A 143,287-nucleotide genomic window follows, 5' to 3' on the forward strand; every position below is an offset into this window, starting at 1 on the left:
CAGCACTCTCTCTTCCCAGAGGCCAGCACTCTCTCTTCCCATAGGCCAGCACCCTCTCTTCCCAGAGGCCCTCTCTTCCCAGAGGCCAGCACCCTCTCTCCCCAGAGGCCAGCACTCTCTCTTCCCAGGGGCCATCTCTTCCCAGAGGCCAGCACCTTCTCTCCCCGGAGGACAGCACTCTCTCTTCCCAGAGGCCAGTACTCTCCCTCCCCAAAGGCCAACACCCTCTCTCCCCAGAGACCAGCACCCTCTCTTCCCAGAGGCCAGCACTCTCTCTCCCCAGAGGCCAGCACCCTCTCTCCCCAGAGGCCAGCACCCTCTCTTCCCAGAGGCCAGTACTCTCTCTTCCCAGAGGCCAGCACCCTCTCTTCCCAGATGCCAGCACTCTCTCTTCCCAGAGGCCAGCACCCTCTCTTCCCAGAGGCCATCTCTTCCCAGAGGCCAGCACACTCTCTTCCCAGAGGCCAGCACTCTCTCTTCCCAGAGGCCCTCTCTTCCCAGAGGCCAGCACCCTCTCTCCCCAGAGGCCAGCACTCTCTCTTCCCAGGGGCCATCTCTTCCCAGAGGCCAGCACCCTCTCTCACCAGAGGCCAGCACCCTCTCTCACCAGAGGCCAGCACCCTCTCTCACCAGAGGCCAGCACTCTCTCTCCGCAGAGGCCAGCACTCTTTCTTCCCAGAGGCCAGCACTCTCTCTCGCCAGAGGCCAGCACCCTCTCTTCCCAGAGGCCAGCACTTTCTATTCCCAGAGGCCAGCACTCTCTCTTCCCAGAGGCCAGCACTCTCTTTCCCAGAGGCCAGCACCTTCTCTCCCCGGAGGCCAGCACTCTCTCTTCCTAGAGGCCAGTACTCTCCCTCCCCAGAGGCCAGCACACTCTCTCCCCAGAGGCCAGCACCCTCTTTTCCCAGAGGCCAGCACTCTCTCTCCCCAGAGGCCAGCACCCTCTCTCCCCAGAGGCCAGCACCCTCTCTTCCCAGAGGCCAGTACTCTCTCTTCCAGAGGCCAGCACCCTCTCTTCCAGAGGTCAGCACCCTCTCTTCCCAGAGGCCAGCACCCTCTCTTCCCAGAGGCCCTCTCTTCCCAGAGGCCAGCACTCACTCTTCCCAGAGGCCAGCACTCTCTCTTCCCAGAGGCCCTCTCTTCCCAGAGGCCAGCACCCTCTCTTCCCAGAGGCCAGCACCCTCTCTCCCCAGAGGCCAGCACTCTCTCTTCCCAGCGGCCATCTCTTCCCAGAGGCCAGCACCCTCTCTCACCAGAGGCCAGCACCCTCTCTCACCAGAGGCCAGCACTCTCTCTCCCCAGAGGCCAGCACTCTTTCTTCCCAGAGGCCAGCACTCTCTCTCGCCAGAGGCCAGCACCCTCTCTTCCCAGAGGCCAGCACTCTCTATTCCCAGAGGCCAGTACTCTCTCTTCCCAGAGGCCAGCACTCTCTTTCCCAGAGGCCAGCACCTTCTCTCCCCGGAGGCCAGCACTCTCTCTTCCCAGAGGCCAGCACTCCCCCTCCCCAGAGGCCAGCACCCTCTCTCCCCAGAGGCCAGCACTCTCTCTCCCCAGAGGCCAGCACCCTCTCTCCCCAGAGGCCAGCACCCTCTCTTCCCAGAGGCCAGTACTCTCCCTCCCCAAGGCCAGCACTCTCTTTCCCAGAGGCCGGCACCTTCTCTCCCCGGAGGCCAGCACTCTCTCTTCCCAGAGGCCAGTACTCTCCCTCCCCAGAGGCCAGCACCCTCTCTCCCCAGAGGCCAGCACCCTCTCTTCCCAGAGGCCAGCACTCTCTCTCCCCAGAGGCCAGCACCCTCTCTCCCCAGAGGCCAGCACCCTCCCTTCCCAGAGGCCAGTACTCTCTCTTCCCAGAGGCCAGCACCCTCTCTTCCAGAGGCCAGCACCCTCTCTTCCCAGAGGCCAGCACCCTCTCTCCCCAGAGGCCAGCACTCTCTCTCCCCAGAAGCCAGCACTCTCTCTCCCAGAGACCAGCACTCTATCTCCCCAGAGGTCAGCACCCTCTCCTCCCTGAGGCCAGCACCCTCTCTTCCCAGAAGCCAGCACTCTCTCTTCCCAGAGGCCATCTCTTCCCAGAGGCCAGCACTCTCTCTTCCCAGAGGCCATCTCTTCCCAGAGGCCAGCACTCGGACAGCACCCTCTCTTCCCAGAGGCCAGCACCCTCTCTTCCCAGAGGCCCTCTCTTCCCAGAGGCCAGCACTCACTCTTCCCAGAGGCCAGCACTCTCTCTTCCTAGAGGCCCTCTCTTCCCAGAGGCCAGCACCCTCTCTCACCAGAGGCCAGCACCCTCTCTCACCAGAGGCCAGCACCCTCTCTCACCAGAGGCCAGCACTCTCTCTCCCCAGAGGCCAGCACTCTTTCTTCCCAGAGGCCAGCACTCTCTCTCGCCAGAGGCCAGCACCCTCTCTTCCCAGAGGCCAGCACTCTCTATTCCCAGAGGCCAGCACTCTCTCTTCCCAGAGGCCAGCACTCTCTTTCCCAGAGGCCAGCACCTTCTCTCCCCGGAGGCCAGCACTCTCTCTTCCCAGAGGCCAGTACTCTCCCTCCCCAGAGGCCAGCACCCTCTCTCCCCAGAGGCCAGCACCCTCTCTTCCCAGAGGCCAGCACTCTCTCTCCCCAGAGGCCAGCACCCTCTCTCCCCAGAGGCCAGCACCCTCTCTTCCCAGAGGCCAGTACTCTCTCTTCCCAGAGGCCAGCACCCTCTCTTCCCAGATGCCAGCACTCTCTCTTCCCAGAGGCCAGCACCCTCTCTTCCCAGAGGCCATCTCTTCCCAGAGGCCAGCACTCTCTCTTCCCAGAGGCCAGCACTCTCTCTTCCCATAGGCCAGCACCCTCTCTTCCCAGAGGCCCTCTCTTCCCAGAGGCCAGCACCCTCTCTCCCCAGAGGCCAGCACTCTCTCTTCCCAGGGGCCATCTCTTCCCAGAGGCCAGCACCTTCTCTCCCCGGAGGCTAGCACTCTCTCTTCCCAGAGGCCAGTACTCTCCCTCCCCAGAGGCCAGCACCCTCTCTCCCCAGAGGCCAGCACCCTCTCTTCCCAGAGGCCAGCACTCTCTCTCCCCAGAGGCCAGCACCCTCTCTCCCCAGAGGCCAGCACCCTCTCTTCCCAGAGGCCAGTACTCTCTCTTCCCAGAGGCCAGCACCCTCTCTTCCCAGATGCCAGCACTCTCTCTTCCCAGAGGCCAGCACCCTCTCTTCCCAGAGGCCATCTCTTCCCAGAGGCCAGCACTCTCTCTTCCCAGAGGCCAGCACTCTCTCTTCCCAGAGGCCAGCACCCTCTCTTCCCAGAGGCCCTCTCTTCCCAGAGGCCAGCACCCTCTCTCCCCAGAGGCCAGCACTCTCTCTTCCCAGGGGCCATCTCTTCCCAGAGGCCAGCACCCTCTCTCACCAGAGGCCAGCACCCTCTCTCACCAGAGGCCAGCACCCTCTCTCACCAGAGGCCAGCACTCTCTCTCCGCAGAGGCCAGCACTCTTTCTTCCCAGAGGCCAGCACTCTCTCTCGCCAGAGGCCAGCACCCTCTCTTCCCAGAGGCCAGCACTCTCTATTCCCAGAGGCCAGCACTCTCTCTTCCCAGAGGCCAGCACTCTCTTTCCCAGAGGCCAGCACCTTCTCTCCCCGGAGGCCAGCACTCTCTCTTCCTAGAGGCCAGTACTCTCCCTCCCCAGAGGCCAGCACCCTCTCTCCCCAGAGGCCAGCACCCTCTCTTCCCAGAGGCCAGCACTCTCTCTCCCCAGAGGCCAGCACCCTCTCTCCCCAGAGGCCAGCACCCTCTCTTCCCAGAGGCCAGTACTCTCTCTTCCCAGAGGCCAGCACCCTCTCTTCCCAGATGCCAGCACTCTCTCTTCCCAGAGGCCAGCACCCTCTCTTCCCAGAGGCCATCTCTTCCCAGAGGCCAGCACTCTCTCTTCCCAGAGGCCAGCACTCTCTCTTCCCATAGGCCAGCACCCTCTCTTCCCAGAGGCCCTCTCTTCCCAGAGGCCAGCACCCTCTCTCCCCAGAGGCCAGCACTCTCTCTTCCCAGGGGCCATCTCTTCCCAGAGGCCAGCACCTTCTCTCCCCGGAGGCTAGCACTCTCTCTTCCCAGAGGCCAGTACTCTCCCTCCCCAGAGGCCAGCACCCTCTCTCCCCAGAGGCCAGCACCCTCTCTTCCCAGAGGCCAGCACTCTCTCTCCCCAGAGGCCAGCACCCTCTCTCCCCAGAGGCCAGCACCCTCTCTTCCCAGAGGCCAGTACTCTCTCTTCCCAGAGGCCAGCACCCTCTCTTCCCAGATGCCAGCACTCTCTCTTCCCAGAGGCCAGCACCCTCTCTTCCCAGAGGCCATCTCTTCCCAGAGGCCAGCACTCTCTCTTCCCAGAGGCCAGCACTCTCTCTTCCCAGAGGCCAGCACCCTCTCTTCCCAGAGGCCCTCTCTTCCCAGAGGCCAGCACCCTCTCTCCCCAGAGGCCAGCACTCTCTCTTCCCAGGGGCCATCTCTTCCCAGAGGCCAGCACCCTCTCTCACCAGAGGCCAGCACCCTCTCTCACCAGAGGCCAGCGCCCTCTCTCACCAGAGGCCAGCACTCTCTCTCCGCAGAGGCCAGCACTCTTTCTTCCCAGAGGCCAGCACTCTCTCTCGCCAGAGGCCAGCACCCTCTCTTCCCAGAGGCCAGCACTCTCTATTCCCAGAGGCCAGCACTCTCTCTTCCCAGAGGCCAGTACTCTCTTTCCCAGAGGCCAGCACCTTCTCTCCCCGGAGGCCAGCACTCTCTCTTCCTAGAGGCCAGTAGTCTCCCTCCCCAGAGGCCAGCACCCTCTCTCCCCAGAGGCCAGCACCCTCTCTTCCCAGAGGCCAGCACACTCTCTCCCCAGAGGCCAGCACCCTCTCTCCCCAGAGGCCAGCACCCTCTCTTCCCAGAGGCCAGTACTCTCTCTTCCAGAGGCCAGCACCCTCTCTTCCAGAGGTCAGCACCCTCTCTTCCCAGAGGCCAGCACCCTCTCTTCCCAGAGGCCCTCTCTTCCCAGAGGCCAACACTCACTCTTCCCAGAGGCCAGCACTCTCTCTTCCCAGAGGCCCTCTCTTCCCAGAGGCCAGCACCCTCTCTTCCCAGAGGCCAGCACCCTCTCTCCCCAGAGGCCAGCACTCTCTCTTCCCAGGGGCCATCTCTTCCCAGAGGCCAGCACTCACTCTTCCCAGAGGCCAGCACTCTCTCTTCCCAGAGGCCCTCTCTTCCCAGAGGCCAGCACCCTCTCTTCCCAGAGGCCAGCACCCTCTCTACCCGGAGGCCAGCACTCTCTCTTCCCAGAGGCCAGTACTCTCCCTCCCCAGAGGCCAGCACCCTCTCTCCCCAGAGGCCAGCACCCTCTCTTCCCAGAGGCCAGCACTCTCTCTCCCCAGAGGCCAGCACCCTCTCTCCCCAGAGGCCAGCACCCTCTCTTCCCAGAGGCCAGTACTCTCTCTTCCCAGAGGCCAGCACCCTCTCTTCCCAGATGCCAGCACTCTCTCTTCCCAGAGGCCAGCACCCTCTCTTCCCAGAGGCCATCTCTTCCCAGAGGCCAGCACTCTCTCTTCCCAGAGGCCAGCACTCTCTCTTCCCATAGGCCAGCACCCTCTCTTCCCAGAGGCCCTCTCTTCCCAGAGGCCAGCACCCTCTCTCCCCAGAGGCCAGCACTCTCTCTTCCCAGGGGCCATCTCTTCCCAGAGGCCAGCACCTTCTCTCCCCGGAGGCCAGCACTCTCTCTTCCCAGAGGCCAGTACTCTCCCTCCCCAGAGGCCAGCACCCTCTCTCCCCAGAGGCCAGCACCCTCTCTTCCCAGAGGCCAGCACTCTCTCTCCCCAGAGGCCAGCACCCTCTCTCCCCAGAGGCCAGCACCCTCTATTCCCAGAGGCCAGCACTCTCTCTTCCCACAGGCCAGCACTCTCTTTCCCAGAGGCCAGCACCTTCTCTCCCCGGAGGCCAGCACTCTCTCTTCCTAGAGGCCAGTAGTCTCCCTCCCCAGAGGCCAGCACCCTCTCTCCCCAGAGGCCAGCACCCTCTCTTCCCAGAGGCCAGCACTCTCTCTCCCCAGAGGCCAGCACCCTCTCTCCCCAGAGGCCAGCACCCTCTCTTCCCAGAGGCCAATACTCTCTCTTCCAGAGGCCAGCACCCTCTCTTCCAGAGGTCAGCACCCTCTCTTCCCAGAGGCCAGCACCCTCTCTTCCCAGAGGCCCTCTCTTCCCAGAGGCCAGCACTCACTCTTCCCAGAGGCCAGCACTCTCTCTTCCCAGAGGCCCTCTCTTCCCAGAGGCCAGCACCCTCTCTTCCCAGAGGCCAGCACCCTCTCTCCCCAGAGGCCAGCACTCTCTCTTCCCAGGGGCCATCTCTTCCCAGAGGCCAGCACTCACTCTTCCCAGAGGCCAGCACTCTCTCTTCCCAGAGGCCCTCTCTTCCCAGAGGCCAGCACCCTCTCTTCCCAGAGGCCAGCACCCTCTCTCCCCGGAGGCCAGCACTCTCTCTTCCCAGAGGCCAGTACTCTCCCTCCCCAGAGGCCAGCACCCTCTCTCCCCAGAGGCCAGCACCCTCTCTTCCCAGAGGCCAGCACTCTCTCTCCCCAGAGGCCAGCACCCTCTCTCCCCAGAGGCCAGCACCCTCTCTTCCCAGAGGCCAGTACTCTCTCTTCCCAGAGGCCAGCACCCTCTCTTCCCAGATGCCAGCACTCTCTCTTCCCAGAGGCCAGCACCCTCTCTTCCCAGAGGCCATCTCTTCCTAGAGGCCAGCACTCTCTCTTCCCAGAGGCCAGCACTCTCTCTTCCCATAGGCCAGCACCCTCTCTTCCCAGAGGCCCTCTCTTCCCAGAGGCCAGCACCCTCTCTCCCCAGAGGCCAGCACTCTCTCTTCCCAGGGGCCATCTCTTCCCAGAGGCCAGCACCTTCTCTCCCCGGAGGCCAGCACTCTCTCTTCCCAGAGGCCAGTACTCTCCCTCCCCAGAGGCCAGCACCCTCTCTCCCCAGAGGCCAGCACCCTCTCTCCCCAGAGGCCAGCACCCTCTCTTCCCAGAGGCCAGTACTCTCTCTTCCCAGAGGCCAGCACCCTCTCTTCCCAGATGCCAGCACTCTCTCTTCCCAGAGGCCAGCACCCTCTCTTCCCAGAGGCCATCTCTTCCCAGAGGCCAGCACTCTCTCTTCCCAGAGGCCAGCACTCTCTCTTCCCAGAGGCCAGCACCCTCTCTTCCCAGAGGCCCTCTCTTCCCAGAGGCCAGCACCCTCTCTCCCCAGAGGCCAACACTCTCTCTTCCCAGGGGCCATCTCTTCCCAGAGGCCAGCACCCTCTCTCACCAGAGGCCAGCACCCTCTCTCACCAGAGGCCAGCACCCTCTCTCACCAGAGGCCAGCACTCTCTCTCCGCAGAGGCCAGCACTCTTTCTTCCCAGAGGCCAGCACTCTCTCTCGCCAGAGGCCAGCACCCTCTCTTCCCAGAGGCCAGCACTCTCTATTCCCAGAGGTCAGCACTCTCTCTTCCCAGAGGCCAGCACTCTCTTTCCCAGAGGCCAGCACCTTCTCTCCCCGGAGGCCAGCACTCTCTCTTCCCAGAGGCCAGTACTCTCCCTCCCCAGAGGCCAGCACCCTCTCTCCCCAGAGGCCAGCACCCTCTCTTCCCAGAGGCCAGCACTCTCTCTCCCCAGAGGCCAGCACCCTCTCTCCCCAGAGGCCAGCACCCTCTCTTCCCAGAGGCCAGTACTCTCTCTTCCCAGAGGCCAGCACCCTCTCTTCCCAGATGCCAGCACTTTCTCTTCCCAGAGGCCAGCACCCTCTCTTCCCAGAGGCCAGCACTCTCTCTTCCCAGAGGCCAGCACTCTCTCTTCCCAGAGGCCAGCACCCTCTCTTCCCAGAGGCCCTCTCTTCCCAGAGGCCAGCACCCTCTCTCCCCAGAGGCCAGCACTCTCTCTTCCCAGGGGCCATCTCTTCCCAGAGGCCAGCACCCTCTCTCACCAGAGGCCAGCACCCTCTCTCACCAGAGGCCAGCACCCTCTCTCACCAGAGGCCAGCACTCTCTCTCCGCAGAGGCCAGCACTCTTTCTTCCCAGAGGCCAGCACTCTCTCTCGCCAGAGGCCAGCACCCTCTCTTCCCAGAGGCCAGCACTCTCTATTCCCAGAGGCCAGCACTCTCTCTTCCCAGAGGCCAGCACTCTCTTTCCCAGAGGCCAGCACCTTCTCTCCCCGGAGGCCAGCACTCTCTCTTCCTAGAGGCCAGTACTCTCCCTCCCCAGAGGCCAGCACCCTCTCTCCCCAGAGGCCAGCACCCTCTCTCCCCAGAGGCCAGCACTCTCTCTCCCCAGAGGCCAGCACCCTCTCTCCCCAGAGGCCAGCACCCTCTCTTCCCAGAGGCCAGTACTCTCTCTTCCCAGAGGCCAGCACCCTCTCTTCCCAGATGCCAGCACTCTCTCTTCCCAGAGGCCAGCACCCTCTCTTCCCAGAGGCCATCTCTTCCCAGAGGCCAGCACTCTCTCTTCCCCGAGGCCAGCACTCTCTCTTCCCAGAGGCCAGCACCCTCTCTTCCCAGAGGCCCTCTCTTCCCAGAGGCCAGCACCCTCTCTCCCCAGAGGCCAGCACTCTCTCTTCCCAGGGGCCATCTCTTCCCAGAGGCCAGCACCCTCTCTCACCAGAGGCCAGCACCCTCTCTCACCAGAGGCCAGCACCCTCTCTCACCAGAGGCCAGCACTCTCTCTCCGCAGAGGCCAGCACTCTTTCTTCCCAGAGGCCAGCACTCTCTCTCGCCAGAGGCCAGCACCCTCTCTTCCCAGAGGCCAGCACTCTCTATTCCCAGAGGCCAGCACTCTCTCTTCCCAGAGGCCAGCACTCTCTTTCCCAGAGGCCAGCACCTTCTCTCCCCGGAGGCCAGCACTCTCTCTTCCTAGAGGCCAGTACTCTCACTCCCCAGAGGCCAGCACCCTCTCTCCCCAGAGGCCAGCACCCTCTCTCCCCAGAGGCCAGCACTCTCTCTCCCCAGAGGCCAGCACCCTCTCTCCCCAGAGGCCAGCACCCTCTCTTCCCAGAGGCCAGTACTCTCTCTTCCAGAGGCCAGCACCCTCTCTTCCAGAGGTCAGCACCCTCTCTTCCCAGAGGCCAGCACCCTCTCTTCCCAGAGGCCCTCTCTTCCGAGAGGCCAGCACTCACTCTTCCCAGAGGCCAGCACTCTCTCTTCCCAGAGGCCCTCTCTTCCCAGAGGCCAGCACTCACTCTTCCCAGAGGCCAGCACTCTCTCTTCCTAGAGGCCCTCTCTTCCCAGAGGCCAACACCCTCTCTTCCCAGAGGCCAGCACCCTCACTTCCCAGAGGCCAGCACTCTCTTCCCAGAGGCCATTTCATCCCAGAGGCCAGCACCCTCTCTTCCCAGAGGCCCTCTCTTCCCAGAGGCCAGCACCCTCTCTCCATAGAGGCCAGCACCCTCTCTCCCTAGAGGCCAGCACTCTCTCTTCCCAGAGGCCAGCACCCTCTCTCCCCAGAGGCCAGCACCCTCTCTTCCCAGAGGCCATCTCTTCACAGAGGCCAGCACCCTCTCTTCCCAGGGGCCATCTCTTCCCAGAGGCAAGCACTCTCTCTTCCCAGAGGCCATCTCTCCCCAGAGGCCAGCACTCTTCTTCCCAAAAGTTAGCATCCTCTCTTCCCAGAGGCCAGCACACACTCTTCCCAGAAGCCATCTCTTCCGAGAGGCCAGCACTTTCTCTTCCCAGAGGCCAGCACCATCTCTTTCCTGAGTCCAGCACCCTCTCTTCCCAGAAGCCATCTCTTCCCAGAGGCCAGCACTCTCTCTTCCCAGAGGCCAGCACCCTCTCTTCCCAGAGGCCATCTCTTCACAGAGGCCAGCACCCTCTCTTCCCAGGGGCCATCTCTTCCCAGAGGCAAGCACTCTCTCTTCCCAGAGGCCATCTCTCCCCAGAGGCCAGCACTCTTCTTCCTAAAAGTCAGCATCCTCTCTTCCCAGAGGCCAGCACCCTCTCTTCCCAGAAGCCATCTCTGCCCAGAGGCCAGCACTCTCTCTTCCCAGAGGCCAGCACCCTCTCATTCCTGAGGCCAGCACCCTCTCTTCCCAGAAGCCATCTCTTCCCAGAGGCCAGCACTCTCTCTTCCCAGAGGCCAGCACCCTCTCTTCCCAGAGGCCATCTCTTCCCAGAGGCCAGCACCCTCTCATCACAAAGGCCAGCCCCCCCTCTTCCCAGAGGCTAGCACTCTCTCTTCCCAGAGGGCAGCGCCCTCTCTTCCCAAAGGCCAGCACTCTCTCTTCCCAGGTGCCAGCACTCTCTCTTCCCAGAGGCCAGCATCCTCTCTTCCCAGAGGCCATCTCTTCCCAGAGGTCAGCACTCTCTCTTCCCAGAGGCCAGCACCCTCTTTTCCCAGAGGCCCTCTCTTCCCAGAGGCCAGCACCCTCTCTCCCCAGAGGCCAGCACTCTCTCTTCCCAGAGGCCATCTCTTCCCAGAGGCCAGCACCCTCTCTCACCAGAGGCCAACACTCTCTCTTCCCAGAGGCCAGCACTCTCTCTTCCCAGAGGGCAGTGCCCTCTCTTCCCAAAGGCCAGCACTCTCGCTTCCCAGAGGCCAGCACCGCCTCTTCCGAGAGGCCAGCACTCTCTCTTCCCAGAGGCCAGCACGCTATCTTCCCAGGGGCCAGCACCCTCTCTTCCCAGAGGCCAGCACTCTCTCTTCCCAGAGGCCAGCACCCTCTCTTCCCAGAGGCCAGCACCCTCTCTTCCCAGAGGCCAGCACTCTCTCTTCCCAGATGCCAGCACTCTCTCTTCCCAGAGGCCAGCACCCTCTCTTCCGAGAGGCCATCTCTTCCCAGAGGCCAGCACTCTCTCTTCCCAGAGGCCAGCACTCTCTCTTCCCAGAGGCCAGCACCCTCTCTTCCCAGAGGCCCTCTCTTCCCAGAGGCCAGCACCCCCTCTCCCCAGAGGCCAGCACTCTCTCTTCCCAGAGGCCATCTCTTCCCAGAGGCCAGCACTATCTCTCACCAAAGTCCAGCACCCTCTCTCACCAGAGGCCAGCACTCTCTCTTCCCAGAGGCCAGCACTCTCTCTTCCCAGAGGGCAGTGCCCTCTCTTCCCAAAGGCCAGCACTCTCTCTTCCCAGAGGCCAACACCCTCTCTTCCCAGAGGCCAGCACGCTATCTTCCCAGGGGCCAGCACGCTATCTTCCCAGGGGCCAGCACCCTCTCTTCCCAGAGGTCAGCACTCTCTCTTCCCAGATGCCGGCACTCTCTCTTCCCAGAGGCCAGCACCCTCTCTTCCCAGAGGCCATCTCTTCCCAGAGGCCAGCACTCTCTCTTCCCAGAGGCCAGCACCCTCAGCACCCTCTCTCCCCAGAGGCCAGCACTCTCTCTTCCCAGAGGCCATCTCTTCCCAGAGGCCAGCACCCTCTCTCACCAGAGGCCAGCACCCTCTCTCACCAGAGGACAGCACCCTCTCTCACCAGAGGGCAGCACTCTCTCTCCCCAGAGGCCAGCACTCTTTCTTCCCAGAGGCCAGCACTCTCTCTCGCCAGAGTCCAGCACCCTCTCTTCCCAGAGGCCAGCACTCTCTATTCCCAGAGGCCAGCACTCTCTCTTCCCAGAGGCCAGCACTCTCTTTCCCAGAGGCCAGCACCTTCTCTCCCCACAGGCCAGCACTCTCTCTTCCCAGAGGCCAGTACTCTCCCTCCCCAGAGGCCAGCACCCTCTCTCCCCAGAGGCCAGCACCCTCTCTTCCCAGAGGCTAGCACTCTCTCTCCCCCCAGAGGCCAGCACCCTCTCTCCCCAGAGGCCAGCACCCTCTCTTCCCAGAGGCCAGTACTCTCTCTTCCCAGAGGCCAGCACCCTCTCTTCCCAGATGCCAGCACTCTCTCTTCCCAGAGGCCAGCACCCTCTCTTCCCAGAGGCCATCTCTTCCCATAGGCCAGCACTCTCTCTTCCCAGAGGCCAGCACTCTCTCTTCCCAGAGGCAAGCACCCTCTCTTCCCAGAGGCCCTCTCTTCCCAGAGGCCAGCACCCTCTCTCCCCAGAGGCCAGCACTCGCTCTTCCCAGGGGCCATCTCTTCCCAGAGGCCAGCACCTTCTCTCCCCGGAGGCCAGCACTCTCTCTTCCCAGAGGCCAGTACTCTCCCTCCCCAGAGGCCAGCACTCTCTCTCCCCAGAGGCCAGCACTCTTTCTTCCCAGAGGCCAGCACTCTCTCTCGCCAGAGGCCAGCACCCTCTCTTCCCAGAGGCCAGCACTCTCTATTCCCAGAGGCCAGCACTCTCTCTTCCCAGAGGCCAGCACTCTCTTTCCCAGAGGCCAGCACCTTCTCTCCCCGCAGGCCAGCACTCTCTCTTCCCAGAGGCCAGTACTCTCCCTCCCCAGAGGCCAGCACCCTCTCTCCCCAGAGGCCAGCACCCTCTCTTCCCAGAGGCCAGCACTCCCTCTCCCCAGAGGCCAGCAACTTCTCTCCCCAGAGGCCAGCACCCTCTCTTCCCAGAGGCCAGTACTCTCTCTTCCCAGAGGCCAGCACCCTCTCTTCCCAGATGCCAGCACTCTCTCTTCCCAGAGGCCAGCACCCTCTCTTCCCAGATGCCAGCACTCTCTCTTCCCAGAGGCCAGCACCCTCTCTCCCCAGAGGCCAGCACTCTCTCTTCCCAGGGGCCATCTCTTCCCAGAGGCCAGCACCTTCTCTCCCCGGAGGCCAGCACTCTCTCTTCCCAGAGGCCAGTACTCTCCCTCCCCAGAGGCCAGCACCCTCTCTCCCCAGAGGCCAGCACCCTCTCTTCCCAGAGGCCAGCACTCTCTCTCCCCAGAGGCCAGCACCCTCTCTCCCCAGAGGCCAGAACATTCTCTTCCCAGAGGCCAGCACATTCTCTTCCCAGAGGCCAGCACCCTCTCTTCCCAGATGCCAGCACTCTCTCTTCCCAGAGGCCAGCACCCTCTCTTCCCAGAGGCCATCTCTTCCCAGAGGCCAGCACTCTCTCTTCCCAGAGGCCAGCACTCTCTCTTCCCAGAGGCCAGCACCCTCTCTTCCCAGAGGCCCTCTCTTCCCAGAGGCCAGCACCCTCTCTCCCCAGAGGCCAGCACTCTCTCTTCCCAGGGGCCATCTCTTCCCAGAGGCCAGCACCCTCTCTCACCAGAGGCCAGCACCCTCTCTCACCAGAGGCCAGCACCCTCTCTCACCAGATGCCAGCACTCTCTCTCCGCAGAGGCCAGCACTCTTTCGTCCCAGAGGCCAGCACTCTCTCTCGCCAGAGGCCAGCACCCTCTCTTCCCAGAGGCCAGCACTCTCTATTCCCAGAGGCCAGCTCTCTCTCTTCCCAGAGGCCAGCACTCTCTTTCCCAGAGGCCAGCACCTTCTCTCCCCGGAGGCCAGCACTCTCTCTTCCCAGAGGCCAGTACTCTCCCTCCCCAGAGGCCAGCACCCTCTCTCCCCAGAGGCCAGCACCCTCTCTTCCCAGAGGACAGCACTCTCTCTCCCCAGAGGCCAGCACCCACTCTCCCCAGAGGTCAGCACCCTCTCTTCCCAGAAGCCAGTACTCTCTCTTCCAGAGGCCAGCACCCTCTCTTCCAGAGGCCAGCACCCTCTCTTCCCAGAGGCCCTCTCTTCCCAGAGGCCAGCACTCACTCTTCCCAGAGGCCCTCTCTTCCCAGAGGCCCTCTCTTCCCAGAGGCCAGCACCCTCTCTTCCCAGAGGCCAGCACCCTCTCTCCCCAGAGGCCAGCACTCTCTCTTCCCAGGGGCCCTCTCTTCCCAGAGGCCAGCACCCTCTCTCACCAGAGGCCAGCACCCTCTCTCACCAGAGGCCAGCACCCTCTCTCACCAGAGGCCAGCACTCTCTCTCCCCAGAGGCCAGCACTCTCTCTCGCCAGAGGCCAGCACTCTCTCTCGCCAGAGGCCAGCACCCTCTCTTCCCAGAGGCAGGCGCTCTCTATTCTCAGAGGCCAGCACTCTCTCTTCCCAGAGGCCAGCACTCTCTCTTCCCAGAGGCCAGCACTCTCTTTCCCAGAGGCCAGCACCTTCTCTCCCCGGAGGCCAGCACTCTTTCTTCCCAGATGCCAGTACTCTCCCTCCCCAGAGGTCAGCACTCTCTCTCCCCAGAGGCCAGCACCCTCTCTCCCCAGAGGCCAGCACCCTCTCTTCCCAGAGGCCAGTACTCTCTCTTCCAGAGGCCAGCACCCTCTCTTCCAGAGGCCAGCACCCTCTCTTTCCAGAGGCCAGCACCCTCTCTTCCCAGAGGCCCTCTCTTCCCAGAGGCCAGCACTCACTCTTCCCAGAGGCCAGCACTCTCTCTTCCCAGAGGCCCTCTCTTCCCAGAGGCCAGCACCCTCTCTTCCCAGAGGCCAGCACTCTCTTCCCAGAGGCCATCTCTTCCCAGAGGCCCGCACCCTCTCTTCCCAGAGGCCCTCTCTTCCCAGAGGCCAGCACCCTCTCTCCCTAGAGGCCAGCACCCTCTCTCCCTAGAGGCCAGCACCCTCTCTCCCTAAAGGCCAGCACTCTCTCTTCCCAGTGGCCAGCACCCTCTCTCCCCAGAGGCCAGCACCCTCTCTTCCCAGAGGCCATCTCTTCACAGAGGCCAGCACCCTCTCTTCCCAGGGGCCATCTCTTCCCAGAGGCAAGCACTCTCTCTTCCCAGAGGCCATCTCTCCCTAGAGTCCAGCACTCTTCTTCCCAAAAGTCAGCATCCTCTCTTCCCAGAGGCCAGCACCCTCTCTTCCCAGAAGCCATCTCTTCCCATAGGCCAGCACTCTCTCTTCCCAGAGGCCAGCACCCTCTCTTTCCTGAGGCCAGCACCCTCACTTCCCAGAAGCCATCTCTTCCCAGAGGCCAGCGCTCTCTCTTCCCAGAGGCCAGCACCCTCTCTTCCCAGAGGCCATCGCTTCACAGAGGCCAGCACCCTCTCTTCCCAGGGGCCATTTCTTCCCAGAGGCAAGCACTCTCTCTTCCCAGAGGCCATCTCTCCCCAGAGGCCAGCACTCTTCTTCCCAAAAGTCAGCATCCTCTCTTCCCAGAGGCCAGCACCCTCTCTTCCCAGAAGCCATCTCTTCCCAGAGGCCACCACTCTCTCTTCCCAGAGGCCAGCACCCTCTCTTTCCTGAGGCCAGCACCCTCTCTTCCCAGAAGCCATCTCTTCCCATAGGCCAGCACTCTCTCTTCCCAGAGGCCAGCACCCTCTCTTCCCAGAGGCCATCTGTTCCCAAAGGCCAGCACCCTCTCATCACAAAGGCCAGCCCCCTCTCTTCCCTGAGGGCAGCGCCCTCTCTTCCCAAAGGCCAGCACTCTCTCTTCCCAGAGGCCAGCACTCTCTCTGCCCAGAGGCCAGCACCCTCTCTTCCCAGAGCCAGCACGCTCTATTCCCAGAGGCCAGCACCCTCTCTTCCCAGAGGCCTGCACTCTCTCTTCCCAGATGCCAGCACTCTCTCTTCCCAGAGGCCAGCACCCTCTCTTCCCAGAGGCCATCTCTTCCCAGAGGCCAGCACTCCCTCTTCCCAGAGGCCAGCACCCTCTCTTCCCAGAAGCCCTCTCTTCCCAGAGGCCAGCACCCTCTCTCCCCAGAGGCCAGCACTCTCTCTTCCCAGAGGCCATCTCTTCCCAGAGGCCAGCACCCTCTCTCACCAGAGGCCAGCACTCTCTTCCCAGAGGCCAGCACCCTCTCTCCCCAGAGGCCAGCACTCTTTCTTCCCAGAGGCCAGCACTCTCTCTCGCCAGAGGCCAGCACCCTCTCTTCCCAGAGGCCAGCACTCTCTATTCCCAGACCCTACGCCGATCATCATGACACACACACCCTCTTTTCTTTTTCCCTCCATACACCCATGTTTGGCTTTCAACAAAACTCTGTTTCATAAAAGTAACTTGAAACGTACGCAAATTATAATAAATAAAATCCTTATAGAACTATGTTAAACAAAAAGAGCACGGTTGGGGTGATAGTTTCTACCACCTTGGATGGAAGACTACAAATACCAGAATGCAATTCAGCAGAAAGTTCAAAAATAACCTGAAGGTTTTGTAAATGTACCTTCAAGATTTATAGTCACAGCAAAAGATAATGTGCGAAAAGGTGGCCTGGTGGCCTGGTTGTTTTTCATTGTTTGACTAAGACATGCTTTATATATGATGTGAAGAAAATGTGACTTTTTAGCGTGACATATTTTAATTGCCATGGAAGAGGTTTGGGCATTTAACTGGCGCTGTGGGTGTTATCTCAGAATAAAACTGCCCCTTATTTGCCGCACATATTTGGCAAAAAAACGAATTTTCTTTTTTTGAAAATTAATTTGGGGTAGTTCCCCAAAACCCTGTTCCCAGTTCTTTTCTACCCATTCCCCATCCCCCCACCACTTATATCCTTTACCCAACCATCTTCCCCCCCCCCTATTTTTCGATGGGTTCTTTCAGCAAAAATAGGCAGCAAAAAACTCATTAAAAAACCCCTGTCGATGAATGAACGTCGCGCCGTTTTAAGAACACCTTGTCCAGAGCAATGGTTACTTAATCGGACAATTGCTTATAAATAGCTTCCGCTTGAAATGCTTTGCCGAAACAGAGAGAGTGATAGGTAGCACGTGGGAGGCCCCACCCGGACCTGCTGTTTAGTTTCTGATGGGTGGGGCTGCTGAGGAGGGGGGCGGGTGCTTGCTTGAGTGTCACAGAGGTTGGGCGGTGACATCAAGGCTTCCCTGGGAGAGGCCATTGTGCCTGCAATCTTGAAAACAAACGACATGATACACAAACTACTTCTATATCAAGAAACGGAGACAAGTGCCTGTCGGACACCAGCTGACACTTGCAACAAGTGGCAGCTGTTGCCTCTGGGCCCCCTGAGCGCAAGACCCTGGGCGATGCCACAGACTGGCCATCTCTAAGGCCGGCCCTGCTGGAGGCTGTAGCCATAGAGGGCCTGGAAGCTGGCTGCCCCTGCATGTGTATGTGTCAGAGAGAGTACCTCCAGTGTGCGCAGGTTGATCATCACACCTTGCACAGACCCTCACTTTAGGTGCACTTTGTGGTTCGGTCGTGCCGGCGGCTCAGCCCTGGTAAAATCCGGTGCTTCGGATTCTTGCCAGTGGGACGTGGAGCCGTGTGCAGGGCCATGTGCAAGACCCCTCTCACGCTACCCGTTTAAAGACTTGTGCTTCATCTGTGTTACGTCGCAGTGTAGCAGCTGCGCAGTAGTGATGGGATATGCCAGACAGATGAGGCACCCTTTGGCTCTCCTGATGGTCTGGACTCCAACTACGACTGCCAAACCATATTCTATTTATTACCCCAGAGGGGGTTCTGGGGGTTGCAGCCAATCAGGTTCCTTTGGATCGTGGGCGGAAACTGCTGATTTCAGCCCGTGTTCCATGGAACCTGATGGCTGCTTCCCCTGCCCCACAGCGCCATCTTCTTCCCACCCCCCCCCCCCGTGCCCTTAATTCTTTTAGAAACTCCAACCCCCCTCCCCACCCTCACTTGTCTGGTTGTGGGGGCGGCGACACCTGCTGCCGCCACAGCTTCTCTCCGTCTTCCTTTGCTGGCCACCAAGGAAATTTAAGAGGAACTCCTTTTGGAGCCCTGCTTTCCAGATCCATGGCAGCCATCTTGCGCCAGTATTTTCATTCAAGGAAATTTGCCTCAACACCCCGGGTTTCAGGATCGGGAACCCGGGGTCCAGATAGCCTTGAAACCCTGTCCGGCATGCTGGATCGGGTGTTATTGTCCCGGGGTACCTCTTTAAAGCCCATAGCTCTGCTGGGGCCTTTAACTTGGGCCCCGGGCAGATAACACCCGATCCGGCCCGCTTGAGACGGTGTTAATACTATACTATGGCCTATATTCCAGTCTTTTGCCAGGCACTGGCATCATGTGCCCAGGCACTAACAGAATGTTCCAGCTATTGACATATTGTAGCAAAGTAGTGCCATTATAGCAGTGCCACTATCCCATTGTTTCCTGTGTGCACAACCTACGACCCCCATTTCCTGTGTCTACAGCCTATTCTCATTGTTTCCTGTGTGAGTAGCCTGTGCTCACCATTTTCTGTGTGAATAGCCTGTGCTGGCCGCCTCCTGTGTGAATAGCCTGTTCTCCCCATGTCCTGTGTGAATAGGCTATGCTCATTGTTTCCTGTGTGAGTAGCCTGTGCTCACCATTTTCTGTGTGAATAGCCTGTGTTTGCCGTCTCCTGTGTGAATAGCCTGTTCTTCCCTTTTCTGTGTGAAATAGCCTATACTCGACATTTTCTCTGTGAATAACCTATGTTTGTCATTTCCTAGGTAAATAGCCTATGCTCCCTATTTCCTGTGCAAATAGCTGATGCGTGTTGCTTCCTGTGTGCATAGTGTATTCTCCCCATGTCCTGTGTGAATAGCCTATGCTCATTGTTTCCTGTGTGAGTAGCCTGTGCTCACCATGTTCTGTGTGAATTGTGTATGCTTGTTGTTTCCTGTGCGCTTCGCCTGCACTCCCCATTTTCTGAGTAAATAGAGTATGCTCATCGTTTCCAATGAGAACAGTCTACATTACCCATTCCCTTTTGTGTAGCTTTTTCTCAATGTCTGCTTTGTGAGTAGTCAATGCTCCCATTTTCTGCGTGAATGTCTCATGCTTGCTGCTTCATATGTGAATAGCTAATGCTTGCCATTTCCTGCGTGAACAGCCTATGCTTGTTGCTTCCTGTGTGAAAATAGCCTATGCTCCCCATTTCCTGTGTGAATGGCCTATGCTTGTCGCTTCCTGTGTAAATAGCCTGTGCTTCCCATTTCCTGTGTGAATGGCCTAAGCTTGTTGCTTCCCATGTGAATAGCTTATTCTCGCCATTACCTGTGTGAATAGCCTAAGCTTGTTGCTTCCCGTGTGAATAGTGTATGCTTCCCATTTCCTGGGCGAATAGCCTGTGCTCATTGCTTCTTTAGAAAACAACCTACGATCTCCATTCCTGGTGTCAATAGCCTATTGTCATTGTTTTCCGTGTGAGTAGCCTATGCTCCATTTTCTGTGTGAATAGTCTACGCTCAACATTTCTTGGGTGCATCATCTCCACTCCCCATTCCTGCGTGAATAGCTTATGCTCATTGTTTCCTTCGAGAACAGACTACACTCCCCTTTCCTTGTCTGAAGTCTATTCTCATTTTTTACTTTGTGAGTAGCCTATGATCATTGTTTCCTGTGAGAACAGCCTGCACGCCTCATTTTCTGTGTGAATAGCTTTTGCCGCTGTTTACTATGTAAGTAGATTATGCTCACTTTTTCCTGTGTGAATAGCCTTTGCTTGTTGCCGCCTGTATGGATAGTGTATGCTACCCATTTCCTGTCAAATAGCCAATACTGATTGTTTTCTGTGAGAATAGCCTATGCTCCGCATTTCCTGTGTGAATGGCCTATGCGTGTCGCTTCCTGTGTAAATCGCCTATGCTCCCAATTTCCTGGGTGAATAGCCTAAGTGTATTGCTTCCCATGTTAATGGTGTATGCTTCCCATTTCCTGTGTGAATAGCCTTTGCTCGTTGCTTCTTTAGAAAACAGCCTATGATTCCCATTTTTGGTGTCAATAGCCTATTCTCATTGTTTTCAATGTGAGTAGCCTATGCTCCATTTTCTGTGTGAATAGTCTACGCTCAACATTTCTTGGGTGCATCCTCTCCACTCCCCATTCCTGCGTGAATAGCTTATGCTCACTGTTTCCTTCGAGAACAGACTACACTCCCCTCTCCTTGTCAGAAGTCTATTCTAATTTTTTCCTGTGTGAGTAGCTTATGCTCATTGTTTCCTTCGAGAACAGCCTACGCTCCCCATTTCCAGTGTGAACAGTCTATTCTAATGTTTTCCTGTGTGATTAGGCTATGCTCATTGTTTCCTGTGAGAGCAGCCTGCACGCCTCGTTTTCTGTGTGAATAGCTTTTGCCGCTGTTTACTATGTAAATAAATTATGCCACCATTTCCTGTGTGAATAGCCTTTGCTTGTTGCCTCCTGTATGGATAGTGTATGCTACCCATTTCCTGTCAAATAGCCAATACTCATTGTTTCCTGTGAGAATAGCCTACGCTCCCCATTTCCGGTGTTAATAGCCTATTCTCATTGTTTCCTGAGTAGAGTATGCTCGCCATTTCCTGTGTGAGTAGTCTATGCACCCCATTTCCTTTGTGAATAGCTTATGCTTGCAGTTTCCTATGTGTGCTGCCTATTCTTATTAGGGTAACCTATGCTCCCATTTTCTGTGTGGGTTGTCCCGCTCCCCATTTTCTGTGTGAATTTCTCGTGTGTGTCTTTTCCTGTTTGAATAGACTATGCTTGTATTTTTCCTGTGAGAGTAGCCTATGCTCCCATTTTCTGTGTGAGTTGTCCCCGCTCCCCATTTTCTGTGTGAGTGTCTTGTGTGTGTCTTTTCCTGTGTGAATAGACTTTGCTTGTATTTTCCCTGTCTGAGTAGCCTATGCTCCTATTTCCTGTGAGAGTAGCCTATGCTCCCATTTTCTGTATGAATTGCTTATGTGTGTCTTTTCCTGTGTGAATAGACTATGCTTGTATTTTCCCTGTGAGAGTAGCCTATGATGCCATTTTCTGTGTGAGTTGTCCCCGCTCCCCATTTTCTGTGTGAGTTTCTTGTGTGTGTCTTTTCCTGTGTGAAGACTATGCTTGTATTGTCCCTGTGAGAGTAGCCTATGCTCCCATTTTCTGTGTGAGTTGTCCCCGCTCCCCATTTTCTGTGTAAATTTCTCGTGTGTGTTTTTTCCTGTGTGAATTGACTATGCTTATATTTTCCCTGTGAGAGTAGCCTATGCTCCCATTTTCTGTGTGAGTAGTCCCCGTTCCCTATTTTCTGTGTGAATTTCTTGTGTGTGTCTTTTCCTGTGTAAATAGACTATGCTTGTATTTTCCCTGTGAGAGTAGCCTATGCTCCCATTTTCTATGTGAATAGCTTATGTGTGTCGTTTCCTGTGTGGATAGACTATGCTTGTATTGTGCCTGTGAGAGTAGCCTACGCTCCCATTTTCTGTGTGAGTAGTCCCCGCTTCCCATTTTCTGTTTGAATTGCTTATGTGTCTTTTCCTGTGTGAATAGACCATGCTTGTATTTTCCCTGTGTGAATAGACTGTGCTCTCCATTTTCTGTGTGAATTGCTTATGTGTGTCTTTCCCTGTGTGAATAGACTGTGTTTGTATTTTCCCTGTGTGAGCAGACTGTGCTTGTCATTTCCTCTTTGCTGTACTCCAGCCCTTTACTCTGCCTCTTGAATAAGGACTCGTTTGGGCATTTTCCATACAGGCACCCAACATAGAAATTAAGACAGCTTCATAGTCTCTGTGATCTGAAAAATGCCTGCTTCTAGGCGCATAGAGCACATAGGAGCACTCTGCGAAAGAGTCAGGATCAAAAGCAAAACTGTATGATCTTAGATTTGCGTGGACCGGTGTTCCTAATAGCCCCAAACTCCTCCAGTACCGCAGGAAGCAACTGCCACGAATTGTGAGTTCTATACGTGAATGGCAGCATCAGTTGTGGGTGCAACAAAATTATTTATATAGCTGGTCAGATAGCACAGTGAGCTCAGCACTCACCCCTAATATCAGTGTGCAGCCTGCTGTGGCAGGCTCGAATCCCTGCAGGGTCCACTCAGCCTTTCATCCTTCCGAGGTTGATAAATTGAGCACCGCTCTGTGGAATAATAACGCCACCTGTTATTTCAGCGCTCTGAGGGCCATGGGTGTGTAGTGCGGGTCGATGTGATCACTGCGCCACCCATAATGTTGACTTTCAAAATGCCAACTTCCATTATGGCACATAGATCCCTGTGCCCCGCATCCCCTTACCCACTTACCTTTTAGGCGGCACACCTTTGTGTGTGCCGCTGTCTCTCCTCTATCGCTGCAGCGTCAGTTCTCTCCCACTAACGTGGGTCAGGACTGGCACCGCAGGGTCCTTTTTTCTGTTTTTAAAAACTTTTTTTCTTTATTGTCCCCCGCTACCATTTAACGGAAGTGGGGGACACCCCCGCAACCCCTGATCCCAATTACACCGACTAAGGTGAGTGGGGGACACCCCGCAACCTCTGCTCACCTTAGTCGGCGTAATGGGCATCGGGATTTTTGTTCTGCGCCGAGGCGCAGTATTTGTAATGCCGGCACAATCGTGGCGACATTTTGGTAGCTTTCCGTGTAGCGCTATATAAGAAATACATTACTATTATTTCTTTAGGGGGCTAAAGGGCCCTTAATCTGGGTAGTGTTTTTTATGTAGTTTGTTACGCGAACCTTCCCAGTTAAGTTATTGGAAATTGGGTCTGCCACATGTCAGAAATCAGGCATCCACTGCAGTTTTTTCCCTCTTCTACCGAATGGGGTAAAGGTTCCTTGCGCGCTGGCCCTCTGACGCGACAAGCTTCCGAAGGGGCCGCGTCGTCTCTGCTGGTAGTACCACATCATCGGCATACGCCATGGTGCTCATGTACCTGTTCCCGGCTCTTGGAGTGGCTGGTGTGAGGGTGTCCAGATCCTGGAAGAGGGAATTTACAAAAAAGTGGGGTTGCAAATCTCATCCCTGCCCCAAATCCTGCCATGGACCCAGGGTGTTGGGCACCTGGGAAATTGAATTTTCCATTCTTCTCTTAAACAAATTCACACTGTTGGTTCTTAACTCATTAATCCCACACGGGAAAGAGGTGGATGCAGAAGAGCGCGCGTGCCATAGTTGGAGAAGACAGGGCAGGGCGGTCGTGTTGACGTTGGCCTCTCCCTCTTGGCCAAGACGATTGTCCACCAGGTTTCTGTGGTTTTGCTCATCCTTCTCGTGAGCCAAGTTCTGGGGATGATCTGCTTTGTTTTTCTTTCATCCAAATGTTTTTCTTTCGCTTGGCCTACTCCACTCCCTGGAGAAACCCCCACAACCCACCCCCGCACAGCTGCCAGATTTCCTGGTATTAAGAAGAACCCCTATCTCCCCTTTGAGTATAAATACCAACGCCCAGTTTGGAGCTCTCATCCTGTCCGCAGCTGTGCCAGAGAAGATCACCAGGGCTCTGCTTGCCAACCACTGCCATCTTCTCTAAAGGAGGGGAGGACACCTCGACGAGGGGCATCAGGGCACCCAACGCCCACGAGGAGAGCGAGGGAAAATGAAGGGCATGTTGGTCATCGCCTTTCTGGCGCTGTTGAGTTTCTCTTTGGGTAAGAACGACGCAAATACCACTCTCGTCGCCATCATCTGTGTTAGCGTCCGATAGGGTTTTGGGGATTTTTTGGCGAGGTGAATGAAAAGAAGTCCCAATGGCTGTTTAATCATCAGCAATGAAATAAAACAGGTCTCTCAGAACTCGAGAGCACCTACATAATGGCTGCTTATCCCTGATCAGACAACCCTGTAAAGTTGATCCAACAACCTTCACTATCAATCGCTATCAATTACCACCAATTGATCTGAAACGGATATGCATTGGGGCAGTGGGAGAAACTGGGCATGGTGGGGGTTTCCTCGATCGGTTCCCCTTCTATGAAGGCCTAATTGGAACATGTCAGAGGTCCGAGATTGCAGGAGCCGTGGTCTCCATAGTACGCCATGCTTGCAGGGACCGTGGTCTCCATAGTTTGCCGAGCTTGCAGGGGCCGTGGTCTTCATAGTGCGCCGTGCTTGCAGGGGCCGTGGTCTTCATAGTGCGCCGTGCTTGCAGGGGCCGTTGTCTCCATAGTACGCCGTGCTTGCAGGGGCCGTGTTCTCCATAGTATGCCGTGCTTGCAGGGGCCGTTGTCTCCATAGTACGCCGTGCTTGCAGGGGCCGTGTTCTCCATAGTATGCCGTGCTTGCAGGGGCCGTGTTCTCCATAGTACGCCGTGCTTGCAGGGGCCGTGTTCTCCATAGTATGCCATGCTTGCAGGGGCCGTTGTCTCCATAGTACGCCGTGCTTGCAGGAGCCGTGGTCTCCATAGTACGCCGGCTTGCAGGAGCCGTGGTCTCCATAGTACACTGTGCTTGCAGGAGCCGTGGTCTCCATAGTGCGTAGATAAGAGAAAAGATGAGCAAGGCCTTCAACCCCTTCAGGGGTATAAATGCAGCTGAGGGGGGAAATGAGGATAACATTGAAATATCCCAGGAATACACTGAGTCCAGGAGGGAGAGGAGGATATATGCGAGAGACTTTGAAATACCTACTCTCCCCTGCTGACCCGTCCTTTCTCGGCATTGTGCACCTGGGTAGCCTCTGACTTTGGGGCCCATGTACCTGCTCACCCTGCCACCCACCCGCACTGCCTCCGGGCCCCCCCTTGCACTGGGGTCTATATCTGTAACCCGGCAGTTCCCCACTTTTTGTCTGCACTTATCTGACATACCCTGTCTGTTGCCTTAAACCTAGCACTTGCCACTTGCTGGCTGCACTAGCACTGGTTTCTGCTTTTATTATTTATTTTATTGATTGATTTATTTTGATTCTTTTTCCTCAGCACTTTCCACTTCTCCCCACCCCCATGCACATTCCCCTCCCCCCCTCTCCCATGCACTTGCGTGTTCTCAATGTCACTGGGCCTAGTAAGATCTTTGTCTTTGTTCTCCCCTGTTCCGATCCCTCGCCTCATCGCGCTCTGAAACACTTGTGTATGAGCGCGATAGAAATAAAATATCAATATCAATACTCCAGGGGTATACATACAGCAGATACGTAGTAGCGCGGATATGGCGGAGACTTCTCAATGCCTCCTCCTGGAGCAGAAACGCAGGTGAAGGGAGATATGAGGGGGAGACGTCTAAATACCTCCTCCTGAAGCAGAAATAACATGCGATTGAAAGGGGAGATAGGAAAGAGATTTTTAGATAACCCCCCCAGGGGCATAAATACAGCAGATGACTAAGATGGGAGAGAACTTTTAGACATCTCAACGGAGGGAGTGGCGAGAGAAGTTGACATATCTCACGAGTACGCATTCACTAGAAGAAGCAGTGAGGTGTCAGAGTACCATTTAAATATCTCAAGCAGTGAGGTGTCAGAGTACCATTTAAATATCTCAAGCAGTAAGATGTCAGAGTACCATTTAAATACCTCAAGCAGTGAGGTGTCAGAGTACCATTTAAATATCTCAAGCAGTGAGGTGTCAGAGTACCATTTAAATATCTCAAGCAGTGAGATGTCAGAGTACCATTTAGAAACCTCAAGCAGTGAGATGTCAGAGTACCATTTAAATACCTCAAGGCTAGATACAGAGAAGAGAGATTTTGGGGAAAAAGTCTATAAACAAGGAGAGTCGCTTGGGTGGATATTGGGCGGAGAGAGAGGTTTGGTGATTGGTGAGTGTTCAAGAAAAGAGATTCTGATGAGGTTGTATTTAGTTGTGTGCAGTGAAGGTCTTCGGTTAGTCGGGTGTTTTCAGCTGTTCATTTAGTTGTCTTCAAGGGAGCCCGTTCGTTATTCAAGTGTCTGCAGGTGTTTCCTTGGGTGGGTGCAGGGAAGATAATTAGAAGTCAGGGGTGTTCGGTGCTTTGTTAGTTGTGTGTGTGGGGTGGACGTTTTTGGTTAGTCAGGTTTGTGCAAGTGTTACATGTATTGGTTGTATACAGGCCTCTGGTCGTTTCTCACAGACCTTGAGGTAGTTGGTTATGTGTAGAGAAGGTCTCTGGGTGTCTGTGGATTTCAAGTTAGTTTAATACATGTAGGGGAGATTGTGTGTGTGTGTGTGCGTGTGTGTGTGTGTATATGTGTGTGTAGGTCTGTGGCTGGCAGAGTCAGTGCAGGTCTTCCGTATGTAGTATCCATAGTTTTTCAGCTGTCGGGTGTGTGCGAGTCTGCTTTGTTGGGTGTGTACCTGGAAGGCCTTGAATTAGTTGAGTGTAGGTGGATGTTTTGTTGATCGGTGGTGTGCCAAGGTTCAGTTAGCCGAGTGCAGGGGGTCTTTGGTTGGTCAGAGGTGAGCAAGCGAAGCTATTGGCAATTGCGCTGTGTGCAGGACCTTGGATTGTCAGGTGTGTGCTGCTCTTTGGCTAGTCAGGTGGTTAACAGTGTTCAGCTACTCCGGTTGTGCAGTTGTCGGTTGCTCACATGTGTTAGTCTTCTGGGTGCATCCATTGGCGGTCATTGGTCAGTAGGATCTGAAGGTCTTCATTTGCTTCCATCTGTGCAGGTCTTTGGTTAGGTGATCGTGGGTTTGTTGGGAGTGTGTGTAGTTCTTTCTCCAGTTAGACCGATTAATTCAGGGTAGCGTTTGGTTAGTGTGGTGTCAACTTCACAGCTATTTTCAGGTTATCGTGGGGTGTTCTATGGTAGGTCAGGTATTTGCATGACTTTACTTTGTCAGGTGTGTGAGTTTTCATTTGGTTGTGTGTACAGGTCGTAAATGAGCAGGGATTGTGCAGGTATCTGGTCATTCTGCTCTGTGCACATTTTCTCTTACATACGTGCAAGCACTCAATCAGTCATGCATGTGCCTGAGAGATCTTTTTCTCATTGGGTGTGTGCAGGTCTTGCATCAGTTGAGTATACACATGAGAGATCTTGGGTGTGTTTTGGCCTTCTGTCAGTTGGGTATGTACATAAGAGGCATTTGGTTAGTTGAGTGTGCAAGTCTTCAGTCAGTCACCTATGTCCAAGAGAGGTTGGTGGTTGGTTGGTGTTTTTTTTGGGTTGCTTCCGATGTGAATATTGTATGCTCCCCATTTCCTGTGTGAATGGCCTATGCGTGTCGCTTCCTGTGTAAATAGCCTGTGCTCCACATTTCCTGTGTGAACTCTGTGAATAGCCTGTGCTCATTGCTTCTTTAGAAAACAACCTACGATCTCCATTACTGGTGTCAATAGCCTATTGTCATTGTTTTCTGTGTGAGTTGCCTATGCTCCATTTTCTGTGTGAATAGTCTACGCTCAACATTTCTTGTGTGCATCACCTCCCCTCCCCATTCCGGCGTGAATAGCTTATGCTCACTGTTTCCTTCGAGAACAGACTACACTCCCCTTTCCATCTCTGATGTCTATTCTCATTGTCTCCTGTGTGAGTAGCCTATGCTCATTGTTTCCTGTGAAAGCAGTCTGCACTCCTCATATTCTGTGTGAATAGTTTTTGCAGCTGTTTACTATGTAAATAGATTATGCTCACCATTTGCTGTGTGAATAGCCTTTGCTTGTTGCCCCCTGTATGGATACTGTACGCTACCGATTTCCTGTCAAATAGCCAATACTCATTGTTTCCTGTGAGAATAGCCTACGCTCCCCATTTCCGGTGTCAATAGCCTATTCTCATTGTTTCCTGAGTGAGTAGAGTATGCTCGCCATTTCCTGTGTGAGTAGTCTATGCACACCATTTTCTGTGTGAATAGCTTATGCTTGCAGTTTCCTATGTGAACAGCCTATTCTCATTAGGGTAGCCTATGCTCCCATTATCTGTGTGAATTGCTTATGTGTGCGTCTTCCTGTGTGAATAGAATATGCTTGTATTGTCCCTGTGAGAGTAGCCTATGCTCCCATTTTGTGTGTGAATTGCTTATGTGTGCCTTTTCCTTTATGAATAGACAATGTTTATATTGTCCCTGTGAGAGTAGCCTACCCTCCCATTTTCTGTGTGAGTAGTCCCCGCTCCCCATTTTCTGTGTGAATTGCTTATGTGTGTCTTTTCCTGTGTGAATAGACTATGCTTGTATTTACCCTGTGTGAGTAGTCCCCGATCCCCATTTTCTGTGTGAATTGCTTATGTGTGCCTTTTCCTGTGTGAGTAGACTGTGCTTGTATTTTCCTTGTGTGAGTAGACTGTGCTTGTATTTTCCCCCTCTGTGAGTAGACTGTGCTTGTATTTTCCCCCGCTGTGAGTAGACTGTGCTTGTATTTTCCCCGTGTGAGTAGACTGTGCTTGTATTGTCCCTGTGTGAGTAGACTGTGCTTGTATTTTCCCTGTGTGAGTAGACTGTGCTTGTATTTTCCCCCTCTGTGAGTAGACTGTGCATGTATTTTCCCCCGCTGTGAGTAGACTGTGCTTGTATTTTCCCCGTGTGAGTAGACTGTGCTTGTATTGTCCCTGTGTGAGTAGACTGTGCTTGTATTTTCCCTGTGTGAGTAGACTGTGCTTGTATTTTTCCCCTCTGTGAGTAGACTGTGCTTGTATTTTCCCTGTGTGTGTAGACTGTGCTTGTATTGTCCCTATGTGAGTAGACTGCTTGTATTTCCCCTGTGTGAGTAGACTGTGCTTGTATTTTCCCCCTCTGTGAGTAGACTGTGCTTGTATTTTCCCTGTGTGAGTAGACTGTGCTTGTATTGTCCCTGTGGGAGTAGACTGTGCCTGTATTTTCACTGTGTGAGCAGACTGTGCTTGTACTTCCCCTGTGTGAGCAGACTGTGCTTGTCATTTCCTCTTTACTGTACTCCAGCCCTTTACTTTGTCTCTTGAATAAGGACTCGTTTGGGCATTTTCCATACATGCACCCAACAGAGAAATGAAGACAGCTTCATAGTCTCTGTGATCTGAAACATGCCTGCTTCTAGGCGCATCGGGCACACAGGGGCACTCTGCGAAAGAGACAGGATTAAAAGCCAAACTGTGTGATCTTTGATTTGCGCGGATCAGTGTTCCTAATATCCCCAAACTCCAGGACCACAAAAAGCAACTGCCGTGAACTGTGCGTTCTGTACGCGAATGGCGGAATCAGTTGTGGGTGCAACAAAATTATTTATATAGCTGGTCAGATAGCACAGTGAGCTCAGCACTCACCCCTGATATCAGTGTGCAGCCTGCTGTGGCAGGCTCGAATCCCTGCAGGGTCCACTCAGCCTTTCATCCTTCCAAGGTTGATAAATTGATCACCTCTGTGAAATAATAACGCCACCTGTTATTTCAGCGCTCTGAGGGCCATGGGTGTGTAGTGCGGATCGATGTGATCACTGCGCCACCCCTAATGTCGACTTCCATTATGGAACATAGATCCCTGTGCCCTGCATCCCCTTACCCACTTCTGTGTGTGCTGCCATCTCCCCTCTACCCCTGAGGCGTCACTTCTCTCCCACTAACGTGGGTCAGAACTGGCACTGCAGAGTCCTTTTTTCTGTTTTGTTTTTGTTTTCACTTTATTGTCCCCCGCTACCATCTAATGGAAGAGGCGGACACCCCCGCAACCCTGACCCCCATTACACCAACCAAAGGGAGCGGGGGACACCCCCGCAACCTCTGATCCCAATTAACCCGACTAAGGTGAGTGGGGGACACCCCGCAACCTCTGCTCCCCTTAGTCGGCGTAATGGGCGTCGGGATTTTTGTTCTGCGCCGAGGCGCAGTATTTGTAATGCCGCCACAATCGTGGCGACATTTTGGTAGCTTTCCGTGTAGCGCTATATAAGAAATACATTACTATTATTTCTTTAGGGGGCTAAAGGGCCCTTAATCTGGGTAGTGTTTTTTATGTAGTTTGTTACGCGAACCTTCCCAGTTAAGTTATTGGAAATTGGGTCTGCCACATGTCAGAAATCAGGCATCCACTGCAGTTTTTTCCCTCTTCTACCGAATGGGGTAAAGGTTCCTTGCGCGCTGGCCCTCTGACGCGACAAGCTTCCGAAGGGGCCGCGTCGTCTCTGCTGGTAGTACCACATCATCGGCATACGCCAAGGTGCTCATATACCTGTTCCCGGCTCTTGGAGTGTCTGGTGTGAGGGTGTCCAGATCCTGGAAGAGGGAATTTACAAAAAAGTGGGGTTGCAAATCTCATCCCTGCCCCAAATCCTGCCATGGACCCAGGGTGTTGGGCACCTGGGAAATTGAATTTTCCATTCTTCTCTTAAACAAATTCACACTGTTGGCTCTTAACTCATTAATCCCACACGGGAAAGAGGTGGATGCAGAAGAGCGCGCGTGCCATAGTTGGAGAAGACAGGGCAGGGCGGTCGTGTTGACGTTGGCCTCTCCCTCTTGGCCAAGACGATTGTCCACCAGGTTTCTGTGGTTTTGCTCATCCTTCTCGTGAGCCAAGTTCTGGGGATGATCTGCTTTGTTTTTCTTTCATCCAAATGTTTTTCTTTCGCTTGGCCTACTCCACTCCCTGGAGAAACCCCCACAACCCACCCCCGCACAGCTGCCAGATTTCCTGGTATTAAGAAGAACCCCTATCTCCCCTTTGAGTATAAATACCAACGCCCAGTTTGGAGCTCTCATCCTGTCCGCAGCTGTGCCAGAGAAGATCACCAGGGCTCTGCTTGCCAACCACTGCCATCTTCTCTAAAGGAGGGGAGGACACCTCAACGAGGGGCATCAGGGCACCCAACGCCCACGAGGAGAGCGGGGGAAAATGAAGGGCATGTTGGTCATCGCCTTTCTGGCGCTGTTGAGTTTCTCTTTGGGTAAGAACGACGCAAATACCACTCTCGTCGCCATCATCTGTGTTAGCGTCCGATAGGGTTTTGGGGATTTTTTGGCGAGGTGAATGAAAAGAAGTCCCAATGGCTGTTTAATCATCAGCAATGAAATAAAACAGGTCTCTCAGAACTCGAGAGCACCTACATAATGGCTGCTTATCCCTGATCAGACAACCCTGTAAAGTTGATCCAACAACCTTCACTATCAATCGCTATCAATTACCACCAATTGATCTGAAACGGATATGCATTGGGGCAGTGGGAGAAACTGGGCATGGTGGGGGTTTCCTCGATCGGTTCCCCTTCTATGAAGGCCTAATTGGAACATGTCAGAGGTCCGAGATTGCAGGAGCCGTGGTCTCCATAGTACGCCATGCTTGCAGGGACCGTGGTCTCCATAGTTTGCCGAGCTTGCAGGGGCCGTGGTCTTCATAGTGCGCCGTGCTTGCAGGGGCCGTGGTCTTCATAGTGCGCCGTGCTTGCAGGGGCCGTTGTCTCCATAGTACGCCGTGCTTGCAGGGGCCGTGTTCTCCATAGTATGCCGTGCTTGCAGGGGCCGTTGTCTCCATAGTACGCCGTGCTTGCAGGGGCCGTGTTCTCCATAGTATGCCGTGCTTGCAGGGGCCGTGTTCTCCATAGTACGCCGTGCTTGCAGGGGCCGTGTTCTCCATAGTATGCCATGCTTGCAGGGGCCGTTGTCTCCATAGTACGCCGTGCTTGCAGGAGCCGTGGTCTCCATAGTACGCCGGCTTGCAGGAGCCGTGGTCTCCATAGTACACTGTGCTTGCAGGAGCCGTGGTCTCCATAGTGCGTAGATAAGAGAAAAGATGAGCAAGGCCTTCAACCCCTTCAGGGGTATAAATGCAGCTGAGGGGGGAAATGAGGATAACATTGAAATATCCCAGGAATACACTGAGTCCAGGAGGGAGAGGAGGATATATGCGAGAGACTTTGAAATACCTACTCTCCCCTGCTGACCCGTCCTTTCTCGGCATTGTGCACCTGGGTAGCCTCTGACTTTGGGGCCCATGTACCTGCTCACCCTGCCACCCACCCGCACTGCCTCCGGGCCCCCCCTTGCACTGGGGTCTATATCTGTAACCCGGCAGTTCCCCACTTTTTGTCTGCACTTATCTGACATACCCTGTCTGTTGCCTTAAACCTAGCACTTGCCACTTGCTGGCTGCACTAGCACTGGTTTCTGCTTTTATTATTTATTTTATTGATTGATTTATTTTGATTCTTTTTCCTCAGCACTTTCCACTTCTCCCCACCCCCATGCACATTCCCCTCCCCCCCTCTCCCATGCACTTGCGTGTTCTCAATGTCACTGGGCCTAGTAAGATCTTTGTCTTTGTTCTCCCCTGTTCCGATCCCTCGCCTCATCGCGCTCTGAAACACTTGTGTATGAGCGCGATAGAAATAAAATATCAATATCAATACTCCAGGGGTATACATACAGCAGATACGTAGTAGCGCGGATATGGCGGAGACTTCTCAATGCCTCCTCCTGGAGCAGAAACGCAGGTGAAGGGAGATATGAGGGGGAGACGTCTAAATACCTCCTCCTGAAGCAGAAATAACATGCGATTGAAAGGGGAGATAGGAAAGAGATTTTTAGATAACCCCCCCAGGGGCATAAATACAGCAGATGACTAAGATGGGAGAGAACTTTTAGACATCTCAACGGAGGGAGTGGCGAGAGAAGTTGACATATCTCACGAGTACGCATTCACTAGAAGAAGCAGTGAGGTGTCAGAGTACCATTTAAATATCTCAAGCAGTGAGGTGTCAGAGTACCATTTAAATATCTCAAGCAGTAAGATGTCAGAGTACCATTTAAATACCTCAAGCAGTGAGGTGTCAGAGTACCATTTAAATATCTCAAGCAGTGAGGTGTCAGAGTACCATTTAAATATCTCAAGCAGTGAGATGTCAGAGTACCATTTAGAAACCTCAAGCAGTGAGATGTCAGAGTACCATTTAAATACCTCAAGGCTAGATACAGAGAAGAGAGATTTTGGGGAAAAAGTCTATAAACAAGGAGAGTCGCTTGGGTGGATATTGGGCGGAGAGAGAGGTTTGGTGATTGGTGAGTGTTCAAGAAAAGAGATTCTGATGAGGTTGTATTTAGTTGTGTGCAGTGAAGGTCTTCGGTTAGTCGGGTGTTTTCAGCTGTTCATTTAGTTGTCTTCAAGGGAGCCCGTTCGTTATTCAAGTGTCTGCAGGTGTTTCCTTGGGTGGGTGCAGGGAAGATAATTAGAAGTCAGGGGTGTTCGGTGCTTTGTTAGTTGTGTGTGTGGGGTGGACGTTTTTGGTTAGTCAGGTTTGTGCAAGTGTTACATGTATTGGTTGTATACAGGCCTCTGGTCGTTTCTCACAGACCTTGAGGTAGTTGGTTATGTGTAGAGAAGGTCTCTGGGTGTCTGTGGATTTCAAGTTAGTTTAATACATGTAGGGGAGATTGTGTGTGTGTGTGTGCGTGTGTGTGTGTGTATATGTGTGTGTAGGTCTGTGGCTGGCAGAGTCAGTGCAGGTCTTCCGTATGTAGTATCCATAGTTTTTCAGCTGTCGGGTGTGTGCGAGTCTGCTTTGTTGGGTGTGTACCTGGAAGGCCTTGAATTAGTTGAGTGTAGGTGGATGTTTTGTTGATCGGTGGTGTGCCAAGGTTCAGTTAGCCGAGTGCAGGGGGTCTTTGGTTGGTCAGAGGTGAGCAAGCGAAGCTATTGGCAATTGCGCTGTGTGCAGGACCTTGGATTGTCAGGTGTGTGCTGCTCTTTGGCTAGTCAGGTGGTTAACAGTGTTCAGCTACTCCGGTTGTGCAGTTGTCGGTTGCTCACATGTGTTAGTCTTCTGGGTGCATCCATTGGCGGTCATTGGTCAGTAGGATCTGAAGGTCTTCATTTGCTTCCATCTGTGCAGGTCTTTGGTTAGGTGATCGTGGGTTTGTTGGGAGTGTGTGTAGTTCTTTCTCCAGTTAGACCGATTAATTCAGGGTAGCGTTTGGTTAGTGTGGTGTCAACTTCACAGCTATTTTCAGGTTATCGTGGGGTGTTCTATGGTAGGTCAGGTATTTGCATGACTTTACTTTGTCAGGTGTGTGAGTTTTCATTTGGTTGTGTGTACAGGTCGTAAATGAGCAGGGATTGTGCAGGTATCTGGTCATTCTGCTCTGTGCACATTTTCTCTTACATACGTGCAAGCACTCAATCAGTCATGCATGTGCCTGAGAGATCTTTTTCTCATTGGGTGTGTGCAGGTCTTGCATCAGTTGAGTATACACATGAGAGATCTTGGGTGTGTTTTGGCCTTCTGTCAGTTGGGTATGTACATAAGAGGCATTTGGTTAGTTGAGTGTGCAAGTCTTCAGTCAGTCACCTATGTCCAAGAGAGGTTGGTGGTTGGTTGGTGTTTTTTTTGGGTTGCTTCCGATGTGAATATTGTATGCTCCCCATTTCCTGTGTGAATGGCCTATGCGTGTCGCTTCCTGTGTAAATAGCCTGTGCTCCACATTTCCTGTGTGAACTCTGTGAATAGCCTGTGCTCATTGCTTCTTTAGAAAACAACCTACGATCTCCATTACTGGTGTCAATAGCCTATTGTCATTGTTTTCTGTGTGAGTTGCCTATGCTCCATTTTCTGTGTGAATAGTCTACGCTCAACATTTCTTGTGTGCATCACCTCCCCTCCCCATTCCGGCGTGAATAGCTTATGCTCACTGTTTCCTTCGAGAACAGACTACACTCCCCTTTCCATCTCTGATGTCTATTCTCATTGTCTCCTGTGTGAGTAGCCTATGCTCATTGTTTCCTGTGAAAGCAGTCTGCACTCCTCATATTCTGTGTGAATAGTTTTTGCAGCTGTTTACTATGTAAATAGATTATGCTCACCATTTGCTGTGTGAATAGCCTTTGCTTGTTGCCCCCTGTATGGATACTGTACGCTACCGATTTCCTGTCAAATAGCCAATACTCATTGTTTCCTGTGAGAATAGCCTACGCTCCCCATTTCCGGTGTCAATAGCCTATTCTCATTGTTTCCTGAGTGAGTAGAGTATGCTCGCCATTTCCTGTGTGAGTAGTCTATGCACACCATTTTCTGTGTGAATAGCTTATGCTTGCAGTTTCCTATGTGAACAGCCTATTCTCATTAGGGTAGCCTATGCTCCCATTATCTGTGTGAATTGCTTATGTGTGCGTCTTCCTGTGTGAATAGAATATGCTTGTATTGTCCCTGTGAGAGTAGCCTATGCTCCCATTTTGTGTGTGAATTGCTTATGTGTGCCTTTTCCTTTATGAATAGACAATGTTTATATTGTCCCTGTGAGAGTAGCCTACCCTCCCATTTTCTGTGTGAGTAGTCCCCGCTCCCCATTTTCTGTGTGAATTGCTTATGTGTGTCTTTTCCTGTGTGAATAGACTATGCTTGTATTTACCCTGTGTGAGTAGTCCCCGATCCCCATTTTCTGTGTGAATTGCTTATGTGTGCCTTTTCCTGTGTGAGTAGACTGTGCTTGTATTTTCCTTGTGTGAGTAGACTGTGCTTGTATTTTCCCCCTCTGTGAGTAGACTGTGCTTGTATTTTCCCCCGCTGTGAGTAGACTGTGCTTGTATTTTCCCCGTGTGAGTAGACTGTGCTTGTATTGTCCCTGTGTGAGTAGACTGTGCTTGTATTTTCCCTGTGTGAGTAGACTGTGCTTGTATTTTCCCCCTCTGTGAGTAGACTGTGCATGTATTTTCCCCCGCTGTGAGTAGACTGTGCTTGTATTTTCCCCGTGTGAGTAGACTGTGCTTGTATTGTCCCTGTGTGAGTAGACTGTGCTTGTATTTTCCCTGTGTGAGTAGACTGTGCTTGTATTTTTCCCCTCTGTGAGTAGACTGTGCTTGTATTTTCCCTGTGTGTGTAGACTGTGCTTGTATTGTCCCTATGTGAGTAGACTGCTTGTATTTCCCCTGTGTGAGTAGACTGTGCTTGTATTTTCCCCCTCTGTGAGTAGACTGTGCTTGTATTTTCCCTGTGTGAGTAGACTGTGCTTGTATTGTCCCTGTGGGAGTAGACTGTGCCTGTATTTTCACTGTGTGAGCAGACTGTGCTTGTACTTCCCCTGTGTGAGCAGACTGTGCTTGTCATTTCCTCTTTACTGTACTCCAGCCCTTTACTTTGTCTCTTGAATAAGGACTCGTTTGGGCATTTTCCATACATGCACCCAACAGAGAAATGAAGACAGCTTCATAGTCTCTGTGATCTGAAACATGCCTGCTTCTAGGCGCATCGGGCACACAGGAGCACTCTGCGAAAGAGACAGGATTAAAAGCCAAACTGTGTGATCTTTGATTTGCGCGGATCAGTGTTCCTAATATCCCCAAACTCCAGGACCACAAAAAGCAACTGCCGTGAACTGTGCGTTCTGTACGCGAATGGCGGAATCAGTTGTGGGTGCAACAAAATTATTTATATAGCTGGTCAGATAGCACAGTGAGCTCAGCACTCACCCCTGATATCAGTGTGCAGCCTGCTGTGGCAGGCTCGAATCCCTGCAGGGTCCACTCAGCCTTTCATCCTTCCAAGGTTGATAAATTGATCACCTCTGTGAAATAATAACGCCACCTGTTATTTCAGCGCTCTGAGGGCCATGGGTGTGTAGTGCGGATCGATGTGATCACTGCGCCACCCCTAATGTCGACTTCCATTATGGAACATAGATCCCTGTGCCCTGCATCCCCTTACCCACTTCTGTGTGTGCTGCCATCTCCCCTCTACCCCTGCGGCGTCACTTCTCTCCCACTAACGTGGGTCAGAACTGGCACTGCAGAGTCCTTTTTTCTGTTTTGTTTTTGTTTTCACTTTATTGTCCCCCGCTACCATCTAATGGAAGAGGCGGACACCCCCGCAACCCTGACCCCCATTACACCAACCAAAGGGAGCGGGGGACACCCCCGCAACCTCTGATCCCAATTAACCCGACTAAGGTGAGTGGGGGACACCCCGCAACCTCTGCTCCCCTTAGTCGGCGTAATGGGCGTCGGGATTTTTGTTCTGCGCCGAGGCGCAGTATTTGTAATGCCGCCACAATCGTGGCGACATTTTGGTAGCTTTCCGTGTAGCGCTATATAAGAAATACATTACTATTATTTCTTTAGGGGGCTAAAGGGCCCTTAATCTGGGTAGTGTTTTTTATGTAGTTTGTTACGCGAACCTTCCCAGTTAAGTTATTGGAAATTGGGTCTGCCACATGTCAGAAATCAGGCATCCACTGCAGTTTTTTCCCTCTTCTACCGAATGGGGTAAAGGTTCCTTGCGCGCTGGCCCTCTGACGCGACAAGCTTCCGAAGGGGCCGCGTCGTCTCTGCTGGTAGTACCACATCATCGGCATACGCCAAGGTGCTCATATACCTGTTCCCGGCTCTTGGAGTGTCTGGTGTGAGGGTGTCCAGATCCTGGAAGAGGGAATTTACAAAAAAGTGGGGTTGCAAATCTCATCCCTGCCCCAAATCCTGCCATGGACCCAGGGTGTTGGGCACCTGGGAAATTGAATTTTCCATTCTTCTCTTAAACAAATTCACACTGTTGGCTCTTAACTCATTAATCCCACACGGGAAAGAGGTGGATGCAGAAGAGCGCGCGTGCCATAGTTGGAGAAGACAGGGCAGGGCGGTCGTGTTGACGTTGGCCTCTCCCTCTTGGCCAAGACGATTGTCCACCAGGTTTCTGTGGTTTTGCTCATCCTTCTCGTGAGCCAAGTTCTGGGGATGATCTGCTTTGTTTTTCTTTCATCCAAATGTTTTTCTTTCGCTTGGCCTACTCCACTCCCTGGAGAAACCCCCACAACCCACCCCCGCACAGCTGCCAGATTTCCTGGTATTAAGAAGAACCCCTATCTCCCCTTTGAGTATAAATACCAACGCCCAGTTTGGAGCTCTCATCCTGTCCGCAGCTGTGCCAGAGAAGATCACCAGGGCTCTGCTTGCCAACCACTGCCATCTTCTCTAAAGGAGGGGAGGACACCTCAACGAGGGGCATCAGGGCACCCAACGCCCACGAGGAGAGCGGGGGAAAATGAAGGGCATGTTGGTCATCGCCTTTCTGGCGCTGTTGAGTTTCTCTTTGGGTAAGAACGACGCAAATACCACTCTCGTCGCCATCATCTGTGTTAGCGTCCGATAGGGTTTTGGGGATTTTTTGGCGAGGTGAATGAAAAGAAGTCCCAATGGCTGTTTAATCATCAGCAATGAAATAAAACAGGTCTCTCAGAACTCGAGAGCACCTACATAATGGCTGCTTATCCCTGATCAGACAACCCTGTAAAGTTGATCCAACAATCTTCACTATCAATCGCTATCAATTACCACCAATTGATCTGAAACGGATATGCATTGGGGCAGTGGGAGAAACTGGGCATGGTGGGGGTTTCCTCGATCGGTTCCCCTTCTATGAAGGCCTAATTGGAACATGTCAGAGGTCCGAGATTGCAGGAGCCGTGGTCTCCATAGTACGCCATGCTTGCAGGGACCGTGGTCTCCATAGTTTGCCGAGCTTGCAGGGGACGTGGTCTTCATAGTGCGCCGTGCTTGCAGGGGCCGTGTTCTCCATAGTATGCCGTGCTTGCAGGGGCCGTTGTCTCCATAGTACGCCGTGCTTGCAGGGGCCGTGTTCTCCATAGTATGCCATGCTTGCAGGGGCCGTTGTCTCCATAGTACGCCGTGCTTGCAGGAGCCGTGGTCTCCATAGTACGCCGGCTTGCAGGAGCCGTGGTCTCCATAGTACGCCGTGCTTGCAGGAGCCGTGGTCTCCATAGTGCGTAGATAAGAGAAAAGATGAGCAAGGCCTTCAACCCCTTCAGGGGTATAAATGCAGCTGAGGGGGGATATGAGGATAACATTGAAATATCCCAGGAATACACTGAGTCCAGGAGGGAGAAGAGGATATATGCGAGAGACTTTGAAATACCTACTCTCCCCTGCTGACCCGTCCTTTCTCGGCATTGTGCACCTGGGTAGCCTCTGACTTTGGGGCCCATGTACCTGCTCACCCTGCCACCCACCCGCACTGCCTCCGGGCCCCCCCTTGCACTGGGGTCTATATCTGTAACCCGGCAGTTCCCCACTTTTTGTCTGCACTTATCTGACATACCCTGTCTGTTGCCTTAAACCTAGCACTTGCCACTTGCTGGCTGCACTAGCACTGGTTTCTGCTTTTATTATTTATTTTATTGATTGATTTATTTTGATTCTTTTTCCTCAGCACTTTCCACTTCTCCCCACCCCCATGCACATTCCCCTCCCCCCCTCTCCCATGCACTTGCGTGTTCTCAATGTCACTGGGCCTAGTAAGATCTTTGTCTTTGTTCTCCCCTGTTCCGATCCCTCGCCTCATCGCGCTCTGAAACACTTGTGTATGAGCGCGATAGAAATAAAATATCAATATCAATACTCCAGGGGTATACATACAGCAGATACGTAGTAGCGCGGATATGGCGGAGACTTCTCAATGCCTCCTCCTGGAGCAGAAACGCAGGTGAAGGGAGATATGAGGGGGAGACGTCTAAATACCTCCTCCTGAAGCAGAAATAACATGCGATTGAAAGGGGAGATAGGAAAGAGATTTTTAGATAACCCCCCCAGGGGCATAAATACAGCAGATGACTAAGATGGGAGAGACACTTTTAGACATCTCAACGGAGGGAGGTGCGAGAGAAGTTGACATATCTCACGAGTACGCATTCACTAGAAGAAGCAGTGAGGTGTCAGAGTACCATTTAAATACCTCAAGCAGTGAGGTGTCAGAGTACCATTTAAATACCTCAAGCAGTGAGATGTCAGAGCACCATTTAAATACCTCAAGCAGTGAGATGTCAGAGTACCATTTAGATACCTCAAGGCTAGATACAGAGAAGAGAAGTGTTGGGGAAGTAGTCTATAAACAAGGAGAGTCGCTTGGGTGGATATTGGGCGGAGAGAGAGGTTTGGTGATTGGTGAGTGTTCAAGAAAAGAGATTCTGATGAGGTTGTATTTAGTTGTGTGCACTGAAGGTCTTCGGGTAGTCAGTGTTTGCAGGTGGTCTCTTAGTTGTGTGCAGTGAAGGTCTTCGGTTAGTCAGTGTTTGCAGGTGGTCTCTTAGTTGTATGCAGTGAAGGTCTTCGGTTAGTCAGTGTTTGCAGGTGGTCTCTTAGTTGTATGCAGTGATGGTCTTCGGTTAGTCAGTGTTTGCAGGTCGTCTCTTCGTTGTGTGCAGTGAAGGTCTTCGGTTAGTCAGTGTTTGCAGGTGGTCTCTTAGTTGTGTGCAGTGAAGGTCTTCGGTTAGTCAGTGTTTGCAGGTGGACTCTTAGTTGTGTGCAGTGAAGGTCTTCGGTTAATCAGTGTTTGCAGGTGGTCTCTTAGTTGTGTGCAGTGAAGGTCTTCGGTTAGTCAGTGTGTGCAGGTGGTCTCTTAGTTGTATGCAGTGAAGGTCTTCGGTTAGTCAGTGTTTGCAGGTGGTCTCTTAGTTGTGTGCAGTGAAGGTCTTCGGTTAGTTAGTGTTTGCAGGTGGTCTCTTAGTTGTGTGCAGTGAAGGTCTTCGGTTAGTCAGTGTTTGCAGGTGGTCTCTTAGTTGTGTGCAGTGATGGTCTTCGGTTAGTCAGTGTTTGCAGGTGGTCTCTTAGTTGTATGCAGTGAAGGTATTCGGTTAGTCAGTGTTTGCAGGTGTCCTTTAGTTGTGTGCAAGGGAGCCCGTTCGTTTTTCAAGTGTCTGCAGGTGTTTCCTTGGTCGGGTGGGTGCAGGGAAGATAATTAGAAGTCTGGGCTGTTCAGTGCTTTGTTAGTTGTGTGTGTGGGGTGGACGTTTTTGGTTTTGGGTGTGTGCAAGTGTTACATTTATTGGTTGTGTAGAGGCCTTCAGTCGACTCTCACAGGCCTTGAGGTAGTTGGTAATGTGTAGAAAAGGTCTCTGGGTGTCTGTGGATTTCAAGTTAGTTTAATACATGTAGGGGAGAGAGAGAGAGAGAGAGAGAGAGAGAGAGAGAGAGAGAGAGAGAGAGAGAGAGAGAGAGAGAGAGAGAGAGAGAGAGAGAGAGAGAGAGAGAGAGAGAGAGAGAGAGAGAGTGTGTGTGTGTGTGTGTGTGTGTGTGTGTGTGTGTGTGTGTGTGTGTGTGTGTGTGTGTGTGTGTGTGTGTGTGTGTGTGTGTGTGTGTGTGTGTGTGTGTGTGTGTGTGTGTGTGTGTGTGTGTGTGTGTGTGTGTGTGTGTGTGTGTGTGTGTGTGTGTGTGTGTGTGTGTGTGTGTGTGTGTGTGTGTGTGTGTGTGTGTGTGTGTGTAGGTCTGTGGCTGGCAGAGTCAGTGCAGGTCTTCCGTATGTAGTATCCATGGTTTTTCAGCTGTCGGGTGTGTGCGAGTCTGCTTTGTTGGGTGTGTACCTGGAAGGCCTTGAATTAGTTGAGTGTAGGTGGATGTTTTGTTGATCGGTGGTGTGCCAAGGTTCAGTTAGCCGAGTGCAGGGGGTCTTTGGTTGGTCAGAGGTGAGCAAGCGAAGCTATTGGCAATTGCGCTGTGTGCAGGACCTTGGATTGTCAGGTGTGTGCTGCTCTTTGGCTAGTCAGGTGGTTAACAGTGTTCAGCTACTCCGGTTGTGCAGTTGTCGGTTGCTCACATGTGTTAGTCTTCTGGGTGCATCCATTGGCGGTCATTGGTCAGTAGGGTCTGAAGGTCTTCATTTGCTTCCATCTGTGCAGGTCTTTGGTTAGGTGATCGTGGGTTTGTTGGGAGTGTGTGTAGTTCTTTCTCCAGTTAGACCGATTAATTCAGGGTAGCGTTTGGTTAGTGTGGTGTCAACTTCACAGCTATTTTCAGGTTATCGTGGGGTGTTCTATGGTAGGTCAGGTATTTGCATGACTTTACTTTGTCAGGTGTGTGAGTTTTCATTTGGTTGTGTGTACAGGTCATAAATGAGCAGGGATTGTGCAGGTATCTGGTAATTCTGCTCTGTGTACATTTTCTCTTACATACGTGCAAGCACTCAATCAGTCAAGTATGTGCCTGAGAGGTCTGTCTCTAATTGGGTGTGTGCATTTGGTTAGTTGAGTGTGACAGGTCTTCAGTCACTTGGATGTGTGTATGGGATTTCATTGGTTAGCTGGGTGTGACAGGTCTTCAGTCACTTGGATGTGTGTATGGGATTTCATTGGTTAGCTGGGTGTGACAGGTCTTCAGTCACTTGGATGTGTGTATGGGATTTCATTGGTTAGCTGGGTGTGACAGGTCTTCAGTCACTTGGATGTGTGTATGGGATTTCATTGGTTAGTTGCGTGTGAGTGGTCTTCAGTCACTTGGATGTGTGTATGGGATTTCATTGGTTAGCTGGGTGTGGCAGGTCTTCAGTCACTTGGATGTGTGTATGGGATTTCATTGGTTAGCTGGGTGTGACAGGTCTTCAGTCACTTGGATGTGTGTATGGGATTTCATTGGTTAGCTGGGTGTGGCAGGTCTTCAGTCACTTGGATGTGTGTATGGGATTTCATTGGTTAGCTGGGTGTGGCAGGTCTTCAGTCACTTGGATGTGTGTATGGGATTTCATTGGTTAGTTGCGTGTGAGAGGTCTTCAGTCACTTGGATGTGTTTATGGGATTTCATTGGTTAGCTGGGTGTGACAGGTCTTCAGTCACTTGGATGTGTGTATGGGATTTCATTGGTTAGCTGGGTGTGGCAGGTCTTCAGTCACTTGGATGTGTGTATGGGATTTCATTGGTTAGCTGGGTGTGGCAGGTCTTCAGTCACTTGGATGTGTGTATGGGATTTCATTGGTTAGCTGGGTGTGGCAGGTCTTCGGTCACTTGGATGTGTGTATGGGATTTCATTGGTTAGTTGCGTGTGAGAGGTATTCGGTCACTTGGATGTGTGTATGGGATTTCATTGGTTAGCTGGGTGTGACAGGTCTTCGGTCACTTGGATGTGTGTGTGGGATTTCATTGGTTAGCTGGGTGTGGCAGGTATTCGGTCACTTGGATGTGTGTATGTGATTTCATTGGTTAGCTGGGTGTGGCAGGTCTTCGGTCACTTGGATGTGTGTATGGGATTTCATTGGTTAGCTGGGTGTGGCAGGTCTTCGGTCACTTGGATGTGTGTATGGGATTTCATTGGTTAGCTGGGTGTGGCAGGTCTTCGGTCACTTGGATGTGTGTATGGGATTTCATTGGTTAGCTGGGTGTGGCAGGTCTTCGGTCACTTGGATGTGTGTATGGGATTTCATTGGTTAGCTTGGTGTGGCAGGTCTTCGGTCACTTGGATGTGTGTATGGGATTTCATTGGTTAGCTGGGTGTGGCAGATCTTCAGTCACTTGGATGTGTGTATGGGATTTCATTGGTTAGCTGGGTGTGGCAGGTCTTCAGGCACTTGGATGTGCGTATGGGATTTCATTGGTTAGCTGGGCGTGACAGGTATTCAGTCACTTGGATGTGTGTATGGGATTTCATTGGTTAGCTGGGCGTGGCAGGTCTTCAGTCACTTGGATGTGTGTATGGGATTTCATTGGTTAGTTGAGTGTAAGAGGTCTTCAGTCACTTGGATGTGTGTATGGGATTTCATTGGTTAGCTGGGTGTGACAGGTCTTCAGTCACGTGGATGTGTGTATGGGATTTCATTGGTTAGCTGGGTGTGACAGGTCTTCAGTCACTTGGATGTGTGTATGGGATTTCATTGGTTAGCTGCGTGTGACAGGTCTTCAGTCACTTGGATGTGTGTATGGGATTTCATTGGTTAGCTGGGTGTGGCAGGTCTTCGGTCACTTGGATGTGTGTATGGGATTTCATTGGTTAGCTGGGTGTGGCAGGTCTTCGGTCACTTGGATGTGTGTATGGGATTTCATTGGTTAGCTGGGTGTGGCAGGTCTTCGGTCACTTGGATGTGTGTATGGGATTTCATTGGTTAGCTTGGTGTGGCAGGTCTTCGGTCACTTGGATGTGTGTATGGGATTTCATTGGTTAGTTGAGTGTGACCGGTCTTCAGTCACTCGGATGTGTATATGGGGGTGTGCAGTTATAATGTCGACTGCAAAAAGTCGAATGACAAAAATGTCGAAAAAAAATGGCAGAATTTTTTTTTCAGAATATGTCATTTTTTATTTTACATGTTTTTTTGCTTTTGTGCGTTTAAAAAAGGGGTTTAAAAAAAAGTAAAGAAAAGGAGGGGTTGGGGGGGAACCCCCCCCCCCCCATTTCGAACAGAAAATGAAAAAAAGGACATTCAAAATTTTTTATTTCGGCCATTTTTTTTCGGCATTTTGAATTTCGACATTTTGTAATTCGACATTATCACTATAAACAAAAATATGGGATTTCATTGGTTAGCTGGGCGTGGCAGTTCTTCAGTCAGTCTGATGTGTGCATTAGAGACGATTAGTTAGTTGCCTGTGTGCAGGTCTTCAGTCAGTTGGGTGTGTGGATTAACGTTTTTTGGTTAGATGGGTGTGTGTGTGCAAGTCTTCAGTCAGTCACTTAGTCCAAGAGAGGTTGATGGTTGGCTGGTGGTTGGTTTGGTGTGTTCAGGTCTTCAGTCACTTGGATATGTCTATGAGACTCCTTTGGTTAATTTGTTGGGTGTGGCGGTCTTCAGTTAGTTGGGTATGTGCATGAGAGGTCTTTGGTTAGATAGATGGGTCTGTGCAAGTACTCCGTCAATTGGTTTTCGACATGAGAGGTTTATGATTAGGTGTATATGTGTGTGTGCGCGCGCACAAGTCTTCAGTTAGTTGGTTATGTGCATGATAGGTATTTGGTTAGTTGGGTCTTTTCAGGTCTTTAGTCAGTTCGCTGTACATGAGAGATCTACAGGCTGGGACTGGCCTATAGGGCAACAGGGCAATGCCCGAATAGAAAACGCAAAATGTGGTGTGGGCCTGTATTTTTGGTCAAAGTGGTCCAGTTTGATGAGTTACGTCACTGTGCGGCTAGTAGTTTTCACCAATGTTGCTGAATACATATTGTCTACATTGCACAATTTACATTGCATTCAATCAAAAACCTACCCCTGAGATACTACTCAAACAGTCGGTCACTAAAGGAATGAATTGGCATGTGCAACTGTGCGCCACATTTTCATTGGTGCCCGAGACAATTGTATGCCCCAGTCCGACCCTGGAGGTCTTTGGTTAGTTTGGTGTGTGCAGGTCTTCGGTCAGTTGGATATGTCTATGAGACTCCTTTGGTTAATTTGTTGGGTGTGGCAGGTCTTCAGTTAGTTGGGTATGCACATGAGAGGTCTTTGGTTAGTTGTGTGTGTTTGTGTGTGTGTGTGTGTGTGTGGGTGTGTGTAAGTCTTCAGTCAGTCACCTATGTCCAAGAGACGTTGGTGGTTGGCTGGGTGTGTTCAGGTCTTCAGTCACTTGGATAGGTCTATGAGATTTCTTTCATCAGCTGGGTGTGTGCAGGTCTTCAGTCAGTTGGGTATGTGCATGAGAGGATTTTGGTCAGATAGATGTGTACAGGTCTTCAGTCAGTTGGGTATGTGCATTAGAGGTTTTTGGTTAGATGTGTGTGTATGTGTAAGTCTACAGTTAGTTACTTATGTCCAAGAAAGGTTTTTGGTAAGTCAGTTGTGTACAGGTCTTCAGTCAGTTGGATATGTGCGTGAGAGGGCTTTGGTTGGATGCATGTTTGCGGGTCTTTACTTAGTTGGGTATGTGTGTGAGAGGGTTTTGGATAGACGGGTGTGTGTGTGTGTGTGTGTGTGTGTGTGTGTGCAAGTCTTCAGTCAGTTACTTATGTCCAAGAAAGGTTTTTGGTTAGTTGGTTGTATACAGGTCTTCAGTCAGTTGGGCATGTACGTGAGAGGTTTTTGGTTAGATGGGTGTGTGCAGGTCTTCAGTCAGTGTGAGAGGTTTTTGGTTAGATGGGTGTGTTCGTGCAAGTCTTCAGTCAGTTACTCATGTTCAAGCAAGGTTTTTGGTTAGTTGGTTGCGTGCAGGTGTTTAGTCAGTTGGGTATGTGCGTGCAAGGTTTTTGGTTAGAAGGGTTGTGCCGGTTTTCAGTAAGTTGGGTATCGGTGTGAGAGGTTTTCGGTTAGATGGGTGTGTATATGCAACTCATCAGTCAGTCACTTATGTCCAAGAGAGGTTTTTGGTTATTGGTTGTGTGCAGGTGTTCAGTCGGTCGGGTATGTGTGAGAGAGGTTTTTGGTTAGATGGGTGTGTGTGGGTGAGTGTGTGTGCAAGTCTTCAGTCAGTCACTTATGTGCAACAGAGGTTTTTGGTTATTGGTTGTGTGCAGGTGTTCAGTCAGTTGGGTATGTGTGGGAGAGATTTCTGGTTAGATGGGTGTGTGCAGGTCTTCAGTCAGTTGGGTATGTGTGGGAGAGGTTTTTGGTTAGATGGGTGTGTGCAGGTCTTCAGTCAGTTGGGTATGTGTGTGAGAGGTTTTTGGTTAGATGGGTGTTTGCGTGCAGGTCTTCAGTCAGTTGGATATGTGCATTAGAGGTTTTTGGTTAGATGGGGGTGTGTTTGAGTGTGTGTGCAAGTCTTCAGTCAGTTACTTATGTCCAAGAAAGGTTTTTGGTTATTGGGCATGTGTGGGTCTTCAGTCAGTTGGGTATGTGTGTGAGAGTTATTTGGTTAGATGGATTTGTGCAGGTCTTCAGTCAGTTGGGTATGTGTGTGAGAGATTTCTGGTTAGATGGATGTGTGCAGGTCTTCAGTCAGTTGTGTAAGTGTGTGAGAGGTTTTTGCTTAGATAGATGTGTGCAGGTCTTCAGTCAGTTGGGTATGTGTGTGAGAGGTTTTTGGTTGGATGGATATGTGCAGGTATTCAGTCAGTTGGGGTTTTTGGTTAGATGGATGTGTGCAGGTCTTCAGCCAGTTGGGTATGTGTGTGAGAGATATTTGGTTAGATGGATGTTTGCAGGTCTTGTGTCAGTTGGGTATGTTTGTGAGAGTTTTTTGGTTAGATGGATGTGTGCAGGTCTTGTGTCAGTTGGGTATGTTTGTGAGAGTTTTTTTGGTTAGATAGATGTGTGCAGGTCTTCAGTCAGTTGGGTATGTGTGTGAGAGGTTTTTGCTTAGATAGATGTGTGCAGGTCTTCAGTCAGTTGGGTATGTGTGTGAGAGGTTTTTGGTTAGATGGATGTGTGCAGGTCTTCAGTCAGTTGGGGTTTTTGGTTAGATGGATGTGTGCAGGTCTTCAGTCAGTTGGGGTTTTTGGTTAGATGGATGTGTGCAGGTCTTCAGTCAGTTGGGGTTTTTGGTTCAATGGATTTGTGCAGGTCTTCAGTCAGTTGGGTATGTGCATGAGAGTGTTTTGGTTAGATGGGTGTCTATTGAAGTCTTTGGTCAGACATGTATGTCCAAGACAGGTTTTTGGCTGGTTGGGTGTGTGTCTGTCTTCGGTTAGACTGATATGCGCATGAGAAGTTTCGGTTCTCCATTTCCCGATGCTAACCCCTCAAAGTCTGAAGTCCTTTTCCTCCTCTGCCTCAAATGGCAACCCCAATCCTCCAATCCCAAACCTAATTTACTTCTGACCTCCTTCCATCTTCCACCAATGCTCGCACCATCGGGATCCTTTTTGACATCAAAGTCAAACTACATCACAGTATTACTGGCATCAATGCCGCCACAGCTTCCTTAACACCAGGAAGATCCATACACACTTCGCCCACCACTCTGCTGCTACTCCCATCTCCACCCTTATTATCAGCAAACTCGACTACTGCTCTGGTCTACTCATGAGTATCCCTCTCTCCTCTTTCGCTCTACTCGATAAAGTGCTCCGCTTTGCCACACACACACACCCTCTGCAACCTACCGAGATGTTTCCCCACCTAGATGCCCAGCCACTGTGCTGGGTGGCCTCTATGCAGGACCCCAGCCTTTTTTACACTCATTGCTTATTACGGAAGTTTCACATTTTCCATGTATGAAAAATGAGTATTGCGGCCCTGCTGCACACATTCTACTGATCTCACACAACCACCGCACCACGCCTAGCATTAGAATGTAGCTACACAGCGCACAAACCGCACTGGCTGCACACATACTGAGTGCACCCAAGCACTATATGCTAGCCTACTTTCTCCACTGTCCTGGACCACGGTCCCTGAGGGCGTTCAACCCACAGCGCTTTGAGATGATACCAACGGTATATAAGGCAATATACAAATGCATAATAACATAACATATATGACCGGCGCAAGATGAAAATGAGGCATAGAATGGACAGTAATGAAGCAACATGTAGGCCATGTGAACTGATTGGGTAATCAAGCTTTATTGCAGTAACACAATAGTTCAAAGTAGGCAAATATAAGTGAGTATTTTTCTGTTCTATGTCTTAACTAAGCAAAGAAAGTAAGCCAGAGTGAAAGGGATCCAGCCTTTTTAAAGTCGAAAACCTGCAGCAGACATTTTTTACCACATCTGTTTCACCGAATGTTTGCCGCAAAATGCTGGAGGTATTAATAACAATTCGCATTTATACAGCGCTACAAACATTCAGGTATCTGAGCGCGGAAGGATGAAAGGCTGAGTTTGGCACTGGGGGATTCGAACCTGTGTCCGCAAGGCCAAAAAACGAGCGCTCTACTCACTTTGCTATTTGACAAGCTAAGTAGGTTGGTGTGAGGCAACATGGGATAGAGAGAGGGTGGTGGGTGAGCAGTGGGTGGGCATGTGGGCGCCCCCTGTATTTCCCAGCAAAAGAATACATGAAAAATATGCGGTAAAAACACTGTGAGAAAATGTGCGGTAAAAACCCATGGAGCCCAGGGAGTATGCCTACTGTCAAGGCGCTATATTCTTCAACACCAGGACAGACCAATCATGTACGAGTGTCAAGAAGGAGTGAAAACCTGGAACTGGAAGCAGAGAAGAGAGGAAAGGGAAGTATATCTGATTAATACTCCCCACAGAGTAACAGTGTAAGAACACTGGGGGGGAGAGTAAAGAGAAGCATATTTGATTATTACTCCCCACAGAGTAACAGTGTAAGAACACTGGGGCGGGGGGAGGAAAGAGAAGCATATCTGATTAATACTCCCCACAGAGTAACAGTGTAAGAACACTGGGGGGGAGAGTAAAGAGAAGCATATTTGATTATTACTCCCCACAGAGTAACAGTGTAAGAACACTGGGGCGGGGGGAGGAAAGAGAAGCGTATCTGATTATTACTCCCCACAGAGTAACAGTGTAAGAACACTGGGGCGGGGGAGGAAAGAGAAGCATATCTGATTATTACTACCCACAGAGTAACAGTGTAAGAACACTGGGGTGGGGGAGAGAAGCATATCTGATTATTACTCCCCACAGAGTAACAGTGTAAGGACACTGGGGGGGAGAGGAAAGAGAAGCATATCTGATTATTACTCCCCACAGTGTAAATGTATAAGAACACTGGGGGGGGAGAGAAGCATATCTGATTATTACTCCCCACAGAGTAACAGTGCAAGAACACTGGGCGGGGGGAGGAAAGAGAAGCGTATCTGATTATTACTCCCCACAGAGTAACAGTGTAAGAACACTGGGGCGGGGGAGGAAAGAGAAGCATATCTGATTATTACTACCCACAGAGTAACAGTGTAAGAACACTGGGGTGGGGGAGAGAAGCATATCTGATTATTACTCCCCACAGAGTAACAGTGTAAGGACACTGGGGGGGAGAGGAAAGAGAAGCATATCTGATTATTACTCCCCACAGTGTAAATGTATAAGAACACTGGGGGGGGGAGAGAAGCATATCTGATTATTACTCCCCACAGAGTAACAGTGCAAGAACACTGGGGGGGGAAGCATATCTGATTATTACTCCCCACAGAGTAACAGTGTAAGAACACTGGGGGGGGGAAAGAGAAGCATATCTGATTATTACTCCCCACAGAGTAACAGTGTAAGAACACTGGGGTGGGGGAGAGAAGCATATCTGATTATTACTACCCACAGAGTAACAGTGTAAGAACACTGGGGTGGGGGAGAGAAGCATATCTGATTATTACTCCCCACAGAGTAACAGTGTAAGGACACTGGGGGGGAGAGGAAAGAGAAGCATATCTGATTATTACTCCCCACAGTGTAAATGTATAAGAACACTGGGGGGGAGAGAAGCATATCTGATTATTACTCCCCACAGAGTAACAGTGCAAGAACACTGGGGGGGGAAGCATATCTGATTATTACTCCCCACAGAGTAACAGTGTAAGAACACTGGGGGGGGGAAGAGAAGCATATCTGATTATTACTCCCCACAGAGTAACAGTGTAAGAATACTGGGGGGAGAGGAAAGAGAAGCATATCTGATTATTACTCCCCACAGAGTAACAGTGTAAGAATACTGGGGGGGAGAGGAAAGAGAAGCATATCTGATTATTACTCCCCACAGAGTAACAGTGCAAGAACACTGGGGGGGGAGCATATCTGATGACTATTCCCCACAGAGTAACAGTGCAAGAACACTGGGGTGGGGGGAGGAAAGAGAAGCATATCTGAGGGGTGGGGGGGTGAGAGAGGAAAGGGAAGCATATCTGAAAGAGAGCGGCGCTAGGGGGCGTCTTCAGGGTTAGCCAGAAAGCTCAGAGGTCTGGCAGCACTTGAGGCGAGGACCCGCAACGTACAGTCAGTTCCTTTAAAAAAACAAAATTTTAAGCACCCTTAACACATGTGTGTCTACTACATGGGTGCTAAAGGGGTGGTCCGAGGCAGGGCAAGGGGGAGGGGGCGCCGGCCCAAGCACAACTCAGAATGTAGGCATAAACCAGTGAATATAGCGGAGCAGGACATTTTGGCGCTGCCAGTTTGGCGCGGGCCGATCTGGCGCGGACATTTTGCTGAAGGAGCCGGTTTGGCACTGCCTGTTCGGCGCGGCCACTTCGCCGCATTTTTTATTAACATTGCCCTTTTCACAGTGCACTTTTAATAAAATAAAAATATATATATTGAACTAGGGCGCGAACCCTGGCCTGCAGGGCTGGGTGATTGATGAGTTAACCACAAGGCCATAGAACTCAATGTGGCTTGCACCAGTTACTGATATTAAGCTATACGAGCGTTCCTAATAGCCCACCTTCACATAAGTAACTGGTTTAACTGCAACCAATAAGATCTCCATAGCCCAGTGGTTAGCTCTTCAGGCTCGCATCCCTGCAGGCAAGGGTTCAAGAGAACATCAATATTTCATTTATTTCTTATTCAAAAATGGTGCTGGTGCCAAAACATGTACCTTTCGTAGTCCCTGTTGGGCTCGGTCACCAGCCTCTTGTTCAAAGCTGCGATCAGTGCTGGAAAATCGGGCTGTTCGGCAGTTGGAATGGTTTTGATGAGTGTCTTGATCTCATTTCCAGCGAGGTTAAGGAGCATGCTGCCTAATCTCGGAGAGGCTTCTCCACCAGCAGCTGCGATAAAGTTATTAAAATCCTCCAGCCATTCGATCCACCTCGGACCCTTGTCAGCCTGGGGGGTCATTGAGAAAGGAGGTGGCATTCGCCAGGCAGTGGCTGTAGTGTTCATGATGGGGCTGGGGGAGCTTGGGCCTCTTGTAGTGGTGAGGAACTCATCCTGGCTGAAAATGCTGGGATCAGTGCACCTCTCCTGGTTTGGGCAGCTGGTTTTGCCACTTTGTCGGTATGTGTTGCTGCACAGTGGATGCTGTGCCACTCAGCCAGCGCTTGCTGGTGATGGCTCCCTTGTGAGTTAAAAAAAAAAGTTTCTTTAACGTGCACATGGATTGAATAGTGCTGGTAATGTCTTGTGATATGGGGCAGGGCGGGAATGCACGTTGTCCTCTGTATACTGTATACTGTATACCCCCGCGGTCTTCTGGGGATGCTGGCTGGGATCAGAAGCGTCGGAAGGCACCTCAGAGCGCGATCGCGAGGTATACTGAGTATGCAAAACTGACAATTCCAAGAGCCTCGGCGGCGGCACAGCTCAGCAGGGTGTTGTTGCTTACGGGCGTCACATAGAACCGGGCTTTGATCTGCGAGCCCTCATACTCCACCTTCGCCATGAAGGCACCGTCCAGCGGTATTGGTTCCAATCCTCCAAACGCAAATATGCAGGCTCTCGGCATGAGTAGCTTTGGGGGCAAGTCGAGGGCATCATAGTGCCCCTAGGCCATCACATTGACCAAGGCTTCCGTGTCCACCAGCACCGGGACCGGCGAGTGATTGACCTCCACCACACACCTCGGTTGCCTCCTGTTCTTCCCCTTCAGGATCTCCACACTGGAAACAAAGAAAATGTTTTCTTTCTCTTCCTCCTCGCAAAGCCCGGTTCTATGTGACGCCCATAAGCAACAACACTCTGCTGAGCTGTGCCGCCGCCAAGGCTCTTGGAATTGTCAGTTTCGCATACTCAGTATACCTCGAGGACATCAATGATCTGCTCGACAAGTATGCCGCCCTCTTCAATGGCATTGGAAGGATGACCGGTGACCCGGTGAGGTTGCACATCGATGACTCTGTGCAGCCCATCGCCCTGAAACACCGCAGGGTACCGCGTTTCATCTGAGGGAGCAGGTTGATAAGGAGCTGGACAACCTGGTGAATCTCGACATCATCGAGAAGGTGGAGGGCCTGACCCCCTGGGTGTCCCCGATTGTTGTGGCTAGGAAGCCCAAACAACCTGACTCTGTCCGGATCTGTGTAGATGTGAGACTGCCCAACAAGGCCATTAAGACGGAGTGGCATCTCACCCCCACTATCGATGACATTATTGCGGAAGTACAAGGGGCTCGGTTCTTTTCCAAACTAGACCTCCGAGCGGGCTATCATCAGGTCGTCCTCCATCCTGAGTCCAGGTATATCACCACATTCACCACTCACCGAGGACTATACCGGTATAAGAGACTGAGCTTCGGGGTGTCATCGGCTGCAGAGGTCTTTCAGAATATTTTTCGGGGCGCCCTCGCAGATCTGGAGGGTGTCCTAAACATCAGCGATGACATTTTGGTGTTCGCAAAGACCGAGGTGGACCATCTGAGAAAGCTGGGGAAGACCTTTGAGAGGCTGCAATCGCTAGGCCTCACACTTCACAGGGACAAATGTGAGTTCCTGCGCCCTTCCATCGAATTCTTCAGTTTTGTCTTCAAGGAGGGGGGGTGTCGCCGGACCCGAGGAAAGTCCAGGATATTAAGAAGGCACAGCCCCCCGAGTCGGTGTCTGACGTGAGGAGCTTCCTCGGCATGGTAACCTACTGTGGGCGTTTCATCCAAAATCTCGCCTCTAGGTCTGAACCACTCAGGGCTCTGACGAAGAAGGAGTCAGCCTGGCACTGGGGCCCGCTCGAGCAAGCGGCCTTTGAGGACATCAAGAGCGCCCTGACAGCTGAGGACACCATGGCGTTCTTCGACCCGGCGCTGACGTCAGAGATCGTTGTGGACGCCAGTCCATAAGGCCTGGGTGCCGTGCTGACCCAGGTGGACCGGGACGGGAGTATCCGGCCAGTGGCCTACACTAGCAAAGCGCTCTCCGAAACTGAACAAAGATACTCACAGATTGAGCGTGAGGCGCTGGCGGTCCTCTGGGGCTGCAGACATTTTCGGCTCTATGTCTTGGGGCATCCAGTGACGGTGGTGACAGACCACAAGCCCCTGCTTCCCATTCTGGCAGGGTTATCCTCGAAACCACCGGCTAGAATCGAGAGGTGGATGCTCGCTCTTCTTGAGTATGGGGTCACCCTGGTGTATCGGCCAGGGGCCAATAATGCGGCAGACTATCTCTCCAGACATCCAGGAGTGGGTGGGGGAGATGAGTATGACACCTGTGCGGAGGAGGCCGATGATCACGTCCGAATGGTGGTGGAGGCAGCCACGCCGAATGCAATGCCCCTGTCAGAACTGGAGGCGGCAGCTGCCAAGGACGAGTGCTTCCAGATCCTAAAGCACTCCATGCAGCAGGGCTCCTGGAAGTCTGTCCTGGAAGCTTTGGCGGGACGGACCCAGGAGGCCAAGACAGGACTTGAGCAACTATGGAAGGTCAAGGAGGAATTGTCCTTCTCAGCGTCGGGCCTGCTGCTCCGAGGTACCCGGATAGTGGTTCCCCAGTCCAAAGTAAAGGATGTGATCACCTTGGCCCACCATGGACACCAGGGCACCACAAAGACCAAGGCCAGGCTACGGCTGAAGGTCTGGGTCCCCGAGCTTGAGCGGAGAGTCGATGACTTCATAGCGGCCTGTGTATGGTGCCAGGCGGCATCTCCTCTACAGCGAGAGCCGGCCATCGAAGCAATGCCCCGAGGCACGCAACCCTGGGAGGTCGTCCATGCAGACTTTGGGTCAACGTCCATAGGCACCCATTTCCTTGTAATCGTTGACGAATATTCACAGTATCCGGAGGTGGAGTTTGTCGAGTCGGTGGCCTTCGAGCACGTGGTCGTGGCTGTGGAGAAAGTGTTTGTGGCCTATGGGTTCCCCCACACCTTGTGCTCAGACAACGGGTCGCCGTTCCAGAGTGAGCGGTTCTCTGAACTCATGGAGAGCTGCGGGGTCCAGCATAGGAAGGTGTCCCCGTTGTGGCCCAGGGCAAATGGAGATGCTGAGAGACCGATGCGGACGCTCAACAAGACATTCAGGATCGCCCAGGGACAAGGACAGCCACTCCAACAAGCCCTATACCAGTTCCTGCGGGTGTACCGCACCACCCCACATGCGTCTACGAGGGTGGCTCCGGCTGAGGCCCTGTTCAAGCGCTGCCCCAGGGGTCTACTACCCGAGGTCGGGGAGAAGGAGCCCGGGGTGATTGACAATGAACAGGTCGAGGTAGACCGGTGGGTGAGGATTGAACAGGAGAACCTGCGAAGGGGTCTCCACCCCCAGTGGCTCGGGTCGGGGGACGAAGTCCTCATCCATAATCGACACCCCCATGGAAAGCTCTTGCTCCCCTATGAGCCGGAGCCATTGGACGTTGTGGCTGTAAAGGGGTCCATGGTGACGGCCTCTGATGGAAGATCTGCCGTCACCTGGAATGTCAGCTTCTTTAAGAAACTGGGTGATCCAAGAACTGAACCGCCGCGGGAGCCGGACTTAATGGAGGTACCGGAAGACGGAGGAGTTTCCTCCAGCACACCTGGGTCCCCTGACCACGGGGGGCGTCTGCAGAAGGACTTCCCGTGCCGGAGGTAAGCGGGAGGTACCCCCAGAGGGCTGGGCGAGGGAAACCCACTTACCTCAGTGAATACGTGCTGGGACAGTTGGTTGGTCAACCTGAGTGAGGGGATCCGGGTCGCTGACATTAAAGGGGTTTTAGGCAAGTGTGGCGTGAAATGTAATAGTTAATTGTTTTAGTGGTTTGCAGTGTATATTAAAAGAATGTGTGTGTCCTCCCGAAAAAGGAGGAGTGTGGCGCTGCCCGTGATGGGACGCGCACGCGGCAGCGTGACGTTGCACGCCGCCGCATGCTGTATAAATAAACAGGGTTTTCCTGGCCGCGGCAGAGCGACCGGGAAGCCCGAACTGTAAGGATGGGGGCTAACGGGACCACATGGGGGCCAGGACACACCCCCAACAAGGAGGAGGAGGACCTCAACAAGTTGAAACAACCTCATCGCCAGTTGTTGGGCCCTCAAGGCCTGGATAAATAAATGGAGGACACGTCGAGAACAGTATAACGGTCTGCTTTATTTAATATATAGGAAGGAAGTAACTTTCTCTCCCTTCGCCTCCTCCCTCTATCTACGCCATGACCCACGTGGCTTCATCCACGTGGGTAAGTCTCTTTCTTAATGAGACCGTACCCCTTAACAGAGGTGAAGTTCAAGCGCTCCAATCAATATATCGATGACTGATAATAACGTGGAATACGCTTGGCAGGGCTCCATATAGAAAATAATGGAGTCATGGTGTCAAATGATCGGTAATCACTGTAGAATGCGGTGTAGTCCCCTTTGAACTCAATGGGCCTCATTACACGGTAGGCAGTAAACCACGATGCTATTAGCACCATGGTTGCCGCCGGTACCATACCGGTACCACAATGGAGAAAAGGGGAATTACCACCCCATTCCGAGGTTGACGGGGCGGTAAATCCCCCTTTCTCCATGGCCCTTCCCCATTCCCATTTTTGCCCCATAGCGCTCAATGGGAATGGGGAAGGGGCTAATTACGGTACCGCAAATTGCGGTACCATAATTAGCACCATGGTCCCTTTGCGGGTCCCAACTTTAACGGCTGGTCTACACCAGCCGTTAAGGTTGGGTCCCGCAAAGGGACCTCGTAGTAAAGCGGTAAGGGTTTACCGGTACCGGTGCCCTTACCAGTACCGGTAAACCCTTACAGCCTACCGTGTAATGAGGCCCATTAGGCCAGTATCGTATGTAGTGAGGTGCTTTCATTATGAAAGTAAAAGTATTATCCTAGTCCCTCGTGTAGCATGTAGCTAGAGTCTGCATGAGGCTTGTCCTGCAGGACGTTGTGTGCATGTTCCCACTCACTCAGACTCAGTCACACCCACGGGTATGCCAACAGTGTGCCCACGATGCCACTTTGGTCAATTTTCCACTCAGTGGCAACCGTAAGTCCAAGATGCAGGATCTTCAGATAGTGTCCTGCCAGCTTCTAAGTAAGAATTTTGAACCCAATCCATATTCTAGTATTTCAGAAACCAGTAGATATGGACCTTTTTTTTACCAGCATTTTTAAAAAAAAGTATCACAAACTTCTCTACATGGATCTGGATGATTCCAAACCAGCTTGTTTTCCACTGTTAGTCCTCATCTGTACAGATTGCAGTCTTTATAACGAATGAAAAAATAACGAGTGTTGTCCATATTTTCATTCTTTTTTTTAATTGTGATTTAGTTTAATAAAAACACTTTTTACACTTAAGAATACTAGACCACTTCAAACCAGTCACTTAACTGCTGTCTCTCAGGTTAGTTATTGGTCGATCTTACACTTTGGAGAGAAATCCAGCTGATCCTTCTTTGCCGGTGTTATGATTTCCTTTAATTTGATCTCTCGCTGATACCTTGAGGTGTGATTCCTGGCCGATGTTCTTTTATGTTGTTATTTCTTGATCTTTCATAAGTCTATCTAGCAGGCTTATTCCTGCACATTCAAATCTTGGATTTCTTCGTTGTAGGAATTCACTCCACCAATCTGCATTCGTGTTTGACTTGAATTGCTATAGATATCTGTTTAAAAATGCTGTTCTGTCTGATGTTCCTGCTGTGCACTCCAGTACCAGATGCTTCACCGTTTCCCGGTTTCCCCGAGTGTTACAGAATCTGCATTGGCCCTTATTCACTCCCATGTGTCCTCTAGAATGTCAGTACTCATTTGTAAGATACACATTGGGCCTCATTACGACCCAGGCGGTAAGTTACCGCCTGGGTCGTACCTTTACCACCATGGCGTAAACTACGTTTACGCCATGGTGGTTGGCGGACTTACCGCCCCATTCCGAGGTTGGCGGGCGGTAAGTCCCCAATCCCCATTTACCCTTCCCCATTCCCATTTTTGCCCCATAGGGCATAATGGGAGTGGGGAAGGCGTTAATTACGCCACCGTAAATTACGGTGGCGTAATTAACATCAAGGTCCCTTAGCGCCATGGATTTTAACACCTGCTAAAAGCAGGTGTTAAAACCTCCATGGCGCTAAGGGACCTCGGAATCAGGCGGTAAGGGTCGGCGCTGTTTACGCCGCCGTAAACCCCTTACCGCCTGAGTCGTAATGAGGCCCATTTAGTCTTATCTGTAACGGTATCCGCTTAATTTTTGGAAAACATATTTTCGAAATGCCATTTTGTAGAAAGAAAATGCAGAAACAAAAATGTTTAATGTTTATTTTTTATTTTATATGGTTTTTTTGGTTTCGTTAGTAAAAAAAAGTGTCAATAAAAAAAACGGGTTTGGGGGAACCCCCCCATGTAAAAAATAAAATTAAAAAAAACATTTCAAAAAAAGAAATCACCAAAATGGCATTCGAAAATATGGCATTCGAAAATATGGCATTCGAAAATGTCACTATAAACCATCTGTAACATCTTGTCACAGTGGTGTTTACTGGGAAATTTCATCGAATATTCTGGTATTGTGTCTCTTTTTTGATGCTCATTTGCCCCATTTTGTTGCGATTTATAGGCTAGCTTTGTTGCTCAGGTGTTCATCCAATCTTCCCTTTTTAACTTTCTTTTACTTTCTCCGGATTCGTGATTAGTTCTTCTATTGATGAGTCCAGCTATACCAGATGTTTCCATTTTTCCTTCTAGCTATTTAATAACACAGCACTCTTTCCTTTCCCAGTTGTTGTTACTATTTTATAACGATCACCGGCTCCGTCAGTGTGATTATCCTCAGTAAGGCAAGTGACGTCCATTTTACTACGGAGTACAGAGACTGTAGGCCTAACTCAGCTCTTATTGCGGCCATTGGGAGACACCTTGGAAGTTTTAGAATTGGTTTCCAAAACATACTTTCAAGCGTTGTCCATGTTCTCCATGATAAGTTAAGGCCTGTTCCCCTCCATACGTCAGGATGGGTATGACTTTCTGGATGTAAAAGCACCACAATGGTGTTAATGAGAACTTTCCAAATTGTCCATTCAATGTCGCTCCTTGTGAACACGGCATTTTTACTTTTGAATGAAGGTCTTTTTCCCAATTCTGTTCAGCAATTCAGGACTTGAATTTTACACCCAGATAGTGGACCGTTTTCACTTTTTCTAGTTTATCTTGCCCAATTTGCCACCTGAAATCCTTCGCTTTTGCCTTATGTTTGTCTCCAATTGTCATACTTTTAGATGTATTGGTATTTATGACAAGGTCGTTGTTCTGCATATATTCTTGAAGTTTATCCAGCAGATGTTGTAACCCAATTTGCGTCAGGTCTACCAGGACCAGATGATCGGCGTAAGATAACACCAATATCTCTCTGTTGTTAATTGTCGGTGGGTAATGCTTTGTTTGTCTCAATGCGTCTGGCAGATCTGCAATATCTAGCTTAAAGAGGGTCGCTGCAAGTGGGCAGCCTTGCTTTACACCTCTTATAGTGCTAATTGCTGCAGTTAAAGCCCCTTCATGATTTATTCTTACTCGCGTTGTTGTATACTCATGTAGGGCTTTAATAGGTTGCAGGATCTCTTCAGGACAGTTCAATTTCTGTAGTTTCAGCCATAGTTTTTGTCGGTTCACCCCATCAAAAGTTTGCCTTAAGTCTGTAAAGGCTAGATGTAATTTGCCTTTTGCTCGTGTGGAATTCAGCTTCAGCATTGATAGGATGAAAAACTTTAGCTCTGTCCCTGTACCCTTCGTAAATCCAGTTTGTTGTGGTTCGGCGATCATTGTTTTTTCTGCCCACTTTGGAAGACTAGTCTGTGGTATTGATGCAAACAATTTTCCAGTTACACCAAGTAACGCTATCAGCCGAAAGTTTGATTGATCTTCTCGTTGACCTTTTTTAAAAATAGGGACAGTGAAAGTTGATGTCCAAGATGCTGGTAATGATCTACATTCCTCAATTTTCTTGAGAATTATTGTGATCAACGATGCCCAAGTTTTCAGTTCTTTTTTTAGTTCCAGATTTGTTAGCCCATCGGGACCCGGCCGTGGGTGAGTTTTTGAGCTCTTTATCATTCTTTCGATTTGTCCACCCTCTACGTTCAAGGCCCATTGATCTTTTGTGTTGTTATTTGGTTCAATTGTTAACTTATCCGTACTACCAAAAACTTCAGAATAGTGGTTGATCCATTTCATTTCAGACACTTCACTCTTTAGGCAACTCTGTTGATTTAGAGTTAGATTATTTATAATTATCCACATATCTCTTGTTGTCGCTTTAGCCATTATTCTCAACATCATTTCCCCTTGTTCTCGATCTCGCTGTTGTCTGAACACAATCAGCCAATTTTTATAGTATTGCTTCCTTGTTTTAGTTTGACGTGTTTGTTCTAAGCTATTCCCATTTCTTTTTCTTATTTGATTATTTCCCGTCTTAGGTGCTTCCTTCTTTTAACCACCACGTTACTATATTGATTGTTTGGCTCTAATAGGGAGAGCTTCATTACCGTTTTTGTAACTTTGTAGGCCTTTGATAGGGAGTCATAGAAGGTGTCGGTTGTTCCACTCCTTATTTGATCGCAGTATTTGTTTGTTATTGCTGGGATGTCTGATTTTCTTAACCTCAGTCAGTTTCCTACATAATTTGGTTCTAGTGGATCTGATTTGTCACCTGTGTTTTTACCCTTGTCCCCGGTCCAGGTTACCCTCAGTATGTTGTGATCACTTGCGCTTTGGGGAAACACTTCGAGACGTTTGACCTTATACTGATAATTCTTGGAGATCCAAATATAGTCAATCGTGGACTCTGGGCTTCCATTTGTCCAGGGTTTCTTTCCTGGGGTGTCCTCCTCAATTTGCCCATTCAGCATATATAAGTTGTGGGATTCTGCCATCTGCACCCACCTTGAGGTGTCTTTGTCGCCTCCTCTTAATTGATCAAGTATTGAAATGCCATGTTTGTTAAGGCATTCTATGTTTAAATAACCACAAATTACAATTGCTATCCAGCTCCCCAATTTCTGCACTTTCCGTATTGTTTTGACAATTACACTCAACAAATTTGTCGTGTTTACTTTTGCCGGGTTCCAATAAATGTTTACCAGCATTATCTCGGCTACTGTTTGTGTTTCATGTTCTGAGTTTGGATTTCCATGATTGATTAGCGTTAAGTCTGTTGTTAACCTTATCAGAATCGTTAGCCCGGCATATGGTCTTCCGATAACTCCTTTTTTTGCTGGGTTTATCAATACTTCATGGCTCTCGCATACCGTTGTTTCTTGTAGACGTGTTTCTTGCACGTAGATGATTTTTGGTCCCTTCAAATGGCGTTCAGGTTGATTGAACAAATGCCTGAACCCTCGTGTGTTCCATGAGATTAACGTGTCATTTGAGTTTCCCATTCTTTTTTTTGTTAGTCTTTTTTTGGATTGTTTAAAGCTGTTGCCACCCAAGACCAGTCATTGACTTTTTGTAGTTGTTCTTTTTTTGGCACCCTTAAATTTGGTGTTCTGATCTTCATGCCTGTTATTGTCAAATGTCACTTTTATTGGCTTCCTTCTCAAAAGTTCTATTTTGCTTTGGTTGTCTATTTGATCGATCACCGTCGCATGTCTTTTTGTGTATTGTGTTTTTTGATTTACTGGTGTTGTCATTCCTGAGTTTCTCGAGTGCTGTTCGTTCACGTCGAATCCCAGTCGAAGTAACTCTGAGCTCCCTTGAATCAGTAGGTCCTTCACTTTGTGCCCTTTTGGGTGTAAAATCCCTCTGTCTGCCCTTTTTTCGTCAATATATTCGACAATGGCAATGTCATCTGGTGACCTTTTCTTCAGGGATGACACACAATGCAACAAGTGGATAATATTGTTCGGTTTAGGTTTGTGTCGTTCCTTTCCAGAAAAATGTTTTCTAACCTAACTTTTGTTATCTTCTCAATGCTAGCTCTGGTTGAAGGTTTTGTCGGACTCATTATTTTTTCGACTTGTGTTCTTTCTACTGGTTTTACGGGGCTCCACCTGGAAGATTTTAGGTTCTCATTAGTTGACCAGTCTCTCGAGATTTCCTTTTCTTTGTATCTGATCACCCTCTGTTTTTGAGACGTTAGGAATTGTGTTTCCTCCATAGATCCTTCCTATTCGTTGTTGGGCTCCTGTCTGTTTTCTAGGGAGCTGGCTTCTTGTTCTCTGATCATATCACGCAATGCAGCGTGATGCTTCTGCTTCTCTTCTGTCTGTTTTCTAGGGAGCTGGCTTCTTGTTCTCTGATCATATCACGCATAGCAGCGTGATGCTTCTGCTTCTCTTCTGTCTGTTTTCTAGGGAGCTGGCTTCTTGTTCTCTGATCATATCACGCAATGCAGCGTGATGCTTCTGCTTCTCTTCTGTCTGTTTTCTAGGGAGCTGGCTTCTTGTTCTCTGATCATATCACGCATAGCAGCGTGATGCTTCTGCTTCTCTTCTGTCTGTTTTCTAGGGAGCTGGCTTCTTGTTCTCTGATCATATCACGCATAGCAGCGTGATGCTTCTGCTTCTCTTCTGTCTGTTTTCTAGGGAGCTGGCTTCTTGTTCTCTGATCATATCACGCAATGCAGCGTGATGCTTCTGCTTCTCTTCTGTCTGTTTTCTAGGGAGCTGGCTTCTTGTTCTCTGATCATATCACGCATAGCAGCGTGATGCTTCTGCTTCTCTTCTGTCTGTTTTCTAGGGAGCTGGCTTCTTGTTCTCTGATCATATCACGCATAGCAGCGTGATGCTTCTGCTTCTCTTCTGTCTGTTTTCTAGGGAGCTGGCTTCTTGTTCTCTGATCATATCACGCATAGCAGCGTGATGCTTCTGCTTCTCTTCTGTCTGTTTTCTAGGGAGCTGGCTTCTTGTTCTCTGATCATATCACGCAATGCAGCGTGATGCTTCTGCTTCTCTTCTGTCTGTTTTCTAGGGAGCTGGCTTCTTGTTCTCTGATCATATCACGCATAGCAGCGTGATGCTTCTGCTTCTCTTCTGTCTGTTTTCTAGGGAGCTGGCTTCTTGTTCTCTGATCATATCACGCATAGCAGCGTGATGCTTCTGCTTCTCTTCTGTCTGTTTTCTAGGGAGCTGGCTTCTTGTTCTCTGATCATATCACGCATAGCAGCGTGATGCTTCTGCTTCTCTTCTGTCTGTTTTCTAGGGAGCTGGCTTCTTGTTCTCTGATCATATCACGCATAGCAGCGTGATGCTTCTGCTTCTCTTCTGTCTGTTTTCTAGGGAGCTGGCTTCTTGTTCTCTGATCATATCACGCAATGCAGCGTGATGCTTCTGCTTCTCTTCTGTCTGTTTTCTAGGGAGCTGGCTTCTTGTTCTCTGATCATATCACGCATAGCAGCGTGATGCTTCTGCTTCTCTTCTGTCTGTTTTCTAGGGAGCTGGCTTCTTGTTCTCTGATCATATCACGCATAGCAGCGTGATGCTTCTGCTTCTCTTCTGTCTGTTTTCTAGGGAGCTGGCTTCTTGTTCTCTGATCATATCACGCATAGCAGCGTGATGCTTCTGCTTCTCTTCTGTCTGTTTTCTAGGGAGCTGGCTTCTTGTTCTCTGATCATATCACGCAATGCAGCGTGATGCTTCTGCTTCTCTTCTGTCTGTTTTCTAGGGAGCTGGCTTCTTGTTCTCTGATCATATCACGCATAGCAGCGTGATGCTTCTGCTTCTCTTCTGTCTGTTTTCTAGGGAGCTGGCTTCTTGTTCTCTGATCATATCACGCATAGCAGCGTGATGCTTCTGCTTCTCTTCTGTCTGTTTTCTAGGGAGCTGGCTTCTTGTTCTCTGATCATATCACGCATAGCAGCGTGATGCTTCTGCTTCTCTTCTGTCTGTTTTCTAGGGAGCTGGCTTCTTGTTCTCTGATCATATCACGCATAGCAGCGTGATGCTTCTGCTTCTCTTCTGTCTGTTTTCTAGGGAGCTGGCTTCTTGTTCTCTGATCATATCACGCAATGCAGCGTGATGCTTCTGCTTCTCTTCTGTCTGTTTTCTAGGGAGCTGGCTTCTTGTTCTCTGATCATATCACGCATAGCAGCGTGATGCTTCTGCTTCTCTTCTGTCTGTTTTCTAGGGAGCTGGCTTCTTGTTCTCTGATCATATCACGCATAGCAGCGTGATGCTTCTGCTTCTCTTCTGTCTGTTTTCTAGGGAGCTGGCTTCTTGTTCTCTGATCATATCACGCATAGCAGCGTGATGCTTCTGCTTCTCTTCTGTCTGTTTTCTAGGGAGCTGGCTTCTTGTTCTCTGATCATATCACGCATAGCAGCGTGATGCTTCTGCTTCTCTTCTGTCTGTTTTCTAGGGAGCTGGCTTCTTGTTCTCTGATCATATCACGCAATGCAGCGTGATGCTTCTGCTTCTCTTCTGTCTGTTTTCTAGGGAGCTGGCTTCTTGTTCTCTGATCATATCACGCATAGCAGCGTGATGCTTCTGCTTCTCTTCTGTCTGTTTTCTAGGGAGCTGGCTTCTTGTTCTCTGATCATATCACGCATAGCAGCGTGATGCTTCTGCTTCTCTTCTGTCTGTTTTCTAGGGAGCTGGCTTCTTGTTCTCTGATCATATCACGCATAGCAGCGTGATGCTTCTGCTTCTCTTCTGTCTGTTTTCTAGGGAGCTGGCTTCTTGTTCTCTGATCATATCACGCATAGCAGCGTGATGCTTCTGCTTCTCTTCTGTCTGTTTTCTAGGGAGCTGGCTTCTTGTTCTCTGATCATATCACGCAATGCAGCGTGATGCTTCTGCTTCTCTTCTGTCTGTTTTCTAGGGAGCTGGCTTCTTGTTCTCTGATCATATCACGCATAGCAGCGTGATGCTTCTGCTTCTCTTCTGTCTGTTTTCTAGGGAGCTGGCTTCTTGTTCTCTGATCATATCACGCATAGCAGCGTGATGCTTCTGCTTCTCTTCTGTCTGTTTTCTAGGGAGCTGGCTTCTTGTTCTCTGATCATATCACGCATAGCAGCGTGATGCTTCTGCTTCTCTTCTGTCTGTTTTCTAGGGAGCTGGCTTCTTGTTCTCTGATCATATCACGCAATGCAGCGTGATGCTTCTGCTTCTCTTCGACTACTTCTATGTCAGACATAGCTTTATTCTCATCAATATGGAATGCTCCATCATCTATCAGATTATGGGTGCCCTCGTGCTCCTCAGATGTTGAGTCTAATTTTAATACGGCTTTCCTTGGCTTTGGTCTTTTATCTCCTAGCTCCCTTGCCTCTTGTTGTTCATTACTCTTTACTGGTTTTTGGTGCAGCGGTGCTTGGATATTTCTTAGAAACATCCGAGACACATTCACTCTCTTTTTTGTTCCATTGTTTATGTTTTTTGTTTTGTTTCCTCGGTTTCTATCTTCCATGTTATTGCATTTACTTCTCAGCTGTCGTTCACCTTTCTCTGTCCCTCTCTATCTTTCCTTCTCTCTCTTTCTCTCAAGACTCACTTTTTGTCTCCGTCTATAAGGGCTTCTCCCTCTCACTGTCTCGCTTTCTTTCTCTGTGTCGGTCTCCCACTCTCTCTTTCTAGGTGTGTCTGTAGATACCTCTCTCTTGTGATTTTGAGTAGGGCCTCTCCCTTCCTGCTGTGTTTCTAGGCACTGCTCAGATGTCTTTAGTGAAGTCACCTCAGTGCCGTGTGGAGGTGAGGAGCGATGTCGTCTCATCTCAAGCCCCCCCCGACGCCCTGCTCATCTGAAAAGTCACTTCTGCCCGGGTCGTCTCATGCCAGGGCTGTGCGTTTCTTGATCCTTACCTTCTGGTTTATTGGTCATTTCCCTCATTTCTTCACTGCACTCCAGGGAAAACACCCCTGATCCACTCTTTACCCCCACACGCCTCTCCCTCTTTACCCCTAGTCGCCTCTCCCTGTTTACCCCTCTTCGCCTCTTCCTCTTTACCCCACTCGCCTCTCCCTCTTTACACCACCTCGCCTCTCCCTCTTTACCCCTAGTCGCCTCTCCCTCTTTACCCCTAGTCGCCTCTCCCTCTTTACCCCTCCTTGCCTCTCCCTCTTTACCCCTCCTCGCCTCTCCCTCTTTACCCCTAGTCGCCTCTCCCTCTTTACCCCTCCTTGCCTCTCCCTCTTTACCCCTCCACGCCTCCCCCTCTTTACCCCTAGTCGCCGCCCCCTCTTTACCTCTAGTCGCCTCCCCCTCTTTACCCCTCCTCGCCTCTCCCTCTTTACCCCTAGTCGCCTCTCCTCTTTACCCCTCCTTGCCTCTCCCTCTTTACGCCTCCTCGCCTCTCCCTCTTTACCCCTCCTCCCCTCTCCCTCTTTACCCGTCCTTGCAACTCCCTCTTTACCCCTCCTTGCCTCTCCCTCTTTACCCTAGTCGCCTCTCCCTATTTACCCATCCTTGCCACTCCCTCTTTACCCCTCCATGCATCCCCCTCTTTATCCCTCCTCGCCTCTCCCTCTTTACCACTAGTCGCCTCTCCCTCTTTACCCCACTCGCCTCTCCCTCTTTACCCCTCCTCGCCTCTCCCTCTTTACCCCTCCTCGCCTCTGCCCCTTTACCCCTCCTCACCTCTCCCTCTTTACCCCTCCTCGCCTCTCCCTCTTTACCCATCCTTGCCGCTCCCTCTTTACCCCTAGTCACCTCGCCCTCTTTACCCCTCCTCGCCACTCCCTCTTTACCCCTCCACGCCTCCCCCTCTTTACCCCTAGTCGGCTCTCCCTCGTTACACCCACTCGCCTCCCCCCCTTTACCCCTCCTCACCTCTCCCTCTTTACACCTCCTCGCCTCTCCCTCTTTACCCCTCCTCGCCTCTCCCTCTTTACCCCTCCTCCCATCTCCCTCTTTACCCATCCTTGCCGCTCCCTCTTTACTCCTCCTCGCCTCTCCCTCTTTACCTCTTATCGCCTCTCCTTCGTTACCCCTCCTCGCCTCTGCCTCTTTACCCCTCCTCGCCTCCCCCTCCTCGCCTCTCCCTCTTTACCCCTCCTCGCCTCTCCCTCTTTACCCCTCCTCGCCTCTCCCTCTTTACCCCTCCTCCCCTCTCCCTCTTTTCCCATCCTTGCCGCTCCCTCTTTACTCCTCCTCGCCTCTCCCTCTTTACCTCTTGTCGCCTCTCCTTCGTACCCCTCCTCGCCTCTGCCTCTTTACCCCTCCTCACCTCTCCCTCTTTACCCCTTCTTGCCTCTCCCTCTTTACTCCTCCTCGCCTCTCCCTCTTTACCTCTTGTCGCCTCTCCTTCATTACCCCTCCTCGCCTCTGCCTCTTTACCCCTCCTCGCCTCTCCCTCTTTACCCCTCCTCTCCTCTCCCTCTTTTCCCCAGTTGCCTCTCCCTCTTTACCCCTCCTCCCCTTTTTACCCCCACTCGCCTCTCCCTCTTTACCCCTAGTCGCCTCTCCCTCTTTACCCCTCCTCTTCTCTCCCTCTTTTCCCCCAGTTGCCTCTCCCTCTTTACCTCTCCTCTTCCTCTTTACCCCTAGTCGCCTCTCCCTCTTTACCCCTCCTCTCCTCTCCCTCTTTTCCCCCAATTGCCTCTCCCTCTTTACCTCTCCTCGCCTCTCCCTATTTACACATCCTTGCCACTCCCTCTTTACCCCTCCATCCCTCCCCCTCTTTACCCCTCCTCGCCTCTCCCTCTTTACCCCTAGTCGCCTCTCCCTATTTACCCCACTCGCCTCTCCCTCTTTACCCCTCCTCGCCTCTCCCTCTTTACCCCTCCTCGCCTCTGCCCCTTTACCCCTCCTCGCCTCTCCCTCTTTACCCCTTCTCGCCTCTCCCTCTTTACCCATCCTTGCCGCTCCCTCTTTACCCCTCCACGCCTCTCCCTCTTTACCCCTAGTCACCTCTCCCTCTTTACCCCTCCTCACCACTCCCTCTTTACCCCTCCACACCTCCTCCTCTTTACCCCTAGTTGCCTCTCCCTCTTTACACCCACTCGCCTTCCCCTCTTTACTCCTCCTTGCCTCTCCCTCTTTACACTTTACACCTCCTCACCTCTCCCTCTTTACCCCTCCATGCCTTCCCCGCTTTACCCCTCCTTGCCTATCCCTCTTTACCCCTTCTTGCCTCTCCTTCTTTTCCCCTCCACACCTCCCCCTCTTTACCCCTCTTTGCCTCTCCCTCTTTACCCCTCCTCGCCTCTCCCTCTTTGTCCCACCTCACCTCGTCACCTTACCCCTCCTCGCCTCTCCCACTTTGTCCCTCCTCATCTCTCCCTCTTTGTCCCTTCTTGTCTCTCCCTCTTTGTCCCTCCTCGCCTCCCCCTCTTCACCCCTCCTTGCCTCTCCGTCTTTACCCCTCCTCGCCTCTCCCTCTTTGTCCCACCTCGCCTCGTCACCTTACCCCTCCTCGCCTCTCCCTCTTTGTCCCTCCTCATCTCGCCCTCTTTGTCCCTCCTCGCCTCTCCCTCTTTGTCCCTACTAGTTTCTCCCTCTTTGTCGCTTCTCGCTTCTCCCTCTTTGTCCCTACTTGTCTCTCCCTCTTTTCCCCTGCTTCTCTCTCCCTCTTTGTCCCCACTCGCCTCTCCCTCTTTGTCCCCACTGACCTCTCCCTCTTTGTCCATCCTCGCCTCTCCCTCTTTGTCCCTACTTATCTCTCCCTCTTTTCCCCTACTTGTCTCTCCCTCTTTGTCCCTCCTCATCTCTCCCTCTTTGTCCCTACTTGCCTCTCCCTCTTTGTCCCTCCTCGCCTCTCCCTCTTTGTCCCTCCTCGCCTCTCCCTCTTTGTCCCTCCTCGCCTCTCCCTCTTTGTCCCTACTCGTCTCTCCCTACGTGTCTCTCCCTCTTTGTCCCTCTTCATCTCTCCCTCTTTGTCCCTACTAGTTTCTCCCTCTTTGTCCCTCCTCGCCTCTCCCTCTTTACTCCCACTCGCCTCTTCCTCTTTGTCCCTCCTCGCTTCTCCCTCTTTATCCCTACTTGTCTCTCCCTCTTTACCCCCACTTGTCTGTCCCTCTTTGTTCCTCCTCGCCTCTCCCTCTTTGTCCCTTCTTGTCTCTCCCTCTTTGTCCCTCCTCGCCTCTCCCTCTTTGTCCCTACTTGTCTCTCCCTCTTTTCCCCTTCTTGTCTCTCCCTCCTTGTCCCCACTCGCCTCTCCCTCCTTGTCCCCACTCGCCTCTCCCTCTTTGTCCCTCCTCGCCTCTCCCTCTTTGTCCCTACTTGTCTCTCCCTCTTTTCCCCTACTTGTCTCTCCCTCTTTGTCTCTCCTCATCTCTCCCTCTTTGTCCCTACTTGCCTCTCCCTCTTTTTCCCTCCTCGCCTCTCCCTCTTTGTCCCTCCTTGCCTCTCCCTCTTTGTCTTTACTTGTCTCTCCCTCTTTGTCCCTCCTCATCTCTCCCTCTTTGTCCCTCCTCATCTCTCCCTCTTTGTCCCTCCTCGCCTCTCCCCCTTTGTCCCTACTAGTTTCTCCCTCTTTGTCCCTCCTCGCCTCTCCCTCTTTACTCCCACTCGCCTCTCCCTCTTTGTCCCTACTTGTCTCTCCCTCTTTACCCCCACTTGTCTTTCCCTCTTTGTCCCTCCTCGCCTCTCCCACTTTGTCCCTACTTGTCTCTCCCTCTTTGTCCCTCCTCGCTTCTCCCTCTTTGTCCCTACTTGTCTCTCCCTCTTTTCCCCTGCTTGTCTCTCCCTCTTTGTCCCCACTCGCCTCTCCCTCTTTGTCCCCACTCGCCTCTCCCTCTTTGTCCCTCCTCGCCTCTCCCTCTTTGTCCCGACTTGTCTCTCCCTCTTTTCCCCTACTTTTCTCTCCCTCTTTGTCCCTCCTCATCTCTCCCACTTTGTCCCTACTTGCCTCTCCCTCTTTGTCCCTCCTCGCCTCTCCCTCTTTGTCCCTCCTCGCCTCTCCCTCTTTGTCCCTACTCGTCTCTCCCTCTTTGTCCCTACTTGTCTCTCCCTCTTTGTCCCTACTTGTCTCTCCCTCTTTGTCCTTCCTCATCTCTCCCTCTTTGTCCCTCCTCATCTCTCCCTCTTTGTCCCTCCTCGCCTCTCCCTCTTTGTCCCTACGAGTTTCTCTCTCTTTGTCCCTCCTCGCCTCTCCCTCTTTACTCCCACTCGCCTCTTCCTCTTTGTCCCTCCTCGCTTCTCCCTCTTTGTCCCTACTTGTCTTTCCCTCTTGACCCCCACATGCCTCTCCCTCTTTGTCCCTCCTCGCCTCTCCCACTTTGTCCCTACTTGTCTCTCCCTCTTTGTCCCTCCTTGCCTCTCCCTCTTTGTCCCTCCTTGCCTCTCCCTCTTTTCCCCTGCTTGTCTCTCCCTCTTTGTCCCCACTCGCCTCTCCCTCTTTGTCCCCACTCCCCTCTCCCTCTTTGTCCCTCCTCGCCTCTCCCTCTTTGTCCCTACTTGTCTCTTCCTCTTTGTCCCTACTCGTCTCTCCCTCTTTGTCCCTACTTGTCTCTCCCTCTTTGTCCCTCCTCATCTCTCCCTCTTTGTCCCTCCTCATCTCTCCCTCTTTGTCCCTCCTCGCCTCTCCCTCTTTGTCCCTACTAGTTTCTCCCTCTTTGTCCCTCCTCACCTCTCCCTCTTTACTCCCACTCGCCTCTCCCTCTTTGTTCCTACTTGCCTCTCCCTCTTTACCCCTCCTCGCCTTTCCCTCTTTGTCCCACCTCGCCTTGTCATCTTACCCCTCCTCGCCTCTCCCACTTTGTCCCTCCTCGCCTCCCCCTCTTCACCCCTCCTTGCCTCTCCGTCTTTACCCCTCCTCACCTCTCCCTCTTTGTCCCACCTCGCCTCGTCACCTTACCCCTCCTCGCCTCTCCCTCTTTGTCCCTCCTCATCTCTCCCTCTTTGTCCCTCCTCGCCTCTCCCTCTTTGTCCCTACTAGTTTCTCCCTCTTTGTCCCTCCTCGCCTCTCCCTCTTTACTCCCACTCGCCTCTTTGTCCCTTCTCGCTTCTCCCTCTTTGTCCCTACTTGTCTCTCCCTCTTTACCCACAAGTGTCTCTCCCTCTTTGTCCCTCCTCGCCTCTCCCTCTTTGTCCCTACTTGTCTCTCCCTCTTTGTCCATCCTCGCCTCTCCCTCATTGTCCCTACTTGTCTATCCCTCTTTTCCCCTACTTGTCTCTCCCTCTTTGTCCCTCCTCATCTCTCCCTCTTTGTCCCTACTTGCCTCTCCCTCTTTGTCCCTCCTCGCCTCTCCCTCTTTGTCCCTCCTCGTCTCTCCCTCTTTGTCCCTACTCGTCTCTCTCTCTTTGTCCCTACTCGTCTCTCCCTACTTGTCTCTCCCTCTTTGTCCCTCCTCATCTCTCCCTCTTTGTCCCTCCTCATCTCTCCCTCTTTGTCCCTCCTCGCTTCTCCCTCTTTGTCCCTACTTGTCTCTCCCTCTTTACCCCCACTTGTCTCTCCCTCTTTGTCCCTCCTCACCTCTCCCTCTTTGTCCCTACTTGTCTCTCCCTCTTTGTCCCTCCTCGCCTCTCCCTCTTTGTCCCTACTTGTCTCTCCCTCTTTTCCCCTGCTTGTCTCTCCCTCCTTGTCTCCACTTGCCTCTCCCTCCTTGTCCCCACTCGCCTCTCCCTCTTTGTCCCTCCTCGCCTCTCCCTCTTTGTCCCTACTTGTCTCTCCCTCTTTTCCCCTACTTGTCTCTCCCTCTTTTTCCCTTCCTCATCTCTCCCTCTTTGTCCCTACTTGCCTCTCCCTCTTTGTCCCTCCTCGCCTCTCCCTCTTTGTCCCTCCTCGCCTCTCCCTCTTTGTCCCTACTCGTCTCTCTCTTTGTCCCTACTCGTCTCTCCCTACTTGTCTCTCCCTCTTTGTCCCTCCTCATCTCTCCCTCTTTGTCCCTCCTCATCTCTCCCTCTTTGTCCCTCCTCGCTTCTCCCTCTTTGTCCCTACTAGCTTCTCCCTCTTTGTCCCTCCTCGCCTCTCCCTCTTTACTCCCACTCGCCTCTCCCTCTTTGTCCCTACTTGTCTCTCCCTCTTTACCCCCACTTTTCTCTCCCTCTTTGTCCCTCCTCGCCTCTCCCACTTTGTCCCTACTTGTCTCTCCCTCTTTGTCCCTCCTCGCTTCTCCCTCTTTGTCCCTACTTGTCTCTCCCTCTTTTCCCCTGCTTGTCTCTCCCTCTTTGTCCCCACTCGCCTCTCCCTCTTTGTCCCCACTCGCCTCTCCCTCTTTGTCCCTCCTCGCCTCTCCCTCTTTGTCCCTACTTGTCTCTCCCTCTTTTCCCCTACTTGTCTCTCCCTCTTTGTCCCTCCTCATCTTTCCCACTTTGTCCCTACTTGCCTCTCCCTCTTTGTCCCTCCTCATCTCTCCCTTTGTCCCTCCTCATCTCTCCCTCTTTGTCCCTCCTCGCCTCTCCCTCTTTGTCCCTACTAGTTTCTCTCTCTTTGTCCCTCCTCGCCTCTCCCTCTTTACTCCAACTCGCCTCTTCCTCTTTGTCCCTTCTCACTTCTCCCTCTTTGTCCCTACTTGTCTCTCCCTCTTGACCCCCACTTGTCTCTCCCTCTTTGTCCCTCCTCGCCTCTCCCTCTTTGTCCCTACTTGTCTCTCCCTCTTTGTCCCTCCTCGCCTCTCCCTCTTTGTCCCTACTTGTCTCTCCCTCTTTTCCCCTGCTTGTCTCTCCCTCTTTGTCCCCACTCGCCTCTCCCTCTTTGTCCCCACTCCCCTCTCCCTCTTTGTCCCTCCTCGCCTCTCCCTCTTTGTCCCTACTTGTCTCTTCCTCTTTGTCCCTACTCGTCTCTCCCTCTTTGTCCCTACTTGTCTCTCCCTCTTTGTCCCTCCTCATCTCTCCCTCTTTGTCCCTCCTCGCCTCTCCCTCTTTGTCCCTACTAGTTTCTCCCTCTTTGTCCCTCCTCACCTCTCCCTCTTTACTCCCACTCGCCTCTCCCTCTTTGTCCCTACTTGTCTCTCTGTCTTTACCCCCACTTGTCTCTCCCTCTTTGTCCCTCCTCACCTCTCCCTCTTTGTCCCTACTTGTCTCTCCCTCTTTGTCCCTCCTCGCTTCTTGCTCTTTGTCCCTACTTGTCTCTCCCTCTTTACCCCCACTTGTCTCTCCCTCTTTGTCCCTCCTCGCCTCTCCCTCTTTGTCCTTACTTGTCTCTCCCTCTTTGTCCCTCCTCGCCTCTCCCTCTTTGTCCCTACTTGTCTCTCCCTCTTTGTCCCTCCTCGCCTCTCCCTCTTTACTCCCACTCGCCTCTTCCTCTTTATCCCTCCTCGCTTCTCCCTCTTTGTCCCTACTTGTCTCTCCCTTTTTACCCCCACTTGTCTCCCCCTCTTTGTCCCTCCTCGCCTCTCCCTCTTTGTCCCTACTTGTCTCTCCCTCTTTGTCCCTCCTCGCCTCTCCCTCTTTGTCCCTACTTGTCTCTCCCTCTTTTCCCCTGCTTGTCTCTCCCTCTTTGTCCCCACTCGCCTCTCCCTCTTTGTCCCCACTCGCCTCTCCCTCTTTGTCCCTCCTCGCCTCTCCCTCTTTGTCCCTACTTGTCTCTCCCTCTTTTCCCCCACTTGTCTCTCCCTCTTTGTCCCTCCTCATCTCTCCCTCTTTGTCCCTACTTGCCTCTCCCTCTCTGTCCCTCCTCGCCTCTCCCTCTTTGTCCCTCCTCGCCTCTCCCTCTTTGTCCCTCCTCGCCTCTCCCTCTTTGTCCCTACTTGTCTCTCCCTCTTTGTCCCTACTCGTCTCTCCCTCTTTGGCCCTACTTGTCTCTCCCTCTTTGTCCCTCCTCATCTCTCCCTCTTTGTCCCTCCTCATCTCTCCCTCTTTGTCCCTCCTTATCTCTCCCTCTTTGTCCCTCCTCGCCTCTCCCTCTTTGTCCCTACTAGTTTCTCCCTCTTTGTCCCACCTCGCCTCTCCCTCTTTACTCCCACTCGCCTCTCCCTCTTTGTCCCTCCTCGCTTCTCCCTCTTTATCCTTACTTGTCTCTCCTTCTTTACCCCCACTTGTCTCTCCCTCTTTTTCCCTCCTCGCCTCTCCCTCTTTGTCCCTACTTGTCTCTCCCTCTTTGTCCCTCCTCCCCTCTCCCTCTTTGTCCCTCCTCGCCTCTCCCTCTTTGTCCCTACTTGTCTCTCCCTCTTTTCCCCTGCTTGTCTCTCCCTCTTTTCCCCTGCTTGTCTCTCCCTCTTTGTCCCCACTCGCCTCTCCCTCTTTGTCCCCACTCGCCTCTCCCTCTTTGTCCCTACTTGTCTCTCCCTCTTTTCCCCTACTTGTCTCTCCCTCTTTGTCCCTCCTCATCTCTCCTTATTTGTCCCTACTTGCCTCTCCCTCTTTGTCCCTCCTCGCCTCTCCCTCTTTGTCCCTCCTCGCCTCTCCCTCTTTGTCCCTACTCGTCTCTCCCTCTTTGTCCCTACTTGTCTCTCCCTCTTTGTCCCTCCTCATCTCTCCCTCTTTGTCCCTCCTCATCTCTCCCTCTTTGTCCCTCCTCGCCTCTCCCTCTTTGTCCCTACTTGTCTCTCCCTCTTTTCCCCTGCTTGTCTCTCCCTCTTTGTCCCCACTCGCCTCTCCCTCTTTGTCCCCACTCGCCTCTCCCTCTTTGTCCCTACTTGTCTCTCCCTCTTTGTCCCTCCTCATCTCTCCTTCTTTGTCCCTACTTGCCTCTCCCTCTTTGTCCCTCCTCGCCTCTCCCTCTTTGTCCCTCCTCGCCTCTCCCTCTTTGTCCCTACTCGTCTCTCCCTCTTTGTCCCTACTCGTCTCTCCCTCTTGGTCCCTACTCATCTCTCCCTCTTTGTCCCTACTTGCCTCTCCCTCTTTGTCCCTCCTCGCCTCTCCCTCTTTGTCCCTCCTCGCCTCTCCCTCTTTGTCCCTACTTGTCTCTCCCTCTTTGTCCCTCCTCATCTCTCCCTCTTTGTCACTCCTCGCCTCTCTCTCTTTGTCCCTACTAGTTTCTCCCTCTTTGTCCCCACTCGCCTCTCCCTCTTTACCCCCACTTGTCTCTCCCTCTTTGTCCTCAGCTGTTTCGACGCTTCCTTGCCAATGCCATATTGGACCCAATGGCCGCATGTTGCAGGAGTTGGCCTTGCAGTGACTTGTGTTTGGTTGAGATGCGCTTCTCTGCTGTTGCCTTGGCTCGTTTGGGCGGGGTGAAGTAGGGGGCTAGCGCAGGTGAGTCCCCCCCACCCTCATGCTTTTCTTTCTTCTCTCTTTCAGCTCAAGCACTCTCGTGCTACTCCTGCAGCGGGTCCGTCAATGGCGCCTGTGTGACGGAAGGGACATTGTCGAAAGTGACGTGCTCAGACACCAGCCAGAGGTGCGGCACCATCAAAGTGTCCTCAGGTGAGTCAGGCAGCAGAGTGCACGCACCCCGCCCCTCCCCCCTCCCCCCACCATCCCAGGAGTCTTGCGCAGACACCAGCTATAGGTATCAGGTGAGTCAGGCAGAGGAGTGCATGCATTTCACCCCTCCCCCTCCATTGCAGGATTCCTGCACAGACACCAGCCAGAGGTGTCAGGTGAGTCAGGCAGCGGAGTGCACGCACCCCGCACCCCGCACTACGCCCCTCCCCCCACCATCGCGGGAGTCCTGCGCAGACACCAGCTAGAGGTATCAGGTGAGTCAGGCAGAGGAGTGCATGCATTTCACCCCTCCCCCTCCATTGCAGGATTCCTGCACAGACACCAGCCAGAGGTGTCAGGTGAGTCAGGCAGAGGAGTGCATGCATTTCACCCCTCCCCCTCCATTGCAGGATTCCTGCACAGACACCAGCCAGAGGTGTCAGGTGCGTCAGGCAGAGGAGTGCATGCATTTCACCCCTCCCCCTCCATTGCAGGATTCCTGCGCAGACACCAGCCAGAGGTATCAGGTGAGTCAGGCAGAGGAGTGCATGCTCCTGATTGTGTTTGGGTGGCGGCGTAGACAAGAGGCGCAAGGTGCAGAGGGGGCGCGCGGAGTGGCCAGGGGACCCATGCAACACGTGTCTTTCGTGGTCGGCAGAAGGCTGCATTCATTAGAAAATGCCACCGTCTCTTGCATGCATGCATTGCTAGTGCAATGTGACATCCTGCACATGTGGCCAGCCCCCATTAACGCGACAGTAACTGTGTACCTAAAACAGCATACATGGACGGGTTGTGGGGGGTGGGGTGAGGTTGGGGTGCATGGCGACAGGCCTTCCACCACCACACGGAAACGGATCTGGGTAAAATCGGGGTAACTGATGATTGGGTGGCCGCCCAGACTAGTTCCACCTGCCACCAGCCCTCTACTGACCAGTCATTGCCTCATTACAGCTTCACCTGCGAAAATTGCACCCAGTGATTGCCTCATTACAGCTTCACCTGCGCAAATTGCGCCCAGTGATTGCCTCATTACAACTTCACCTGCGCAAATTGCGCCCAGTGATTGCCTCATTACAGCTTCACCTGCGAAAATTCGTCCAGTGATTGCCTGCCTCATTGCAACTTCACCTGCGCAAATTCGCCCAGTGATTGCCTCATTCCAGCTTCACCTGCGCAAATTGCGCCCTGTGATTGCCTCATTACAGCTTCCCCTGCGCAAATTCGCCAAGTGATTGCCTCATTACAACTTCACCTGCGCAAATTGTGCTATTCTCCACCCACAGGGGAAAACGTCTATGTGACCGTCGCAGGAAGGTCCATTTTGCAAATGCAGTCGCTGCATCAATGTTTTTTCTTAGTCATTGGTGAACCCCTCTGACGTCAAGAGCTAGCGTAAGGATAATGATAGCTCTTGGCTTTCTTCCTCACCGGAAACAGCCTCTTCCTCCTAATTCATCTTGGCCACAACATCCGCAGTTATCCCAGAAAAGCACACATGAATCTTTTTCCAAAAATAGGGATGGCTTTAATGCCTTATCATTTCATGAAATCACTATGCATACAATCCTGTCTAAAACATGAGAGTGGACTGGTTACCCCTCCCTTAAGTTCACACTATTGGTATGGGCCAATATCTTAATACTGTGGGTCATTTTTAACACTGTAGTCAACCATGGATCTTTTTTTAACAAAATGTTTTATTCAATTCTTAGTTAAAATCAATACACATATAAAAAAAACACACCAAGTGTAAACAAAATATCTGTTCATATCAGATGTGCATCAAAAAGAGTTCTATAGTGGGGTTAGTACGTGATTATGGTTCTTGTTCAACAAACACAATATTTTTTGTTGGTCAGGAGTAAGCGAAAACGGCAAAAGCCTTGTTTTTTCTAAGGCAAATCCTATTTGCAGGTGGTGACACAAGTAAACATAATCATACATGGGTCATTACACAAGATTTGTCAAAGGCCCTTCCAATGTGGCCTCGGAAAAAGGGTTGAGGCTCTTTAATATGGCCTCAAGGATGGTTGACATATGTTTCGGCCCTGACTATTTTTTGGCATTATCCCTAATGCTAAACGACTGTTGTTTATCGGGCCTTCTTCAGGACAGGCTATTTCTTGGCATCCCGACTAGATCTCAACACCCCATACATTTTCTCTATATCTTGACACTGAATTTTAGTGCACGTGGACTTGGGCTATATCTTCAGAACTAATTTCTTCTATCTGGAATATGTAGATGTTCCTGCCATTGAACTGGTCCCCCGAGAAGAACAAATCAGGAAGTAACCAATCACAGATTGCTACATACAATCATGGCAATCCCAAAGAAATGTAGAGACCCACACAACTGTATATCGATATCAGCATTTATTTCCCATTTACTCTCTCACAAACTCCATCGGATAATGTTCTGAATGTTCTGACGCCATTCCTATCATCCAGATTTTCCATATGTTGGATATACTTTTATCTGAATTTGGGGCCGATTGACTTCCCTATCAAATTCCATGAAACCATTCCGATAATATTACATTTTGTGAAGATCGACATGTTTCGGCTTTTAGATTTCCACTATTCTTTCTTCAAGCAACTAAGTCTTCTTCAGGATAACTTAATTTCCAATAACCTACCTTAAATGCATATCTGTACACATCGAATATGGTTGGTCCATAAATCCATTGTGGTTTTCGAATAAATTGTTTGTAATTTATTGATGAATGATTTTCACATAATTGGAATGGTTTAATGGAAGTTGATAGGGAAGTCAGTGGACTCCTGGTTCGGAGAAATGTATACCCAACATATGAGAAAGCAGAATGTTAGAATCATTGTGTCAGAACATTTGGGAAATTACCCAATGGAGCATGTGGGAGAGTGACTGGGCTACGTAGGGAAGAAAGAGGACAGGCTCTTCCCAATGGGACCTTTTAACCTGACCAGATACCAGCACACCTGACACCCTGGGTAAGACCTCCAACACTTCTGTTACCACAACACCCTCAACACTTCACCTCCCCTAGGACTGTGCCAGTCCACAGCGTTCCCCAATATACTGTTGGAGGAAGCTTAGAGGAGACTGGGAGCCATGCAGGAGGGGACCCAGAGACCCGTGGCAGCCGGTAGAAGTGCAAGCAATACCCCTGCCGTACCCATGGTGCTGGGGTGCACTACATAAGGGAGCAGCCAAGTAGTGGTGCAAGTGACACTCCTTAACCCCTTTGATGTTGGGTTGGCCCACTACATAAGGGTCCTCAGAATAGCCTGTGTATATCTCTTGCAAGTAGGGAAATCCGAACCCTACATCACATGGAGACTGGGGGCTCTCTGGGCAGGAAGGGACAAGGAGAATAGTAGCAGAGCGGTGAGTGGCCTGGAGACCGGGAAGTGGGTGAGAAGGGACATGGCAAGTCGGGGAGCACGGGTGACACGGAGGAACAAGGAGAATAGGAAAGGGATGGGGAGTGGCCTAGAGAGAGTGGGGACTGCCCTGGAGGCTGGGAGCAGGTGAGGACAGACGTGGAGGGACAAGGAGACCAGGAAGAAGATGGGGAGGGACCAGGGTACTGGGGGTGGGTGACTGGTAACGGGTAAGCATGGATGACCCAAAGCGCTTAGCGTGAGCGGGTAATGGGGGACGGTGGCACCTGGGTACAAATAAGATTGAAAGATTGCTGAAAAGGCAAAATAAAGTGGGAAGAGATTTTCATATGGATGGCCTAGCGGGGAAAAGAGATCAAGCGGATGGAAGCGGGTGCTGTGGAGCAACAGAGACCCGTGCAACAAGAGCAGGTGACAATGACTGGATGCACTTAGAAGGACAGACTATTAAGGGTACAGGCGGGTGGTCGCAGAGAGAGGGTCCCAGGTGGGGGGATCTAGGTTTGGGAGGAAAGACTGTGAAGCTTCGGCTACGCTCCCGCTGAAGAGTGTCGGGCACTCTGATCTTTCTAACTGCACTGTTGAGTCCCTGTGCCTACCTCGAGGGGCCGGGGGTCAGGAGGTCGGGAGGTCAGGGGGGAGATCTTTCCATACAGCTGTAGGGGCTCAGGTCCTTTTTTAAAAAGCTAACTAGCAGACCTGACAGGGATGAATGGGCAGGCCTAACACTGAAGGGAGGGAGGATTAAGTACCATTCAGGGCAGCCTAGCGAAGGACTCTTGGAGTTTCCACCTGGGCAGCACTGGAAATGGAAACAATGTACTGGGGGAACCCTCTCCTCCTTGGCTGTGGGGGCAGGAGGTGGGGCTGAGGGGCGTGGCGCCAAGCCAGATAGCAACATAGTATCTCTTCATAGAACCCAATCCTGGCGATTTGCATACAAGCACAGAGCATTATGGGAACATATGAATGTCTACACTTGTACATTTGAAACATTTCTTATAGTGATTGAGTAAGAAACCATTTTACACGAATAATGGCAGTGAGACTCTGCTGTTTTGCTCAATCACTATACTCACCCTAACAAAGCGAGGTCTGCAGGACATATATACCAATATTGACACCCCACCCTCCCCGCTGGTACTGTGTGCTCCTCCATTGTTCAGGTTACCATCTCTAATTCGTCCCCAGGCCCACGCTTCGGCACCCTCATCTCACATCCTCCCATTTCTCTATAATCACCCCATAAGCGATACCAGGGCAAGCTCAGCTGGTCACTTCCTTCCCTCCCTCTGGGATCCACCGCGCTTTACCCCATCTGCCCCTCGGGTGTCATGTATCTAGCCGTGAAGGGATGCCATTCCATCTCTGTCGGCCGCGGCCTGCCATGGAGCCCTGCTGCGATTCTTTCCACCAGGTAGATATTTTTAGCCACATTGGTCCATTCTCTCTTGCCAGGTGTGCATTCGTTTTTCCTTTTAGTGGCGATGCATGCTCTGGCGGCCCACAGTAGTGCTGCCGCCATTTTTGGTAGCCTGAAGTAGTCCCCCTCCTCCGCCTCCATCCCAAACAGGACTAGCAGGGGGTTTTTGTCTCTAGGAATCCCCTCCGGGTCTCTGATCCAGCTAAGGATCTCATCTCAGAAGACCTGTATTTTAGGGCACGCCCACCACATGTGGCAGTAATCCACCCTCCCTGCACAGCCCCTCCAACACTGTGAGCTAACATCGGGAAAGATCCTAGACAGTCTGACCGGGTCAAACTGACATTGATGTAGGAGCTTGATCGCGTGCTGTCTGTACTGGCATGATAGTGATGTTTTATAAACACCCCTGCAAAGCCTATTCCAGAGGGACTCGTCGATTTCCATCCCCAAGTCCCTTTCCCAATGCCCTCTCAAGTTCTCTGTGGACCCGCCTCTCGCCCCAACCAAGGCTGCATACATGGCTGAGATTAAGCCTCGCATCGCCGTGCCTCTGTCAAGCGATTTCTCGAACCGCCTGAGCTCCCTACCAGTCTTATCCCGTACCTTTGCATCTGTAAGGGCCCCTTTCAGCTGCAGCAACAGAAATACTGAGAGTTTGCCTATCCCCAGGGCTTCCTCTAAGTCCACTATAGAAATGAAAGTGCCCCCTTTAAAGAGCTGCCCTATCCGCTTCAATCCCACTTCAACACAATCCTGAAACCTTCCTGAGTCCGGTATGGCGTCCCTCATTCCGGGTACCCACAGGTGCCCCAGAGGGGAGGGCCATGTGGTCACCCCCTTCATATCTGCCCCCTGTCTCCAAACTTCCCATATGGTTTCCAGGATGGCGTGATCCCGTATTCTCTTTGGTAATTTGTTCCTGGGTACCCACAACCATTCCCCAACTGTGGCCGGGCTCAGGTAGAAGTTATCCATCGCCGCCCATTGGTGATCTATCTGGGATCGCAAGTGGGGAATCAAGACTCTACGCTGTCTTGCCTTGTCGTAGGGTCGAATATCTGGAAGGCCAACCCCCCTTTGTCCGTTGGCAACATCAAGGTAGACCTGGGGATTCTGGTCTTCTTCCCCTGCCAGAGGAACTTGTGATGCGCCCCCTGTAACTCTCTAAAGAACCCCTCTGGTATGTGCACCGGTAGCATTTGGAATACATAATGCCCTCGGGAGGACCACCATCTTCAGTGCGTTCAGGCGACCCAGCCAGGAAATCGTCAGTTTTTGGCATTTTATCATATCCTCGTGTATTTTCAGCTTCATTGGGGGGAAGTTAGCATTGTTTAAACTCTCCAGGTCTCTAGTGAGATTAACACCCACATACCTCATCCCAGAGGCACTGATCTCCAGCCCTTGTGGGGTGAATCTCCCAATGCCCCATCCCTAAATCTATCCAGGGGGAGGAGTACCGACTTCTCCCTATTCACAGTGCCACAGTGCTCAATCAGCCGGAGGACCGCTGGAACAGAGATCGAGGGTTCGCTCGGGTGTAGCAACATGTCATCTGCATACAGGGCGACTTTATATTCCACCCCTCCCATTTTGATGCCCTGCACCCCTGGAGCATTCCTGATCCGCTGAGCAAGGGGCTCTATCGACAAAGCGTACAGTGTTGTGGAGAGGGACCCCCCTGCTTGGTACCCCTCCCGAGCTCGAACCACCTCGGGAATCCCCCGTTCACCATAACCGATGCCATAGGGGACCTATAGACTGCTAAGATGCCCGAAGCAACCTTTCCCCTATGCCAAACTTGATCGAGAAGGCCCTAAGAAACCCCCATTCCACCTGATCAAAGGCCTTCTCCGTGTCTATTGAAAGGAGACCTGGGTCCCCCCATCTCTTGGGCTGCGTGTATGAGGTGTAATGTCTTCCTCATCGTATCCGCTCCCTGTCGACCCGTAATAAACCCAACCAGGTCCGAATGGATCAGGTTTGGCATATGCCCTTCCAGTCTCGTGGATATCACCCTGGTGTACAACTTGGCATCTATATTGAGGAGAGAAATTGGCCTATATGGCCCACAGCTCCGATGATCCCTACCCTCCTTGGGGATAACTGTGATCATGGCACATGAGAACGACTCTGGTGCCCTGCCTGTGTCTTGAATGTAGTTGAACAACCTTGTCAAGAAAGGGAGTAGGGTGGGAAGGAATGCTTTATAGAACCCAGCAGTGAAGCCGTCCTCTCCCACCGCCTTTTTAACATCCTCCTCCCTAATAGGGGCATCCTATGCAGAGGACCCCTCCTCAGAGAGTTTGGGGAGGTCAATGGCCTTCAAGTAGGCACCGATGTCTTGTGCCTTGGGGGAAGCCTCCGATGCATACAGGTTTTCATAAAAAGCAGCAAACGCTTTGGGAATTTCCTCCCCAGTAAGGCGTGCCACCCCGTCATTCCCACCTATTTCTGCAACCCACCTATCCGCACGCTGACCTCTCAGTTGCGTGGCCAATAAGGAATCTGCCTTATCCCCCTTTTTGTAGAACTTTTGTTTGAGGAAAAGCAAGCTACGGACAACTTTCCCTTCTTCCAGAAGTCTCAGTTCTTCCCTCTTGCCCCTAGCCTCCAGTATGCTCTCCTCCCGACTCCCAGATGGGTCATGGGCCTTTGCCTCCAGGTGTCTTATCTCCTCCCTCAAACTCCTCTTAACAACCGCCCTTCCCTCTTCCTACGGGCCCCTTCCCGAATCAAGATCCCTCTCCACATGGCCTTCCCAGCCTCCCATACAACCCTCATATCCACCTCCCCATCATCATTGACCTTAAAATATTCCTCTATTTCCTTGTTCATCTCAGAGGAGAACACTGGGTTCTTCCAAAGCGAATCATTGCACCTCCATTTTGATCCAGTCGGGAAAATCCCTACCCACTGTATATCCACCGTTACCATATCATGGTCGGACAATGAGATTGGGACGATCTCAGAGCCCCTTGCCTCCTCCCACAGATGTCTCGATATGTACAGGTAATCAATTCTCGCGTAGGTCCCATGGGGTGGGGAGTAAAATGTGTAACCTCTTATCCCTGGGTGGAGATGTCGCCATATGTCCCTGAACCCCCACTCTCCCAGTGAGTCATGAAACTCGCAGTATGCGGGGCTGGGTGTCTCCCTCACCCTTTCCCCCTGGCTCTGCCTGTCCATGACCGGATCAGCCCATGTATTGAAGACCTACCCTGTGATCAGATGCCCCGAATTCTCTATGAGGATGTTTGCCATTGTATCCATCAAGAAGCGTAACTGTCCCTGGTTGGGCGCACACACAGTGGCGAACGTAAACCGCGTCTTCCTAATATCCCCCAAAACCAGTAAGGCTCTCCCATTTACATCTGACCAAACCTTGGTGATCTCCATCCTCAAACCCTTCCGTACCTGCATGCCCACCCCAGCCTTTCTAAGAGGGCCTGATCCCCAGAATTCCCGGCCTGCACGCCCACAAGGGACCCTTCTTTCCTCCCCTTTGGAGTACCTGGTTTCCTGGAGAAACATAAGATCCAACTGCAAACTCGGGAATTCCCTAGCCACCATAGATCGTTTGGTAGGTAACTTCAACCCTTTCACATTCTGGGTGCCTATCCGTAGGCAACCATCCCCTGGTCTGTACCCCTTCAAGATGCTCATGTTATCCCTGTCCGGGGGTTGGACTTCACTACATCAGCCTGGACTCTGCACAGACTTAACTCTACTTCTGAAGCACACCGTACCAGTTGGGTTCCCCCATCACCCCCCTTCCATAGCCCCCAACCCACCCACCACCCCCTTCCGATGCTCGGCTATGCCCTGTTGTCATAACCAGGTGAAAACCGAGCCTCCTATGGGTGCCCCCTCCTGGGGAGGGTCCCTTTTCCTCCACTCCTCATGTTCTTGAGCCCCACTATTTACCCAAATTCAAATCAGTTGCTCCTTCAAAATATCTACACATTCCCTATTCCCCTCCACTAACCGCCTCCAACTGAACCTTGAGATTAATCGACCCTTCAAAAAGCAGAAACTTTAAACTACAATGCCCCCACCCTTAGATGGAGATAGATAAAGGTACCCAGACCCCCATGTCCGGGCTGGTTACGACACTCCACTCCCGAAACTCTGCCACCCCAAGGGGGCCGCCATCACACATCTCCCCCGTTCCCCTCTGCTAGAGGAGTGTTCAGCTTCCTGATCTCCCACGAGCCCCTAATTCGCCTCCTCCTTCCACTTGGTTTTTAACACCGTCCTTCATCCGGCCTCCTCTCCCTGGAGGTGTGGGGAGCCTCTCCTTCTGCCATCAATTCACTCATAGCCCTCGTGATTTCCACCTCCGAGGTCAGTATTTGCTGCCTTCTACTTCAAACGATATGGAGAAAGGGACCCTCACCTGTATCGGATCCCCTTAACATTTAGCCACCTCGTGAGGGGGCGCAGAGCCTTCTCTTGGAGAGGGTGAGGGAGGACAGGTCCTGGAAGACAGTCACCTTTGCCGAGCCATACATTACGGAGCCCTTCCTTCTTGCCTGTTCCAAGATCTGGAGTCTATCACTATAGTTGTGGAAGCGAACAAGCATGAACCTGGGACTATTACCTGCCCCCCCCAGCTCTGTGTATCTGCTCTATCTTGACATCATCAATGGTGTTGTATTCAAAGATAAGTTTAGTAACGGCGTAGAGGGCGCTCCGCAAGTCCTTCTCTGTCTCCCCCTCTTTCTCAGGAACCCCGAATAGGCAATGGTTGGTGCGCCTCCTGTGGTTATCTAGGCCGCCCACCTTCAGGAGGATTTCCTCCTCCCTTCTTTTAACCTCTGTGGAGCCGCATGTCGATCTGGGTCTCCAACGTGTCCAGGGAGGCCTGGTTATGTTCCACCTCCACCAGTCTTTCCTCCATCCTGTCAATTCTGTTTGTGATCCTGTCCCCTCTTCCCCCCCCAATGTCCGCCCTCATGCTTCTCATCTCCTCAAGAAGGGCCGCTACATCTTTTTTTCGTGGCACCCGCGTCTTCACCCATCGTTGACCCCTGGCCCCTGTCGGGTGTTCTCCTGGCTGGTATCCGTGGGGCGTACACAAAAGGGGCCATTTTCTTCCTCACGTCTATGTACTGCCCCCACCCCTCCTTCCCCATGCAGTGGGGACCCTGGAGTGGCCCGTCCGTCCTTGGGCCGTGTCGTTGTGTCCTCAAGGCCCGATGGTGTATCTATATGTTGTTACTGCACCCCTGCGGGCGGTGTCCCCGGGGGGCGCTGCAGATGTCTTGGATGACTGTGTGCGGGGGGAGGCGGGCCCACACCCCTGCACCATCCCAGGGGGCCCACACCTCCCTACGTAAACTCACCGTCCTGCACTTCCTTTCCGATGGCCCTGTTGGGTGGATACCACCTCCCACTACTTTACCGTCAGCTGGACCTCGGTGTGATCTTCGGTCCGAGGGAAGGGGTGCATTCCTTGTGGGAAGCCCGGGGCGGCGGGCACAAGCCCCGTGATCGGGGGCCCTCACCTCCCCCGACAAACCCAATGTCTCTTGTCGGACTATAGCGTAGCTTGATTCCCTCTCTTCGCAGAGCTACGACACCTCCAATGTTAGGGGAGGTCTCCTTCCCGGGGTCACCTTCCTCTTGTCAGGTTAATGTAACCCCCCCGGCAGGGTACTACTGCGGGTTTGGATGCCACCCCTGTGTTCGAGTCTCTCTCCTTCTGCCTCTGCCCTCTGTCTCCTTAGTGCTGCCAGCCCTTAGCCACTCTCACAGTCCGGGTCCGGGATCAATGTCTTTCCACCCCAAATGGGGGCGCCTTGCATTGGTTCAACAGCTGGGGTGCCTCTGGGGGGGGGGGCTCAGGGTCCTGCGTGTCTTGTGTTGTTCCTGGGGGGACCCACGTGGCAGCGGCCCCTCCTCCGTTCTGTTGATGTAGTAGGGGGGCCCAGAGCGTCTTCGCCACCTTCACATAGACTACCTCCTGCCCTATAGGGTCCGGCGCCAGTTTGGCGGGTCCAGTGCCCAGCGTCTCCCCCCTTGGGACCCCAGTCCTTCTCGTGTTGCGGGGGCCCCCAGTCTTTCCACAGGCTGTCCGGCTGTTGGAGGTAACCTCTGGGCCACCCCCTGCTTGACCCTCGCCAGGATTCAGCATGCTGCCTTCGCCGGGTCCGGTGCGGCACTCCGATCGCTCCGGCGGGGTGCGCTTTCTCCCTACACTCTACCCGCACCTCAATGGCACAGTCTTGCGATCCTTGCCGTTCCCCCACCAGGTCTCCACCGCGGTACGGAGGTGCCTCTGAGTGTCACTGGTCCCCTAGTTCAGCATTATGGGCTTCGGGAGTTGCTGGGGGGTCCCCTGTTCACATTACACTAAAAGCGGGCAACACATTTTCAAACAAAGGTATTCGCCATTTTCGAAATCGTTTTAATGGGCAGCGGATGTTTCCAGTGGATGCCAACATTGTGTGCGTCTGTGTTCGGTCTCCCGTGCGAAGGCTTCTGGGAAGCCTGGGTAACACTGCTTCAAAGCAGATATGGCCGGTAGTGTTATGACTGTCCCCTGATGGCACAAGTCAGCCACCTGCGCCCCGATGGGCAGACTGCTTTCAGAAGACCAGGCAGTGCCCTGTGCCAAGCCTTCTGAAGGTAGGTCTGGTGTTTAAGCAGATCTGGGAATGTCCTAGGGGGCAGGGCTCCAGGAGGAGCTGCGTTCAGTCTTGTTCCCGCCCATTTCCCGTGCTGCCACCTGGGCAGGAACGAATGGAAACACCTCCCATCTCAGGAGGAGAGGCCCTGATCTCAACAGTTGGGATATTATGCAACTAACAGAGCTGGAAACAACCGAAAGCCCGGCTCCAGAACATGAGGGCCGGCCACAGCGGCATGAGCACAGGTCTCACGGTTGCCTTTTCATGCTGCAAACACAACAGAATATAAATGAGAACACAGGCAGACCTGCTCCCTCCAGAGCCTCTAGTGGGCCCAGGAAACAAAGTAGCAAACACCACGAAACGTCGGTCATGGCAGGGTATCACAAGCAACACAAAACGTATGTTGGACTACATCTCCCATGATCCTTCACCGCTGACTTTGATGGCTAGGGATAATGGCAGTCCAAAACACAGCAGAGCACACCAGCAAAATGTGAAGTTCTCTCTCCCACTCACTACCTCTTTCTTCCCCACTACCCATCTTTCCATCTCCCTCACTGCCCACGTCTCCCCCCATCCCCCTCTCCAGTGGAGTAACATTGCTGAAAATGTTGGGGGGGGGGACAAACACCCCTGTGCCCCTAAAATTACGCCCATGCCCCTCTCACCCATTCTTTCTCTCTACCTCTTTATCTCTCACTACCCACATCTCCCTCTCTACCCATCTCTCCTTCTCGTTCTCTCCTTCTCCCTTTCTCTCTCTTCCCTTCTTCTTCCGTCCCCCTCCCTATAACTCGCTCTCCTTCACTACCCACATCTCTGAACCACGACGGCCGACCCAGCCCTTTAAGACGAGGTAGCAATACTTTGAGATGGATGGGGATTCAGAAGATACTCAAACATCAATAATCAGACTAACTCAGAAAGTTGGCAAAGTTTGACTGTTTTAATGTCAATTATCTAAAACAGGGAGATCAACGGACGTCTCAGAGCATGATCTCAAAGAAATTAATAAAAAACATTACTTTTATAGTAAATACTCGTCATTGCTGACGTCAACCTATGTATTTGCTAACATCATCCTACGTGGCAAACTACAAAAACCTAGTGCCAAATGTGATAGGCTTAGAGGGAACATCTAGGTATACGTTCCTTACTAGTCTAAGAAAGTGATAGAGTCTCTAGTATCAGGTAGGGCAACTAGGACCTCCCTTCAAACAGATCACTATAAACGTCACTAAATACACAACGTCCCATTGGTTACAGAAACTATAGGGCTCTTAACTACGTGGCCACCTATAATTGGTTGGCACCCTTACATCCGTCAGTACTTTTCCACCTACGCCAGCAGCACACAGGCTGGTCTCCAGGTGCTGGTGGGTTGGTCTTGACCATCGCTTCCCACCAATTAGCATATCATCTATCATCACCTCAGTGGTCTGCACGTCAATTAAGCCTTTGAACTTGGCCTTGGAAATGTTCCTTGCTCTGGAGAAAATTAGGGAGTGGAGGCACGCTCCGTCTCCTTGCGTAGGTGTGTTTCATCAAGATTGTGCATTATCACCCCTCCACGTGACTGAAGACCACAAATTTGAGCTCTGGTGCATTTAAAATACTATTATTTAATGAACCTCTGACGTCTTCCTTGTTTTCGTGCACGTCTTCTAAACAGGAGTTTTGTTCTTTCACACAATTGTAACTAATGTCTGCTCATCCCAGACTGGCATGGCCTTAGCTCCTTGGGGTCGATCCACCCTCGCCTTTCTGAGATTCGCCTGTAATTCACTTGCTTTTCTTAACTGCGACGCACTGGAAAAGGCCTTCCTTTTTTAGGTCCAGATCTGCTATAATGCGTAGTGGAATCGTCCATAGTTCACTCACTAATATATATATATATATGTTGGGGCTTGCCGCAATCTATTAATTACATAGCTAGCCTCAAGAATACTTTGTCGACTTGCGTTTCTTTGCATCTGTACACATGTAAAATAACTTGATATCGTCATCGTTTCTGTAGCATATGCCTCTTCATCTCAAGCCCGAAATGTTACTTATCTTTGATACTTTCTTTGATGCTTATAGAATATCTACGTTTTCTTGTCTCTGCATTTCTTCTGGGTGCATCAGTCTTGCTTTGTGTGACGTCACCAATCTGCTCTTTTGCTCATTTCTGACTCTTCTTTTGGGACTTCATTCAAACGGCCATCATACTGTCTTCTATGCAAGTGTGGCTTTCCTAATGGGAACCTTGCTTCCAGGATTATCCTTGTTATTGGTATTTTCACTGGTACTGCATGTACTTCACACTCTGGTTCCCAACATATAGGCAATATGGGCGAGATGCTTGAGGTGGGGCTACTTCTCTACATCTCTCTTCCCCTCTCAGCCCTTTATCGCTCTCTGTCCCTCTCAACTCTCCCTCTCTTTTGCTCTCTCCCCCTCTGTCTCTCCCTCTCACCACTTTCTCTCCTTCTCTTTTCCTCTCAGCCTTCCCCTCTCTCGCTCTCCCTCTCTCCCCTCTCTCCCCCTCTCTCTCACTCCCCTCACCTCTCTCTCTCTTTCTCACTCTCTCACTTCCTCACTCTATGTACATTTCTCTCTCCCCTCTCGCTCTTTCTCTCCCTCACCCCCTCTCTCCACTCTCTCTCTCTCCCCTATCTCTATCTCCTTCCTCTCTCTCTCCCTCTCTCTCCATCACCCTCTGCCTTCTCCCCTTTCTCTCTATCTCCCCCTCTCCCTCTCCCTCCTCTCTCTCCCCCTCACCTCCTCTCCCCCTCTCTCCCTCACCCCTCTCTCCTCCCATCTCTCTCTCCCTCTCCCCCTCTTTGTATCCCCTCTCTCTCTCGCTCCCCTCACCTCTCTCTTTCTCGCTCTCTCACTACCTCACTCTGTGTACATTTCTCTCTCCCCTCTCGCTCTCTCTCCCTCATCCTCTCTCCTCTCTCTCTCTCCTCCCTCTCTCTCTACTCTCTCTCCCTCTCTCCCCCTCACCCCTGTCTTCTCCCCTTTCTCTCTATCTCTCTATCTGTCTCCCTCTCCCTCTTCCCCTCACCTCTTCTCTCTCTCCTCTCTCCCCCTCACCCCCTCTCTCTCTCCCTCTCCCCCTCTCCCTCTCTCTCTCTCTCTCTCTCTCTCTCTCTCTATCTCTCTCTCCCTCTCCCCCTCTATCTCTCTCTTGCTTTCTCCCCCTCACCCATTCTCTCTTCTGTCTGTATGCCCCTCTCTCTCTCTCTCTCTCTCTCACACACACACATTCTACACATTTTGCTACCAGCATCAGGAACTGACAGGTGTAGGGGAGGGCGGTCAGCTGAGAATGCCTCTTGCTTCTGCCCAGCCCCCCGAGCTTGCCTGGTCGAACCCCAAACAAGCCTACCCACCCTCACTAAATGTCCCCCAAACTCTGCAATGCCATCTCTAACAGTAAACAACCCACCTTGAATGTTTAATTATTCATTATTGCTGTACATATAAGAATAACAACTTTTTGCACAACAGAAAAAGAAAACACATTATAAAACACATTATAAATATTATATAAAACCATGCAAAAATGTCATTCTATACATTTCTTTCCCCCCTAAAAAGAATCTTACTAAATCCTTTCTCTAGAAATGTTAAGACCACAACATCTAAAATGAATTCTCACGTATTTAAGATCCTAGCCCAAAAGTGATCGGCAGCGTCTCCATAGCCTTTCCCACCTGGCCGCCTTCTCTTGAGCCCCCACGAGGTCCTTACTTAGCAGCGCATTTTATTTAAATCTAAGCATCTCGGCTTGCGGAGACCTTGACTGATGCTTTAACAAATAATTAGGCAGCCCATTAAAAGCTCTGAATCCAGATCTAAAATGGTAAAACAGATGACAATCCATTGCTAATGACCGATTCTTGTTCCAATCTCGTTCAAACGATCTTATTTCACCTCAAAAGGATTTTCTATTAGATCTTGTGTAGTAACACCGTGTATCTTCAAGATGGCAATTACCAATTTTTTCCAATTTAAGAAGACAGAACATTTTTCTTCACCCAATTCCACATTTAGGTCCCCCCCAGATGTGCACTGTCTCCAGAGCTCTGGTCCTCTCTGGGCTGGACTGCTGCATCAGTCTCTTTCTAGATCTGCCTGTCTCTACTCTTCGCCCTTCACAGCTTATCTAGAACAGGACTGCAAGACTTGTCCTTGGCCTCAAGCCCAGGTATAGTATCTCTCCAGCCCTGAAATTTCTCCACTGACTCCCTGTGGCTGCGAGGATCAAGTTCAAGACCCTCTGCTTCGTCCACAAGGCTTTCTGGGGCCTGAGACTGTTCTACCTCCAACTTTCCTCTTCCTAAACATCTTCCTTCTGGAGCTCTCCGCTCATCCACCTCCAACTCTCTGAGAGTCAGACGCTTCTCCAAGCAGAGAGTTGGGGGCAGATCTTCTCTTCAGTTGAGGCCTGCCTCTGGAACAGCCTCCCTGCCTCTCTCAAATTTGAGCAGACCCACCTCTGGATCCGGAAGCAACTCAGACCTTCCTTTTCGCTCCCGCTTTGTCTCTTCCTCTCCCGTGCTGAAGTACCTAACTGCTCCGCGCACTGGGCACCTGGATACCTTCAGAATTTAGGCCCAGGCTCCTGCATGTCCAGCTGCTCTTGCACTGCCTCCAGGCTCTCCCAGCATGTAAGGGTCTGTACCTGCAACCCTACAGTCCCTTCTCTTTGGACATATGAGCCACTCGCTGGCCACGCTTATTGAGTTACCTGCACTCCTTCCTTCCGCTGCCCTCTGGCACTTCTCCCCTTACCTTTCCCTGCACTTGCGCAATCTGAATGACACAAGGCCTAGAAGATCGCTGTTTTGTCCTCCTTTTGTTTCCCCCTCCTTGTCTTGTCTCGTCTAGAAACACTTCTGTACAGGCACGTTATAAATGCCATATCATATCATATATGAAAAAGGAAAGGGAATTTGTTGGAGGAAGAAGTTGCTTCTAGAGTAATTGAACCATTTTCCAATAAATTTGACCTTTAGAGACAATAACCCAGTTTTTTCATGTTTTATAATTGGAAAAGGGATCTCCTGTGACAAAGCCAAGGCTTTCCTCCAAAAAAGACCTTTTGCCAAATCCCAACTGGAAGGCAGCCAGCCCGTTTCAGCCCCATACAATATCCAAGGAATGATTTTTTGATGGTAGCAGTTGAGCCTAGGTATAGCGGAAAATTGCTCACATTTCCTAATTAGCAGCTGTAATTCGGTCGCATTCACGGCTGCCAAATTTCTCATAAAATGTGAGTATATCAATTTAGAACGCTTTGTGAGCACATTTATTCCCAGGTATCTGAAACGAGTTCCAACTGTGAGTGACTTAATGACCAAGTGGATTTAAGTTTTGCTCGCTTAGTGTAGTTGAGTATCAGGATCTTTGATTTGCTGAAATTTAGATATACATCCAGATTACTAAAGTACCGGTTTGTCACAGTCAAAGTATGCTGCAGAGTGATCGGTGTTGTATCGAATAAAGCAATGTCATCCACATAGGCCAAATAATTCATAGGCATTGATCCCAATTTCAGTGGCAAGGAGCGAGACTCAGGCAGAAATTCACCAAAGTCATTAACATAAATGTTAAACAAAAAAGGTGCTAAAACGCATCCCTGTCGAATCCCACGATGCGTATATATCCCTCTTGTGGTATTCCCAGCTTGATCTAATCTTACTTTAATCCTGGTGTTAGTATGTACGGCCATGAAAATACTGAGGATACCTTGTGGAGAACCCAAAGCGTTCAAATTTTGCCAAAGAATGTTCCTATTTATGCAATCGAAGGCTTGCGAGATGTTCAGAAAAGTGTAATAAATGGATCACCTTTGTTCAACAGCCTGCTTTTGTAGCAGATTTATTAAATAACAATTGAGAACTGTCGCAGTACCAGCTTTAAAACCTGAATCCCAAATTCCTGCCATTAATGCCCAACTTTGGAGTTCTTGGAGTATATGAGACCCACAGATTTTACTTGCTGAGTCTAAAAGTGATGGGGCACGGTAATTTCCCAGAAGCATCCTATCCCCTTTCTTATATATGAGACTCATGATTGCCTCTCGCCAAGATAAGGGAAGACTGTTTAAGGAGGGAATATTAGTGAAGGTAGCTGACCACAAAAGGACATTAGATTTGAATGTAGTATTAGCCGGGACATCTGGCACTGGTGCATTTTAACCTTTAATTCTCATAATACAATGTTGCACAGATAAAAGACCCCACTGTACGTAATCAATCCATTGGACCGTACAGTCAATATCCCTAGGCGCATCGCCCAAATCCGGGAGTGAAGATAATTCTGCTAAATGTTTTTCCCATTTAGAGGCTTCAATAGGTTGGACCTGAAGGTGCCTTGCAATGCTGGTGATTTAATGAATCCCCAAAAAGAAGCCGAATCTCGTTTCAAGACGGCCTTCAGCTTTGCCGCAGCATCCGCCATTTTCATTTCGGCCCTGTGGTTTTTAAGCCATTCGTTATAACCTCCCTTCAGGGAGTTTGCTTCTTCTTTGTAAGACTCCTGAGTTTTGGGGAACGCTCCCGAAGATTTATTTAGGATGCCCTTTCTTTCACAAATATTCTGGTGAGTAGCATGAGGTCTTGATTGTATTAGAGCCCTTAATACTCCTTGAACCACCTGATCATATATAGAGGGTTCTAGCCGATAGTCCTCATGCACATGTTCCAGTGCTGAAATAGCGTTGTTAAATTTAATAGCTACGGCAGGTTTCCATGTTAGAGCACGGTTTCTAGGATCTACTTCTACTGCTAAATTGATACAAGGACGTCACACAGTACAAATGATCAAGTCCAAGTATAGCGCCACCAGACCGCGGTCACTGCTCATCCGATCAACCACCTCAAATTTCAGGCAACAAAAACTCAGATCATAAGGCAAGGAAGTGTAGTCAAGAGTCGATCTCGCAAAACCATTTCTCCATGTGAACTATGGTGGAATGTCATTTTCCTGTGTTCCCGTTCCCAATGCACAGTCCCCAACTACACATAGGGCCTCATTATGGAGTATGGAGGTAGTCATGGTTCTATTAGCACCATGGCTGCCTCCAAAGCCGGGTCCGGGTCTGGTCTGGCTGAATGGGGACTTACCGGGTCATTCCGACCTTGGAGGACCCGGTAAGTCCCCATTCAGTAGACCATTCCCCATTCCCACTTGCGGCTCCCGCTAATGGACCTTGGAATTGGGCGGTAAGGATTTACCGGCACCGGCATTATTACCAGCGACGGTTAACCCTTACCACCCAACTCAGAATGAGGCCCATAGTCTCACGAACTAGAGAACCCTGTGTCTCGCCAGCGACGAGACCCCTGCTCAATCCTGTTCCAAGTAATAGTGGGGGGTCGAGACATTCACAATTCCAATCTCCCAGCACAAGAACACTAAAGGCATTCACATCTTCCACCTGTAAAATCAAGTCTGAAAAACATTCCCTAGAAAAATGGCAAGTTCTCACTTTTAGGATTAAAAAATAAAGATGAAACTCATACAGCCCGCCTCTGGCCCTCAACAGAAGCACTTGACCAAGTTAGTTTAACCAAATGTACGTCACCCCTTTGTGTGTCCACCTGTGTCATTATAAGACATGAGTTGTTCTTAAGGGCACATAGCAGGCCTCCGCCCTCCATCGGTGATTGGTTATCTAGGTTTCCTGGAGGCGTATTAGCGTATAAGTACATAAGACGGCTAAATATTAGTATATCATCTACAATTCCAGGATGCTGTAGGAAAGAGTTGATCTCAACGAGTTTCTGCCCCCCCCCATCCGAGTACCACCATGCAATACTTTTAGAATAGAATTCCAATTGTAGTCCGCTTGGTTAGGTAGAGGTTTTGTGTTGATAAAATTACACACTCTATAAGCAGAGACATGCATACTTATTTTAAGGGATAGACGCTGCAAAAAGGTTTTGAGTGAAAGTTCCAGAGTGCTCTTCGACTCTCACCTGTACTATTGAGAGAACTTCTAGCTTCATCGAACTAACCACATCAAAGCCCAGCAGCAGTAAAGCCTCTGTCTCAGCTAATACCAAATTTCTTATCATCCGTGAGCAGAAATACAATTTATCTAGCTGCAATCTTTCATTTCAGGGGAAATCCACCAATGCAATGTCTTTTGAGGTTACCAATCTAAGATTAGGAATAGCAGAAAATGTCAGAATATGAGTTCAATTTAATGAAAAGATATCACCCTCGGGAAGTATGTACTCAATGAACAAGATGGGATCATCTGTAAATTGAAAATTTGAACCCACATTTCACCACCACCTGGATTTCCCCAACTCTGAGGTCATGTTGCAAATTTTCTGACATTGCTATCCAATTGATGGATGCCCCCGCCCTCTAAACCTTGAACCAAAGGCCTTACACATGGGTCAGCAGAACCCACCTCTTCCCCAACAATGCCCTCCCCCTCCTTTCCTCCAAGGTGAGAAAGAAGAAAGGCGTGTCTTCCGAGTAACCAGCCCCCAAGAATCCATGGCCCCCACGCCCTCTGAAAGATGAACCAGCTGTCCCACAACAGGTTTACCAACACCTCCCAACCGCAAGGCCCTCTCTCTCCTCTGCTCCAAAGTAAGAAAGGAGGGGGAACTATCCCCAGAACGTACACCCAAACCAAGGGCACTAGACTCCACCAGCAGAGACCTACTCACCCCTTCTCCGATATAAGGAGGGAGGCAGGGGCAACACCTGCGGGACCTATAGATCTTGTGCCATTGACCTGCGCTATGTCCCTGTCAATCATTGTTACACCACAACATTCCGTGACATCTCCCAGGTCCATATTCCCAGAGCGGTCCTGACAAACTACCTCCACATTCAGGGTTTTAGAAACATTCATCATTGGTGTTTGTGCCTTAGCTCTCAGCAAAAAGATTGGAGCCAAACATCTTGCGTAATGGGTGTAGGTTTTTGGACCTTGGTTTGTGGTAAGAATATAGGGGCTAGAGGTCTCAATAAGGGGGCCGTAGTACATTGTGCACACCCCGGGGATGCCGTCAAGACGGCAGCACAGCCCTGGGGAGCCTCCGAGTCAAGATCTGTAGAATTCATGTCATTGTGCAACTTTAGGTTCCTTAAATATTTTCATGAACTGTTATTTCTAGGTTTAGGAACATTTTTCATGTTTTAAAAAAAAAACTTTTTACCCATTTCAATACAGACAGGTATCGTATTTGTAATTTTGTGCAGACACTGCCTGGGTGCTAGAAGCACTTTGTCCTCCAACACCACCTGTGTACGTTTGCCTGATTTCTTTGAGCTAGTAGAATTTGTATCAATGGTGGGGCCCTCTTGTGGGTCATTAGCAGCCCAATCTGAAGCAAGGAACCCTCCTTGTGAACAGGGGACCTGCTTCCCATCCCATCAGGCATCAGGCATTCATGAACACTCATTTTTCAGACAGAGGCAGGAGAAATCAGACACCTGGGAGGGTTTCCTCATCATGTCTTTATTGATGGAATAACAGGACACTCTCAAAGGCATTTTTGCCTCCAACCCAGTTTTATAGCCTTTTAAGATTACGCAACACTTTCATGCAAATGAACACCTTTTACAGGGTATGCTTTTGATAGGTCAATTTAGTCAGAGAGAAGACAGTATCATTGGATAACCTTTTGTCACATGTACAACAATTCCACATTAGCATATCTTGCATACACAATTTTCTCTGATGCACGAAACTGTTATGCTTATTTTAGACTTGGCTGGGCACAACTATGACAGTGTTCAACTCCTGCCAAGAACATCTCCACGCACCGCTGTCTGGGCCCTTATCTGTTTGCTGAGATTATGGCAAATTAGTTAGTGCTTAACCTCCTTGGAAAATATATACTTTATTTTATGGTTGCCAAAATAATAAAGCTGCCTCTCGGAATAGTTTGTATGACAAACGTTGTACCCTCTTCCATAAGAGCATAGATAAATGTGTCAAAGCTTCTATTACTGGCCTGACATTATCGCAATCTTGTCTGATTCCTTTGCCAATTTCCATGTTTAAACTAAGAAAGCCTCATTATCTCACTGCGGGATGCTGCCAAAGACTATTTCTAAATGCATCAGCCTCTCTTGCTCGTCTGAAAAACGTTGGCATGAGTTATAGTCCTGACCACAAAAGTGATGGGTGGAAGGTTTCGAATAAATCTAAACCACTGGCAATTGCTCTGGGCAACCTTCCACACCACCATTTTTAGCCCGTCTGCACCATTGCAAAGTCCCACACACTTGGCTTGGGACTGGAAACCATTTTGCATTTGAATATTCTTTCTAAAATATATTTTTGTCTGGCACTGTACCTTTCTTCAGGGAGCAGGGAGCTATATTCTTTATGAAATCAAGCTTCTCTCACTTTGTATCCTTTATTCATAATATATCCTTATGTACTTATGGAGTGTGTGTGACATTTAAATCACCCTTCATTTCCTGGGCCATCCCAACCCAAATATGCGCAGTGCCATATGCACTTTTTACTTTTAATAAAAGCAATCTAATCCTGATTTCTACAATGATGGAACTATTTGATCTGCCTATCATGTTATCTATATTCAGTTGAGAGGGTATGGGTTGGCACACCCTATACATTTGTAGTGAGCCATATATGAAACCCTGCAAAAACGCCAGATTAGAAGCCATTGTGGTGATTAAGGAACAATGTTCTTTAACTTTCTTCAAAAAGGTTTCATAAGAATTAGCCATGGGATAACGTGACGTTTAAGGCATGTAATGCCAACCCCGTAGTAGTAGAAGTATCGGGAGGCAGATAGCCTGGATAAGGGTCTCTTACAGTTCTCTGTGGCAAAGTCTGAGGGGAATTTGTATTTGATGACCCTAACGTTGAAGACTCGCCCCTCAACAATGAAGGTGAGCATGAGAGATTTGTGCCGGGTATCACACAAGTCTCTGAAGGAAAAGAAATTCTTCTATCAACTTCAGCGTCTTTACTAATTCCCCACTGAGAAAACTGATTAATACAGTCCACCGAGGTCATGCAATCTTTCTGTGGGGTAAAATTGGTCTTGTTCTGCATTAGAGGGAAAATATTGCATTCCAATGCATGCACTAGTCTGTCGCCCTGAACGTCAAATGGGATATGCACAGTTTTAGAGGCACAATTCGAAGACAATGTGTTCAACAACGTTGAGTCCGATAAAGTGCCAGGCAGTATAATATGTATGTTTGATTCTGCAGCAGTATCTTCTACTGAAATAATGATTGGCCTCACCACTGATGCAGCAGAGTTCTCAGAGATTTCTATCGAAGCAGCTATGAAGGAGGTTGCTTAGGACACCACATGAATGATAGAAGAAGCCGGGGTAAACCTCCATTGTGCCAGATATTAGCAAGGCCCTCGCTTTGCTGCTCAAGTCATGAACGCTCAGAAAAGGCAAAAGGGAATTCCAAATCTGTACTATACTTTAGCACAGATAACAGTAGTCAATAATCAAAGTGCATATTTCATCTTAACGTCCTCACAGTGAAATATTCTTCTAATGCTAAAAGAGGACAGGGATCCAAGCAGTCATCACGGCTGACATGGCAGTGTCACAAAGGTCGGTGATGTCCTCTTCGTCTGACGAAAAGACAGATTCTCCCCCTTCCCCCAACTCCTCACCTTCCACTTTCGTCCTGGGTTTCCCTTCTTTGCTTCTTGGAGGCTTCTCCTTTTTTTTGTGCAGGTAAGGACGCCCTCGATAGGATGCCACCGTGCCTCTAAAAATAGGGGCACGGGGGTATCCCACCAGGAGCGCCACTCAGGGGAAAAAAGCCAGGAGGCACAAAAAAACCCCTAGAAGGTGCCCTTCTTGTAGGATAAGTGAAGATGATAGAGTGCGTTGGAGGAAGTTCGGTATGGGAGAGCAATCCAGTTGGCAGGCACGGGTCTGGAAGGCAGCGGATCAATCAGGTACAAGGGCAAAACACAGGCAGTCCGGTAAGCAGGCAAGGGTCTGGAAGGCAGTGGATCAATCAGGTACAAGGGCAAAACACAGGCAGTCCGGTAAGCAGGTAGGGGTCTGGAAGGCAGCGGATCAATCAGGTACAAGGGCAAAACACAGGCAGTCCGGTAAGCAGGCAAGAGTCTGGAAGGCAGAGAAGATAGAGGGGAATAGAAGACGAACGGGGAAGGAGGAGGGAAGAAGGAACAGGGCTAAGAAGCACAGAAATGAGGGCAAGAGAAAAGGAGGAAAAAATAGAAAGGCACGGGAACAAGGCGACAAATTAACCGGCGGAGTAAACACCAGTAGCGGGAGCGGCAGCAACACAGGAGGGAACCCGGAAACGTTGCAACGCGTACGCGACCCGGAAGCGGAGTAATTTATACTTCCGGTCGCGTGCAACGACTAGAACGGTGCGGTGACCGGCAGAGAGGAGAAACTCTATGGCGGACAAAAACGCCAGCGATTCCACGTCCGCCAACCCCGCCGCGGCATGACAGTATGCCCCCTCCTGGAGGGCCCTCCCCCCGGTTTGCCAGGGTGAAAGTGATAGAATCTGCGCACTAAAAGTGGGGCATGGACATCAGAGGCCGGTTCCCAAGAGTTTTCCGACCAGTCATATCCCTTCCATCGCACCAGGTATTCCAGTCTTCCCCGGCGGTATCGGGAATCACAAATTTGAGCCACTTCAAATTCCTCCTGGGTCGAAGTAGCGGGCAAGGGGGCTCTTATCTTTTTGCGGGACCAGATGTCTTCATGGAAGGGTTTTAGTTGTGAAGCATGAAACACGGGGTGAACCCTATGAAGACTTTTGGGTAGTTTTAAACGAAAAGCCACCGGGTTGATAGCTTGTAAGATCTCGTAAGGACACAGAAATCTAGGAGAAAGTTTGGAAGGGTGTGCCCATCGAGGTAAGTATCTTGTGGACAACATAACCTTAGAACCTACCCCCCAATCAGGGACTGGCTTACGATGTTTGTCAGCCTGAACCTTGGACCTCATTTGTGCTTCGCTAAGGTTTTGTTTAGCCTGAAGGTGAACGTCTCGCAATATGGTGAGAGCGGAATCAACAGTAGGTAAGCCGGTGGTGATGCCAGAGACGGGCAGTATGGACTGCGGATGGTAACCATAGTTACAGAAAAAAGGGGTGAGACCGAGAGTAGAGTGAAAGGAATTATTATAAGAGAACTCAGCCAAGGGAAGTAGAGAGACCCAATTGTCCTGTTGGAGATTCACATAGCATCGTAGGTATTGTTCTAAGGTGGCATTTAGGCGTTCCGTCTGTCCGTTGGACTGGGGATGAAACCCGGACGTTAAGGCTCTCTCAATGCCTAGACGGTTGCATAAACTCTTCCAAAATTGAGAGGTGTATTGACTACCTCGATCGGAGATGATTTTCTTAGGAACTCCGTGGATGCGGAAGATGTCCTTGATAAAGGTCTCGGCCATACCCACCGCTGTTGGAACCCCTGGTAATGGAGAGAAGTGAGCCATTTTTGTGAAGAAATCGATTACCACCATTATACACGTGAACCCTTAAGAAGGAGGTAAATCTACGATGAAATCCGTGGAAACGACTTCCCAAGGACCATCGGGAACAGAATTGGGTTCCAAAAGTCCTAATGGTCTGAGACAAGAACCCTTGCTGTGAAGGCAGTAGTGCAGGATTGTACATAACAGTCCACATCTCGTTTCATTTCTGGCCAATAGAAGTGTCTCTGCAGATAGTCCAAAGTGCCCTTGGAGCCTCTATGACCTGCCAACTTGGAGTCGTGACACCAGTTTAGTGCCAATTTCCGGAACTCAGGGGTAGGTAGATACAATTTGCCTTCCACAAAATAGAGCCCTTCCTTGATGTCGTAGAAGATGTCTTGAGGATGGTTCTCGGATTTGAAACTGCCTTCAGATGCCTCTTTCACCTGCTTTAGAAAGGTGGACAGAACACCTATTCGTCTGGGTAGAGGAAACATCAGATTGTGTGATTCGTCTGGTCCGGACATGTAGTCTCCTCTACGAGATAGAGAGTCCGCAACAAGATTTTATTGCCCGGGGATGTAGGTAACATCGAAATCAAACTGGGCAAAGAAATGGGCTCAACGTGCTTGACGCGTGTTGTAGCACTCGAATTGTCGTAGGACCTGTAGGTTCTTGTGATCTGTTCTTATGGAGAATGGATGTTTGCCTCCCCGTAGAAGATGGCTCCACTCCAGACAGGCTGACTTCATGGCCAACAGCTCACGCTCTATGACTGAGTAGTTGTTTTGGCTGGTATTGAGGGTTTTGGAAAAATATGAGACAGGATGTTCCACTCCTTGACGTTCTTGTAAAAGTACAGCCCCGATGGCCGATGAAGAAGCATCCGTCTCAACAATGAAGGGTCGATCTTGATCTGGCTGTTGAAGGATGGGAGCGGTACAGAAAGCTTCCTTAAGATTGCGAAAACTGTCTTCAGCTTCGTTGGACCAGGAAAACGGATTGGAAGACTTCTTGAGTAAGGTGGTAATGGGTGTATCCGGTGGGAGAAATTGGAAATGAACTTCCGATAAAAGTTCACCAGTCCCAGGAATCGTTGAACATCTTTAATGGATTTAGGAGAGGGCCATTCTAGGATGGCAGACACCTTGCGGGGATCCATGGCTATACCCCGACTGGATAGAATAAAACCCAGGTAAGGGATAGACGTAGCGGAAAACACACATTTGTCTAATTTGACTGAGAGGTGGTTGTCTCTAAGTCTCTGGAAGACTTCTTTTACATGGACTTTGTGTTCCTCCGGAGTTCTTGAGTACACCAATATGTCATCAAGATAGACTATTGTGGTCTGACATAGCAGGTCTGAAAACAGTCGGTCCATAAATCGCTGAAATACAGACGGGGCATTCACAAGCCCAAAGGGCATCACCTGGTATTCGTATAACCCATACGGGGTCCTGAAAGCTGTCTTCCATTCATCCCCCTTTTGAATCCGGAGAAGATGGTAGGCGTTCCGAAGATCCAGTTTAGTAAAAATCTTGGCGCCATGAACGGCTTGAATGAATTCAGTGATAAGAGGCATTGGGTATCTGTCTTTAATGGTCACCTTATTTAGCCCCCTGTAGTCAATACAGGGTCTCAGCTCTTGTGAGTCCTTCTTTGGGATAAACAATAGGGAAGCCCCAGCTGGGGATTTCGAAGGTCTTATGAGCCCGTTGGCCAGATTATTATCCAGGTATTCCCGGAGGACGTGTTTCTCCCTGAGAGACAAAGGGAACATCCTACAAAATGGTACAAGTGGACCGGGAATGAGATCCAGGCAGCAGTCTTCGGGTCGGTGAGGAGGAAGATCGCTAGGTGTCTTTTCTGTCACCACTTCAGCGTATTTCTGGAGATGATGAGGTAGACAATGGATGAGTCTGGAATCGAAAACACTGGTGGTCTGAACTGTCTCGAAACTTGGTCCTGGCAAACATTCTGCCTTACAAAAGGTGGACTGAAAACTGAGCACATTCTTTGCCCAATCAATGTGAGGGTTGTGTTTTCTGAGCCAGCATATCCCGAGTATAATAGGGAAGTGGGCGGCTCGAATGATATCAAATGAAATTCTTTCTGAATGCTGCTGAATGCTTAGTTTTAGTTCTTCGGTGGTGTGGGTAATCATTCCGGAACTCAAAGGCTCTCCATCAACTCCTTCGACCTTCTGATCCTCCTGTTTAACCAGACGACGGATACCCTTCTGTTCTGCCCACAGGGTATCGATGAAGTTGCCGGCTGCACCGCAGTCGAGTAAGGCCTGGGTTAAGATATCGGTCTTGCCCAGAGTAAGAGTAACTGTGAGAACCATCAACCTGGAGTCCTCCGGTATACCTGAAGATGACACCGATAGAGTTGCATAAGGACTTGGAACGGCCCCTCGGGAGTGCGTCCTGATACTCACCGAGGGCGCTTGTTTCCCGAACGCCTCAGAGGGACATCGGGACAGTCCCGAAGCAGGTGGTTAGAGGCTCCGCAATACATGCACATATTGCCATCCCGTCGTCTCTTACGTTCCTCTGGGGTGAGCGGTGAGCGAGCGGTTCCGATTTGAATCGGTTCTTCTTTGCCTTGACGAGAAGATGGTTGAGAGGAAGGTGACTGAGTCTCAAGGGGAGGGTGACTGTAGAATTTGGTCTTTTTTCGTTCTGACCGCCGTTCAGAGAGTCGAAAATCTATCCGAAGAGTGGCCGTTATGAGATCCGAAAAGGATGTAGGACGGTCAATCCGTGCCAACTCATATTTGAGATCCTCTCTCAATCCTCGACGGAAAATGGCATATTGAGCCTGTTCCTGCCAGCCCGCTTCTGCAGCTATCTGTTTGAAGGTAGTGATGTAGGTGAGTAGGTCTGTGCTTCCTTGGCGGATGTCCAAGAGGTCCTCCAATGTCAGAAAGGTACTTTCTGTGCGTAGAAATGTCTGCTGTAACAGAGTTTTGAAATCATTGTAGTTTTGCAGCACAGGATCAGGTTGGTTAACCAAAGGGGTGGCCCACGCCAGAGCGTTACCCGTCATGTGGGTAATCATAAATCCTACCTTGGCATGATCTGAGGTGAATGTCTGTGTGCGGAAGGAAAAGTGGAGATTGTATGCGTCCAAGAACTCCTTCACTCGCTTAGGTGATCCATCGAATTTGCCTGACACCAAAGGGAGCGAGGGTAGGTCAGCAGAGGGGCGGTCTCGTTCAGTCACTCTTAGCTGCAAGGCTGCGTTGGCTGCCTTGAGGTTCTGGACCTCCAGGTTAAGATTTTGGACGGCAGCTACAAGTTCCTGTACTTGCTGGGGTGTTGCCATATCAATTTCCTGCGGGCGTTGCAAACTGTCACAAAGGTCGGTGATGTCCTCTTCGTCTGACGAAAAGACAGATTCTCCCCCTTCCCCCAACTCCTCACCTTCCACTTTCTTCCTGGGTTTCCCTTCTTTGCTTCTTGGAGGCTTCTCCTTTTTTTTGTGCAGGTAAGGACGCCCTCGATAGGATGCCACTGTGCCTCTAAAAATAGGGGCACGGGGGTATCCCACCGGGAGCGCCACTCAGGGGAAAAAAGCCAGGAGGCACAGAAAAACCCCTAGAAGGTGTCCTTCTTATAGGATAAGTGAAGATGATAGAGTGCGCTGTAGGAAGTTCGGTATGGGAGAGCAATCCAGTTGGCAGGCACGGGTCTGGAAGGCAGCGGATCAATCAGGTACAAGGGCAAAACACAGGCAGTCCGGTAAGCAGGCAAGGGTCTGGAAGGCAGCGGATCAATCAGGTACAAGGGCAAAACACAGGCAGTCCGGTAAGCAGGTAAGGGTCTGGAAGGCAGCGGATCAATCAGGTACAAGGGCAAAACACAGGCAGTCCGGTAAGCAGGCAAGGGTCTGGAAGGCAGTGGATCAATCAGGTACAAGGGCAAAACACAGGCAGTCCGGTAAGCAGGCAAGGGTCTGGAAGGCAGCGGATCAATCAGGTACAAGGGCAAAACACAGGCAGTCCGGTAAGCAGGCAAGGGTCTGGAAGGCAGAGAAGAGAGAGGGGAATAGAAGACGAACAGGGAAGGAAGAGGGAAGAAGGAACAGGGCTAAGAAGCACAGAAATGAGGGCAAGAGAAAAGGAGGAAAAAATAGAAAGGCACGGGAACAAGGCGACAAATTAGCCGGCGGAGTAAACACCAGTAGCGGGAGCGGCAGCAACACAGGAGGGAACCCGGAAACGTTGCAACGCGTACGCGACCCGGAAGCGGAGTAATTTATACTTCCGGTTGCGTTCGCGTGCAACGACTAGAACGGTGCGGTGACCGGCAGAGAGGAGAAACTCTATGGCGGACAAAAACGCCAGCGATTCCACACCCGCCAACCCCGCCGCGGCATGACAGCGGACCACGGCAGACCACTTTTGTCACCACTTCCGTGCCACGCTCTGCGCAGTGGTTGATAAGTTATAGTTTCCTTTCTGGTCTGTATTGCAGAACACGCCTCCAGCACACAAGACAAAAAATACATTCCGGACACAGAGCTTATCCACTGCCAACTGCTCTCAACCATGGCAGACCACTTCTGTCACCACTTCCTCTTCCATTACGGCTACTACTCAGACGACTTCTCCATTTGACCCACCCCACCAGCAGCCAAGGAATGTGCATAAACTGTAATAACCTTCCCCTAAAACGCACCACCCTGTCACACAGCATGAGCCACCTGCTTAACTACATTGATCTACCTTAAATGACCTAAGTAACAGGTCTCCCCATGTTTCCAGCAGTCTCGGGGCAGCAGCCTGGAAGCATGCTTTGGCAGGGGGGCTGACCAGCATCTTCACCTTGGGAGCCGGTGGGATGGCCTGGTGAGGCCAGGGGCTGGCGGCCACAGCAGATTTGGCATGGCATACTCAGGAGATCAGAGGGGCAAGAGGAGACGGATGTGTCGTAAGATGGAAATGGACACAATGGGGCGTGTGTAGTTTATTAATCAATGCACCTGCAAGGCGTTGTATGGAGGGGGCACTGAAACTGATACTGACCGCAAGGGGCCGAGCAAGGCTCAACATTTTGGGTGGGCTAGCAAACAGCTTTAAAAACTGGGTTAGAAGTGCAGGCATACGTGATGTGATAACCCAATATGCTGTGCCCCTCAAAGTGCCCTCCTGCCCACTATTAGTTCTGCCTCTGTTTTGTGCCCCATACATAAGCTGCCTCTCTCTGCTCCCAAGTGTCCTGAGGACAACATGTAAAGCATGGGCTCAGGGCTCATAAGTTACTTGTGCTGGGAATCAAACAGGGCACCTTCTCGAAGGGCATAGATGCCAACCTTTCACTGTGGGCTCGGGGGTCACACTCCCACAGCCTGCACTCCCAAAATGTGCATAGTTAGTATAGCTCCACCAGCTCACCAAAAGGACAAAATGCGCTGGGAAACCACCACATCGAGGACAAATCCAATAGAATTAGAAACAAGCATGTATGAGTTCCCATGTATTTACATTGTTTTAATAGTGTTTAAAAGCATAGATATGTGTATTTGCCCCAATAGAGTTGACAATTAGATGCGATTTGTGATTAGTTTTAAAGACAAGCATGTCATCTTATTTGCATCACTCAGTTAAAGTTTGCACTTCTGAGATTACCCTGTAATAGGTCATTAGAAGTGATGGGATTGCACTGGAGTGCCTTGTGATCTTGGGCAAAACTGTTCTGAGCGCGGTCTTCACTAGCAGTGACTTTCTTGACAAATGTAAACATCAGTAATAAAGATATCTACTGATGGGTCAAAGACAACGATCTGATTTTGCAATTGACACAAATGTAAACACTTGTATATCAGTGTGTGGTTTATTTTCAGAAATCAGCATTTCTTTTCAACCCAACCTCACCAGTAACTTGTTTGACTCACTGCAAAGCACTTAAATCGTTTTCATTGGGCGGATGGGGCAGCGACACTGTACACATCTGGGCTCTGCCAGCATTCGGAGGTCACAGGAGGTCAAGCCTGTGTCACTGACAAAAGCAGACCCCAGTAAGTACAGAGATGAAAGTCTTGCTTTGCATGTAAAAGCATCATCAATCAGTAAGCAATGACCTTTTTTCTCAGCCAACTCTGCTCAAGGGTTTCCTGGCAGTTTGCTGCCTGGAGGATTTGGGGGTATTTCCAGGCCAAAACCGCCACAACATGTCACAGGAACTGGATATGTTTGCCTGCAAGTTACACATAGATATCTGCAGTAAGTGCTTTAACCCATTGTGCTGTCAACATCTCCTTCCTCTGAGCCAGGAGGCTGATTCCCTATTACACCTTCCTTTGGCCCATTAAATGCATCTTTCACCTGAATTCAGAGGGTCTTTCGCTTCAGAGATCATGGGGAGCTGTCAGCCCTCTAAAACCTGAGCAGAGCAGTTAAGCCTTGGGCTTCACCATGGATGGGATATTGATACGGGCAGGACGTGCTTTGTCCTCTGCCACTGTGCGTTTGCTTCCGGCAGAGTGCTGCCTTCTGTCTTCAACTTCCTCCATTTGGGAGGGTCTAAGCCCTCCCTAGCCAGTGGCTGGCTTCCCCATTGCCGATAGATGTCTTTGTATTACTGCGGTCAAACATTATTCAAGGTTATTGTCAATGCACCAGAGGTTGAGAGCAGACCCTCCCAAACATGTAAGTTAAATAATGTGTGCCCATTTAATAGGAAAATCAAGTGCATGTGGCAACCAACCTATCTTAAAGTGTATGCTCTATGCCTCAAAGAAAGATAGTGCATGTGCTTCCCCCCTCATTAACTATACACTCAAATTGCTATAGTGCATGCTCTTCCCCATATAGGTAGTGCATGTAATTTATGCAACGTCCACCAATGGCAAAATATGTCTAGAAATTGTGAAACCCCTGGTTTCATGAATGCTGCTGTCTCATAGCTGAACCAGCAGCCATCCACCATTTTGGCGTTGGCATCTTAGTAATAGCAAGAAAGGTGGGGCTCTTGGGTGTAAGAGTGGCCCTGAATCACCTTAACCCAAAGCAGGCCCACCACTTAAGAAAGGAGTGCACAGTTGTGTGAAAAGCAAGTTTATTGTACAATCAATGCCAAACTAATCCAAGTCTAGCCAAACCACATGAATTGGCACATTATATTAATTTTTTCAACAGTTAAAACACTCTTATATATTTTATTTCAATCCAACCCCCACATGTGATTGGACAAAACCCATAAAGGAATCCCATCTTTCTCCAATTCTTCCACTCTCATTGGCAGCTGTTATCCTAAGTACCATCTTCAAATCGTATTCATAGCTCAACCCTTCTTGGGATTCGTCCGTGCTAGGTCATGACATCAGCACATGGTTACACAGTCATATACCACCATAATTCATTACGAGTCAAAAGTAGCCTGGAACCTTTTAACCCTAAATGTAATTGCACATGGTTTGAATGGATTCTTCAAGTAACATTACGAAAGCTGCATAAACAAGTTATCTTTGAACTAATGATAACTCTCATCCACCCCAATTTTACAGGCGTCCTGGAATATTTGAATCTAAATTACTACCATTTCAGCACGCTTGGCACTTCTGAGAATACAATTGAAACCCCTTGGTATCAATCACTTTGGCCTTCAGCGCCAGTTCAACCCATGTTTATTATTGGTGAAAACAAATGGCCGGGTCCCTCTGCAAAACCTCAATGCCCCCAAAGAGATTTCATCTGCCTCCTGCGGAACTACCAAGTCATGAACATTGTGTCCTGTTCAGCGGCTGTCCATCTGCTTGGTTAATCATTGCTTCTCCTTCGTCCTTCAATCCTGTTTTCCCAAATGCTTCAAATTCATCCTGTGAACTCGCATCTACAGAGCTTTAATACATTTATAAAGAAAGCATAGCACATGTAGATTTATGAACACCCCGTGTATGTATCTCAGTGTACATGTACGTTTAAGAACTGTTGTCTCTCCTCCACAATGGGTACTTCAGGACATGCCCCCCCCTTCCTTGCATGCTTACGTCACACACATCATGTTGGAATTGTGCTTACATTTCATTTGGCGATTTGAGCATTTGATCTTTCTACGCATGTGCAAATCTAATACGTATCAGCTTGAACACCGAATAATACAAAAGTAACATATCCCATTCACATTTAACTACACTGGATATATATGAAATTGCACATCGAGCCAATTTCGTCATACCTCCAGTCACAAATATGGTGCATGCAATATGAACCCCTCTTCAAAGGTGGGACCTTTCCTGACCACTCCAACATGGGATTGGCTGCACAAGCTGACTGGTGCAGTTCTATTTTAGCATGATGGCATCCGCATAACAGTGATACCACAGCCCCTGCAGTGAAGGGGGGCCCGCCGCACATGTCCTAGATGGGGGGACCATTCAGACCTAAAAAATATTTTTGTTCTTTTTCAATCGCTCTGACTTCAGAAAGAAATTATTTCTGTTATGGTTCAGTTCTGTAATGGAAATCCATTTTTTCTGAAGTTGGAGTGACTTCAAAAAGAAATTATTTATTTTCAAGGTGCAAGGCCTCTCCCACCCCGACATGACATGGAGGCCTCCAGCTCCTCTGCGCATGACAGGAACAAGCATTTCTGCTGCGTGTAACAGGGATCGGGAGGCCTCGTTCCTTGGTGCAACAAATTACGCAAAAGGTAAGATAATGTAGTTTGTGTTAATGTGTGTGTGTGTGCATGCATGTGTGTGTCTGTATATGTAGATTATGTAATGTGTGTGAATGAGTGAGTGCATGATGTATGGGTGGCTGGGTGTGCGTGTATGGTGATTGAGTGCACATGTAAATGTATGGGTGGTTGGGTGTGCATGTGTGAGTGTATGGTTAATAGGTGCACATGTAAATGAATGAGTGAATTGTGTGTGCATGTGTGTGTGCTTGTGTTTAATTCCTGGATTACTTACCGGTAATCTTCATTGCTCATAGCCCTACTCTTCCTCGTCCCAATATGTGTGTATGAGGCACCTTGCCTCATACGCAAGTACTGGGACAAGGTAGAGGGGCATGGAGGTAATGCCTGGCTTAGTTACCTGTAATCTTAAATACTCTTAGCCCAACTCTTCCTTATCCCACTACTAACGTTTGAGGCAAGGTGCTTCCTACGCAAGTAGTTGGACCAAGAAGAGGGACGTTGAGGTAATTTTGGGCAAAGGAGCTGGTTTTGAGGGTTGGGGAAGGGGCCGGGAAGGAGAAGGGGCATATGTAAAGGGTGGGGGATTGGTGCACTAAATCATGATTGACATCCATGATAAAGCAGGCATGATATGTGTTATTAGTGGCTAGACTAACATTTTGGCACTGCCAATCTAGTCATTTCTTATTCTGGCATGATTTTTCTTTACTGGGCTTTTATAGTAAAGTAAACATGATAAGTGTTATTACCTGTCTACACTGGCAGTTGGGTGCAGCCAGTCTAGCCATTTCTTACTGTGGAATGGCATATTTGTCTGGCCATCTATAATCAAGTTAGCACCATACGTCTTATTACGTGGCTAGATTATGGTGCAGTCGGTTAGCCATTTCTTAATGTGGTTTGACATATTTTACTGGGCATCTCTGATAAAGGAATCCTGATAAGTGTAATTCGCTAACTGGATTTGCATTTGTGGGCATCCACTCTAGCTGTTTCTTACTGTGGCATTGTATATTTTTCTGGGGATCTGTGATAAAAAAAAATAAGCATGATACGTGTTATTACATGCTTAGACTGGCATTTTGGTGCAAACAGTCTAGGTATATCTTACTGTGGCATGGCATGTTGTACTGTTTTACTGTAATATGTGAATTATTTGTCTAGACTGGTCTACATTTTGCAGCCAGTTTGGACATGTTTTCTTATCGTGGCATGGCATTTTTAATAACAAAGCATTTTAGATTGCCCAAACAAAGGTCCATAAGTAAATGTCACTAGTAAAATCCTCATCTTACTCTCGGAAGGGCCTTGTAACAACTAGTGGCTCTCCTCATTGTTGTCAAGCTTTTACTTCATTAAAAAATGTAATTTTATTATACATTCATAAATACAATGATATTACCACACTATACCACAATATAGAAAATCTTAAAAAACATAAATCAATTTTACACATCAATTGGTACAGAAATTAGTACAAAAATGGTACACTATTATGTGCTTTGCATATTAAATCTCAAATCGCTATAACCTGATTACTCATAGTGTTAGTAATCTAAACTCCTTTTTCATACTATGTTTATCTTCGCCCAACTTATATAAGTTTCTGTCGTCTGTGGCTTAACTCTGCCGGACATTCATCAGGGGCAGAATTGTGTGTATCTTTAGGAAGCTTGGGGTGAATTCCAGTGTTCTATCTTGCTTATCTTCTTGAGGATCCCGACAGGGATGAAGGCACAATTAAAAAATACTTAAATGGTCTTATGACTAGACCTAGCGTAGCAATCCATCACCTCAAGGGTAACAGGTTAGATATGATATGACATGGCATTTATAACGTGCCTATACATAAGTGTTTCACAAGTGTAGAAATACAATAATCTACCTGAATGGTGTCGCTGCTTCTTAATGCTACAGACCACCATGCAACTGTTAGTGTTGCTCTAGCTGTTTCACATGTGCCAGCTTCTCCTCATTTGCCACTATGCAACCGTTAGTGTTGCTGTAGCTGTTTCACATGTGCCAGCTTCTCCTCATTTGCCACTATGCAACCGTTAGTGTTGCTGTAGCTGTTTCACATGTGCCAGCTTCTCCTCATTCGCCACTTTGCAACCGTTAGTGTTGCTGTAGCTGTTTCACATGTGCCAGCTTCTCCTCATTTGCCACTATGCAACCGTTAGTGTTGCTGTAGCTGTTTCACATGTGCCAGCTTCTCCTCATTCGCCACTATGCAACCGTTAGTGTTGCTGTAGCTGTTTCACATGTGCCAGCTTCTCCTCATTCGCCACTATGCCACCGTTGGAGTTGCTCTAGCGGTTTCACATGTGCCAGCTTCTCCTCATTTGCCACTTTGCAACCGTTAGTGTTGCTGTAGCTGTTTCACATGTGCCAGCTTCTCCTCATTCGCCACTATGCCACCGTTGGAGTTGCTCTAGCGGTTTCACATGTGCCAGCTTCTCCTCATTTGCCACTATGCAACTGTTAGTGTTGCTCTAGCTGTTTCACATGTGCCAGCTTCTCCTCATTCGCCACTATGCCACCGTTGGAGTTGCTCTAGCGGTTTCACATGTGCCAGCTTCTCCTCATTTGCCACTTTGCAACCGTTAGTGTTGCTGTAGCTGTTTCACATGTGCCAGCTTCTCCTCATTCGCCACTATGCCACCGTTGGAGTTGCTCTAGCGGTTTCACATGTGCCAGCTTCTCCTCATTTGCCACTATGCAACTGTTAGTGTTGCTCTAGCTGTTTCACATGTGCCAGCTTCTCCTCATTCGCCACCATGCAACTGTTAGTGTTGCTCTAGCTGTTTCACATGTGCCAGCTTCTCCTCATTTGCCACTATGCAACCGTTAGTGTTGCTGTAGCTGTTTCACATGTGCCAGCTTCTCCTCATTCGCCACTATGCCACCGTTGGAGTTGCTCTAGCGGTTTCACATGTGCCAGCTTCTCCTCATTTGCCACTTTGCAACCGTTAGTGTTGCTGTAGCTGTTTCACATGTGCCAGCTTCTCCTCATTCGCCACCATGCAACTGTTAGTGTTGCTCTAGCTGTTTCACATGTGCCAGCTTCTCCTCATTTGCCACTATGCAACCGTTAGTGTTGCTGTAGCTGTTTCACATGTGCCAGCTTCTCCTCATTCGCCACTATGCCACCGTTGGAGTTGCTCTAGCGGTTTCACATGTGCCAGCTTCTCCTCATTTGCCACTTTGCAACCGTTAGTGTTGCTGTAGCTGTTTCACATGTGCCAGCTTCTCCTCATTCGCCACTATGCCACCGTTGGAGTTGCTCTAGCGGTTTCACATGTGCCAGCTTCTCCTCATTTGCCACTATGCAACTGTTAGTGTTGCTCTAGCTGTTTCACATGTGCCAGCTTCTCCTCATTCGCCACCATGCAACTGTTAGTGTTGCTCTAGCTGTTTCACATGTGCCAGCTTCTCCTCATTTGCCACTATGCAACCGTTAGTGTTGCTGTAGCTGTTTCACATGTGCCAGCTTCTCCTCATTTGCCACTATGCAACCGTTAGTGTTGCTGTAGCTGTTTCACATGTGCCAGCTTCTCCTCATTTGCCACTATGCAACCGTTAGTGTTGCTGTAGCTGTTTCACATGTGCCAGCTTCTCCTCATTCGCCACTATGCCACCGTTGGTGTTGCTCTAGCGGTTTCACATGTGCCAGCTTCTCCTCATTTGCCACTATGCAACCGTTAGTGTTGCTGTAGCTGTTTCACATGTGCCAGCTTCTCCTCATTTGCCACTTTGCAACCGTTAGTGTTGCTGTAGCTGTTTCTCATGTGCCAGCTTCTCCTCATTCGCCACTATGCCACCGTTGGAGTTGCTCTAGCGGTTTCACATGTGCCAGCTTCTCCTCATTTGCCACTATGCAACTGTTAGTGTTGCTCTAGCTGTTTCTCATGTGCCAGCTTCTCCTCATTCGCCACTATGCAACCGTTGATGTTGCTCTAGCTGTTTCTCATGTGCCAGCTTCTCCTCATTCGCCACTATGCCACCGTTGGTGTTGCTCTAGCGGTTTCACATGTGCCAGCTTCTCCTCATTTGCCACTATGCAACCGTTGGTGTTGCTCTAGCCGTTTCTCATGTGCCAGCTTCTCCTCATTCGCCACTATGCAACCGTTAGTGTTGCTCTAGCTGTTTCTCATGTGCCAGCTTCTCCTCATTCGCCACTATGCCACCGTTGGAGTTGCTCTAGCGGTTTCACATCTGCCAGCTTCTCCTCATTTGCCACTATGCAACTGTTAGTGTTGCTCTAGCTGTTTCTCATGTGCCAGCTTCTCCTCATTCGCCACTATGCAACCGTTGATGTTGCTCTAGCTGTTTCTCATGTGCCAGCTTCTCCTCATTCGCCACTATGCCACCGTTGGTGTTGCTCTAGCGGTTTCACATGTGCCAGCTTCTCCTCATTTGCCACTATGCAACCGTTGGTGTTGCTCTAGCCGTTTCTCATGTGCCAGCTTCTCCTCATTCGTCACTATGCAACCGTTGATGTTGCTCTAGCTGTTTCTCATGTGCCAGCTTCTCCTCATTCGCCACTATGCCACCGTTGGTGTTGCTCTAGCGGTTTCACATGTGCCAGCTTCTCCTCATTTGCCACTATGCAACCGTTAGTGTTGCTCTAGCTGTTTCTCATGTGCCAGATTCTCCTCATTCGCCACTTTGCAAACGTTGGTGTTGCTCTAGCTGTTTCACATGTGCCAGCTTCTCCTCATTTGCCACTATGCAACCGTTAGTGTTGCTCTAGCTGTTTCTCATGTGCCAGATTCTCCTCATTCGCCACTTTGCAACCGTTGATGTTGCTCTAGCTGTTTCTCATGTGCCAGCTTCTCCTCATTCGTCACTATGCAACCGTTGATGTTGCTCTAGCTGTTTCTCATGTGCCAGCTTCTCCTCATTCGCCACTATGCCACCGTTGGTGTTGCTCTAGCGGTTTCACATGTGCCAGCTTCTCCTCATTTGCCACTATGCAACCGTTAGTGTTGCTCTAGCTGTTTCTCATGTGCCAGATTCTCCTCATTCGCCACTTTGCAAACGTTGGTGTTGCTCTAGCTGTTTCACATGTGCCAGCTTCTCCTCATTTGCCACTATGCAACCGTTAGTGTTGCTCTAGCTGTTTCTCATGTGCCAGATTCTCCTCATTCGCCACTTTGCAACCGTTGATGTTGCTCTAGCTGTTTCTCATGTGCCAGCTTCTCCTCATTCGCCACTATGCCACCGTTGGTGTTGCTCTAGCGGTTTCTCATGTGCCAGATTCTCCTCATTTGCCACTATGCAACCGCTGGTGTTGCTCTAGCTGTTTCCCATGTGCCAGCTTCTCCTCATTCGCCTCACCTATAAGGCAAACAAACCCTCACTTACAAAGTTGTCGTTTAAACAATTATAGTTTAAACAGTGTTCAAAATATCTCTATGTATATTGGCATCTCTCTCCTCTTACCTTACTCACTGGTGGGTGGTTCTTGTATTAAGGTGTATATGGCCAGATCTCTCCCCCAGATCACAATGTCATAGTCCAATTAGAATGAATACTTCCAGTTAGACAACCCGATGGCTTGGAGCTATAAAGATGTATAAATATACCCAATTGTAAAAGCACTTTGCCTCAGTGTATCATTGACAAGGAACTGTGGCTGTTTAAAACTTACTGGAATTAATAGATATTCCAAGAACGTGGCGTAGAGGGTTCCTAAATTGTTTGCCCCACTGCTCTTCCGGCCGTATTTAATCGGTACTAATCCGGATAATACAAATTAGCATCTTGTTCCTGAAGTGGGGGGTGTTTGGCAGATTACAATCACCATCTAACCCCTTAGTTGACATGTCAAAAGGGAATTCTTCCATGACCTTATTCGGTCGGGGAGTATTTCTCTATAGTGCGCCGCAGTAAACGAGTTGTAGCGTGATATCCATATTGTAAGGACACCACCGTTGTGACGTAGTCGCGTTATGTGATGACGTAATTAGCGTCACGCATAAGCGATAGTAAATTAAACTATGCATACACATCAGGGACCGCCCCACCCACACCTCAGGTGCAGTACCTTGTGCGGTTCGAACAAAAGGCTGTTTGACTGTTGTTCATTAATAAAAGCCTCAATATGTAAAGAGAAGCAAATTGAAGTGCCTCCCTCACATCGTAGCTATGCCCATCTGTTTGTGTCTTGCGTAAAGAACCTATTAATAAGGCCATCAATACACAGATATAAATCTCACTGGTCACATGAACACACGGCATATAGTACATAGCTTATATGAAAAAAGGACCCAGATCCAGTCCTCACCATTCCTGCATCCCATATATAGATTTAGCTTCAGTTGTATCAGATGAAACATGTTACGAATGTATTACATACTCCCAGATGGCAATGTTTTAACACTTACCGAAATCCATCACATCTTCTACGCAGTTGTTACAGCTCATTCTAGAAAGTGCAACACTCTAATGATGAACGTCCATAGCCTTATTTGACATTGTGCCACTCAATGTTCTCATTGAGACCTGTTATATGGCTTTCTGTCAGGAAAATGAGTTTCTGTTCTAAGTCTATCCATTTCTTGTTCACATCCTCCTGATTTTTGCCTTTCACGTTCCTCAAAATAACCCATTCAAAATCGGTAAAGACATGTCTTTTCTCCACAAAATGTTTTACTAAAGGTGCCAATTCAATTCTGTTTTTAAGGCAACACCTGTGCTCTATCATTCAAGTCTCTTCCATTAGTCTTCCCAATGTAGATACAAGGGCAAGGACACGTAACCATGTACACAACATTTTCTGTGTTACAGTTAGTATGTTCTTTCGACAGCCACTCTCGTGGCAAGCCCAAATTCACAGATAGCGCCTGCTTGATTTGTGGGTACATAATGCAATTGCCACATGGGTGATGTCCTATTACATGAGGCAACTATCACAGGGTACATTGTGACTGAGTGCGGATAGACATTTCCCACCAATATACCAGAGTGACCGAGCGTAGAGAGGGGGCCCAGACCATGTTTATGCCCCTTCAATGAATGAATTCACCAGCCACCACTGCGTGAGACACTGGTGAGTGAATAGGTATAGATGTGTGCATGCAAGGTTGGGGCCCGGGCAAGGGGCATTGGAACATGGACATTTTCTTACATGTTTTACTGGCATTGGTGCGCAATGGCAACTTGCTGAGTGTTATTACATGGAGGGGAGTTTGGGGTGGGGGTTTATAGCTCAAAAGGGCAGACAGACTGTATATTTTCGGTAGCGTGGCATTTTCTATTCACATGTAGGGCAAGACGACTATGATGTGTGTTCTTACTTGGTGGGTGGAGGCATTTGTGCAGCCAAACAAGGACATGTTTCCTTACTACAACATTGCGTGTTTTACTGACATTGAGGGCAAAGTCCACTTGAAGAGTCTCCTTACATGGTGAGGCAGGCATTTGTGTAGCTAGCAATAACATGCTTTCTTCCTGTGTCAGTAGATTTGTACTGGCATTAAGGGCAAAGTTAACAAAGAATGCTGCAGAGCCAGCATGCACATGTATTCTTTTTGTATCATTATTTTGTGTAATATTGCTGGCCACGCAGAGAGTTGGCTGGTACATTTGAGTCCCCGGAGCCAGACACAGCCCCATTGTTTCTACGTTAGGTGAAAGATTTAAGGTTTGATTAAAACACATATTTATATCTTTCTCCTAGTGAAGTGTATGGCGTACCCCTGCAGCAGCACATTTGTGCGTATTGTGCATGCAGCGTGGTCCATACCGGCCCGGAGTGTGGCACAACCCGTGCTTTGTTGCCGAGCTTGGGGAGGGGGGCTCAGCATAGCTTGCAGGAGGGCCCCCACATTTTGTGCTATGCCACTGTGATGATGCTGTGCAATCTATAGGAGAAAAATGAAAGAAATGACAGGCAGGTCGTGGGAAATATATGAGATATCTGAAAAATTGTGCCTGGGCATTGCTAATTTTGGTGAAAGGCATGGTTTGTCCCTTATTAAGGTGGCCCCCCTGTGAGCAACATGGTATGCTCTATCTCGATCTGGCTTAGGGAATGTTTTTGAAAAGTGAAAGCTGAGCTTGTTTGACTGCATAGCCTTTGTGAAGCTGTAACATGAATACATATCGCAAGACCAAATGTTTTTTTTTATGTTTTCACCATCCACTCTAGGCACAATATTTTACTAAAATAATGTGTACATGTAGTGTTTGTTTTATGACCTCTCATTGTCCTGTTTCCGTTTCTATACACAGGGCTCTTCCACATGTACACCAGGTACCGATGTCTTTCCTCTGGGTGCAACGTCAACACCCCTGTGGACCCCAACAATGGCATAGGGATCAACACAACCTGCTGTGATACTGACTACTGCAACTCGGGGCCCGCCAGCGCCCGACTCTCCCTTCTCACTGCTGCCGGCATCCTGAGCTACTGGCTGCTGAAGATGGCATAGGTGGGAATGTCCAAAACTGTCAAGAGCCAGGTCAAGAGGCGATGGCCAACCGTGCCCGGTCTGAGAATACATGAAGACGGGCAACGGTGACTGTAAACTGTAACCATCCAAATTCTAAGCCCACGCTACCTTGCCCAAATCCAATGCACCCAACCAAACCCCCTCCCCACCCCTCACAATTGAACCCTGGTCTTTACTCCCCACCCCATAGACATCCTGGTCTATTATTACTAGACCAATCATGCCCTTTTTCCAATGGTTGACCTCAAAATATTTCCAGAATAAATGTGGATGTTAGGAATATGGAACAATGATTGGCTTTGCATTGTCCACCTAAGCATATGCATTCTGGGATGAATAAATCATGCAAATTTTATAGTATCCTCCCACCCTTTATCTGCCGGGGTCATCTATGATGTCTGTCCTGCATGCTGGGTGGCCGCCATCTCATGAACACAAGTCGTCCAAGGAATGAGTTTATAGGGTGTACAAGCTCAAAGGTGTTTGAAGAGGGTATGGATGGAAACATGTATGAAGATCGTAATAGAGAGGTATTGCTGCATCCTGTAAAGGACTGCCTTCGCGTGGCACCGTCACGTGTTGTTGCCATAGTTCCAAAAGAGAAGAAGAACTCTTGCGTCATATGTGATGGTAAGATAGGAAATGAGGCGGTGAAGAGGGCAAGCGTTGATCTCAGCATGTTAGGACGGTAGCCTCGCTTTGCTGCAGCTATGGTTCCATCAAAGCTGGACCCCCCCCCCCCAAGTCTACATATAAATGGCGGATCCAAAGACACAAACCCTTACAGTGCAAAGCATACCGAATTAGGATCCTAAAATGTGCCAAACTCCCATGAAACATAAGGTGGGGGAGCACTGCCTTGCAGTGCAGATTGCTAGGTGTGCACACCCTACACAAGGTATTCTGTGGTGATGCGCACAAAGGTGCACAGAAAGTCCCTGTAGAAGTGGCTATGGAGCCTTCTGAGCACAGAGCCCCAAACTATGAAAGAGACACAGCTGGAAAGTAGGGACGCAGTAGAGCAAAAACTCACCTGTTCAGACCTAAGAACCCAAGAGGAGCACCAACCACCCGTCGTTTCCTCGCTTTCCGCAGAGGTTTGGCCGATTGCCCAACACACCACAGACAGGCGTTCTGTTGTGTTTTCCTCCCAGGATCGCTGCACTCTCTAGCCTTTTCATAAAGTAACTTGTGTAAGAATGGATGACTTATTTCCCAGTGTACCCCAAAAGAGCAACATGTGGATTGCTCAGCGAAAAAAGCATGAACGTTCCTTTAAAAAAAAGAGCTCGCCCCTACACCCTAAAAGAGAAGGCATTTACTGTTCCACTTAAGCTGTGTTTATAACACAGAAATTGGTACGATACCTCAGCTTATTTGAAAAATAGCAACATAGGTCACGTCAAACCATAGAAGCCCTCAAAGGAGAGTCACTGTAGAGAAACAACAGGAGGTTCCTTTAGATTCAGAGTGCATACAAAGGAGACAGAAGGATAGAAGGAAGTTCTCTCTATTACTATTTTCTCTGACATTTGAGTCCAGCAGTGTTCTCTTTCAGGGTTCGGACCCCTTCTTTGTTATGTCCACCAACATTCATGACAAAACAACAATGTATCTAGCGCTGGGCGGCGGAGAAGATTTCTAATACTCCAGTACCAGGAATATTTCCTCTTTCGTCCCCCTCTGTGTTTTGACATGTGCTTGTAGAAGCACCACTGATTAGAATTCGGGGCATTGACCGCAGTAGGGATGTGACAGGAAACCAAAGGCCTGTTTCAAGCATCCAGGGAACTTGGCAGGATTGTGTTGAGATTACACCTAAATGCGGTCTACTTAACCTAAGCCCTCAATCAATGTAATGTCCTCCCAGCTGGAAGGTCTGGATCTCCCTGCCCATGGATTTGCATTCAACTTCACTCACACGCACTCAATGAACCCATTGACTGGACCCGATGACATCCAGCAATGGGTAACATCTGACAACCCCCAAGGCCAATGTTTATCAACTAGCTTTTCCGCATGAGAATCCTAGGTACTTACATCAGCCGACATATTGACCCCGCAGTACTTCGTTCCATTTAAAAAGAGATGGCGCACAGCCAGTTCCCCACCTCCTTGTGTGTTCCTTTCCTGTTAAATTGTTTATATCGTTTTTTTTTAAATAATGTCTTTTTTTAATTATAACCATCTCTGCAATAAATGAGCTGGGGCTTTCAGATTAACTTTTAAATCACTTTGTAAATGTTTCCTTAAAAATGTTTTCAATAAAGTGGGCATGGTTCTTAAAAACATTGTCTGTCGTCAAATCTTCCCTCCTAAATTCTTTTGCAAAAACAAATGTGAAGGCTGTCAGAATGAATAAGGATTTGACATTGATGTGATGGTTAATGCTGTTGAGCGTAGACCCCTTTGGGTATCGTGCATGCAATGGATGGGGATGCAGAATAACTCTGACACCAAATAATCAAACCAACTCTGGAAGATGGCAAAGTTTGCTGTTTTATTAACAATTATCTAAAACAGGGAGTTACAACGGACATCAACGGACGTTCGCTCGAGCTCTCAGTGAATATCTCATAAAAACACATTTATATACTAAAAATTCATCATGCGTGATGTCATACTATGTGGCAAATGACAAAAACCTATGAGGTGTTGTGATAGGTTCAAGGGGAACATCTAAGTATACTTTCTATAAGGGGTGGGATTGTGATTGGATATCTACTGGCAGGTGGACAAGTTATGCCTACCTCTAAAACATGTAATCTTCAACAATATTAAGTACACAGTGGGCCTCATTACGACTATGCTGGTCTGGTTACAACGGTGCCGGTAAGCTACCAGCACTGTTGGTACCGGACCGGCATACACCGAGTTCTGCGGCTGGGGGCCCTCCCGCCCGCCAGGTCTGACCTGGCAGGTGGAACGGCACCCGCCCGCCGCAGACCTTGACGGTAGCACCGGCACCATCATAAATAGTGCCGGTGCTACCGTCCTCCCCATTCCCATTGAGTCCTGTGGGACTCAAATGGGAATGGGGAGTGATTTTTTCCGGTGCCTGGCTATGGGGAATTGCCGGGACTGCTGGGGCTGTAATGCCCCGCTAATTCCCCATTGCCAGGCGCCGTAAAAAAATGACTCCGGCGGCAGCCGTGCCGTTTTTACAGACACGGCTACCGACGGGGTGGTAATGAGGCCCCGTATATCATTGATCTTCAAACTATAAGGCTTTTCGTTACACAGCCCTCTATAATTGTTTGGCATGCTTGTGCCATGTCTGGAACATTCAGGTCACTTAGCAGCATGTAAGCTCAGACCCAGGAGCCAGGAGATGTACTTGACTTTACCTCCCCACCCAATTAGCCCAACGTCTCTCATCACCCATGCCTTCTGCCATGAAGATTATCTTTGAACTTGGCCTTGAAGCTTATTCTTGTCTCTGGGAATATATGGGAGTGCGAGCACTCACTATCGTTGTTCTAGGACTCCAAGCTCAACTCTATTTCCATCCTTAGCTCATGTGACAGGAGACCATGATATCGTCCATTTTGCAGCATTTAAATGTCTTAAATGAATAAAACTTGGCATGCATGGTGTTCTTTCTCTGCACCTTCACAAGAGATGATTCAGCTTCTCACGTTTGCTGCCTTCAAGAATCGATAACCGGCCTTGGCTTGCTTCAGCATTGGTACCAGGCCAGACAGCCTCGCCATTCATGTCCACGATCTCAGCTAATTCTTGCTGCGACACAGTTCTCAGCCTTTCTTCTCCATGGATCCGTGTTTACTAAATTCATGACACCGATGTCCAGCTTCTATACAATGGCGGCTTCGCCTGCAGTCTATTCACTATGTATATAGCCAGTTTCTATGATCACTTAATCTACTTGCGCTACAGCATCTGTACAGTTATTGAACGGCTTGCATTTTCTGCAGTGCTTTGCACACATGCAATCATCTTTTCGCCTATGAAAGTTGACTTGATTCTTAACTTTGTCATCAGTTTCTGTAAGGTCCATGCATTTTCTTCTTCCAGTCTTCTCAGTGTGTCATGTTCGTCTCTTGTGTGACGTCATCGGTGTCTCTTTCACTCTTTTTCATATTCCTCCAGGGAGTTCCTCCCTCAGGTTGTCGTCTCTTCAGGAATACATTTACTAGGGCTTTCTCAGAGGATATCTTCTTTCGAATACTCGACGTAGTATGGTCACAACTGCTGGTGTCAAGCATGGCACGATCTCAGGTTTCCAACATATAGGAGGTAGGCGGTGGGATTTCCTGCAGAGGCATGTAACTGCTCCTCTACACTGTAATGAATAAGGATGTGGCATTGACATGATTGTTAATGCTGTCGTAACAAACACGGATGTGACATTGACATGATGGTTAATGCTGTTGTATCGAATAAAGATGTGACGTTGATTTGCTGGTTAAAGGAATGGTTCGCCAAAAATGTTTATTTCAAAAATAGATAGGCAATATAAAAAAAAACTATTGGCATTTTTTTTTCGAAGTCCCTATGTAAAATTTTGAGCAATTCAAGCTCAAAGATAGCACATGGGGGCATCCATTTTGTGAAATGGATGCCCGCCGCTGTGCTCGCTTTGGCTTTTGCGGCACTAATGAAGGAAAAGCCAGCCAGCTGTAGTAAACAAAAGTTACCACTGGGTGGCTGCTCCTTCATTGGTGCTGTACGCGGAGGACGGGGACCGGAGACTACAGGCAGAAAAGCTGCAGCTGCATCTCGGTAAGTGCTATTTTTTAAATAAAAATAAACACTAGCTGTGGTTTTTTTTCTAAGTTTTCTGGGCACAGCTTTAAAAACGTTGTATTTATGTTTGTGGTAGCTTTTGAAGCGACCGCAAACATAAATACAACGGTATTGTGTTTGAAAACGCTGCAGTTTTTCTTTCTACGTTTCTCAGGCTCCTCCGGCTCGGAGGAGCCTGAGAAACTCAGAAAGAAAAACCGCAGCGTTTTCAAACACAACCGTGTTATGTTTCTGCCTGCCGTGGCTATTACTTTGGGTCTCCGGTGCTCCCCCATGGGAGCACCGGAGACCCAAAGTGAAAGCCAAGGCAGGCAGAAACACAACGCGGTTGTGTTTACATGCCGCAGTGTTTCTGCCTAAATCTGATTTCCCATTTGGGGCTCTCGGGCTCCCCACGGGGGGGCCCAGAGCCCCAAATCGGAAATGCTAAATACTGCAGTGTTTCTGCCTAAATCTGCTTTCCCGTTTGGGGCTCTAGGACTCCCCGTGGGGAGCCCTAAAGCCCCAAATGGGAAAGCAGATTTAGGCAGAAACACAATGCGGTTGTGTTAGAAAACGCTGCGGTTTTTCTTTCTAAGTTTCTCAGGCTCGGAGGAGCCTGAGAAACTAAGAAAGAAAAACCGCAGCATTTTCAAACACAATAACGTTGTATTTGTTTGTGGTCGCTTCAAAAGCGACTGCAAACATAAATACAACGTTTTTAAAGCTGCGGTTTAATTTCTAAGTTTTCCGGGCTCCTCCAGCCCGGAAAACTTAGAAAAAAAACTGCAGCGAGTGCTTATTTTAAAAAATAAATAAATAGCACTTACCGAGATGCAGCTGCAGCTTTTCTGCCTGTAGTCTCCGGTCCGCGTCCTCCGAGTCCCGGCACCAATGAAGGAAAAGCCAGCCAGCTGTAGTAAACAAAAGCTACCACTCGGTGGCTTTTCCTTCATTGGTGCCGCAAAAGCCAGCACAGGCGGGCAGCCATTTCACAAAATTGATGCGCCCATGTGCTTGCTTTTTCAATTTTTGAGCTTGACTTGCTCAAAATTTTACATAGGGACTTCGAAGAAAAAAAAACGCCAATCGTTTTTTTTTTATGTTGCCTATCTATTTTTGAAATAAAACTTTTTGGGCGAACCATTCCTTTAATGCAGTAATGAATAAGCATGTGATGCATGTGATGTTGATGTGATGGTTAATGCTGTCGTAACGAATAAGGATGTGACGTTGATATGACAGTTAATGCTTTCATTATGAATAAGGATGTGACGTTGATATGATGGCTAATGAAGAGGTTTTCTTAACAAAGATGGACAATGTCATATACTGTGCCATGAAAGCTTGTCACTTATCGTGATAATTGTAGTTTACGATGATTTAGAATTAATGGAATTCGCCAGCAGGACATATGGAAGAAAGGTTAATAAAATTAATTGTTTTCCAAATAAATTTGGTTCACTTAATTTATCTTCATATCACACCAAATTGCAGTAAACTGCTTCAAAACGCCATTTTCTGGGGGTTTTCTGAAGATATAAAGAGATGCTTTTTTTACCATTCACAATGCAGGTTGAACATTCCTAGTTAACACAGTGTCAAACCACTGTGTTCATACCTTAATGAATTTTTTGAATAAATGTGTTACGGAACCGGACAACAACCATGTGATAGTTCATTGGGCCAGAAGCAAATAAAATAAATTGGTTATTGTTCAGCCACCACTATGCAATGGGAAAAAGGTTTAATTACTCTAAAAAGAAAGAACATTGGGTCTGAGTAGTGTTGTGTCCAGTCTACAAAGAAAGTATAAGTGTTCATAGCATTGTGTCGAGCCTCCAGTGTACCGGTACCGTAGACTAAGGTCCAGATTCATGGAATTATTTGCGTGTAAAATGGGGATTTGAACTCCATTCTAACCAAAAATCCCTGTTTGACGAATGGAGATTTGCAGGCAGAATGGCACGAAAATTCCTGTTTTACACGCAAACAATTCCATGAACCAGGGCCTTAAGGTTTAACAGTCTTCAAAAAAAGCACCATAGGTTTGAGTAGTGTTGTGTCCAGACACCAGTGTACCACAGACTAAAGATTTAAGAGTCGACAAAGAAAGAATAAGTGTTCATAGCATTGTGTCACACCACAAGTGTAACACAGACTAAAGGTTTAAGAGTTGTGAGGACCCCAATGGAGGCTTCATGGATCCCCCGGTGGTAACCTCCTCCCAGTTGGCCAAGGGACGGCAAATGCCGCCTGGTCCTGATCCTGACCCTGTTGGCAGCTATATGAGGGAGGGTCACATGGGAGGAGGCAGGTCCGGCGAGATGGCATGGCTTCATTGGATGAGACATGGTATACCCTATTTGCCCATGAAAAAGGCCACTTGGTAGCCAATAATATAATAGGTTATTTATAATGTGCTTAAAACCCAGAGGTTTGTAAGCGCAGACCCAGGGATCGAACCTGCGTTGCTCCGAATCATCTTGTTTCCAAGATGAGCACGTTGCCCCAGAGCTATCCTCCTGAGACTATTGACAATACCCTATTAGCCTATTGCTATGCTTCCATATCCCCTTTTAGAGAAAATAGAGACATCTTTTCCCAAAGCCCTTTTAACCAAACTTCCATCGCTGGACAAAAGGACTGTCTTTTCCTGTTCTAATTATCATCCATGTAGAACTGGCGGATCATGCGGAAAGATTGCAAGTCATTTTTCAAATAATTTGCATCAGTCAACATCAATGGACTCCATCTGCAACAATTACCCAAGTACTGTGACAAGGAGGAAGAAGGAAGCAATACATAGCAGAAAAAGCCTTAAGCAGCTCAATGAGCATGCTAGTTGTTTCCACAATGCACCTGTGCACAGGACATATAAAGATTGTAAACCTATTGCAAGAGGCTGCTGCTGTTTGGAAGAAGTCGCTGTAGCTCTCTGTGAGGCGTGTGGTCCCTGGGAGCACAGCCTGGTGTGGCGTAGCCAAGGGGCTCACCAGCAAGGAGGCAGACTAACGTTGCGCAAGCAAGGTGTGCCGCATATATGCCAAGAACAGAGAGAAGATTCCTGGGCATTCGACAGCCAGAGTAAGCAACGTTTTGCTTACCAGGACCTGAAGGAAGGCTGGCTTGCTGGTGGGAAGCAGCGAGAGGAACCGGAACAACATGGAAGCAGTCCAAAGTGGGCGGTAAAGCGATGCCCAGTGAGGGCGAACGGGACCGAAGACGCCACACAGAGCAACGAGTCAACCCAAGCAAAGTGGGGACACAGCGCATTTCAGCAACCGCACCAAACACCATTTGTAAACTTTAAAGCTACAGAAACCGGGGTATTGAAGAGATTGTTTGCTTGTAAAGAAAGAATATTGCAAATACGAGCCCCAGTCATATATGAGAATATGGAATGCAGATTTGGGGGAAACCAAGAGTGAATGTTGAAACAACAGATATAAAGAACCAAAGAAGATCTATGCAATTGTGGAATTAAAAAGGAACTGTTTTCCTATGAATGTGAGAAGGCCTGGCAGGAGAGTAAACCAGGCAGCTACAAGTACATGAGAAGTCCTGGCAGGCGAGTAAACCAGGCCACTACAAGTACATGAGAAGTCTGGCAGGGGAGCATACCATGCAATCACAAGTGAATAAGAAGTCCTGGCAGGGGAGTATACCAGGCAGTTGCAAATATACAGGAAGTCCCCAAAAAAAGGGCTGTGTTTGTTAAATCCAAGAAGGAACTTATGAAAGAAGGAACTACAAGGGTACGGAGCTTTGTAGCAACAAGAAGTGTGCACCAGAAAAGACATAAAGAACTGTTAGACCAAGAATCATTGGCAGAGTGTTGAAAAATCCAGGGGAAGAGAATCACCCTCTGGAACCAAGGTTCTTTTACCTCTGAGAACCTTTATGTTGGAGCTGCTGTATTTACCTTTATCAACTCTTTTTGCAATCACCAGGTTAAATACATTTCCCTTTTCACCTTAAGTTTTAATTTGCAGTCTGAGGTTCAGGACCGAATGTTTGGACACAAGGATAGCTTTGATTTTGACATCCTGACACGGACAGAGCCTAGGTTTTTGATTTTAGGTAGGGAGATTCTTCAGAGTCAACAAATGAAGTCTTAGTGTTCAAAGCATGGTGCCCAGCCACCCGTGTACCGGTACCGTACACTTAAGGTTTTACAGTCTTCAAAGAAAGTACCATAGGTTTGAGTAGTTTTGGGCCAAGCCACCAGTGTACTACAGATTAAAGGTTTTAGAGCCTACCAAGAAAGTGCAAGTCTGAGTAGAGTTTCCAGTCCCACGTATACCTCAAAGTAAGGTTTTAAGAGTCTACAAAGAAAGTATAATAAGTGTGAGTGGCATTGTATTCAGCGACCAGTGTCGCAAAGTTCCTTGGAACCCCCGGGATAGACTGCTAATCATTAAGAGGAAGGAAGCCCCCCTCAGCCCCCCCCCCCCCCAACCTGAGGCCCTGCTAAAAGGAAAAGTCTAGCATCCCCTCTTTGTGACACGGCTACACATGGTTGTTGGCTCAGCTACAAAAAGACATCTCTCCACGTCCAAGTACACCACCACTGTATGCTACACAGGTATTTGTTGGTTACTTGGCATTTTAGAAGGGATAGAGGAACAAAAACACACAACCTTCAATGGCATAGTACATCAGCACAATATTTGCATATTGATTCAAAATGAACTAGTGTTGTATAAAAGAATACATGTTTACTTACAATATAATCTCTCACAATTCTGTTCTCAAAACCCTTTCCAGGGTCCAGGTCATGCAGAGGTTGCCAGATGGCACTTCTCAAAAACCAAAACCCAAAACTGCCCTGCTCGTACCCACATGGGCATATCACACAATTCTCCTTAGAAAACCAAACACTTCAATACCAACTCAGTTATGAAAAACCTACCAATACCAGGCATTCAAATTCAAACTAAACAATACAATGTCAACAAATCAACGACTCAATCCTGCCTGTCTCTCAAAGGTGCATATACCAAAAGCAGAAATGCAGTATTCATGCAGTGTCAACAAATCAATCCTGCCTCTCCAAGGTGCATATAACAAAAGCAAAAATGCAGTATTAATGCAATGTCAACGAATTAATCCTGCCTCTCCAAGGTGCATATATCCAAAGCAAAAATGCAGTATTTTTTGTCTGTTTTATTATTTGTAATACGCACCAGACCGAAGGGTATCAGGGCGCAACAGTTACAAGAATATGTTACAGTTACAAGAATAAGCAAAGAATATGCAAAGCTTAGTTACAGTGGGTCCTAAAGTGAAATACATTACTTACAAAAATATGCGAAGCTTAGTTACAGTGGGTCATAAAGTGAAATACATTACTTACAAAATAAGTTTTAGCCATAGGGATAGCAGGTAGGTATTACTAGTTGCATTTCATTTACACAAGCATAGGTCATCACAGGGTGGAGGATACAACTCCAAGTTAATGGTCATTGGATTTTATGCACAAGATAGTATTAGATCTGAAGTTCTGGTAGGACTGGTCTTCTCTCAGTGTAGGAGGCAGGGAGTTCCAGAGTTTGGCCACTTTAACGGGGAAGCTATTACCTCCAACTGTGGATAGTTTGAATCTGGGGATGGAGAAACAATCCTGGTTTGCTAATCTGGTTGGTTTTAGGGACGTCCGTTTGTGGAATCACTCAGAGAGGTAGATAGGTGCGGCATTGTTGAGAGACTTGTGGGTGAGCGACACAGTTTTTAGTAGGATTTTGTCATTGGTCCGGAGCCAGTTGTTCTCTCGCCTACTCTCAGAGATGGGCTCGCTTCTGGAGATACCTAGGGCCACTCTAAGGGCATTGTTTTGTAGGGTTTGGATTCTTCAGATGATGGATTTGTTTGAGCCTATGTATAGGGCATTACAATAATCCAAATGGGACAAAATGAGGGCTCTGGCAGCCGTGGAGGACGCTATCGTGTTGACCTGTTTAGGGAAGGACAGGGTGGAGTCGAGGTAAAAACCTAATGTTTTTACCTCCTGAGCTAAATTGATGAGATTGCCATCAATTATGAAGGAGGAATAGTTGGGTCCTAATTATTTTTAGGTTAGTATGGGTACCCAAGATGATGAGTTCTGTTTTATCATCATTCAGGCATAGACCATGCATGGCCATCCATGCCTGGATGATAATATACACTGTATTCACCAAGGCCAAATCCTTGTCGTAATCCCCTGAAAGTGGGAGGATGATCTGAGTATCATCTGCATAGTTAGGGTAGGTGATACCAAGATGGTCCAGATCATCGAAAAGGGGCTTGGTAAAGATATTGTACAATGCGGGCGAGACACAGGACCCCTGTGGCACGCTGCAGGTGATAGGTATGGGGTCTGCCGCTGATGAAAGCGAGAAGACCCTCATTGTTCTGCCGCTTGGGAAAGGTCTAATCCAAGTTATGGCATCTTTGGAGAAGTGTGCTGCTGTATCAAGATGGCTACATAAGACTGTATGATCTACCAAATCGAAAGCAGCTGAGAGGTCAAGGAGGAGAAGCAAAGCTGATTTCCACTGTCTCTAAGCGCATCAACTTGGGTCATGCAATGTCAACAATCAATCCTGCCTCTCCAAAGTGCATATGTCAAAAGCAAAAATGCAGCATTAATGCAATGCCAACGAATGAATGCTATCTCTCAAAAGCAAAAATGCAATATTAATGCAAGGTCAACAAATGCATCCTGCCTCTCCAAGGTGCATATATCAAAAGCAAAAATACAGCATTCATGCAATGTCAACAAATGCATCCTGCCTCTCCAAGGTGCATATATCAAAAGCAAAAATGCAGCATTCATGCAATGTCAACAAATGCATCCTGCCTCTTCAAGGTACATAAATCAAAGCAAAAATGCAGTGTTCATGCAATGTCAACAAATGCATCCTGCCTCTCCAAGGTGCATATATCAAAAGCAAAAATGCAGTATTCATGCAATGTCAACAACATCCTGCCTCTCCAAGGTGCATATATCAAAAGCAAAAATGCAGCATTCATGCAATGTCAACAAATGCATCCTGCCTCTCCATGGTGCATAAATCAAAGCAAAAATGCAGTGTTCATGCAATGTCAACAAATGCATCCTGCCTCTCCAAGGTGCATATATCAAAAGCAAAAATGCAGCATTCATGCAATGTCAACAAATGCATCCTGCCTCTCCAAGGTGCATATATCAAAAGCAAAAATGCAGTTTCATGCAATGTCAACAAATCAATCCTGCCTTTTCGAGGTGCATAAATCAAAGCAAAAATGCAGTATGAATGCAATGTCAACAAATGCATCCTGCCTCTCCAAGGTGCATATATCAAAAGCAAAAATGCAGCATTCATGCAATGTCAACAAATGCATCCTGCCTCTCCAAGGGGCATAAATCAAAGCAAAAATGCAGTGTTCATGCAATGTCAACAAATGCATCCTGCCTCTCCAAGGTGCATATATCAAAAGCAAAAATGCAGCATTCATGCAATGTCAACAAATGCATCCTGCCTCTCCAAGGTGCATAAATCAAAGCAAAAATGCAGTGTTCATGCAATGTCAACAAATGCATCCTGCCTCTCCAAGGTGCATATATCAAAAGCAAAAATGCAGCATTCATGCAATGTCAACAAATGCATCCTGCCTCTCCAAGGTGCATATATCAAAAGCAAAAATGCAGTTTCATGCAATGTCAACAAATGCATCCTGCCTCTCCAAAGTGCATAAATCAAAGCAAAAATGCAGTGTTCATGCAATGTCAAAAAATGCATCCTGCCTCTCCAAGGTGCATATATCGAAAGCAAAAATGCAGCGTTCATGCAATGTCAACAAATGCATCCTGCCTCTCCAAGGTGCATAAATCAAAGCAAAAATGCAGTGTTCATGCAATGTCAACAAATACATCCTGCCTCTCCAAGGTGCATATATCAAAAGCAAAAATGCAGTATTCATGCAGTGTCAACAAATCAATCCTGCCTCTCCAAGGTGCATAAATCAAAGCAAAAATGCAGCATTCATGCAATGTCAACAAATGCATCCTGCCTCTCCAAGCTGCATATATCAAAAGAAAAAATGCAGCATTCATGCAATGTCAACAAATGCACCCTGCCTCTCCAAGGTGCATATATCAAAAGCAAAAATGCAGCATTCATGCAATGTCAACAAATGCATCCTGCCTCTCCAAGGTGCATATATCAAAAGCAAAAATGCAGCATTCATGCAATGTCAACAAATGCAACCTGCCTCTCCAAGGTGCATAAATCAAAGCAAAAATGCAGTGTTCATGCAATGTCAACAAATGCATCCTGCCTCTCCAAGGTGCATATATCAAAAGCAAAAATGCAGCATTCATGCAATGTCAACAAATGCATCCTGCCTCTCCAAGGTGCATATATCAAAAGCAAAAATGCAGTTTCATGCAATGTCAACAGATGCATCCTGCCTCTCCAAGGTGCATAAATCAAAGCAAAAATGCAATGTTCATGCAATATCAACAAATGCATCCTGCCTCTCCAAGGTGCATATATCAAAAGCAAAAATGCAGCATTCATGCAATGTCAACAAATGCATCCTGCCTCTCCAAGGTGAATAAATCAAAGCAAAAATCCAGTGTTCATGCAATGTCAACAAATGCATCTTGCCTCTCCAAGGTGCATATATCAAAAGCAAAAATGCAGTATTCATGCAGTGTCAACAAATCAATCCTGCCTCTCCAAGGTGCATAACTCAAAGCAAAAATGCAGAATTCATGCAATGTCAACAAATGCATCCTGCCTCTCCAAGGTGCATACATCAAAAGCAAAAATGCAGCATTCATGCAATGTCAACAAATGCATCCTGCCTCCCCAAGATGCATAAATCAAAGCAAAAATGCAGTGTTCATGCAATGTCAACAAATGTGAAGTGGGAGAATGGAAGAACAGGCTCCCGCCCTTCCCCTCTCGCGCTTGGCCTAGAGGATCACGGCCCAGACACCCGCCACGAGAGGAGTTTGCCTATCTACCGGACGACCAAATACCCTGGTACAGGAACATACGGATGTGCCCATCTACCTGCCCAACAGCCCGCCCTGTCCATGCCGACACTTGCGGCACGGACCAACTCGATTAAACCTACACGTCGTTAGAGATGCCATGACGACTTAGCCAACGGTTAGCACACCTGTGCAAATATACACACCGGACACTCCCGCACCAATCTACACGAAGAATATACTCAGTGCTATGACGTAGGCGACAGACATACTCACGGACGTACATCTTTATTATTTTCCACATAGGCTTTCAAAATGCAGAAACGCAAGACGCATCATGAACTTATATAAAAAAAGGCTTGCTCACGCTTCTTCTAAAAAGCCATGTACCATAATGAAGAATATAACGGGGACACGATACTGAGGACAAAGCAATATGATACCGTAATCTAAAGCGCTCTGCATCAAACGGTCCCACCTATGCACCAGGTCCAAGTAGGCCGCAGGCAAAGGCTTCCATGAACATTGAATGAGCAAGAACTGGGTTGCTGACCTTGCAAAATGAACCCGGCAAAAGCACACCGCCAAGGGCACGATGTTGCAATCTCACACGCTGCAAGCCAACGCCAAGGTCGCACCTGCAAGATAAACCAGGCACACAGTAGGAAAAACAATATTAATTATGTTGAATTTTGCCTCAAACACGGTCCCACCTCACGTGACAAAGCCAAACCTGACAGGATGCCAGGCCCAGGAGGAAGGAGACGCCTGAATCCCACGTTTCAAGACACAGGCAGATACAATTAAAAGACTCATTTGGACATCTGCAGCAGTGGGAGTAGTCAACCTCCCAACATATGAATAAATCCTCACATTGTTTACACCTACCCATATTAAAACATTGTTGCAAATGACAGGTGCACCGCGAGCTGGGAACAGCGATAGTCCCAGACTGGGAGGCTCGCGAGCGGACCAATTAGAACTTGGGGTTCTTATCACTGACGCCATTCACATTAACCAATCCTCAGAGGTCTTCATGTAACAATTTTCATGTATCAAATTGAAGGGACAGCCCAGGTATACCACCTGACTAACTCTCAGCCAATAACACCGTTCTCTATATGTGCGCTATACTAACCCTACCACTCGAGTAACCAATCCAGAGTGGAGATAGGTTTTTGCTAAAACTTTCCAAGTGACGCAAGTAGCGCGTCATACTAAGGTAAAAAGGGCCTGCGAGCTCCACGATTGTGTGTGTGGCAGGACGGACGCGTACGCTCCTTGACCCATCCCTGCCGTTTGTTTAATAAACAGCAGAGTCACCTTGCTTCTTGCGTGTGTCTCATAGTCTATCTCTTTTGGGATATACGGGAGGAGTTGGGGCCTCCCTGCCCGGAGGTCTGCGGACGTCCGGCCGACCCCGGCAGAATTTCCCCCCCGACAAGTTGGAGGCACTGCTGAGATCTGTTTAAGATCTGCTTTTTTATTTTTACTTTTTTCCAGGTAATCGCGTTGCGAGGAGGCCCGGCGGCGCGGCCCCCTCTGCCGTTGCCCCCTTCTGAGGACTACAGGACCATCGCGGAGCTGCGAGAAGACCGGACAGCGCAATCCGGATATTGGCCCTCGGGAGCCGGTTGAGAAGTATCCCGCCCGCGGTTGACGAGTGTCCAGACGTGGTCCAGACGAGGGGAGGTGGCGAGCCGCTTGGAGGGGTGCACGCAGTCGAGCGGCCCCGCATCAAGAGAACTTGGTGAGCATGCCACGCACAACAAGCAATGTGAAATTGTGAGGGAGGGGGGAGGAATTAAATACGGGAGGTGGGAGGTGTTGCACAGGTGCGCAGCGAAGGTTTGACAATTTAGTGTTGGCAATGGAATGAATGGTAGCCGAACGAGTGTGAGAGCAGTCGGCTACGTTACGTGAAGGGGGGAGGGCGGAGCACGAAAACATCACGTGCGGCTGCTCGTAGACACTGATTGGCCTAGGTCGCGACTACGTGTAAGGGTGTGTGTGTGTGTGTGGTTTCCTACGATTTGGCATTTATTGATCAATGAGTAGCTGAAGATCCCTATTGTTCGAGCAAGAAACTCGATAGGTAGATGACGTTTCCCTGTAGGCGGTAGCTAGTTAGTTGCCTAATACGGAAGATAATTGGCTGGTTAAGCCCTCCTGTCGAGGGGCGTATCACACGCGAGGCGACGCAGTGTGCGCAGTCCGATTATATTATTGATTACCTTGTTCCAGGAGTGACAGGAAGACAGCTGTGAGGTTAACGGGGGTAGATTGCAAGTGTATTTTGAACTTAAAGGATATATGAAGAACTTACCAGTAGCTCGAAGAGATCGGTGACGTCACCAGTAGGGCTTCCATAGGATATCCGGAGCACAAGACATCTTTCTTTCTGAGAGTGGTGGGGAAGAGAACCGTGGTAAGGGAGTGGAAACGGAGATAAACGGTAATGAGTTGATCGGAGAAAGGTGAAACGGGGGACGTGGCTGCGCACGGAGAACGCCGGCCACGGCAAGTGTAAAAGAAGGAGGAGGAGCAAGTGAAAATAGGACGACTGTATAAGAACGTCATAAGGGGTACGCAGCCGCAGGGGGCTACGTGCGCCTCGGCTGCAGGGGGCCGTAAGGGTATCGTGTAAAGGAAGAAAGACTGAAGAAAATATACAAATGTAAATACTATATTTTTATAATTTCCCTTAGCGGACTATCGCAAGTCCCCAAACTTACGGGGCCAGGTAACGATATAAGGCTGCATATTGTAAACTGCTAGTGAGATAACCGCTACCAAATAGGGGAAGGGTAACAAGTGGAGCGCTACTATGTCATACGGGACAGGATCGGGAGGGTGGGGGAACACCCTCACTACCCCACTACAATACATATGTACAACACTGTCACCCCATAGGGAGAAACTGATTAAGTATAGCATAGAATGGACCCAGGGGACGGACAACAAAATGATAACACCGTGGCCGCCTAATGGTAGCTTCGATCCTTATGCCCAACATTCACTACTAAACCATCTGCATAATACATACAAAGGGAAGAAGTTGGCAAACCACGTGGAGGTGTTTAACTTATGGAGGATGTTCCAAGGGTCCCGACCAGGACCAAATGGAATGTTCACTGTGGGGGAAATACCGGAAGAAAAAGATATTAAGGAGGAAGGAGAGGATGGGAAAAAGGGGAGTGAAGACCCAAAGAACACGGGGAACGGACAAGAGGGAGGAGAAAAGAATAATACATCAAATGAAATAAAAGAGGAACCGAGCAACGATATACCCCTAGCCAAGGGAGTGAAAACAGAGGGAGGGGGGGTTGTACCCTTTAAGGGAGTTGGGAGAAATAGAAAGAGGTCAGTTAAGGGCGGCTGAGGGGTACTCGAACCCGGCATACAGCCCTCCACCATATGTGGCTCATAGGAAGATGCCAGTAGGGGAGGGGAGGACTGGGGAAGAACAAACTGTGGAAATAGGAAATGATGAGTGGGTAGCTGCACAGATACTATTAAAATTACCAGGTTCATTAACAGGGGAAGAGAAGGAGGTAGTAAGGAAAACAGACGAGGATAATACCAGGGAGAGTGGAATGAGAGGGGAAGAGCTGTTACGGCAAAAGGAAAAGATTTTGGAGGAACGACTAGCAGAATTAAGGGATGAGCAGAATGAATTGATCAAACAGCTCGAGAGGGAGGAAAGAGAGAGAGCGAGGAAAAGGAAAGAAGGTAAGAACGAATTGGAAAAAATAAGGGAACGAACTGAGGAGCAAAGTAGAGAAGCTGAAAGGGTAAAAGCAGCAGCAGAAAGGGTATCAAGAGCAGTGCTGCGAGAAAAGAAAAGGGAAGAAGAAGAGAAAGAAAAAGAAATGGCAATGTGGAAGAGGAGATTACTATCGGAAACGACTAAGAAATACGAAGAAGGGAGGGTGATAGAGAGCATATTGGAAAGGGAAAGGGTGAAATGGGAAAGGAAGAAAGAGGATGAAAGAATATTGGAACAGATGAGTAGTGAAGTAATGGAGGAATTAAAAAGGAAAAGGGAGGAAAATGGTAGGGAGATGGAGGAGAGAAATGAAGGAGAAAGAGAAGATAGGAGAAGGGAGAGTGAATTATGGGGGGATGTATATAGAGACACAGAAGTAGCAACAACATCAGCACAAAGGGGAGCTGTTGATAAAGGAGAAAAAGGAGAACTGGACCTAATAGACTTACAAACAGTAACAATAAAGGGGAAAAAGACCGAGTGGGGGGTGCCGTTTATGACTGACTTTTGTAGTGAGGAAGAAGAAGGAGTGGAGAAGGAAGGAAGAAACAGTGAAAGGGAAAGCCTAGATAAACTATACATCACCCGGACCAACACAGACTCACCATGGATCCGTAGGAGAAAGGATGAGCTGGAGAAAAGTGAGGAGGATGAGCAAGGAATAGCGGAAAGACAGACACATGAGGCCGCACCGTCCCCATCACTCCCTCTCCCATCGCACCCTACATGCTCAACCACCTCACGCTCGTTACGCACAATAAAACTTGCACCCTTCACAGACGAACTAACACCCTATGCATGTCGGCTTAGGGACCTCCCTAGACGCAGGCAGGAAAGGCGAATACACATGCCCACATTAAATACAGGAAATGATGGAAGAAGGGGAAAAGATGGAGAAGAAAGAGTTACGAGCAGGGGAAATACGGATGAAATTGATGATGTAGAAGAAAGGGAGGAAGAAGAAGGGTGTGAGGATTCAATTTTATGGAACACAAAGGGTAAAACGAGACATAACTTAATGCCACTTCTGGAGAGGGGAGGGGTTAGGCCACAGTATGTCCCTTGGAAGCATACAGACAAAGAAAATATAAAATGCAGGCTCCCATCATTAAGTGGAGGTGCGGGTAAGTGGATATATGAAATGGAAAAACACACCGCAGGACAGAAACTGGCAGTAGGAGATGTGAAGGGCCTTCTAATATCGATATTAGGGGATGCAGCGGATGACATTTGGAAGAGAGCGGGATTCCCTGGGGTAACAATAACAAACACATCGCATGATGGGGCACCATTCGCAAACTGCAGACATGCACTATGGCAGGCACTGAGGGTACAGTACCCAGACACATCAGACATAGGAGCAATTACCTCCCGCAAGATGCGTGAGAACGAAGATCCTGTTGATTATATCCAGGAAATCCAAGAGAAGTGGCGCATGGAAACTAGAGAACAATGGGACAAAACACACGCAATATTTTATCATATACTAGTACAAGGGCTCCCGGAAGGAGTTCAGAAACAACTGAAGAAAGTAGTGGGAATGGATGCAAAAGCATGGCCAGAAATACAACTGACTATAGTGCATCATTGCAGGACATGGCAAGGAAAAATGAAACAAAAGGAAGAGGACAGGAAAACGGAAGAGGCTAAACTAGTACAGAAAAAGCTTACTAAATACACAATGGAAGGGGCACTAATAACTACGCCTACAACAATGACCCAAAGCCCCACACAAGTAGTGGCTGCACAAGATCCCTCCCAAATACCACCTTCACAGACTATAACACAACAGGTGCCGCCACTACAACCATACACGACCAACATGGGAGGAGGATACCTAATGCCAGGAGCTGGGTATTATAATTACAACAGGGGGAGAGGAGGAATTATGAGAGGGAGACGATACGGATATAATACCCAACAGCAGGTAGGAGGACTTAGAAGTTCCTATCCCACAGGGCAACCAGTATACCAGGACAACACAGGGAGCTTTCCATGGCAGAGTAGGGAACCACCGGTGTGTTGGAGTTGTGGATTATTAGGGCACATGTCACGCACGTGTAGAGTAAGACCAGGAACACCATCATGGAGTGAACAGGGACAACCAAGGCCCACACAGGAACAGCAGGACATACAGCAACAGCAGACGTTGCAACAGGGAAATGAACAGCAACAACTAATAACACAACAACAGCCACAGACACATTCACTGCCACAACAACAGGTAGCGATAACACAACAACCCCAAGTACAACAAACACAACTGGGTAGGGTGACGGTCCTGGGACACAACCCTTACACAGGAAATGGTCAATCGTTGTACCCTCAATAGGACAGCCCACAGACGGCCTTGGTGTGTCCCATCCTGTCAGTAACACCTAATAGTGTGGAGGAACCACGCATAGTGGTAACGATAGGTGACAAAAGGTTATCATTCCTTTTTGACACCGGGGCGACCCGGTCTTGCATAAGGGAAGGTAATTTTAAGATGTCAGGGGAAGCCATGAACACCCAAGGATTCTCTGGGGCTAAAGCGTTGGTTCCTTTTACTGATAACATTCCCTTATCTATAGCAGATTATGACCTGTCAGTCCCACTTCTATATTATAGTGCCTCACCAGTAAATATACTGGGGAGAGACATAATGAACAGGTTGAATATGACGATCTCATTTACTGAGGACGGCATAATTTGCTCCACTCCAGGGATTAACATGCTCACGGCACGACAGATTATGCAAGCATACTGCGGACAAACAGCGATTAGGGCGGAGCCAGTAGATGGCGAGCTCTTCCAGTACGGGACAGACATGGCATTTGCATGGATGCCAGGGATAGAGGGAAAAATGTGGAGGAGGCCAGCAGCCTATCTGTTCAGACCAGAAACACCAGTCAATGAGCCAGAAGGAAAGGTGGTTCCAGTGGACATTGAGAGCATTATAGCAACAGCTGATTACATTGCTGTACATGCCCAAGACAGAGAAGGAAGGGCATGGAGGGCAGTGATAGCACTAGCGGAAGGATGTAGACTCACCCAGGTGTCAGATGAGGAGCTGTTCTCAGATGAAAAGGAGGAAGGTGAAATGGTGTTTATGATGAGTGTGGAAATATGGCTAAGAGTGGCGTACAAACAAGTAGCACAGAAAATTGCAATGGCGCTTGAGGCACCCGCATGCACCCCAGTCCCCTTCTTTAAGGAGGATATGACAAAGGTACCCACATCACTGTGGACTACTAGCCCCTATGACGTGGGGTGCATAAAAAGTATAGGGGGAGTAAGGATAACATTGAAAAAAGGTGCAATACTCCCCAGAGTGAAACAGTACCCACTATCAAAAGAGGCAGATGAGGGCATATATGAAACCATAACGGCCCTTATAAATAATGGCATATTGGTCCCCTCAGAATCACCATGTAACACGGCTGTATATCCAGTGCGCAAGGCTAAAGGGGGTTCCTGGCGCTTCATACAGGATCTCAGGCCCTTGAACAACATAGTAGAAGCAGAGTATCCCATAGCAGCAAACCCGGCCACAATATTGTGTGGCATTCCAGCAGAGGCATCACGATTTACAGTGATCGACCTTAAAAATGCATTCTTCTCAATACCATTGCACCCAGACTCACAAGATCTGACAAGCTTCACTTACAGAAACTCAAAGTGGAAACACACCAGATTGCCACAAGGGTATTGCGAATCACCCTCAATTTTCAACAGAGTGATACAGATGGATTTGGGTAACATTGAAGTGGAAAGCACAGTGCTGCAGTATGTCGATGATATAATAATTTGCAGTACAAACGAAAGAACATGCAGAGAGGACTCATTAAAGATGTTGACAATATTGGCTGAGAAAGGTTACAAGGTAGACATGGAAAAGCTACAGTACTGTCAAGAACAGGTACTTTACATTGGTCAGCTCATATCCCAACATAGAAGAAAGATTGCACCACAAAGAGCACAGGCCATTTCAAACACACCAGTGCCAAAAACAGTGAGGGAACTGCAGCAGTTCCTGGGGCTGTGCAACTACTGTAGAGCATGGGTATTTGATTACAGTTCATACATAGGACCCCTGCTTGAGGCGTTAAAGGAAGCTAATAAAGGGGAGAAAAAGCTGAGGTGGACAATGGAAATGAAAGAGGCTTTTGATGAGTTGAAAGATGCGATATCAACTGCTCCAGTACTGGCATCCCCAGACTATGAGCGACAATTTTTCATATTTTCACATTGCGACTCAGCAGTAATGAAAGCAGTGTTGGCCCAAAAAACAAGCCAGTAGCATTCTACAGCGGCCACTTAGATCCTGTGATGCTAGGTCATTTCCCTTGCGAACAAGGTCTCGCCGCAGCTGCTTTTGCGGTAGAGAAAGCATCAGCAATAACCATGGGGTGCCCAACTACACTGTTTGTGGAACATGCACTATTTGCAATATTGAATAAACCTAAGTCCACCCTAACCACGCAAAGGGCATCAGGTTATGAGATCATCTTATCCAGAGCTGAACTATCAATTGTTAGATGTAGCACGGTTAACCCTGCAAGGTTCCTAGCAGAAGTAATTGAGGAGGGAGATTATGCCCACGATTGTACGCAAATAACTGAAATGTACTCATGTACTAGAAAGGTTGAAGAAAACGCACTAGAGGGAGGTGAGCTCCTGTTCATTGATGGGTCATCAACTATCGACCAAAGGGATGGTATAAGGAGGACTGGGGCAGCAGTGGTAAAAATGATGGAGGTACCGGTGTGTGTGGCCATGAAATGTGTACAATTACCACAGCATTACTCCGCTCAAGCAGCGGAATTAGTTGCACTGATCTTGGCGTTGAAGGAAAGCTTTCACAAACGAGTGACCATATACTCCGACAGCGCGTATGTTACATCCACTGTCCACTCAGGGCTGTCGAAATGGAGAAGAAGAGGGTTTAGGAGAGCTGATGGCACTCCAGTGCAACATGCCCTCCTATTGGCTGAACTAATTGAAGTAATAAATGACCCCCTGAATTAGCTTTAGTAAAATACACCGCACACACCAATGGTGAAGACCACATTTCAAAAGGGAATGCAGCAGCAGACGCACATGCGAAGTATGCTGCATACTTTGGTGAGATATGGAACCCCCCAGAGTCACAGAGAGGGAGAGGGAGGGGAATGGCTAAGGAGATGTTGATAAGAGAAGGGTACACCCATCTCCCAGCCACACAGATTATGGAGCTACAAGCGGCTGCACCAATGGCCGAAAAAGAAATATGGGTAAAAAGAGGATGCACAATGTCACCAACCGACGCACTATGGCGCCAGGGTGACACTGGAAAGGTTGTAATACCATTGGCACTTTTGAACACCGCCCTGAGCCAACTACATTACCCAGCCCACACAGGTAAGGAAGTAATTGCAGCACGAATTAGGGAAGACTGGTTCTGCCCCGAGTTAAATTCTCATGTGTCAAATTTTATCAGCAACTGTCTCACATGCCAACAGTTTACGGCCGGCCACACTCTGAAGGTGATAACAGGTACTATACTCCGGCCAGAGGGACCGTTCCGACATCTCCATATTGACTATGTTGATATGATCAACGTATGTCAAGGAAATAGGTATATGATTGTAGTAGTATGCCCATTCTCGAGGTGGATTGAAGCAGGGCCCTGTTCACACCCAGATGCATTTAGAGCAGCTAAATTCCTAGTGAGGGAGGTCTTCCCTAGGTGGGGAGTGTGTGAGGTATTAAGGTCAGACAATGGCCCACATTTCACAAACGAAATGTTCCAGCACATTACATCCTTGCTGAACATCAAGCATAAATTTGCATGTGCATACCACCCACAGGCCAACGGTGTATGTGAACGCCTGAACGGCCTATTAAAGGAGGCAATTGCAAAGATACAGCAAACAACAAAGAAGAGTTGGTTATATTGCCTTCCATTAGCCCTATTTGAGCTAAGAAATAGACGGGGGTCCGACCACCACCTCACCCCTCACGAGGTGGTTACCGGACGTCAAATGCGCCTTCCCCTAACGCCAACATCAAGAGCATTTACTGACCACGAGAGCACTGCGAGTGTTCTTGGTGACGAAATGTACCAATATGTGTCTTCTTTGATTACTAGTGTAGTGTTTGTGTCTCAACAGCTCGAGCGCACGCGCGGCGGGTCTAACAGCGACCAACAAGAAGACGTGGATAAAGAATTGGAAAAGGAAAGACTGTGCAAAGTTGCTAAAGGTGACCACGTACTACTTCGCAATTTCAACAGAAAGTGGAACAGTCCACGATTCACTGGCCCCCATCTGGTAGAAGAGGTATCAACGAGAGCAGTAAAGTTACAGGACAAACGTGCTTGGAACCATCTACACCACGTAAAGATCTACAAACTCCAGACCCGCCCCAGCGCCACCGACAGGGCCACAGGAAGAACAACAACAGCGTCACCAACGGAGGAAGAGACTTCTCCCACAACTAACAGCCTAAGTGTCCCCATACCCTGCCACCCCCCAGATTCCCCAGAGACAACTATTAGAAAAGAAAGGGGTGATCCCCATACCGCCCACCCCATGGTTACACGATCAAAGGGTAAAGAGACTCCCGCCAGCCTGAGCCCCAAACCCTCTGCCCATTGACCCCTACCACTGTAGTAATAACTGAACTGAAGGACATTGTTTTTGCACATATACACATGTAAACACCTGAATGTTCTCTTTCTTTTCTCTCGCACATGCAGGTAAAGCGTATTATTGTACTGTTAAGAAAGTAGATAACTAACTAATTCACTGCCCAGGAGTAGATGGTACCCTCAGACGATAATTACCTGGAAGAATTGTCACACCAATTTGTATATGAAATAAAATGGCCAACGTACCTGAAAGGAAGGAGGGTACGTGTCTACTACACAGCATTCCTCTTGGCCATAGAACATTCAATGCCCCACCTCCAACCATACTTGCCTGCCCAAAGAGATAGATCGCTTAGATTGGCGTGGGAACAGCTCTTCGCCTGGGCACTGAATGACTACTTGATAGGGAGAGCTTAATAACAATAACTAACCTTAATAACTAGCATATTAAGAATTTTCAGGCGGGCAACTGTAACGTCGCAAAAATAAGCTGCCGGACTGCAGCAAGGTAAGACCAAAATGCCGGTGAAATTAGCATTTGTAATAAAATTGATAGGGATTTTAATGATCACCGGGTTCTTGGCTGCCTCTGTATGGCAGTACAGCTATGCTATTGATATTATTGCTGTACCCAAACCTAACATACCCCCACCCCCAGCTGCAACAGGTGTTACGTCAGGTGGTACTAGTAAAACCCCACACCAGGAAAATAGAGTTAAACGCAGCACATACTCAGATAATAAAGGCATTGACAACTATGTACAAGATTCAGCACACGTCTCTAACAACATGTGGTACCAACACATGACCAAAATCGGTAAGCAGACAACAGAAGACAGCTGCTACGTTTGCTCATTAATACCATACGCCATGAGCGCTTCTCGAACATTCGTTGCCACAGAAATAGATGAAAAGACAGCACGATGCATAATATACTTGGCACTGTTCCAAAAGAAAGGAAGATTTCAAGGGACAGTGGTGCAACTGGTGTGGAAAACACGAGACACATATCCATATGAAAACAACTTCCTCAAGACTTATTTGAGTTACCACAAGAGCAGTTTACATACTGAAGCATTCAGATACATAACAAGTGGTCCTGAAAAAGGGGAAACAAAGAAAGTAACACTGCAGTATTTACCATGTGATTGGTACGCCACTGAAGTTCCTGGTAAAACAGGATGTTGGGAGAGGCCACTGGTGACGATAAGGGGGAAGGTGTACCTGGACAACAAATGGGAGATAGGAGTGGTTGGCAGCAACATGGTAACAAAAGAAACTATTTCAACTATCGATGCACACAACCACAGATGTTGGACGACTTGGATCAAGTACGTACCCATGCTCACGTGGATAGAGAAGGATGAAGACCCAATAACAATATTGCCGTTAACTGCGCCTAAGGTATGCTACCAACATAAAGGAGAGGTGGATGTAGGATACAACACCAACTGTGAAAGCATGATGGAGTTACCTGAGGGGGGAGCAGGAACAGCAGTGGTAATGGACCATTACTGGGCCTGTGGAGAAAAGGCGTATCACACACTGCCCCCTTCGTGGAATGGTGTATGCACTATAGTACACGTTAATGTACCATCACTAGTGGTACCCCAGAAGCATGTGAACATGGCGAATTTCCCCAAGATGGATGAAGGAAACAAAAGGAAGAAGAGATCTGCACAGCCTGGAAATGGATCAGAGAACAGACGCAACGGCAACGACACTGTCCTCAACAGAAGGAAAAGACAAGGAGAACCTCTGACAGGAAATTACCTGTGGGGAAGGTCGGAAACAGCACTGACCTCAATACCGCCGGAACACAGACTATTCAGCAGAGCAGCTATGTTCTTCTCCTCAATAATACATCCTGGACTGTAGGCTTACGCAAACGCAAAATGACTCCAGATAACTAGGTGGGAACTAATGATGACAATCAACTCTACAGTAAATGGATTCAATGCAATAAAAGAGGAATTGCGAGCAGTAAGAATGGTTGCACTACAGAACAGATATGTACTGGACCTCCTCACAGCAATGGAAGGAGGAGTTTGTGCAAAGATCGGACAATCATGCTGCACATTCATTCCTGCTAACGATGCTGACAATGGTACCCTCACGGAAGCTGTGTCACAATTGGCCCAGATGCACTCAAAAATGATGGATGAAAGTAAAGGTGTGAAAAAGGATGAGAGCTGGTTTTCAATATTATGGTCATGGATGCCATCCTGGCTGTCAGATGGACTGAAGATTATAGTTGGATGCACTATTTTGGCTGGAGCTGCACTGATCATAATAAGATTTTGGAAGGGCCGGAAGGCACGCACCACAGACGAGATGATCGAAATGGTTGGTATACACCTCTTGATGCCAACAGATGACGGCCAACACGCAGGTACAATAATAAAAGAGAGGGAGAAGTTGCGCAACCAGATCATCACCAACCACCTGGACCCACCATCTGTGAAGCTCGAAAACCCAAGAAACCCAAGGAGCTACATAGGGAAATGGGTGTACTGCACTCCTGGAGGAACCTGTGAATATATGTATTGGTCATTTGAAGACCATGTTAACCACTATGGACATTTGGGAGGAATAACTAAAATATGGAGAGTAAGAGGAGATAAAGAAAAGGATATGTTTGTGGTCGACAAGTCGACCAGAGGGGGGACTGAAGTGGGAGAATGGAAGAACAGGCTCCCGCCCTTCCCCTCTCGCGCTTGGCCTAGAGGATCACGGCCCAGACACCCGCCACGAGAGGAGTTTGCCTATCTACCGGACGACCAAATACCCTGGTACAGGAACATACGGATGTGCCCATCTACCTGCCCAACAGCCCGCCCTGTCCATGCCGACACCTGCGGCACGGACCAACTCGATTAAACCTACACGTCGTTAGAGATGCCATGACGACTTAGCCAACGGTTAGCACACCTGTGCAAATATACACACCGGACACTCCCGCACCAATCTACACGAAGAATATACTCAGTGCTATGACGTAGGCGACAGACATACTCACGGACGTACATCTTTATTATTTTCCACATAGGCTTTCAAAATGCAGAAACGCAAGACGCATCATGAACTTATATAAAAAAGGCTTGCTCACGCTTCTTCTAAAAAGCCATGTACCATAATGAAGAATATAACAGGGACACGATACTGAGGACAAAGCAATATGATACCGTAACCTAAAGCGCTCTGCATCAAACGGTCCGACCTATGCACCAGGCCCAAGTAGGCCGCAGGCAAAGGCTTCCATGAACATTGAATGAGCAAGAACTGGGTTGCTGACCCTGCAAAATGAGCCTGGCAAAAGCACACCGCCAAGGGCACGATGTTGCAATCTCACACGCTGCAAGCCAACGCCAAGGTCGCACCTGCAAGATA

The 143,287-nt window shown here is 49.4% G+C and overlaps 1 protein-coding gene across 1 annotated transcript; it reads left to right on the top strand.

The window, feature by feature from the left end:
- The first annotated feature begins 37,134 nt into the window (after window positions 1-37,134).
- LOC138521943 (prostate stem cell antigen-like) lies at window positions 37,135-118,092 on the top strand. Its single transcript, XM_069635114.1, has 3 exons — window positions 37,135-37,330; window positions 73,677-73,802; window positions 115,581-118,092. Exons 1-3 carry the CDS (start codon window positions 37,279-37,281, stop codon window positions 115,778-115,780), a joined length of 378 nt encoding a protein of 125 aa, XP_069491215.1. The 5' UTR covers window positions 37,135-37,278; the 3' UTR covers window positions 115,781-118,092.
- Window positions 118,093-143,287: the final 25,195 nt, after the last annotated feature.

The sequence above is a fragment of the Ambystoma mexicanum genome, chromosome 13, assembly GCF_040938575.1.
Source record: "Ambystoma mexicanum isolate Mex_15411 chromosome 13, UKY_AmexF1_1, whole genome shotgun sequence".
In the NCBI taxonomy this organism is placed as follows: Eukaryota; Metazoa; Chordata; class Amphibia; order Caudata; family Ambystomatidae; genus Ambystoma; species Ambystoma mexicanum.

Bases quoted from the DNA above. Each gene is read 5' to 3' on its own strand.
- LOC138521943 (XM_069635114.1), top strand. From the start codon at position 37,279: ATGAAGGGCATGTTGGTCATCGCCTTTCTGGCGCTGTTGAGTTTCTCT. The intron at 37,331-73,676 runs GTAAGAACGACG...TCTCTCTTTCAG, and splicing joins GCTGTTGAGTTTCTCTTTGG to CTCAAGCACTCTCGTGCTAC. The intron at 73,803-115,580 runs GTGAGTCAGGCA...TTCTATACACAG, and splicing joins CACCATCAAAGTGTCCTCAG to GGCTCTTCCACATGTACACC.